Source organism: Theropithecus gelada, chromosome 3 (assembly GCF_003255815.1).
Source record: "Theropithecus gelada isolate Dixy chromosome 3, Tgel_1.0, whole genome shotgun sequence".
NCBI classification, from domain to species: domain Eukaryota; kingdom Metazoa; phylum Chordata; class Mammalia; order Primates; family Cercopithecidae; genus Theropithecus; species Theropithecus gelada.
In genome coordinates this window covers 178,971,171-179,115,349 of record NC_037670.1, presented here as the reverse complement: position 1 = coordinate 179,115,349, position 144,179 = coordinate 178,971,171, and the positions used below count along the sequence as shown (strand labels likewise).

The window sequence follows — 144,179 nt, the reverse complement described above, 5'->3', positions numbered from 1 at the left end:
GACCAGCCTGGTCAACATGGTGAAACCCCATTTCTACCAAATATATACAAAAATTAACCGGGCAAAGTGGCAGGCACCTGTAATCCCAGCTACTCGGAAGGCTGAGGCAGGAGAATTACTTGAACCTGGGAGGCGGGGGTTGCAGTGAGCCAAGATCGCGCCATTGCATTCCAGCCTGGGTGACAAGAGCAAAATTCCATCTCAAAATATTTATATATATAGAGAGAAATGGAACGGAATATAAACCCAGTATATTTTGTGACCCAGCTATGAATAATAATCTTTACACAGCTCTAATAATAAAACACTGAATATTTATTATATAACTATATTGAGAAGTGAATGGGGGGGCGGAGTGAGGGAGGTATAATCTGTCTTCATTTTCCATAGTTAGGAGTCAATAATAAAAGTGAAAAATTGAGAAACAACAGCATAAGCATGCTATTTAAAAATATACAAGTAGGCTGAATGTGGTGGCTCATGCCTGTAATCCCAGCACTTTGAGAGGCCAAGGTGGTATCAGAAACGTTTGAATCAGAGCAACTCCAACTTGAATAGGAGCTGGGTAAAATGAGGCTGAGACCTACTGGGCTGCATTCCCAGTCAGTTAAGACATTCTAAGTCACAGGATGAGACAGGAGGTCATAAAGACCTTGCTGATAAAACAGGTTGCAGTAAAGAAGCTGGCTAAAACCCACCCAATCCAAGATGGTGACAAGTGGGACCTCTGGTCATCCTCACTACTACACTCCCACCAGCGCCATGACAGTTTACAAATGCCAGGGCAATGTCAGGAAGTTACCCTATATGGTGTAAAATGGGCAGGCATAAGGAATCCACCCCTTGTTTAGCATATCATTAAGAAATAACCATAAAAATGGGCAACCAGCAGCCCTCGATGCTGCTCTTTCTATGGAGTAGCCATTCTTCTATTCCTTTACTTTCTTAATAAACTTGCTTTCACTTTATTCTACAGACTCGCCCTGAATTCTTTCCTGTGGGAGATCCAAGAGTCCTCTCTTGGGATCTGGATCGGGACCCTTTTCCTGTAACAGTGGGAGAATTGCTTGACGGAGTTTAAGACTAGCTTGGGCAACATGGGGAGACCACGTCTCTACAAAAAAATTTAAAAATTAACTGGATGTGGTGTCATGCACATGTGGTGCCAGCTACTCAGGAGGCTAAGGTAGTAGGGAACACTTGGGCCCAGGAGGATGAGGCAGCAGTGAGCTGTGATTGTGCCATTGCACTGCAGCCTGGGTGACAGAGGGGGACCCTCACTCAAATATATATGTATGTGTGTGTATGGATAAGTGTGTGTGTCTGCATATAGATACCTATAAACACACATACACACACATACACTCATATGTACACTCAAAATATATATGTATACAGATACATACACACACATATACACACACATACACATAGATACATATATACATGTATATAAGTATACATACACACATACGACTATATATACCAAAAATATATATGCGTATAGATATATATACGCACATACATACACACATATATATACTCACACTCAAAAGTGTGTGTGTGTGTGTATATATATATAGCCCAGCACCTGTAATCCCAGCACTTTGTGAGGTTGAGGCAAGTGGATAACCTGAAGTCAGGAGTTTGAGACCAATCTGGCCAACATGGCCAACGTGGTGAAACCCCATCTTTACTAAAAATACAAAAATTAGCTGAGCGTAGTGGAAGGCGCCTGTAATCCCAGCTACTTGGGAAGCTGAGCAGGAGAATTGCTTGAACCTGGGACGCGGAGGTTGCAATGAGTCAAGACCATGCCACTGCACTCCAGCCTGGCGACAGAGTGAGACTCCGGCTCGGAAAAAAAAAAAAAAAAAGCAAGATGGAGTTGGTTAAATCAGATCTTTTTCATTGTCATAATTTTCTCACTTGTATGAATTTTGGTATTTACAAGTAAATGCCAAAGGAAATAACTACTGGAGTTTTTTTCTTTTTTTTAATAGATTGTCTTTCAGATCGGGTAGACTGCTGATTTTTATTGTACATCTTGTACAACTTATTAAGCTTTAATAAAACATTGATTTTCAAAAAACGTTCCAAAGTATGGATTACAAAGCCATCACCTGAAAACAAGCAAGCAATTGATTAAGAAACATTATCAGAGTCAAGAAATTGAAGGCTAGGTGCGGTGGCTCATGCCTGTAATCCCAGCACTTTGGGAGGCTGAGGTGGGCAGATTACCTGAGGTCAGGAGTTTGAGACTGGCCTGGCCAACATGGTGAAACCCCGTCTCTACTAAAAATACAATAATTAGCTGGGGGTGGTGGTGTGCACCTGTAATCCCAGCTACTCAGGAGGCCGAGGCAGAAGAATCAGTTGAACCTAGGAGGTAGAGGTTGCAGTGAGCTGAGATCCCACCACTGCACTCCATCCTGGGGAACAGAGCAAGACTCCATCTCAAAAAAAAAAGAAGAAATTAAGAAATTGAAACCACCTTGGCAAAATTCATAACAGTGAGAAAATAATGACAGTGAAAAAGATCTGATCTAACCAACTCCTTCTTGCCTTTAACCTCCAAACTGCCCTTAGTCATTCCTGAGCGTGAGCCAAGCTAGCTTTGGGAGAAATTGAGTTACAGTTTACATGCTAATAGCCATTCCCAAAAATAAACCACCTTTGTAAAACCAATGAAAAGCCACCAGGTGAGCAGTGGGAGGGGGGCCTGAATTCTGCTAAGATGTGGACATAATTAACCAATTACCAGCCATTGTTCCAGAGGTCACTAGATCTGTAACTTCTCCAACTACCCCTGTAAATAACGTCACTACTCTAGAACCTAAGATTTGCCTTTTGAGATGTCTTTTCAAGCTTTCGCATTTCTGAAGACCAGATGGTCCCACCCGGACCAGCGACTCCTCTGTGGACCCCACCCAGAAGCAGCTGGCGCAGAACGGCCGTTTTCCACACCTCTATGATTGGAACCCCAACCAGTGAGCATTGCCCCTAACCCCAGCCCCCTGCCCACCAAACTATCCTTGAAAAACCCTAGTGTCTAAATTTTCAGGGAGGCTGATCTGAGTAATAATAAAACCCCAGTCTTCATTTTAACCAGCTCTACGTGTATTAAACTTTTTCTTGATTGCAATTCCCCTGTCTTGATAAATCGGCTCTATCTAGGCAGTGGACCGGATGAACCCACTGGGCAGTTGCATAATTTTAAAATTCTAGTCTTTGCACGTAGACATAATACAAGTCTTCAGTATTAACAAGTAGAAATAGCACCAAATGAGGAGATTGGAAAGCCAAGTTACAATCCCAATCTATGGAAAAATTTATGGAAACTGAAACATACTCTGATGACTATTAGCTGGCAGAAAAGGTACAATTTCACTTTTCCACCCAGCCTAAGCTCTATGTTTAGGCGGAATTAGTGGCTGACATCAATGTGATTTCAGAAATAGCAGTGTAGCAGGCAGCAATCTCATCAACAAATGCAGGTGCTTGAGAAATGAAGCTGTTTTAAAAATTCTTTTTTCTCTCATCAGTGGTATAGCAGAAACTTGAGAACAATCATTCAGGTTTTGTGCCCCTTATGCCATGTCTAACCTTTAATGGTGGGTGGCAGGGTGGGAGTCAGGTAAGGAAGTTATCTTAGCGATTGTTCCCTTCTGGTTTTTTGCTGTAAGTCTGAATAGTTAACTATTGCATTATGCTCTTTTCCTGCCCAAATCCACTTAGAATCTGGCACCTTTTTTTTTCTTTTATTGACAAGGTCTCGCTCTGTCACCCTAGCTGGAGTGCAGTAGCAGGATCACAACTCCCTGCAGGCTTGGCCTCCTAGGCTCAAGCAATCCTCCTGCCTCAGCCTCCCAAGTAGCTGGGACTACAGGTGTGCACCACCACACCTGGCTAATTTTTTATTTTTTGTAGAGATAGGGTCTCACTATGTTGCCCAGCCTGTTCTTGAACTCCTGGACTCAAGCAATCTTCCTGCCTTGGCCTCCCAAAATGCTGGGATTACAGGTGTGCTGCACAATGCTTTTTCCTTTGCATCTTCCCTATCACTCTTGGAAACATGGCTAACATCTAACTGCCCCATGGCCTAGGGAACTCTAGGAAGGTGTTTAAGACACAATCGGGGCCAGGTGTGGTGACTCACACCTATAATCCGAGTACTTTGGGAGACCGAGGCAGGTGGATTACTTGAGGTCAGGAGTTCATGACCAGCCTGGCCAATATGGTGAAACCCCATCTCTACTAAAAACACAAAAATTAGCCAGGCATTGCAGCATGTGCTTGTAATCCCAGCTACTCAGGAGGCTGAGGCAGGAGAATCACTTGAACCCGGGAGGCAGAGGTTGCAGTAAGCTGAGATCCCACCATTGCACTCCAGCCTGGGAGACAAGAGTGAAGCTTCGTCTCAAAAAAACAAACAAACAAACAAACAAGAAAACCCACTATCGCCCTATACCTGAAATCATCGCAGGTAATAGTCACAGGGTATTATCAGGTAACATAAAAGAGGGAAGCAGGTGAGTGTTGACTGTCGTGAGCTGGAGAGAGTGTTGGCTCCACCTAGAGGGGTGACAACTGCTCAGCTCCAGACGAGCACTATACAGCAACGTCCCAGATGTCCCAGTTGTTCGAGAAAAGCCAAACATTCAGGTGTCTGTGTAAAAATCCATTCTTTTTTTCTCTTTTTTGTTTTCTAGAAACCATATCACATTTATTCATCATTAAAATAGACCATTTGAAAATACAAATCAGACAGGTGATTACACACGTGTCCAAACCCATCAAATGTACAACACCAGAAGTGCACGCTAATAAAAGCTATAAACTTCAGGTGATAATGATGTGTCAGTGTAGGTTCACTGTTTGTAACAAATGGACCATTCTGTTGGGGGATGTTGAGAATGGGGGAGGCTACGAATTTGTTGGGGTAGGAGGTATATGTGGTATCTTCATACCTTCATACCCCTCTCAATTTTGCTGTGAACCTAAAACTGCTCTAAAAAATAAAATCTGTTAAACAAATACAAATCATATCATGTTACTCCTCTGCTCAATCTCTTCCGAAGAAATCCAAATCATATCTGTTATTTCTTAAAACATAAAAAACATTTATTAGTAGAAACTGCATACGGAGATTAGAAAAACAATAGCCATGTTTTTGAGGTAACTTGTTCACAGTAAAAACAGAATCTTTTATCATTTAAAAAAATCAACTTTATTGGCCAGTCGCAGTGGTTCACGCATGTAATACCAGCACTTCAGGAGGGCGAGATGGACAAATCACCTGAGGTCAGGAGTTTCAGACCAACCTGGCCAATGAAACCCTATCTCTACTAAAAATACAAAACTTAGCCGGGTATGGAGGCAGGCATTGGTAGTCCCAGCTACTCAGGAGGCTGAGGCGGGAGAATCACTTGAACCCAGGAGGCGGAGGTTGCAGTGAGCCGATATCGCGTCACTGCACTCCAGCCTAGGCGACAAGAGTGAAACTCCTTCTCAAAAAAAAAAAAAAAAAAAAGAACTTTATTAAGATATAACTGAAACACAGCAAAATGTACCCCTTTTAAGTGTCTAGTTTAATAAGTTCAGACAAGTGTCATCATCCATTAACAGCCACACCAATTGTGATATAGAATATTTCTATCACCCCAAAAAGTTGCCCCTGAACTCAGGCAATTGCTTATCTTATTCCTATAACTACAGATTCATTTTTTGCCTATTCCAAAACTTCACATAAGTGAAGTCATACAGTTTGTAGTCCTTCCATTGTGTGGATATACCACAACATGTTTATCATTCCTCTGTTGGTGCATTTCATGCTGTTTTCATCTTGCAGCTATTAGGACTAAACAGACCATGAACATTCATGTACAAGTGATTTTGTGGGCATATGTTTTTATTTCTTTTGGGAAAATATACATAGAAGTGGAATTGAAGGGTCATATGGTAAACATGTAACTTCATAAGAAACTCTCAGATCCCTTTCCAAAGTAGTTATACTATTTTCCAATGACTCCACCAATGCATGAGAGTTCCAGTTGATCCACACTTTGCCACATTTGGTGTTATCTTCATATTAGCTATTTTGTTGGACATGCTCTAGCATCTTATAACTTCAATTTGCATTTCCCTAATGAATAAAGATGTCGGATAAGTTTCCACGTGTTTACTGAGGTGTTTACATGTCTCCTCCTGTAAAATATGTGTTCTAATGTTTTGTCCACTTTTATAGCTTCCAGTTTGTTGTCCTCTTATTGTTGAGTTTAGGAGTCCTTCATATTTTCTCACTACAAGTCCTCTGTCAGATACATGAATCACAAATATTTCCTCCCAGTTTGTGGCTCGCACAATTGGATGACGATGTGCCTTGGAGTTATCTTCTTTGGTTTATTCTTCTTGGGGTGTGCTTGGCTTCTAGTAGGTTCATATTAGACATCAGATATGGAAAATAGCCATCATTTCTTCAAATATTTTTCTCTCACTACATGTATGTGAGGCTTCTTGATTTTGCCTGACAGGAACTAAGGTTCTGAGGATCATTGTTTTTCAGCTATGTTTAAATCCATGTTTCTGTTTGGATAATTTCCACTGTTGTTTGGATAATTTCCATTGTTGTGTCTTAAAGTCCACTGACCTTTTCTTTTGCACTGTCTAATCAGTTGCTACTCCAGTGGTATTGTATTTTCCAGCTCAAAATTTTTCATTTTTTAGATATTCCATGCAAATGGAAATCAAAAGAGAGCAGGAGTAGTTATGTTGATATCAGATAAAATAGATTTCAAGAGAAAAACTATAAAAAGAGACAAAGAAGGTCATTATATAATGATAAAGGGATCAATTCGCAAGAGGATATAACAATTGTAAATGTATGCACCCCAACACTGGAGCACCTAGATATATAAAGCAAATATTATTAGGGCTAAAGAGAGAGAGCGACCCTAATACAAAAATAGCTGGAGACTTCAACACCCCACTTTCAGCATTGGACAGATCTCTCAGACAGAAACTCAACAGAGAACCATCAGACTTAATCTGCGCTACAGACCACAGGGGCCTACAAAATATTTAGAGAACATTTCATCCAATGGCTCCAGAATACACATTCTTCTCCTTAGCACATGAATCATTCTCAAGACAGACCAGATGTTAGGCCACAAAACAAGTCTTAAAACATTTTTTAAAAATTAAATCAAGTATCTCTTGGACCACAATAGAAAAAAATTAGAAATCAATAACAAGAGGAATTTTGGAAACCATACAAACTTATGGAAATTAAATAATATGCTCCTGGATGACCAATGGGTCAATGAAGAAATTAAGAAGGATATTTAAAAACTTCCTGAAACAAATTGTATTAGTCTGTTCTCACATTGCTATAAGGACATACCCAAGACTGGGTAACTTACAAAGGAAAGAAGTTTAACTGATTCACAATTCTGCAGGGCTAGGGAGGCTTCAGGAAACTTACAATCACGGTGGAAGGGAAAGCAAGTACATCCTTCTTCACATGGTGGCAGGAAGGAGAAGAATGAGAGCAGAACAAAGTGGAAGAAACCATCAGATCTCATGAGAAGTTATTATCATGAGAATAGCATGGCAGAAGCTGCCCCCAAGATTAAATTACCTCCCACTGGGTCCCTCCCATGACACGTGGATATTACGGGAACTACAATTCAAGATGAGGTTTGGGTGGGAACACAGCCAAACCATGTTACAAATGATAATAGAAATACAGCATACCAAAACCTATGAGATATGGTAAAAGCAGCACTAAGAGGAAACTTTATAGCTACAAGCACCTACATCAAAAAATTAGAAAAACTTCAGATAAGCAATCTAATGATGAAATTTAAAGAACTAGGAAATCAAGAGCAAACCAAACCCAAAAATAGTAGAAGAAAAGAAATAATGGCTGGGCGCGGTGGCTCACGCCTGTAATCCTAGCCCTTTGGGGGGCCGAGGCGGGCAGATCATGAGGTCAGGAGATCGAGACCATCCTGGTTAACATGGTGGAATCCTGTTTCTACTAAAAATACCAAAAATTAGCTGGGCATGGTGGCAAATACCTGTAGTCCCAGCTACTTAGGAGGCTGAGGGAGGAGAATGGCGTGAACCCGGGAGGCGGAGCTTACAGTGAGCTGAAATTGCACCACTGCACTCCAGCCTAGGCGACAGAGCGAGACTCCATCTAAAAAAAAAAAAAGAAGAAGAAAAGAAATAATTAAGATAAGAGCAGGAATAAATGAAATCAAAGTGAAGAAAACAATATAAAAGATCAATAAAACGAAAGTTATTTTGTTAAAAAGATAAAATCAATAAACCTATAGTCAGACTAAGAAAAACAAGAGAGAAGACCCAAATCAATAAAATCAAAGATGAAAAGGAAAGCATTGCAATTGATACTACTGAAATGCAAAGGATTGTTATTCAAAGCCTCATTAAAGACTATTATGAGCAACTATATGCCAACAAACTGGAAAACCTGGAATAAGTGGATAAATTCCTAGACACCCACAACCTACCAAGATTGAACTGTGAAGAAATCCAAAACCTGAACCATCCAATAACAAGTAACAAGACCAAAGCCATAATAAAAAGTCTCCCATGGAATATTCATATTGTTAAAATATCCATACTACCTAAAGCAATCTACAGATTCAATGCAATCCATATCAAATTATCAACGACATTGTTTACAGAAATGGAAAAGAAAATCCTAAAATTTATATGGAGCCAAAAGAGACCCAGAATAGCCAAAGCTATCCTGAGTGAAAAGAACAAAACTGGAGGAATCACGTTACCTGAATTCAAATTATACTACAAAGCTATGGTAACCAAAGCAGTATGGTGCTGGCATAAAAACAGGCACATAGACCAATGGAACAGAATAGAGAACCTAGAAACAAATCCATACATCTACAATGAACTCATTTTCAACAAAGGTGCCAAGAACATACATTGAGCAAAGGACAGTCTTTTCAATAAATAGTGCTGAGAAACTCAATATATGCAGAATAATAAAACTAGACCTTTATTTTTCATCATATTTTTAAAAATCAAGTCAAAATGGATTAAAGACTTAAATCTAGACCTCAAACTAAAAAACTACTAAAGGAAAACATTGGGGAAACTCTTCAGGATATTGGACTGGGCAAAGATTTCTTGAGTAATACCCCATAAACACAGGCAACCAAGGCAAAAATAGATAAATGGGATGACATCAATTTTAAGAGCTTCTGCACAACAAAGGAAACAATCAACAAAATGGAGAGACAATCCACAGAATGGAAGAAAATATCTGCAAACTATCCATCTGACAAGGAATTAATAGCCAGAATATATAAGGAGCTCAAAGAACTCAATAGGAAAAAAATCTAATAATCTGATTGAAAAATGGGCAAAAGATCTAAATAGACATTTCTCAAAAGAAGACATACAAATGGTAAGCAAGTATATGAAAAGGTGCTCAATATTACTGATTATTAGAGAAATGCAAATCAAAACAATGAGATATCATCTCACCCCAGTTAAAATGGCTTTTATCCCAAAGACAGGCAATAAAGAATGCTGGCAAGAATATGGAGAAAGGGGAACCCTTGTACACTATTGGTGGAAATGTAAATTAGTACAGCTGCTATGGAGAACAGTTTGGAGTTGCTCAGAAAACTATAGAGCTACCATATGATCCAGCAATCCCACTGCTAGGTATATATCCAAAAGAAAAGAAATCAGTAGACTGAAGAGATATCTGCACTCCCATGTTTATTGCAGCATTATTCACCATAGCCAAGATTTGGAAGCAACCTAAATGTCCATCAACAAACAAATGGATAAAGAAAATGTGGTACATATACATGGTGAAGTACTATTCAGCCATAAAAAAGAATGAGATCCTGCCATTTTCAACACTATTGATGGAACTGGAGGCCCTTGTGTTAAGTGAAATAAGTCAGGCAGGGAAAGACAAACTTGGCATGTTCTCACCTATTTAGGGGAGCTAGAAATTAAAACAATTGAACTCACAAAGAGAGTAGAATGATGGGGCGAGGGATGGTTAATGGGTACTGAAAGAGAGATAGGAATAAGATCTAATATTTGATAGCACAACAGGGTGACTATAGGAAACAATGATTTATTGTCCATTTAAAAATAACTCTAAGAGTATTATTGGATTGTTTGTATCACTAAGAAAGGATAAATGCGCCGGGCGCGATGGCTGAAGCCTGTAATCCCAGCACTTTGGGAGGCCGAGACGGGCGGATCACGAGGTCAGGAGATCGAGACCATCCTGGCGAACACGGTGAAACCCCGTCTCTACTAAGAAATACAAAAAACTAGCCGGGCGAGGTGGCGGCGCTCGTAGTCCCAGCTACTCGGGAGGCTGAGGCCGGAGAATGGCGGGAACCCGGGAGGCGGAGCTTGCAGTGAGCTGAGATCCGGCCACTGCACTCCAGCCTGGGCGACAGAGCGAGACTCCGTCTCAAAAAAAAAACAAAAAAACAAAAAAAGAAAGGATAAATGCTTGAGGGGATGGATACTTCACTTAATCTGATGTGATTATTATGCACTGTACACTTGTATCAAAATATTCCACGTACTGCATAAAGATATAAACTTACTATGTACCCACAAAAATTAAACATTAAATTTTTTTAAATTAAGGAAATCTCAATAAAGTACGAATCAGTTGCCCAAAAATTATAATTTTTTTTTTTTTCAGACAGAGACTCGCTCTGTTGCCCAGGCTGGAGTGCAGGGACGCAACCTTGGCTTACTGCAACCTCCGCCTCCCAGGTTTAACATTCTCCTGCCTCAGCCTCCTGAGTAGCTGTGATTACAGGCATGCACCATCACGCCCAGCTAATTTTTCGGGTTTTTTAGTAGAGACAGGGTTTCACTGTGTTGGCCAGGCTGGTCTCAAACTCCTGACCTCAAGTGATCCTCCCTCCTCAGCCTCCCAAAGTGCTGGGATTACAGGGATGAGCCACCACGCCCACCCCAAAAATCATTTTTTAATAGTTTCTATTTCTTTCTTCTTTATATGTACATTTTTTTAAAAGTCATTGAATACACATTTTTAAATGCTTATCTGTGAATTTCATAATTTGTCTGATTTACTTTTCTGTTTCAAAGGATTGATTTTCCTTCTGGTTATGGGTTACCATTTTCTGCTTCTTCACAGGCCTAGTAATTTTTATTGGATGCTAGGCATGATAAATGTTGTATCTCCAAATATCTGGATTTTGTGGGGTTTTTTTTAAGACAGTGTGTCTGTACCCACAAAAATCAAGAATAATAATAATAAAAAAAGACAGGGTCTTGCTTTGTCACCCAGGCTGGAGGGCAGTGGTGTGATCATAGCTCACTGTAACCTTGAACTCCTGGGCTAAAGCGATCCTTCTGCCTCAACCTCCTGAGTGGCTAGGACCACAAGCATGCACCGCCATGCCTGGCTAATTTTGTAATGTTTTTTTAGAGATGTGGTCTTGCCATGTTGCCCAGACTGGTCTTGAGCTTGTGACCTCAAGCGATCCTCTTGCCTTGGCTTCCCAAAGTACTGGGATTACAGGCATGAGCCACCATGCCAGGCTAAACTTTGTTTCTGTATTTAGAGTACTGAGTTTTGTGCTGGCTGGCATTTACTTCACTTGCAGATCAGCTTGATACTTGCAAGGCTGGAAGTTTTGTTATCTGCAGACTATTGAAACCAAAACCTCAACTTATAAAACAGGTCTAGCGTTCAGCAAAAGAGAAAAACTCTACAAATGTGTACAAGTCAAGCTATCTAAGTTCCAACTGCTTTAACAGCAATTTGTTCAATTTCATATATTCCAAAGTAAGATCACAGGCAAAGTGATTTAACAGTAACTCCTCATGAACTCATAGAGAGTTGGATGCTTCTCCAGTATTCATTTATTTTCTAATTTTTACCCCAAACCTACATAATATTAATGTTTCAATGCACTTCTAACAAACTCTAATATGAAGCAGGCGGTTTACTGTATGACACACAGTATGCTTGGACAACATAAGAAAAGAGGTGCATCTGGTAGGCAAAAAACACACACAGTAGGACACTGACCAGAGGAAGGACACAGGTGTGCTTTCTCATTCAATCATTAGTTTACCAAATGAAGTGGGTGGAAAAGTGATGCTTAAATAACATGTTTAGGAAGCTGCCTAAAAGGTGACATTCAATCATGAATGAATGAGAAAGAGGCAGTCATGGAAAGAGCTGGGATCAAAGGCTCAGACATTTACAGATCCTCTAAAAGCAGGAAGAAGGGGTTGCAGTTGTTTTTAAAGATGGCAGACACTGGGCCAGGTGCGGTGGCTCACGCCTGTAATCTCAGCACTTTGGGAGACCAAGGTGGGTGGATCATGAGGTCAGGAGATTGAGACCATCCTGGCTAACACGGTGAAACCCTGTCTCTACTAAAAATACAAAGAGTTAGCCAGGTGTGATTGCGGGCACCTGTAGCCCCAGCTACTTGGGAGGCTGAGGCAGGAGAATGGCGTGAACTTGGGAGGCGGAGCTTACAGTGAGCTGACATTGCACCACTGTACTCCAGCCTGGGCAACAGAGCAAGGCTCCATCTCAAAAAAAAAAAAAAAAAAAAAAAGAGATAGCAGACACATGCCTGTAATCCCAGCACTTTGGGTGGCTGAGGCCAGTGGATCACTAGTGGTCAGGAGTTCAAGACCAGCCTGGACAACATGGCAAAACCCCGTCTATTAAAAATACAAAAACTAGTCAGGTAGGGTGGTGCACACCTGTAGTCCCAGCTACTTGGGATGCTGAGGCAGGAGAAACTCTTGAACCCAGAAGGTGGAGGTTGCAGTGAGCCAAGATCACACTACTGCACTCCAGCCTGGGCAACAGAACAAGACTCCATCTCAAAAAAAAAAGAAAGATGGCAGATATTGGAGGATATTTGCATGATGGTGGAAATGCTCTCATGAAGAACAGGAGAAATGCATGCTAGAGAGAAGGGAAGATGGAAAGAGCCAAGGCATTGAAGCATTTAGGAAATAGTAGAGTAAAAGACCCATTCAACATTCATTGTTTTGGTTGTCAACATCCCTTCCTCCTTCTTAACCGGGCTCCCCAGTTTCCTCTGGGGAAAATACCTCAATGCTCACCCCATGCGCATTGTGTGAAGCACTGGTGGGACTCTCAATTAAGGTGCCTGCAATCCTCCAGCCAGGAACATGCCTCAACTAGACCCTCTGTCCCCTGACTTTGATTCCTGCACTTACTAAATGGTTGGTGTGGGACTGTAACCCTTGGAGGATTTGACTGACTAGTTTCTGACACCTCCTTATCAAGAGCTGCGCTGGTTCCCAGATGTTTCTGGGAACCCATCCATTTAGTGAGATATCCAATATTTCTCAAACTCCCTTTTGGAATAAGTTAGCCAGCATGTGCTTCATTGATATAGAACTGACATATAAGCACCTACCATGTGCCAGACTCTGAGGCAGGAGCTGGAGGATACATTATTGCAAAAATATTAAGGCATCCTCTCTGTTTTCATGGCATGTAGATTTAGCTAGGCGAACACACATTAATTAAATCATCACACAAATACATTAAATAAGAATGGGTCAGGCGTGGTGGCTCACACCTATAATCCCAGCACTTTGAGAGGCCAAGATGGGGGGATCTTTTGAGTCCAGGAGTTCAAGACCAGCCTGGGCAACATAGAAGGATCCTGTCTCTGTTAAAACATGAGAGGGGCGGTAGGTGCTGCAGCAGAGGAGCTGAGAGAGCTCAGGGGATTTAACTAAACTGAGAAAAGTTTCCTTCAGTAAGTGCTTTGCATAATTCTTTTTTTTTTTTTTTTTTTTTTGAGATGGAGTCTCACTCTGTTACCCAGGCTGGAGTGCAGTGGTGCGATCTCAGCTCACTGCAAGCTCCGTCTCCTGGGTTCAAGTGATTCTCCTGCCTCAGCCTCCCAAGTAGCTAATATTACAGGTGTGTGCCAGCACACCTGGCTAATTTTTGCATTCTTAGCAGAGACGGGGTTTCCCCATGTTGGCCAGGCTAGTCTCGGACTCCTGACCTCAGGGGATCCACCCGCCTCAGCCTCCCAAAGTGCCAGGATTACAGGCGTGAGCCACCGTGCCCATTCTGAAAGACGACTAGAATTAACTAGTCATGTGAAAAGGGGAGGGAGGAGCATCTGGGGATGTGAGAAAGCATGTTCTGACATGGGAAGTAGCACGAGGTATTTGGAATGACAAGGAGTGTAATACGACTAGAGTGAAAGAAATAACAGAGACAGTGGGTAGGAGATGTGGCTGGTGCAGTCTATAAGGACCGGTTCACTCATAGCCTTTGGGCCGCAGAATAGAGGACATCACTGAAACAGTTTAAAGCAGGGGCAACATGATCAGATCTGTATTTTAAAAATATGGTCTGGTGGGCCAGGCACAGCGGCTCATGTCTGCAATCCCAGCACTTTAGGAGGCCGAGGCAGGCAGATCACCTGAGGTCAGGAGGTTGAGACCAGTCTCCTGTCGAGGAGGTTGAGACCCCATCTCTACAAAAAATACAAACAAATAAGCTGAGCATAGTGGTGCATGTTTGTAGTCCCAGCTACTCGGGAGGCTGAGGCAGGAGAATTGCCTGAACCTGAGAGGCAGAGGTTGCAGTGAGCTGAGATTATGCCATTGCACTCCAACTTGGGTGACAAGAGCGAAAATCAGTCTCAAAAAAAAAAAAATGTGGTCTGGCTCTGCGTGGAAAATGTATTGGAAGGCGAGAGTGAGCTTACCTCACCTAGCCAGGTGAAACGGCTAGGAGGTCACTGTCATAGTCCAGGCTCACAGTGATGATAAGAGTTTGGACTATGAGCGCATGGACAGACAGAGATGGGTTGTAGACCACCCAAGAGATATTTAGGGCAAAATCATTAGGAACAGAGGGTATAGAGTCCAGGGTGGGTGGGAGAGGTAGAGGCGTCAAGGTCTAAGTTTCTGGCCTGCGTAACTGGATGGAGGGCTCCTTTCATAGATACAAAAAATACTAGAAAATAGCAAGCTTTAGCGTAAAAATTAAGTTCAGTTTGGGGCATATTAAGTTTACAGTGCTTTTGAGCAAAAAGAGATGTTAAATATCAAGTGGAATAGGACTACAGCTCAGAAAGATGTTTGAGCTGGACACGTACTTTTGAGAGTTGTGTGTGTATGGGTGGTGTCTTATTCCATCTGGGCTCTGCTGTCACAAAAATTCCATAGACTGGGTGGCTTACACAGTAAACATTTATTTCTCACAGTTCTAGAGGCTGGGAAGTCCAAGACCAAGGTGCCAGCAGATTTGGCAGCCGGTGAGGGCTGCTTCCTGATTCATAGAGGGCCAGCTTCTCACTCTACCCTCACGTGAGAAATAGGGCAAGAGAGCGCTCTTGTGTCTTTTAGAAGGGCACAATTTCACTCGGAAGGGCTCCACCTTCATGACTTAGTCATCTCCCAAAGACCCTACCTTCTACTACCATCACTTTGCGTGGTTAAGATTTCAACATATGGGCCAGGCGTGGTGCCTCACACCTGTAATCCCAGCACCTTGGGAGGCCAAGGCCAGTGGATCACAAGGTCAGGAGTTCGAGAGCAGCCCGGCCAATATGGTGAAACCATGTCTCTACTAAAAATATAAAAAAAACTAGCCAGGCATGGTGGCGCACGCCTGTAGTACCAGCTACTTAGGAGGCTGAGGCAGGAGAGTCGCTTGAACTCAGGAGGTGGAGGTTGCAGTGAGCCGAGATTGTACCACTGCACTCCAGCCTGGGCAACAGAGAGAGATTCTGTCTCAAAAAAAAAGATTTCAACATATGAAATTTAAGGGGATACAAACAGGTAGTAACTGATACTGCAGCATAGTAGACAGTTTTGGAGAGAATACAAAATAAGAACTGAGCCTTTGCTGAGCTGCATAGGGAATGAAATATCTGCAAAGATCACAGAGGAGGTGTGGCCAGAGAGATGGCCAGGAGAGAGTCCTGTCCAGGAAGCCACAGAAGGAGAGTGTTTGAAAAAAACCAGCAAGGTCAACAGTACCATTGGCTGCTGAGGGACCAGTAGGACAAAGGCCGATGTTGTCTGTGGATTTAATAATATGGAGGTCCCTGTGCCCCTGAGAACTGTGTTAGTGGGTCAATGGAAGTCAGATTAGCATGGGTTGAAGAGTTGGGAGTGAGAAAATGGAAACAGTAAATATAAACAATACTTTTGAGAAATATGACTATGAAGAAAGAGAGAGAAATTCGAAGGAGATTTGGAGTGGAGGGGAAGTCTGGAATGTATAAAGTGGGGATGTTTAAAAGCAGTAGCTTATTTAAAAGCTTTTTGGGGGATTCTATTAAGAAGTGTGGTATATGTAAGGGAGAAGGAATGAGTGACAGGCTCCTGAGGATACAGGCAGATAGGGGAAGATGTAAAGCTCTAAAGTTAGAAGTGCAGTTTCCCTATTGCACCCGGAGGGAAGCCAGGAGGGAAGTTGCAGATGTGAGTGAATTTGTGTCACAGGCCCTGAATCCAAGCTCAATGAGAGAAGCAGGGCACTGAGGCGATATACCAAGAATGTATTTTGGAAACAGAGCCTTATGCAGGTGATTAAACCATCTGAGTGAGGCTGTTGAGTCTGTCTGGGATTGGCACCCGAAGTCTTCAGGGTGGGCAGCAGGAAGGGAAGATAAGAGTGAAGCGGAGGAAGCCAAGAGGGTCTGGGCTGGAACCCTCATCAAGCTCTCACTGCCTCCAGTACTCCTGCTTCGGGGAAGGGGCGGTCCAATGGTGAAGCTGCAGGACTTAAACACTCACCTGGCCCAGGAAGTGGAAAAGCTTCAGGAGGATCCCACAGGAGCAGGAAGAGCTGTGGGCCCAGCTGCTGCTCAGCCCAGGCCCGGGAGCCACAGAAAAGCAACAACATGAGTATGTCGGGGCGGCGCCTGGGGTCTCCGTGCCAGCCTCCAGAACGTGAAAAGAGAATGGCTGCTGCTCCACCTCTGCCTTCCAAATCTTCAACAGATGTCTCTGTGGCCCATGCTAACCCTAAACCACGCAGAGAAGGGAACTCTGGGAAACGCAGCTCCTACTTGGCTAAATTGACACAATTCAATTCCAGCACCATCCTCCCTTTGTTGACTTGGCATACAAAGCCATCACTTTCAGCCATGCTTAACTTCCAAATATAGATGGTAGCAAAACCATGCTTCTGCCACCTATCATAAAGCAATTATCCTTCATACAACTAAAAACATGCTGATTCTCTCCCCCAAAACTGGGTAGAAAGACCCTTTCTTCAAAGTTAGATGCTGCTGCTTCCACTTCTAATTGAGTTGCATTCCCCTTTGGCATCCTGTAAGCCAGACACTGAGATATGAAGTTCATTACTTTACATACCTCATGTCAGATTATAGGAGGATGGAAGATGAGAAAGGAAGAAAATGTTGGCTATACCAACATATATATATTCATAGTGAAATAAGGAAGAAACACCCATAGCTATGACAGCCTTTGTTTCTGCAACTAGTCATGTGGTCATAATTGGAATTTATTAATTTATTTACATTTTGAGACAGGGTTTCACTCTGTCGCCCAGGCTGGAGTGCAGTGGCGCGATCTCGGCTCACTGCAACCTTCACCTCTTGGGTTCAAACAATTCTCCTGCTCAACCTCCCGAGTAGCTGGCAGTACAGGCACGTGCTGCTACATCCGGCTAATTTTTGTATTTTTAGTAGATCAGGGTTTCACCATGTTGGCCAGGTTTGTCTCGAACACCTGACCTCAAGTGATCCACCCTCCTCTGCCTCCCGAAGTGGTGGGATTACAGATGCGAGCCATCGCACCCAGCCCCTAATTGGTTTTTATAACTACTTTCTTCTGTTACACAGTCGGTATTTCCTTTGCCCAGAGCAAGCACCTGGACTAGTTATAGGTTGTAGTTTTCTACTGGCTTCAATTACAGGGCATAGGAGTAGTGTCAGAGGTGTTGGAACCAGAGCAACTCCATTTTGAATAGAGACTGGGTAAAATGAGGCTGAGACCTACTGGGCTGCATTCCCAGATGGTTAAGACCTTCTAAGTCACAGGATGAGATAGAAGGTCGCCACAAGACACAGGTCATAAAGATCTTGCTGATAAAACAAGTTGCAATAAAGAAGCTGGCTAAAACCCACCCAATGCAAGATGGCCACAAGAGTGATCTCTGGTCGTCCTCACTGCTACACTCCCGTTAGCACCATGACAGTTTACAAATGCCATGACATAGTTGAGAAGTTACCCCATATGGTCTAAAAAGGGGAACCATGAATAATTCACCCCTTGTTTAGCTTATCATCAAGAAATAACCATAAAAATGGGCAACCAGCAGCCCTCAGGGCTGCTCTGCCTATGGAGTAGCCATTCTTCATTCCTTTACTTTCTTAATAAATATACTTTCACTTTATGGACTCGTCCTGAATTCTTTCTTGCATGAGATCCAAGAACCCTCTCTTGGGGTTTGATTCAGGACCCCCTTCCGGTTAACAGTAGTAAGAAGCCCCCTAGAGTTGTAAGAAGAAAGATAGGCAAGTGAGCTCCAAGGCAGCCTAAGATTATTATTATTAGAGGGAATTCAAGAAAAACAGGTCTGGGAAATTAATGTAAGCTCATAGTAGCAATAGTGGCCCATCAAGGCACAGGAGGGGCAGTGTAGAGAAGCATGATTTTTTTTTTTTTTTTTTTGCCAGTAAGAGTGAATATCCTAACAAAATGCTTAATTATTATCAGCCAAATTATTATCGCAAGATGCAGGGTGAAAACAGTCATGTATTCACATCAAATTCTCCTAATTTAACTTCCTTTAGCATGTTTTGCTTTACCAGCTAAAATGTCTGCATGTCTCCCATCTTATCACAAAGGAAATGAGAAGGAAGAAGAATATTGAGTCAAGCAAGGTAGAAGAGAGGATTCGAAAACAGAAAGCCAAGGCCGGGCACGGTGGCTCATGCTTGTAATCCCAGCACTTTGGGAGGCCAAGGCGGGTGGATCACCTGAGGTCAGGACTTTGAGACCAGCCATGGCCAACATGGTGAAACCCCGTCTCTACTAAAAATGCAAAACATTAGCTGGGCATGGTGGCAGGCACCTGTAATCCCAGCTACTCAGGGAGGCTGAGGCAGGAGAATCACTATCACTTGAACCCAGGAGGCGGAGGTTGCAGTGAGCCTAGATCATGCCACTGCACTCCAGCCTGGGCAACACAGCGAGACTCTGTCTCAAAAAAAAAAAAAAAAGAAAAGAAAAGAAAAAGAAAGCCAAGGAAAAAACTGGGAAGCAAGTGTAGAGAAAGGGAGAAAAAAGGATCGTCTTGGCTTCAAGCAGCTCAAGTCCCTGCAAAGGTTCCTGTTTTCGTTTGCCGTTTGGAATCTTCCTTTAGCATTAAAAAGGCTGGGATTAATAATTTTATACCTGAAACTATCTGACTGAGCATATAAGTAACTATTCTTATGATAGAGTCTGAGAGTGACTGCCCAGAATATCACAGGATAGCAAACTGGCAAGCACTGGGGTACTGAGGCTCAAGCATGCTAAGCGCTGATGAATCTTTTTTAAATACTAGCACTAAAAAGAATAAGTAACACTTCTTTCTCTGATTCTACTGAGTGTGTCACGGATAAATGGAATGAGATACATAAATTATAAAACCTAAAATAAGACATAAAATTCCAGCGTTTCTTTTTTTTTTTTTTTCTGAGACAGAGTCTCGCTCTGTCACCCAGGCTGTTGTGCAGTGGCATGATCTTGGCTCAGTGCAACCTCCGCTTCCTGGGTTCAAATGATTCTCTTGCCTCAGACACCCGAGTAGCTGGGACCACGGTGTGCGCCTCCATGCCTGGCTAATTTTTTTGTGTTTTTAGTAGAGACATGGTTTCACCATGTTGGTCAGGTTGGTCTCGAGCTCCTCACCTCAAGCGATCCACCCACCTCGGCTTCCCAGAGGGCATGAGCCTCTGTGCCCGGCCCTAGTTCCAGTTTTTATGATGTTTCTCTACAGTGGTGTTCAGGACCCGCTACCCCAAAATAGGGCATAGTGAGTATTTCAAGCTGCAGGCATTAGAGAAATGGCAGGAAGGAGTCTGACCTTCCCTCTTCTCCCCTGAAGAAGGTCATTAGCTCCTCAGGAAAAGAAAAAAGCTCCTCTTTTCTGCTAGACTCCGGGGAAAAGAGTGCTCTTACTGTCAAGCTCACTGTGCTCAGCTCAGACCCTTTGTCCTCTCACTTCTCCCCTCTGTTGCTCTTCATCAAATCTAGCATAAAAATGCTCAGATTTCACCATTTCTTTGGGTCATTTCCTTATGAAGGCCCCTGTGTCATGTAAGACTTTTAAAATGTGTATACTTTCCTCTTGTCAGTCTGTCTTTAGCTACAGGAGTCCAGCTGAAAACTTAGAAAGGGAGAAGGAGAGATAATTTTCCTCCCCTTCAACACATATCCAATACATTGAACATTTTTGCAGGAATGGAACGTTCAACTCAATTCAACACTCTCTGCATATTCCCCTGATTTTTTAAATACTTCTTCTAAAGTTCACATAGCTGCCTCATATAGGTAAACGGATTAAGTAAATTCTCTCACTTAGGTACCAAAATTATTCAAGACTCTGTTAAATCCTCACTGAATCACTGGAATGCTGCCTGGACAAAGCGTTGTAAAAGTAACTGTTTTTTATCTTTGCTTTTCGTAGTTTTATTTTCCTTTCCCTCCACAACTATGGTGCAGATGCTGTCCTCTACACCAGCGTGAGTAACAGGAGCAAGACAACACACCCGTATTCCTAGCAGGCACCCGATGAGGGCTTCTTATATGCCAGTGGAAATAGCAGAAAGTCCAGCCTACCCAATCAATGCACTTATTTATTTATTTACTTAAGACAGAGTTTCACTCTTGTTGCCCAGGCTGGAGTGCCATGGTGCAATCTCGGCTCACCACCACAACCTCCGCCTCCCGGGTTCAAGGGATTCTCCTACTTCTGCCTCCCCAGTAGCTGGGATTACAGGCATGCGCCACTATGCTGGGCTAATTTTGTATTTTTAGTAGAGACAGAGTTTCTCCATGTTGGTCAGGCTGGTCTTGAACTCCCGATCTCAGGTGATCTGCCCGCCTCGGCCTTCCAACGTGCTGGGATTACAGGCATGAGCCACCGGGCCTGGCCTGCATGCTTCTTTCCTGCGAGCTTCTTTTTGATTCATCCTTTCCCCTCCATACTCTTGACTAATAATATTCCTTTTTTTTTTTTTTTTTAAGATGGAATCTCGCTCTGTCACCCAGGCCGAAGTGCAATGGTGCAATCTCAGCTCACTGCAACCTCTGCCTCCTGGGTTCAAGCAATTCTCCTGCCTCAGCCTCCGGAGTAGCTGGGATTACAGGTGCCTGCCACCACACCCGGCTAATTTTTGTATTTTTAGTAGAGACGGGGTTTCATCATGTTGGCCAGGCTGGTCTCAAACTCCTGACCTCAAGAGATCTGCTCGCTCGGCCCCTCAAACTGCTGGGATTACAGGCGTGAGCTACCGCACCCAGCCGACTAATAATATTCTTACTATGGTCTTTGTCTTTCTAAGAAGTAGTATGATTTTAAATGAGAAAAAATGAACCAATTTACCACTGAGGAGAGAATTACTTGTGAACCCTATTAATGAAATGTAGCACAGTGTTAGAATTTCTATATGGTTGGGCTTATAACATCTTTGAAAATTTGTCTTGAGAATTAACCGGGAATAGAAAGTTCATAGCAAGAAGTGACTCACAGACGCCCTTTTAGATTTGCAGTTTCTAAATTTGCTCTAAGCTTAAAGCTCAAATACTTATTGATGTAAAAAGACTTTTTAAAATGTATATTAATTTATTTAAGGAGCCACACACCTCATTTTGTGACCATTTTTTCTTTGGTGAATATGTTGTTCATTAAAATGGTTAAAATAGGCCAGGCATGGTGGCTCACGCCCATAATCCCAGTACTTTGGGAGGCCAAGGTGGATGGATTGCTTGAGCCCCAGAGTTTCAGACCAGCTGGGCAACATGGTGAAACCCCATCTCTAAAAAAAAATACAAAAAACTAGCTGGGCATGGTGGCAAGCACCTGTAGTCCCAGCTACTTGGGAGGCTGAGGTGGGAGGATCACCTGAGCCCGGGATGTTGAGGCTGCAGTGAGCCATGATCATGCCACTGAACTGTAGCCTGGGTGACAGAGTGAGACTCTGTCTCAAAAAACCAAAACCGGCCCAGCGCGGTGGCTCACACCTGTAATCCCTGCACTTTGGGAGGCTGAGGCGGGTGGATCACCTGAGGTCAGGAATTCGAGACCAGCCTGGACAACATGGTGAAACCCCATCTCCACTAAAAACACAAAAATTAGCCGGGCATGGTGGTGGACGCCTGTAGCCCCAGCTACTTGGGATGTTGAGGCACGAGAATCGCTTGAACCTGGGAGGTGGAGGTTGCAGTGAGCTGAGATCATGCCACTGCACTCCAGCCTGGGCAACAGAGTGATACTCAGTCTCAAAAAAAAAAAAAAAAAGAACTTCCTCCCCCAATATTATTATAACACGTTGAAATATCTGGTTTTTTCCTAATAAAAAATGGTTTCTATTAATACCTGTGAAAAAGTCCCTAAAATTCCTATATTTATCTTGCTAGAGACACTGAATTAACTCCTTTTAGATTGGCGCTCTTCTTTTATTCCGTGAGCTTCACTAAACAATAAGCATTCATATTTAACATACGACGAGCACATTTCACTAAGACTTTCTTCATTTTCACCTGTGCTGTGCTAATAAGGCTCAAATTAAACAGCTCCATCCAGTCTCCGCAGCTGGCATTGTACCCCACTGAGTATCGCAAACTGGAAAATGATTATTTGGGGAGGCTTCATAATTATACTAAGATGAAAATCTTGGCAGCTAGGAGATACTTATTTTTCAAGATTTGAGAGAAAATTTAATGAAAGTGCCACAAATATATTACTTAGGATGATAGTTTGCACTTAATATGAGGCCCCATTTCTCAGTGGATTTCAAAGTCTTGACTAATTAATTAGCCCTAATTCCCTTGTTTTCCTGATGGTCAAGCATTCAGACAGACCTCCTGAGACCACAGAGTTATCACAGTGAAGCAGGGAGAGTGCTGTACGGGGTCAAGAGGCTCATTAGTTAGTGAACACCTGTTGGGTTTTAGTCTTTCTTTGTTTCTTCCACTTGCTAGTGTGTGACCTTGGAAAACCCAACACAGGGTCAGCAAACCAAGGCCCAAAGGCTAACTCTGGCCTGCTGCCTGGTTTTGTACATAAAGTTTTATTGGAACACAGTCTTGCTCATTTTTACACAGAGCGTCTGTGGCTGCTTTCACAGTGCAACAGCAGAGTCGAGAAGTCACAAGAGAGATTGTATAAACCACAATGCCTAAAATGTTTTCTATCTGGGCCTTTACAGAAAAATGTTCGCTGACCCCTGATCTAACCTTCCCAAACATGTGTCTCCAGCTGTAAAGTTTACAGAAAAATGTTTGCTGACCCCTGATCTAACCTTCCCAAACATGTGTCTCCAGCTGTAAAGTATAATGAAATAGAACAAGGAAACCTTATTAGAATAAGCTTTAAATCTGTATTATGATGATTATCTTTAAAGACGCCCTAAAAGGTGAAAAATCCCTGGCAGTGATGTTAATTCATTCAAAACGCATCCATCCACTCCTTAAAATATTTACTCATCATCCAGACCTTGATATCAGGCCTCATACTAAATATGGAAGGGAATATGAGTTAAGGGAAAGTAAAACTTGTTTTAGGCCAGGTGCGGTGGCTTACGCCTGATATCCTAGCACTTTGGGAGGTCAAGGCGGGAGGATGGCTTGAGCTCAGGAGTTCGAGACCAGCCTGGGCAAAACAGTGGACCCAACTTCCTTTTTTATTTGTTTTGTTTTGAGATGGAGTCTTGCTCTGTCACCCAGACTAGAGTGTAGCGGCACCATCCTGTCTCACTGTAACCTTTGCTTCCCAGGTTCAAGCGATTCTCCTGCCTCAGCCTCCTGGAGTAGCCGGGATTACAGGCACCTGCCACCACGCCTGGCTAATTTTTGTATTTTTAGTAGAGACAGAGTTTCACTATGTTGGCCAGGCTGGTCTCAAACTCCTGACCTCAAGTGATCTGCCAGCCTCAGCCTCCCAGTGTGCTAGGATTACAGGCATGAGCCACTGTAGCCAGCCTGAGACCCCATTTCTACACAAAATTGTAAAAGTAGCCGGTGGTGTGTGCCTGTGGTCTCATCTACTTGGGAGGCTGAGGTGGGAAGGTCGCTTGGGCCCTGTGAAGTCGAGGCTGCAGTGAGCTGTGATTGCGCCACTGCACTTTCAGCCTGGGCAACACAGCAAGACCCTGTCTTAAAATCAAAAACTTGTTTTAGTACTGGACGGGTTGGGAGTGGGGTGGTGGTGGTGATGAGATGGCAAAGTATTTTAGAATACAGTCTTTTTGATACTGTAAATATAAGTATTGGGATGAAGGCAAGCTCTCACATTTGAGGCTCCCTCCAGCCTTGTTTGTACTCCTCACCCTGAAAATGGTTCATAGCAGCACCACACCAGCCATTATGTTGGGTGGGATGAACTCTGTCATATGTTGTTGAGTTAGTCATCCTTGATCGAAGCCAAAGAGCTGCCAGTTACATAATTTATTTATATGTATGTAAATCACAAGTCAAAGAGACCAAAGAAATTCTTTCTCAAGGCATCAGAGATGTTTCATGAAATGGGACATCTAAGGTTGGCCATAGGAAGAGCAGGTGCGATTTGCACAGGTGCATGTGTGCAGAGGGTTGCTGGTGATGGAACACAGCCATGGCTGCGGTGGGAAAGTTCTGGATGTGTTTGGAGAGTCAAGTACTGTAATCTATTATGCTGAGAGTGGGAGGACATGGGCCTGGTGTGCTCGGGCTATGGCGTACAAAAGTGGGGGTGTATGATGTAAAGCGACAGCTTAGAGAGTTCTCTGAAAGGCAGGCTAAGGTGATTGAACTTCAGTCTACAAGTGGTGGGAAACTCTGGGACGTTTTAGAACCAAAGCAGTGAGTCAGGATTGTCTAGCTAGTACTTTTTTGGATATTGTGGAACTAGCAGCACTACTTTGCCTGCTATTATACACTGAATAGGGGCAGGCCAGGTACGGTGGCTCACACCTGTAATCCCAACATTTTGGGAGGCTGAGGCTGGCAGATCACTTGAGGTCAGGAGTTTGAGACCAGTCTGGCCAACATGGTGAAACCCTGTCTCTACTAAAAATACAAAAATTAGCCAGGCGTGGTGGCACGCGTCTATACTCTCAGCTACTTGGGAGGCTGAGGCAGGAGAATTGCTTGAACCCAGGAAGCAGAGATTGCAGTGAGTCGAGATTGCAGCACTGCACTCCACCCTGAGCGACAGAGTGAGACCTTGTCTCAATAAAATAAAAAATAAAATAAAATAAAATAAAATAAACAGAATAGGGGCAGATGTTTTCCAAATGGAATCAAATGGAATACCAGTTTTTACTGTCTCAACTTGAGCCTGTAAAATTTTTTGATAGGAATTTAAAATAGTAGGATTCTAATCTATGGCAAATATGGACAGTCATTTCTTCATATAAAGCTTCTTCCTGAAGGTGTCCAACCTGCTTCTTTGTACGTGTCTCCTGCACTCCATCCCACAACATCTTCCTCCAGGCAGGAGCTGACTGCTAGTCCTGCCACCCCACCATGCTCATTCCCAAGCCCAGGCCTCTGCTCAGGCCTGCCTTCCAAAGGGAACAGGCATCCTCCTCTTCCTGTTGATCTTCGAAGGTCCCTCAAGACCCCTCCTCTAAAACGACCTCCCGAAACATCCCTGTCTCCGTCGCATCCCACACTTCGAATTCCATTACCCTACACAACTTAGGTTGGCATTTGATACACTGCTGACAGGCTGGAACTCAGTCATTCTATGGACGGGCCTTGACTGCCACACAAAGCCTGCATGCAATGCACCTACGTGCTCAGTACAGGTTTGTTCAACTACAGTGGATTTCCTATCATCAGATCACCTTACTGGTCTACAAGCACTGGGCTTGTGTTTTTAACTATACCAGTACCCAAGCTTTACTCACGTAACTTCTTGATGGATCAGGGCCTCTCCCAGGTAGTGCTGCTGTGGATAAGGGGCAATGCAGAGACAGGGAAAAATGGGCAACAGTGTCCTGTCTCTGTCCGCGTCTGCCTGCAGAGGCCTGGCTGCTCAAATCTCTGTGCAGAGGCCCTTCTAAAGTGGGAAGAGAAGGCAAAATCAGCCATTTTGTAGATGCAGCCTCATTTTTGCTCTCTGAAAACACATTGCTACATGAAAACATAGTTATCCACAAATTGTTTATATTTATAAACATGGAATAATATGACTTATTGATTTCCTCAAGCCACATAGCTGTTAGGCTTATCAATCTATTATGTCTTCCCAAAAAATGTCATCGGTTTAGTCCACTGACAAGTCTGAGGAAAATCTAAATATTTTATTATGCCATATATACCAGATGATAGTTTCAGAAACTCTCCTTTTCATTATAATTTAGTATTATTTGATGCGTCATGATTATTTTATTGTCTATAACAGAGATCATGTGACAGGGCTATTTCTTATAGAAGTCTATATTCTAGGATGTATTTTATCCTCAAACAAAGGACATAGCCATTGAGTTCAAATTGGACAGAAATTATGGAGTCTCAAGTCAAGTTTTTACATACATCGTGGTTCAAAACAAGTGAGAAATACCTTTGCAAGTATCTGATATCTCACCTAAAATTCCCCTTAATCTGTCTTATTCCTGCCACTGATCATAAAACAATAAGTGTAAGACTTGGCAATATTCCCTCTCGTCAGAAGCTTTCCAATTATTGAAAATTAAGTAACTCCCCATAGAGGAGAAATCATTAAATATATAGTAAATAATAAGGTTAATTAATTTAACCCCTTCTAATTAGGAAACTAATTAAATCAGAAAATTAAAACTGACACGAGACATTAAACATAAAATTGTCTCTTCCACTTCAACCAATTCCAAAAGAGAAATATATATTAGCTACGAAAAATATAAATCTGTATACTCTGTTCAACCTTAATAAAGTTAGATTTCTCCATATATAACTATTACTTTTAGAGAGTTTACCTCTTTTCTATTTCTATTGTATATGAAATTAAACTCTTTCCTTTCAATGTTTTTAAAGAATGAATTAGAATAAGTCTAAAAAGGAGAGTATAACCCAAACTCTGCCAGTAACTGTGACAATGAGAAAGTCACTTGAATTCCTTGGGCCTCACCTTCTCAACCTTAGTGTAGTCTCTGAAAGAGGTGAGATTGACTCCCGTCATCTTGGAGACGGACACAGAGTTAAACAGGAGCGACAGATCAGGCAGTTAGAGTTGAAGAAGCTGTTAAAATCTTTTCAGGGTGGTATGATACAGAACCAGATCTTGGCTTAGATCTTCATTAATTAGATGGTGAATGGTGAAATGTCTGAGATAAAATTAAAGAGATACTTTGCAAACAAGCCCAACTCTCTGTTCAACCCCAAACTGTCATGCCTGTCAACATTATTTTTGGATATAAATTCCTAACCTCTGGGAAATGTCTCAGAGCAACAACCAAATAAAGAATAAGGTTGTATTGCTTGATGCCATTACAAATACTTTTTCTTTTTCTTTTCCTTTTTTCTTTTTTTCTTATTAAGATGGAGTCTCGCTCTGCTGCCCAGGCTAGAAGTGCAGTGGCATGCTCTCAGTTCACTGCCACCTCCACCTCTTGGGTTTAAGTGATTATTGTGCCTCAGCCTCCCAAGTAGCTGGGATTACAGGCACTCACCACCATAACTGGCTAATTTTTGTATTTTTAGTAGAGACAGGGTTTCGCCATGTTGGCCAGGCTGGTCTCGAACTCCTGACCTCAAGCTATCCACCTGCCTCGGCCTCCCAAAGTGCTAGGATTACAGGTGTGAAAAAATGATTTCTCTAAGCTTGAAAATATCTAAGCAGATATCCTGCCAGGAATATTTTTTTACATTGTTCTCAGGCTCCATGCAACTGACAAGCACATGGGGCACTCCGCGGGGTGGGAGTGGGTGAGCGAATATGGATTCCCAAAAGCCAGCGCTGTAAAGCATTTGCTAGCAGAGAATATCTTCAATAGACACTCGGTCTTGCTGACAGGAAAGTGAGTAAGTAGCCCAATTGGTAGGGAATCTCCCAAATTTCAGGACTCTCTTTCTTCAGAATGTATTTCCTACACCTGGGACCGATGAACTCCCACAGGAATTAAGTGTAGCCCATCTAATCGAGGTGTTAGAAAGCACTAGTAGAAGCGGATGGGGCACAATTTCTTCTCCAAAACTTGAATCCTTAATTCATTCAGATTTTAATTACTGTAAACAACTGTGCTCAGTTGGCATGTTAATGCTGCTGGGTGTTTTTAATCAAATGACCAACACAATTCGTGACAACAGTTGTATTTTCACATGCTTCAAAGGCAATAAATGAAACAACAGAAGTCTTTAATCACTCTACAGGCTGGCCACTCCTGACTTAGAAAATATTTTATTTCCTAGATTTGTACTTTTGTTTTAGTCCTAGGACTTGTCCATCTCTATGCTAGACCTACAAAGGTTAGGTCTAAATCAACTGTTTTGTAACAGCAGCAGCTCCTCTGTGTATACACACCTCTTTCTGAGAAGACGCAGGTATGAGTCCCATGCTGGGCTGTCTCCCTGCTGGTTCATGGAATCTGAACAAGTTCAGCTTCTAGACGCCGCCTAATAATGCCACTTAAGCTTGTGCTCAGCTGTGTGTGCAAAGTTCCTGGGAGTAATTTAGCTGCCCCAGACAAATGTAGGTAACACAGTGTGAAGAATCATTAACTTTAAAGAACCAGCAATTGGTGAACGTATTAATACTCTCTGGAAAACTGGAGGGAATTACTTGCCGGGCAAATTAAGCAGTTCTGAATAGTGAAAATCCATGGTCATGTACTAGAAACCATGGCATTATCCTAACTCTTAAGATGCTCTGAGGACTGTGAACCTTGTCTTTAGCCACAACCAAAACCCAAACAAACAAAAGAAACAAGAGTCACACCACCACTTTTCCACGGCAGTTGCTTGTTGTGTATAGTTCCCCACCATGGGTTGCTATCCTGTAGGATTATAGTTCTTGCCCTGTTCACTGCGGGCTTTGCCTTGTCACTTGCTTTGGTTCTGGCTTGGGTTCTCCAAATTGCCCCTCTCAGAGCAGGGCCTGGGCAAGGGCTTGTGTGCAAATTGTTTAACTGGGAAAGTGACCCCAGGGAGCAGGGGTGCGGGTGCAGGGGGTGAAACAGGGAGGGTGGGATGTGTGACCAAACTGACCACCCAATGGGACTCAGTGCAAGATCAATGGGGCCCTTTCTGAGGAACCTGGCGAAATGTCTCAAAAAATGGGGCAAAGAAAGGAAAGCTTTCCTCCATGGGTTCTCACCATGCGGTGATTAAGTACCTTCACAGGCCAACTCCTCGAACCTCACTCTTGCGCCTGTGAGCGCAGAGTCTTCGATTTGGAAGTTGTGTGTAGCTGCAATGTATTTCACTGAAGTTTAACTGGTAGTGACAGTTGAGGTGGGGAACCCTCCCTACATCCACCCACAGGGATGCCCGTCGCGCTCTGGACCAGCAACTGGGTTGGCCTGCATTCATTCTCCCTGTTCTCAACGGGGTGATCTTTCTCAACGGAGTGACAGCTCCACAGCGTGTCAGGGAAGAGGGGCGTCCATCTGTTACTAGACTGAGAGAAGACACATCGAGAGTAGATGTAGAGGCCCCCATGAGCGCCTGCACTTTGGGCCTGATGCTATCATTGAGTGGAATTTTTGCAATTTCTTCTCAAAAGACACACATGTGGAGTACAGAAGGGACATACGTTCACGTTTGTGACTGACAGGGAACATTGGTATAACACACTGCTGTCCTCAGTTATTTGCTGTATTCCCAGGAAGAGGATGACATACCCCTGCCCACTCTGCCGTGACCTGGAGTGACTCCCTGTGGGAGGAACAGATTCACCTCCACATTGACATCAGGTTCGGCAACGAGATTGACTTTCAAATGGAATGTGTGTGAATTCCAAAGAGAAGTTTTATAGCTATTGCATGGTTCTGCCATTCTTCTTTCCCCTTGGTCACCAGAACTGCCTATGCCTTCTGCAGAGGTTCCAGAAAGAAGAGCAGCAAAGCCATGCCTGCGCAACACATGAGTTTCTAGAAGTGAGCTTTGTTTAGGCCACTGAACTTTGGGAGTTAGTTCCCACAGCATAACCTAGCAGTGAAAGCTTACCACTAGACCCACCTGGGCATCAAAAGTCCACTGGATGGGTATATATTAATAGGAAAAAAGAGAAAACATGTAAAGAAATGAAAGCAAGGAACTTAAATAAGTTTATCTTAATAGACTTATTATGCAGTTCTTGGGCACTCAAAGTCAGTTACAAATCCTGGGGTCACTCTTAGGCTGTAACAGTTTCTCATTATTATAATTTTTAGCAGGGCACACATAGTACACTGTTTGGCTTAAATCAATTCCAAACATGGTCCGACTTCTTAATTTCTAGCTTATTCTTGACTATACTTCAGATGTGCTGAATGTTAGTTTGCTAGGACTACTGTAACAAAGTGCCATGTACTGGCAGCTTAACCAATAGACATTCATTCTCTCAGTTCTGGAGGCCAGAAATCCAAGATCAAGGTGCTGGCCAGGCCGTGCTTCCTCTGAAGGCGTTAGGGGAGGGGATGTCCTGGCCTCTTCCAGCTTCTAGTGTCTGCCACAACCTTGGTGTTCCTCAGCTTCCAGACACATCATTCCAACCCTTGACGCGGTCATCACTTGGCACTCTCCTGGGTGTCTGTGTTCAAATTTTCTTCTTCTTATATGAACACCAGTGACTGGATTTAGGTCCTATCCTCATCCAGTAGGACCTCATCTTAATGATGTGGGCAAAGACCCCATTTCCAAATAAGGTCACCCTCACAGGTACCAGGGGTTAAAATCTGAGTTAAGATTCAATATGTCTTTTTGTTTACCCACAACATGAGTAAACAGTCAATCCCACAGCCAGCTTGTCACCAAGTACTTAACTTTAAATAGCTGGTAAGCAAGTTCCTTTTCTGTTTTCACAGCCCCAGAACTATGCTAAGTCAAATGCAACAACCTCCTCTGATGAGGTCCCAAGATCTTCATACGCTAGACACAGCCTATTATTTCTTATTATTCCCCATTTCTACCTTAAATCATCAGTTATTTAATATCCCAAATGTGCACCCATTTGGCAGTATCAGTATTCTGACCTCTTTTCAGTGGTTTCTCCTCTCCCTTCAAGAACTATTCCCCTCAGCCCACTCCATCCAAGAGTCTTCCCCCAGCTGTTCTGGCACACGGGAACCTCTTTTCTAAATCTCTGCTGCATTTCTACAGAATCCCACTGGTGTTAGGTTTGTGCATCCAAATATTTGTCAGTTTTTTGAGAGCAGACACAATATTTTAAGAATTTCTCCTTGTCCCTGTAAGATTGTCCTGTCCATCACAACAGGGTCACCACTGGGAGCAGCACACTCAAATTACAATCATCTGAGAAGGTTTATCAAGGGACTACTTACAAAGGTGTAGGCGGGATGCATGGAGAGTGAAGGGAGCTGGGGGGAGAAGCAGGTGAGCCCTCACCACCCGTAGGTCCAAGTGATGAGATGAAGGAAAGATTCCCAGGACCTGGAAGGAGAGAGTTGTATAGAACGGGCTCCTCTGCCAGCTCAAGGCAAGCTGACGAGGAACCTGGGAAATAAACACCCTAATACCTCTTTCCTCCCTCCCCTCACTTCCCAGCCTTCAGCTGGGACTCCCCATTGACCAAATTCAACTAGAAGCCAATGTGCAAGGGATCCTACTTATATAATCTGCTCAGGTCAGCACCCAGGGGCGGAGAAAAAGGTGGAGCAGGATGGAGTACAGATCTGACATGGGGAGTGGGACAAATGGAAGATATCTAACACATCACTCACATACCTCGGAGAACTACCTTGTGTTTGCTTTTTAAAAAAGAATGCTGTTTTTGTTGTTGTTTATTTTTGAGACAGACTCTCACTCTGTTGCCCAGGCTGGCGTGATCTCAGCTCACTGCAACCTCTGCCTCCCGGGTTCAAGCGATCCTTGTGCCTCAGTCTCCCGGGTAGCTGGGATTCCAGGCGTGCACCACCACGCCTGGCTAATTTTTTTGTATTTTCAGTAGAGATGGGGTTTTGCCATTGGCCAGGAGGGAAAAATAATACACTTAATCCTCTATGTATAAAGCCAGTAACCTCAAATTCAACAAATATCTATTGAGTAGCTAAAGGGTATTTTTTTGAAATTATCTTTGAGAATTTTGTGTTATATTACACTCTCTAATCTTAATTTATATAAGAATTTTTTTGAAAACCAAAAATGGCAAAAATTGGCAAGATACCATCAATGTCATTTTCTTTTCTTAGACGTGTAAGAAGACCACATCAACCAGCAGTCTCCTTTGCAGCTTACGGAGGTATCAGGAGACCAGGTCTGGCCAGTGGAAATGGCTGGAGGAATGTGTGCCACTCTTGCTAGCTCAGGCATAGAACCTGCAGCAGGATACTCTATGTGCTTTGTCCTCATCTGTACAGCTGGCAAAGCCCCATGATGACAGAAGCCAAGTCCCATTTGGAAGAAAGCTGTCCGAAGCAAGCCACCAAGGCGTTATGTGCAAGAAACTTTTTTTTTTTTTGAGACAGAGTCTAGATCTGTCACCCAGGATGGAGTGCAGTGGTGCAGTCTTGACTCAATGCAACCTCCACCTCACTGGTTCAAGCCATTCTCGTGCCTCCATCTCCCGAGTAACTGGGATTACAGGCACGCACCACCATGCCCAACTAGTTTTTGTATTTTTAGTAAGAGATGAGGTTTCACCATGTTGGCCAGGCTGGTCTCGAACTCCTGACCTCAAGTGATCCACCTGCCTCGGGCTCCCAAAGTGTTGGGATTACAGGCGTGAGTCACTGTGCCCAGTCGAAACTTTCAAAGTCTTATTCCACTGAAATGTAGTTACAACATGATCTTAATCCAGGTTTCTCAACAGTGGCACTATTGACATTTTGCACGGGTCCTTTGTCATGGAGGATGGTCCTGTGCGTTGCATGATGTTTAGCAGCTTCCTATCCCCTACCCACTAGTTGTGACAACCAAAAATGGCCCCAGACATTGTCAAATGTGCCATAGGGGCTAAATTGCCCATGGTTGAGAATCACTGATCCTGCTACCGCACTGTCCTCAGAGTGATGGGAGACAGGTATGGGACATCGTTTCTAACCTTAAAGGATGGAACATTATAATACTTTATACATGTATTCATATTTTAAGATGATTGCTTCATTGGAGTACTGTAATTGTTAAATTCAAAACAACAAATGTGCAACAATACAGAATTAAATAAAATATTGCACATTCAAACAAGGGAGTATTATGTATCCATTAAACGATATAGATATTTACTGACATGGAAAGGCAGTCTTGATTTTTCTGAAGTGGCAGAGTATGGGGTGTAATTTTTTTTAGGGAAAGAAATATATTTATATGGGACAATGTCTAGAAGGATTTCAATAGTGGTTGCTTCTGGGTATCGAATTTGGGGTAATATACACTTTTTCTTAACTTGTGATTTCTAGTTTTCTGACACTGAATAGCTACACGACACTGGTGGCAACTGTGCCCTGTAGGTCCACTGATGGAATCTTTCCTACAGAGAAGCAGTGCTCTTTTGAGTTCGCAGTTTCTCCTGCAATTGAACTATGGCCTGTTTGTGCTAGAAACTTGAGTATTCTGACCCTTTCATGAGCATGTTAAATGTTGTCTATAAATCCAAACTAAAGGTTTACTAAACATTAAAAATATCTAATTTTAAGGGATGTATGGCTAGCTGAACTGGAGAGATGAAGAGTGAGACTGCTGTATACAATACAGAAATACATTTTTAAAAAGCCAGTTGGAAATAATCTAAATAACTGCCTCGAGTGTCCACCAGTAAGTGCAATTTGAGTTAAATATCCCCAACTCTACTTTTGTTTTTTTCTAATTTTTTATTTTTCCTAGGCTTAGGTTATCTAATTGTGCAAAATAGAAAATGAGAAACATATTACCATATTTACTGAACTAGGATTGGCAGTAAGCAGGCTGTTTAATTCTCCAAAGGCCGATCACCAACAAATCAACATTCTTTCAATTTACTTGGGGGAAGTCTAAAAATATTAATGCTCAGTGTCACATCTGGAAGTGATGTATGTTTCAAATTAAACAAATGCAAAGCTTCTGGTTAATAAACTGATAGTTATTACACTAAAATGGCTCATCCTTGAAGTGTCACAAAACCAGTAATAAGAATTTTATTTAACTGTGAATAAGATACAGCACTGTCAACACGATATTTTGTTCCTATAACTTTGCATATGGCCATTTTGGGGAAGATAATTTCTATGAGTTTACCACTTGTCTTTTAAAAATTGATTTGCCATCTTTACGTCCTCTGCTAGATGGGTTACTCTTCATGATGTCAGGATGCTAGTTTTTTAGACTGCCTCAGAACATACGTTAGCCACATGAAATTAACCTAATGTAAACATTTTTATTTTTCATTACTGGCCAAGCAGTAGTATTGGAGACTCTCTGAGGTATGTTTTCTTTGTGTGACACTGCCTCCAGGCCTTCCTGATGCTGCTGCCATAAGATCCACTTGTGTGGACCGCCTTGCACAGTTCACATGTGGTATTTTACAAATTCTGACTAGTTGATGGGGTTTTAAATAGCAGATTTATTTATTTATTTAGAGTCTCACTTTGCCGCCCAAGCTGGAGTGCAGTGGTGTGATCTCGGCTCTCTGCAACCTCTGCTTCCCAGGTTCAAGTGATTCTCCTGCCTCAGCTTCCCAAGAAGCTGGATTACAGGCGCATGCCACTATGCCCAGCTAATTTTTGTATTTTTAGTAGAGACAGGCTTTCACCATGTTGGCCAGACTGGTGTTGAACTCCTGACCTCCAGTGATCTGCCTGCCTTGGCCTCCCAAAGTGCTGGGATTATAGGGGTGAGCCACCATGCTGGCCTTACATAGCAGATTTCTTAATCCCAGTTTGCCTTATTGACCATCAGAACCTTAAGTAGGGTAAGCTTGTTCTTTTGAAAGTTACAAATTGCTTTCTTAATTTACAAAATAAAACACCTGGTTGAGGTCCACTTCAGGTCTTTTAACATAAAATCACATGCTTAGTTTGTGTTTAACCAAGAAAAACAAAAGGAGGGCCAGGCGCGATGGTTCACGCCTATAATCCCAGCACTTTGGGAGGCCGAGGCAGGAGGATCAAAAGGTCAGGAGTTCAAGACCAGCCTGGTCAACACAGTGAAAGCCTGTCTCTACTAAAAATACCAAAATTGGCCAGATGTGGTGGCACGCGCCTGTAGTCCCAGGTACTTAGGAGGCTGAGGCGGGAGAATCGCTTAAATCCAGGAGGCAGAAGTTGCAGTGAGCCAAGACCACGCCATTGCACTCCAGCCTGGGTGACAGAGTGAGACTCCATCTCAAATAAATAAATAAATAAATAAATGAAAAAGAAAAAAAAAGGATAAATAAGTTCTCTCACACAGGTCGATAAAAAGGCATGATCTGTATTTTGGATCTAACATATTTATTACACTGATATGTTCCCAACATAGAATTATTTTTCATAATGAAAAATATATACCAGAATATATCAAATATATTATTAGGTATTAAAAGGTTTCCTGATTACAAAGGATGTCATAAAAATTTTAAGGATGGATGATAAATTCTGGGTTTTTCCTTCAGGCAAGCACTCAGTGTTTTTATTACAGGTTGAGTAACCTTTATCTGAAATGCTTGGGACAAACATATTTCAGATATTTTTGATTTGGGATATTTGCGTATACCTAAGATATCTTATGGATGGGACCCAAGTCTAGAAGGGAAATGCATTTGTTTCACATACACCTTACCTTACCCACATAGCCTGAAGGTAAGGTTATATATTTTAAATAATTTTGTGCATGAAAGCAAAGTTTTGGTGGCGTTTTTTAAAAAATGTTTTTGTTTTGTTTTGTTTACAGACAGGGTCTCGCTGTATTGTCCAGGCTGGACTCAAACTCCTGAGCAAGCAATCCTCCTGCCTCAACCTTCCGAGTAGCTGGCATTACAGGTGCCCACCACACCAGGCTTGTGATTTGATTGTGACCCAGTGTCACATGAGGGCACTTCTGGAATTTTCCATTTGTGGGGTCACGTCAGCACGCAAAAAATTTCGAATTTTAGAGCATTTTGGATTTCAGATTAGGAACGCTTAACCTAAGTTTGTAAAAGAAATTTTTTAGCCTTACAATAGGGATGTTTCAGATTGTTCAACAGACAAATGAAAAAGACTAAAAAAACCAGAAAACATTGGAATGATAAATCATTAAGTATATTTAAATGTGTTGTTTACCTCTTGTCCGTACAAAACCACTCATGACACATACAAATGTAAAGACAAAACTGTATTCACCTGATTAACACGAGCCAGCGTTCACTGCATGCTGATCAAGGAACCAACACAAATTTTATCATACACTAAAAAAGGATAGAACAAAGGCCAACTTAAAGCCTGGAAAGTGATCCAATCTGTCATATTAGTGTACCACAGAGTAATTTTGAAAGCCTTTTCTTTTTCTTTGTTTTTGAAAAGACGGAGTCTCGCTCTGTCGCCCAGGCTGGAGGGCAGTGGCGCAATCTCGGCTCACTGCAACCTCACCCTCCCAGGTTCAAGCCATTCTCCTGCCTCAGCCTCCCGAGCAGCTGGGATTACAGGCGCGCGCCGCCACGCCCGGCTAATTTTTTGTATTTTAGTAGAGACGGGGTTTCACCGTGTCGCCCAGGCTGGCCTCGAACTCCTGAACTCAGGCAATCCAACCACCTCGGCCTCCTAAAGTGCTAGGATTACAGGCGTGAGCCACCGCGCCCGGACTTTTCTCTTTTTTAAAACCAATTTCACTAACATTTACTAAAAAATGGTTTTCTGCTTTGCAGAAGAGACTTAAGGCATGTGGAGAAGACACTGCGGGCCTGTCTCAGATTCCTTTAGAAACCAATGCTCCACAGTTTTAGGACTAAGTAATATTCCGATAATCACCCAAGAGTTCCTGGTCTCCGGTTTGTTGTGAGATTGGAAATAAACGTGAAAGGCTGCGTTCGTCATCGTGGCCTTATTTCTTCTCCCAACTTCCGGTCGTGCAGGTGTCTTGGGCAGGTGATGCCGAGGCCACTCTGCCGTGTTTTGTGAATCTTGGCAGAAGGGAGGCGAGCTGTAAATAAAAGCATGAGCATTAGAATCGCCGCTGTGTAGTATTAACCTGTTGAGCGCGGGGCTTTCCGGGGCTGGAGCTGCACCGCGGGCTCTGCCGTCTGGGACTCTCCTCCAGCGCGGACCGGACACGACCCCAGGCACCAGGCCGGGCGCGGCCGGGACAGCGGGGTCTCGGGCAGCGGCGGGGCCGGGCGTCCCTCCAGCACGTCCCCAGCTCAGGCGTCGAGGCCTGGCGGAGACCCCAGGACTCGCCGCGGCGGCCTCCAGTGCGCGTCTTGCGTGACGCTGAGGTCTCGGGAATTCCGTCACGGCGGAGCCGGGTCCAGCAAGCTGTAGACCGGGGACCCGCGCCTTGCTCGGCCAGAGCGGCTCAGCCACTACTCCAGGTCCGGCCGCGGCCACTGAGAACAGCCGGGACCAAGAAGCCCGAGGAGGCCGCAGCCCGGCTCCAGCTCTCACTAGCGGCCCCGAAGCCCCGCCCCTCCGCCGCGCGCATGCGCAGCCCCCAAGCAGCCGCGTGTGGTGACGGGAGGGGCCTGCCCGCTCCCCTCCTTCCCGGGACCGGCTCACTCCGGCCCCGCCGAGGGGGGCGCGGGTTTCACCTCGTCCCCCGGGATCCCTCGTTGCAGAGCGGCGGAGATGGAACCGCAAGATCCAGAGCGGGCCGGTGGGCCCCAGCTCTCCCGGAGCCGTGGGTGGCGGCAGAGGCGCGGGGCGTTGCTGGAGGCCGGGCGGCTCCTCGGCGCTCCCCCTCGGTGGCCGGGGCGGGATGGTGCGTCCCGCAGGGCGCGCGCGGCTCCCGCGCTTCGGGCGCTCGGCGCGGGCGCGGGCGGGGGCGCGGAGGGCGGGGGAGCGGACCCCGATTCGCAGGACCCGGCCCGGGCCGCGCGGGCAGTGCCGTTGGCGGGGCGAGCGGGGGCGCCGGGCGCCGCGGGGCCGGGGGCGGGGGGTGGGCGGGGCCGGGCGCTGCCGCGGAGCCTCCCGGGCCGCCGCGATCATGTCGGACCAGGCGCTCAAAGTTCCTGAGGAGATGTTCAGGGAGGTCAAGTATTACGCGGTGGGCGACATCGACCCGCAGGTACCGCGCCCGCTCCTGCCGCGGCCTCCTCCCGCGTCCGCGTCGCCGTCCCCGTCCGTCCCCGTTCCCGTCCCCGTCCCCGCTCCTGTCGCGGGCGCGCGCCGGGCGCAGAGCGTCTGATCCGCCGAGGCCGCCGGCCTGACTGCGCGGAGGGCAGGGGCGACCGCGGGGTGGGCGCGGGAGGCCGGGGCACGGGGGAGTGCGGGAGGGAGGGCGGCCGGGGCGGCGGGAGCTCTGTGCCTCGGTCCCTAGTGCGTGCCCTGAGCTCCTGGCCTGCGGCCCTGGGGTCGCCGCCCCCCACCCAACGGGCCGCCTCGCTCTCTGCTCCTTTGCTGAGCGGGACTGGCGCCGGGTCGCGTCTCCCCCTTCCCCGCGCCGGGCGTCTCGGCTCCCGGGAGAGCAGCTCTGAGGACGGACGAGGGTCGCCGGGATCCCCAGCCGGGGCAGCTCGCGCGGGGGCCCCAGGCTCTCTCGGCCGGCGGGGACCGTGGCCGTGCCCCGGCGTGGCCGCCTCCGCCACCCGGGCAGCTGCCGTCCTGTGCGGGGCTGAGGAGCGCTCCTTTCCAACCTGTGTTCCTGCACGTGGGGGCTGGCATTCGTCTTCCTTGATTTTCCCAGTTGGACGATTAATTTTACGGTACCCTGGTAACACCATCCCATTACATATTTAATTTTGTGTAGTTTGGGCTCACGCCAAAGGACATTGTGGGTTTTCCTTATTATTCCTATAATAATACATCTGTTTGATGTCACACAGTTATCATCCGTGGTGGGAATGCATCTTAGTTGAATATCCTCTTCAGGTTAATCTTCAAAATATTTCCTTCTCAAAAGTTTAACTGTACGATTATGTTGCCTTGGATGTGACATCAGTGGCTCCCACCTTGGAGGATGGGGATGCCCAGTGATCAGATTAGGCCTGGAAGGGCGGAGACTCATATTTAGCAGATAAACTTGGGTGGTGTAGAAGGAATTGTAGAAGGCTGATTGATCTTGGCCTTCTTGAGGTTCGTCCTTGTATCTTAGTAACAACTTTTTTGGATCCTTTTTGCTCTGTAACTTTAGGGTAAAGAGACTTCAAGGCCGGGGTGGTGGCTTACGCCTGTAATCCCAGCACTTTGGGAGGCCAAGGCGGGTGGATCACCTGAGGCCAGGAGTTCGAGGCCAGCCTGGCCAACATGGTGAAACCTCATCTCTACTAAAAATACAAAAATTAGCCGGGCGTGGTGGCGGGCGCCCGTAGTCTCAGCTACTCAGGAGGCTGAGGCAGGAGAATTGCTGGAACCCGGGAGGTGGAGGTTGCAGTGAGCTGAGATTGTGCCATTGCACTCCAGCCCGGGCAACAACAGCGAGACTCCGTCCCAAAAAAGAAAAAAAAAAAAAAAGACTTATATCTTTGAATTTAAAGAGTAAAATGCTTGCTGAACACGGAGTGATCAAAATGAGTGCCTGTAACAGTATGAGCTTTTTTGAGTATTGATGATGATTCCGCGACCCCCTCCTTTTTTTTTTCTATCCACCATTTTTCTCTTCCGCCTCCTTCCTTGCCTTCATGTTTCATTTTAGGACTTTGGCTCTTACAGGGGAGTTGAACCAAATGTTACTGAAAACCTGGAACAAGTTGAACTGGAACCATATTTACTCGACTATGAATGAAATCTAAGTGCTTAAAAATGTCCTTGGCAAACCGCTTTCATCCGAAACAGTGTATTTTCTGAAAAGTTTTGAGCCTGGACATCTGATTCTCTGACTCTTGTGATTGTGAATTATAAGTTCACATGTTGACTATCTAGTATGAGGCAGGCATGGATTAGGTGCCAGGTATAATACAGAGGTGAAGAGGACATGGTACCTGCCCTTGAGCGCCCCTCATTGGTGGGGAAGGGAGCACACATCACAGTACAAGGTGTAGCAGATTTCTCCACTGGGGTGCAGAGTAGACGCCACTGAAATGTCATTTCAGTTGGGTTGTGAGATAAGCAGAAGTTAAGAACACGAAGGAATATTTTCATGTGGAGCTATGTACTGAGGAATGAGGCATTCGTGTGTTTGGGATACATCAGGATGATCACTATATCTGGAACAGAGTGACTTGAGATAAATCTATTAAGATATTCAGTAGTGTGGAGATTGAGGAGAAGCTATTGGTTTTGGCATCCTCAAAGTTCGTGAAAATCGAGTAAAGTGTTTTTGGTAGAGTGTTGGTGGAAGGGGCTGGATTGCAGGGAGTTGAAGAGTGAATGGAAACTGAGAACAGAAAGGTTAGACTCTTCAGGAAATTTGTCCTGAGAAGGAAATAGAGAAGATGCCTGGGGAAGAGAGGGCTGGGGAGGGATCTGTGTTGCATCACAAGCGCGTGGAAGGATGTGGGCAATTTCACTGTTTACAGGTGGAGGGAACATAGCTATGGACAGGGAGACTCATGAAGAAGGCAGTAGGATCAGAAACAGACTGGAGGATAGGAAAAGGAGGGGTGCCTTTTCTGAAGACCAGTCGAATGAATGAGTGAAGCTGAAAATGCTTAGAGGTCAAGGGAAGGAAGAAAGGTTAAAGTGGCCCATGGCCAGCGACCGTTGTTTTTTCACTTATTAAATATTGAGCCTCTTCTCTAGTTCATATCTATTAGTGGTCAGTAAAGTATTCTGAAAAGGTTTTCTAGCTTGTGGGTCACTTTATTTTTATTTTTTTTCGAGGTTGGAGCAAAAGTTTAATAAGTGAAAAAAGAAAGCTCTCTGCTGCAGAGAGGGGACCTGGAAGAGGGTGTTGCCCTTGTGGCACTTGAGCTTTGTGGGCACCATGTCACTTTGACAGTTGGTGTGCACTGTCAGCTTAGACACTCCCACCTCTTCTGAAGCGCTTGACCGTCGGCTGTTCCTTAACCCTCACTTCCTTGGCTTGTGCTGATGCTCGTCTCCTGTGATACTGCACTTTCCTACCTGTCCCTGAAGTATCAGTTGCTGTGTCTGTTCTCTAGGTCCCCTGCCACTCTGCACCACGACCACCTTCATGCTCATGGCTGTGGCTCCTGTCTGTGTAATATGCTGATGACTTTCTGTCAGGGAGATCCACATCTTTTCCTAGCTGCAACTGGATGCCTCTTGCCAGATATTACACATGGCCCCTCAAAAATGGCATGCCCAAACTAAAACACGTCCTTGCGTCCCCCACCTGCCGGCCTTCTAATGTGTTCCTCAGTGAGTGGTACTTACCACCATTTCAGTATGGACATTGCTCTCGTGCTTATACCCCTTCCGGACACCAAGGCTTGCCGATTCTCTCACTTCTTCCTCCTTTCTGCCCCTCATGACATCCCTTTAGTGGATGCCTCTTTCACCTGGGTTATTGCGCTTGTTTCTTAATGGGCCTCTTGTCTTTAGTCACCAGCCAACCAAACCCAGCCAGCCCACCCAATCCATTCTTTTCACATGGACAGTCATCTTTGTAGGAAATCTGTGCTACTTTTCCTGTGTGAAATCCTTCAGTGGCCCTGCATATACCCCAGAATGAAGCACAGACTTTTTTGTGTGGTGTGTAAGAAAGCCCATTTATGGTCTGCTCTGTATTCACCTGTTCAGTGCCTTCAACACTACTCCCTCTTTCTTGATGTATAGATTTTTGCCTGACACCCAGACGTTCACGAGGGTTCTGCTCACATATCTCCTTTTGCAGAATTTTTCCCTAATTATGGTGAAACTCCACATGCCCCAGCCTTTAAGTTGGAAGCTCAGGAGCGCCATGTGCGTGGCCCCACCGCAGCAGTGATTGTGCTGTCTCCTGGTTTGTCCAGCCCATCTGTCTTGAGGACAGACCATGTCCAGTACTTGACTCACAATAGCCTCCATTAGTTGGTCAGTGAATCAAGATTTGCTGCTTCTGATTGTCACCAGAAGTTTCATTGGCATATTATTCAGAGTAAAAGGCTGTTAATTTTTATGTGGGGAATATGGTGTGTTTTTATTAAAAATTGCTTTATGCCCAATAATTATTTCTGTAATTCAAGAGTGCAGTACAGTATTGCCCATTTTAATTTGTGTGGGTTTTCTTGTTTTTTAGGTTATTCAGCTTCTCAAGGCTGGAAAAGCAAAGGAAGTTTCCTACAATGCACTAGCCTCACACATAATCTCAGAGGATGGGGACAATCCAGAGGTGGGAGAAGCTCGGGAAGTCTTTGACTTACCTGTGGTAAAGGTCAGTAGTAAATAGAATTTGTTTTATATCTTTTCCTCACGTATCTTGCAGGCAGTACCTTGAAGTTTCAATATAGCTCTTTTCAGTATCTGCTAAAGTCCTATTTTATTTTTATTTTTTATTTATTTATTTATTTACTTTTTTGAGCTGGAATCTTGCTCTGTTGCCCAAGCTGGAGTGCAGTGGTGCAATCTTGGCTCACTGCAACCTCCGCCTCCCGGGTTCAAGTGATTCTCATGCCTCAGCCTCCCGAGTAGCTGGGATTACAAGTGCCTGCCACCATACCTGGCTAATTTTTGTATTCTTAGTAGAGACAGCGTTTCATCATGTTGGACCAGGCTTGTCTTGAATTCCTGACCTCAGGTGATCCACCTGCCTCAGCCTCCCAAAGTGCTGGAGTTACAGGCATTGCCACCATGCCTGGCCCTGAAGTCCTGTTTTATGTGGAAAGTTGCCAGATAACTGTGGACATCTTTAACATCTGAGTAACTTCCATTAGCTTCAGGCCCTTTCAGCTAAACCAAGGTAGAGCATGGTTTCTGTATGTCATAAGTCATCCTAGGTCATCCTTTATGCCTGCTACAGAACTCGTCCCATGTTACCACTGCCTGGAAGTTTTCTGAGCCAAGGAAACCTGTCATGGGAAACAGATCTGATGCCTTGAATCAGATGGGTGTTTGAATTATCATGAGTGTATTTCATTCCAAAAGCAGGCTAAGGCCTGTCAGGAGGTAACTCTTAGGACAGGGTTACTTTCCATCCCCACTGTGGCAAGTTGTCCTCATTTTCAGTTAGCTGAAGGGAGTCCCCCATTAACTATGTTGTTGAACTCTTCTCTGACAAGAGTCACAATGACCTTTAGTCACATTGTCTACCCAGTGGTCGTCTGGGGTGTATCTAGCTTGACCTATGGGTAATTTGTTGCAGAAAATGGGGGATTCAGCTGGTGGAAGAATTGTTCAGATTTTGTTTATCCACCTACTGTATTATGTTATAGCTAATAAGTTAGTTGACATCTGTTAAAATGTATGTTTTAAAAATTTGTTAAATTTTGTAATTCCAATGCTTCAATTTTATTTCAGATCTTCTCTATTAAGTATTTGTTTTAAAATAGTTCTATACCACTACCATTTTTTCCCTTTTCATGTTATTAAATGCTTTGCCTTAAAAAAAAATCTGTATGAAAGTTACCGTGGTTTAACAATAACAGTGTTAGGAATTAAGAAAGATTGCCAGCCTGGTGCAGTGGGACTCACCTGTAGTCCCAGCTACTTAGGAGGCTGAGGTGGAAGGATTGTTTGAGGCCAGGAGTTCAAGGCTGCCATGCACTGTGATCACACCTGTGAATAGCTACCGTACTCCAGTCTGGGTAACACAGTGAGACACCGTCTCTTAAACAAAAAGGAAAAGGGAAAAAAATAGAAAGATTGCCATTAAGTCAAATTGCGAGGCCAGAGAAGCCGCCTGGCTGCTGGGAAGTGGTGACCTCCCCAGTACCCAGGGTCGGAAACTGCCTTGTAATTTTACAAACTCGAGTTTCTTTTCTTTTCCTTTCCTTTCCTTGCCTTTCCTTTTTCCTTGCCTTTCCTTTTTCCTTGCCTTTCCTTTTTCCTTNTTCCTTGCCTTTCCTTTTTCCTTGCCTTTCCTTTTTCCTTGCCTTTCCTTTTTCCTTTCCTTCCCCTTCTCCTTCCCCTTCCCTGATGGTATCTCACTCTGTCACCCAGTCTGGAGTGCCGTGGTGCGATCTCTGTTCACTGCTCACTGTTAAAGTGATTCTCGTGACACAGCCTCCTGCGTAGCTGGGATTACCGGCGTGCGACACCACGCCCGGCTAATTTTTGTATTTTTATTAAAGACGGGGTTTCACCATGTTGGCCAGGCTGTTCTCGAACTCCTGACCTTAAGTGATCTGCCTGCCTCAGCCTCCCAAAGTGCTGGGATTACAGGTGTGAGCCACCACGCCCGGCCACAAACTCGAATTTCGGAAATAAATCTGAAAGTGGATCTGTCTCAAGACAAGCTGTTTATAAACCATACTTGAGACTGCTGTAGAAGTCAGAATGACTATGAATTTGTGGTGGTAATGGTCATGTCCACGCACTAATGGGCCCGGTTCAGTGTGGCCCACTCAGGCTCGCCGTGGGTGCAGACTCCTTTGTGGAGACTGAGTATCAGCAGGTTTCCTGGTTCGTTTACCCAATGCCCCTTTGTGTGACTTACCGCAGGGATGAGGTCCTGAGCTGGGGCACCCTCTTCTTTGGAACATGTTTTTGTCCCTGGCTTGCTTCCTTGTACTGCTGTAGGAACAGTATCTGTCCCTTCCTTCCCCTTCCTACAAACTTTCTTTCTCTCAGAAAATAGCCTGGAGCTATTGTCTCATTAAAGTGACTTTGCATATCTTATGCAGATTTTATGTGAAAGGGTAATCTTCCTAACACATCCTTGGGGCCTAGGTGATTGTTGCCAGGCCAACTACCAGAGGTAGTTCTTAAACCCGCCTGACCCCAAACCCCCTTTTTGTAATTAATACTTTGTAGCACGCCCCTCATTATCCAGAAATGAATCGATATGTATTCGATTCATTTAAATACATGTATGTATAAACCTTTAAAATATGTATATATAAACTGAAATTTGTTGCCTAAACTGAAATGTGAAGGTGAAATAAAAGGAAAGTAAATAATAAATATATATTTCAATGTGTAAACACTTGGGCATGGCTTTTCTATATGTAGAGTCACTGCCTGTAGCTGCTGCAATTGCAGAATGATCTCATACCCCACAAGTGGGGTTGCCACTGTGAGGTGACATTTCAGAATGGTGATCAATTCCTGTAAAGTTCTGAGCTAAACAAAGCAGTCTTCCTTCATTTTACACAGTATTCATATTCCTGGGAAAGTCAGTATATAAGGCTAAGTAGAAATACCCATTACTTGTACAATTAACAGTTAGCTTCTAGGATTATCATCATTTTGCCAAGGTAGTTTACTGTATTCAAACCCAGCTTTTTCCCCCTCTGGCTATAGTATTTTAAAATGAGTGACAGACGTATTTCATCTGTACCCAGTAGCATTCCAGCCTGCTTGTAATTTGTGGCAGCACTTGTATTGTCCAGGGACTATTGCGTTACATTACAAGGTGATAGAGTATTTCGGAGCTGATCCAACAGTTTGCCTTCACTCTAAGATATTTCAAGTAGATCCTGATATTCTTAGTTTGAACCTTATGGGCCTGTCTTACTTTGGATCCTGCTGCTAATAGTTGAGTCTGAATTCATATGACTGAAGGCTGAGACCTGGTTCCCTAGAGGCATATCCGTTGGCCTTTACCTTGATAGGAAGTTTGACAATGCATTTTAAAAATAAGGCATCTTTATACACAGTGGCAGTTTATCTATCATTTACATATTTGAATCTTATAAATGTTTAAAACTTGTTTCTTTGAGCACCAAAACTTTTTAAATTATTTTTTTAAATTGAGATATTTTTCTCAGTGGCCTTTGGGTATCATTGGAAATGTCAATTTTGCTGACTTGTAGTGGGCTTATTTAATTTAATTTTTTTTTTTTGAGACAGAATCTCCCAGGTTGGAGTGCAATGGTGTGATCTCAACTCACTGCAACCTCTGCCTCGGGGTTCAAGCAATTCTCCTCTCTCAGCCTCTCAAGTAGCTGGGATTAGAGGCGCAAGCCACCATGCCTGGCTAATTTTTGTATTTTTAGCCGAGACGGAGTTTCACCATGTTGGCCAGGCTGGTCTCAAACCTCTCACCTCAAGTGATCTGCCCGCCTTGGCCTCCCAAAGTGCTGAGAGATTACAGGCATGAGCCACTGCGCTCAACTGGCTTATTTTTGTATATTGTTGTTTGCCTTTAGGATAAATAGTTCCTTATTACTTTGCTTTTATAGTTCTCCATTTCTGCTTTATACTGTGGCCTACATCCTAATTTTGCATTATTTTATCTAAACTTAACTAAAGTAGGGCCTCAGTGATTCTACTCTGCCTGGATGGGACTTTATGATAGCCAGCAGTCTTTAAACTGGGGTATCCTACCCAAGCTCCCTGGAGGGAGATTTTCAGCATGTGTGCCGCGTGGATGGTTGTAAGGTAATAGATAACATTTACAGACTGGCCCTTCCTAAAGCTGCCTGAGAACACACCTGTGGTCACAGTGGCCCCTCCCACTTTACATGGAAGAATCAAACCTTCACCCATCCTAATCTTATAGTGCAGTGCCTCAGGCTCTGAAAATTCTCTGGACAGCAGACGGAAGGACAACTAGAAAGACTGGTTTTAGGGACTCTTCCCTTAGTGCTCAGTCATGGCATTATGAGCAGAGAGGGGTTTCTGGGTGTCGCTGTTGAGAGGAGAGCTTGGTCCACATGAAGGTGTTCTGAATTCAGAAGTGTCAAGGCCAATATAGATTCCTGATGCTGGCCCATTTTTTAAAATTTAACTGGAATTTTTCTAGGACTATCAAAAAATGTGAAGATATGTTGGATAAGGCACGTAGATAGAAAAATTAAGTGCCTTCTTTCAGATTTCAGATAACTAATCCAATAACTTACTTAAAACCTTTGGTAAATGTCAAATCATCATGAAATAATTATCCCAGGCACAGCGGCCAATCTTTATTTTATTTTATAAAATGTTTAATATTCCTCTTCTCACAGAAAATACGCTTATTTAGAGTTATGCTGAAAAATTGTAGATGTCATCTAAAACATGATAAGGGAGGTGTTTCATTGTCGGAAATTTATTTAAGGTGTACGTGACAAAAATGGCTTGAAGATCATTAGCTTGGAATATGAGTTGCAAGAGAGCAAAGACTTCCTTTCTCTTTTTCACTGTTACATCCCCAGCACCTTGCACCACCTCTGCATAAAATAGATTCTCAATAAATATTTGATGAATGAATTGATGGGTAGGTAATGAGTATATATGTGTGTTTCAGTTCGCTGAAGTTTCTGGAAGTCAGCTGCCTTCCAGAATGTAGTAATGGTGGGGGCATTACTACATTTTTAGATAGTAATTTTGTGAAGTAGAGCTATCAGGATAATGATTTGTGTAATTATAAAAATTAAACATAGAAACAGGATACTTTTTCAAAAATATAAATTACCCAGAAAAGTAGTAATTAATCTGTTTTATAATTAATCTCAGTTTTTAGAATTTATAAAAAAGATTTTCGGGCAGTTAGAAATCATTTTTATAGCTTACAAACATTGTGTCTACTTGACTTCACTAAAACAAACAAACACCTCATGAATTTAGACTTGATTGAATTTGGGATTCAAGAAGGGAGCATATGAGGGGCTGACTGTGCCCTGGATGAGGCGGCAGCGGTGGTGAGGCAGGATGGGTGGAAGTTCCCCTGTCCTAATCGTGGGGTCAGCAGTAATAAGTGTGTAAACCCGGAACTTAAATGTTTATACATAATTTTAAAAAAATATGGTAGTGCCTCATTCTATAATTGGATTTTTCATCTTGGGTATTAGTAACTAATCTTTGACTATAATATTTCTATTTGAATATTCATACTTGTAATCTGGATGTTTTAAAATAGATTATAACAGAGACTTTTAATTTCTAAGAACAACACTAGTAAAATAGTATCATGCCACTTGTAAATTGAGAATACTTTTTGATTTAATCTTTTCTTTTTCAGCCTTCTTGGGTGATTCTGTCCGTTCAGTGTGGAGCTCTTCTGCCGTATCCTTTTTTTTTTAGTGGGGGAGGAGGGAAAGGGTAACTCTGGGTTTAAGACTGAAAGAAATGATAGTTAACGGAGTGAAAAGTGGATTCATTCGTTAGGACAGATTGTTTTGTCTACATCTTATATTCCTACTATTTTCCATCCTGTTTCAAATTTTGTGTACCTGATCCTTGTCATTACTCATGTTAAAAGGGGGCTTAGCTGTGACAAGTAGCTCTAGGCCAGGAGCTGGAGGCAGGAGCTCCGGTTCTCTTCAGCTTTTGTGGTGCTAGCTAGATGAGGAATATTTCTAAAATTCTAAGTCTTATTTGAATTGTTTGAAGAGTAAATTGGGGAAGAGAAATGAGAAGAAAATTTATAACATGCATTGTTAATCCTTGTAATTGCATTGGGTAGAAGGATTATTGATTCAGTGCACATGTGCTGTGGGTTGAGTATTGAAAATAGAGTGGTGAAGAAGACCATTTCTGTCCTCAGGGAGCTTCTTTGCTTGCATTGTTCGTTCATGGAGCATTAATGGAAGTGCCCCTGCCCTGGCACTGTGTCAGGAGCCAGAAATGATGCATTCTATAGGCCTCCTGTTTATTCTCCTAGGCCTGGTGGCTCCCTTTTCATCCTAAAAGGATGATGCTTCATGGGACTGTTATTTCAAGTGTAACTTGCTTGTGGAAATCATTTCTTTTGCAAGTACCTGATACCATACAGTTGCTAAAATTTTAGACCTGGCAAGAGATTATGTCGTGTGCTTTATTTTATTTTGCAGCTATGCCAGGCAGTTCCCTTGAATGCACTTATTACCCATTGAGTCAATGCAGATGGAAGGAAACTTATCATGAAATATTTATAGAGAAATAGAGAAAACATTCCTCTACAAGCAGTTCGTCTTGGAGGATGTGTAGAACTTTAGCAACTCCAACTCAGAAGTTCTAATATTTTCTTGTATGTAGCCTAAAGAGTTGGAGGAAATTAGTTCCTGTTTTTATTTTGTTGTTATTTATTACTTTTATAAGAAGTGAAAAAGACTGGGAATAGAGCTAAGAGGCTTGGTTTTGCTGTTCTACGTCATTTATTCTCTATACAAGACTCCTTAAGAAGCTGAGTTCTTTTTTTTCCTTTTTTTTTTTTTGAGACAGTCTTACTCTGTCACCCAGGCTGGAGTCCTGTGGCACGGCCTCGGCTCACTGTAACCTCTGCCTCCTGGGTTCAAGCAATTCTCCTGCCTCAGCCTCCTGAGTATCTACAGGCATACAGGGACTACAGGCATACGCCACCATGCCCAGCTAGTTTTTGTATTTTTAGTAGAGATGGGGTTTCACCATGTTGGCCAGGATGATCTCAATCTCTAGACCTTGTGGTCCGCCCACCTTGGCCGCCCAAAGTGCTGGGATTACAGGCGTAAGCCACTGCACCCGGCCACTGGGATCTTCTTTGAGCTCTTACTTGCCCATCCATAAGAACAAAAGATTGTACCACTGTGTTGCAGCCTGGGCGACAAAAGCAAGACTCCATCTCAAAAACAAACAAGGGAGCCCGGGAGACTCACTGGTAGACAGTGTGCTCTGAGATTTGCCTTTGTTACTATTTCCCCAAGTCTTTGAAAGTAGAAAATCCATGAGCTTAGTTAGGTTGGAAGATGGAAACAGATCTTGGGTAATGGGGCTGAAGATATCATTGCAATCTACAGAGTTTTTTTTACAGCCAGGGAAGTCTCAAATGTTTGTAAGATTCATCTGTATAACTGTATAGGAGACTTCAAATTTGGAATAGAATTTTTAAACTGATATTTTTCTTGATTCACCTATCTCAATCAGTATATTTTTCTCCTATAGGGAAAGAGAAGCAATACTTTAACCCATTTTGAATTCTGCACACTCCAGATTATTCAAAAAAAGTCATTGTTTGCTCTGAATAGCCTGTGAATTACAGGCATGTAGAGATCATGACTGCCTTGTGTCTTGTTAAATTTGCAGTGTGTGATGTGTAGTAAGTGCTTATTAATCATTTTGAATGAATTTTCAAGATCAGCTTTAGAAATAGGAAGGATTTTTGGAATCATATATTCCAACTTTTGTTTCAAAAAAGGGGAAATTGAAGCTCACAGTTGTCTTGCCTAAGTTCACAAAGTTAGCGGAGATAATAAAACTAGAGCTCAGTCAAGCCCTTATGAAGGATTCTTCCTACTGTGCAACAGAAGCAGTCACAACGTTTCATTCTAAAAGAAGCAAGACATTTTAATTTTGCTTTTAAAATAACTGCTATGCCATTCATGTGTGTGTGTATGTGTATATGCATGTGTGTGTTTATATGTGTGTATATAGTTAGCTAGCTATCAGAGATCAAAGGGCTTCCCCCTGTGAGTGTATTTTGCCCATTTGATTTATGATATAAGTGGAGAGATTGGATTTCAAAATGTACTTTACGGAAAAGCACTCAGTTCTTTCTGTGCCACCCACTGCTCTCTATTCCACTCTGCCCTGTGCTCTTCTTTGTCTATCTTAAGTCTGTCTCTTTCTTAAATGGACTGAGTGGGGACGGAGTGGGTGGGTAATGTCTGTTAGTGAAGTACAGGTTGCACTAATCTTATTTCATTGTAATCTTAATAACTATAAAACAGAGTAAATGGTTTTTCTCCAGAATCATGTCAGATTTTTTTTGGAATCACTGCCTGCCTTTCTCAGGTAAGCATGGTTACAGTTAGTCTTGAGTCATTTATATGTGACACTTCTGAGTTTTTGTATGATTGGATTTATGACCTGTTTGTTAACCAGTTTTAGAGAAGCTATTTCCTAAACTGACTGTATATTTAATATGAACTCATGACACTTAAAATTATTTAAATATTTGTGCTTGCTTTTAAGATACAAAGTTTTTAATGAGTGAAAATGGTCTTTATAATTAAGAAAAACAAAGATTTAAAACTTGAATATGAAAAAATATTAAAAATGAAATTAAAAGATGACAAGGAAAATTCAGTTAGAAATACAGGCAAAGAATTTTCTTAATAAATAAAGGGATCATACAGATCAATAAGAATAAAAAAGACCTTAGCAGATAAGGCAGAGAAATGAATTTAGAATCTGTAAAGAGGAATTACTAATAATAAGTGTAACAAAACATTTGATGCACTTTATACTTTATAATCAAAGACATGAACATTTTAATAGCAATGAGATAAGCGTTTTTGCTTATCGAATTTGTAACAGTGTGTTCAGTGTTGGTGGAGATGCTGAGGACAGACTCCTGCTTCCTGCTGCCAGGAATGGGAGTCAGCACAGCAGCTTCCTAGGAAAGGGGAGCAGTGTCGAGCCTTAAAATACTCGTTTTGTTTTCACCTGCATTTCTTTTGTGTTCAGAAACTTATCTCAAGTCGGCCAGGCGTGGTTGCTCACGCCTATAATCCCAGCACTTTGGGAGTCGGAGGCGGGTGAATCACCTGAGGTCTGGGGTTTGAAACCAGCCTGGCCAGCGTGGTGAAATGCCGTCTGTACTAAAAATACAAAATTAGCTGGGTGTGGTGGCGCACACCTGTAATCCCAGCTACTTGGGAGACTGAGGCAGGAGAATTACTTGAACCTGGGAGGCGGAGATTGTGGTGAGCCGAGATTGTGCCATTGCACTCCAGCCTGGGTAACAAGAGCAAAACTCCGTCTCAAAAAAAAAAAAAAAAAAAAGAAAAAGAAACTTATCCCAAGTCGATAGAAGGAAGGACAGAAGGTGCTCACATTTATTGATAAACATTATTTATAAGATGGTAAAATTGGAAACAATCAGATCATCCACTATTTGGGAATGTTTAAGAAACCTATTGTATATGCTTACACAGTAGTCTAGCTGCTTAGCCATTTTTGAATTCTGTTTTATGAAAACATATAAAGACATGGGAAACGTTTTAAATGACAAAAGCAGGCCATAGCCTAGGTATGTACAGTATTACACCAACCAAATATATGAGAGCTATCTGAAATGAGGAACCAAAATGTTAACAGTGGTTAGTTCTGGGTATCTGAATATTTAATTTTTTTTATTGTATTTTGTTTTTCTAACTCCCAGCTAAGAAAAATCTCAAATCGTAATAAAAACTATTTGAAAAAAATCAAATTGTTATTGTTTAAAGTCGTTTTACAAATTGCGTGGAGTAATTTGTTTAAAATTAGTGGTGCTTAGGAAGGTGAAAGTGCTCTGTAGGATGTCCCGTCTCATTTGACCTGACGGTCCTCCTCCCAGGCTGTCGTTTTGGTGCTCATACGTGATACTTTTGAGAAAGTGTTTAGTCATCTTTCTCTATGCACACCTTTGAGAAAGGGGCACATTCAAGTTATTAGGTGAGATGGAAAGAAATTTGGTTATAATCTTGTTTTTCCTCTTGCCTTTGTGATAGAGGATTATGGAGCTGGGTAGTATTTGGTTTAGCATTGTTAGGTTGTTGGCCAGACTCAACAGTTAATACAAAGAATATCACCTGTCTGAACTTGATCCCTCCTCTGTCCAAGTAATAAGTAAATTTATCTGTGGTTACTGTGTTTTTGTTTGTGTCTCTTATATTCTGGAAGTTCTCTAAAATCCTGTTTTTGTTTTTGTGACATTAATTTGATGGAGATCCTTCAAGTAGCAAAGTTGGCTTATTTTTTTTCTCTTTAACAGGAATTTTGTTGGTATTTATATTTTGCAATGTTTTTTCATATCTGTTATAAGTGTATGTTTACATGAATGATCTTTAAAGTTGGCTAAAATGAGAAAACCTTTTAAATGCTGGGTGCTATGGTTACATGTAATTTTTATTGTTTTCCTCTACTTCTCTGTATGTTCCAAATTTACAATCAACGTATCAGAAAAGTTTTAAAAATGAAAACATTACTACTTATGTATAAACACAATGTACTTTGGCTAAAATGTGAATTTTTCATTTAATTTTATTTGCATCGGTTGGATTTCTGGGTTTCAGAGACTCAGAGCCGACTATCCAGAAATGATTCCAATTGAATGAGAAAGGGAGAGAGGACGAAGGGCCACGCTGAGTTTGGGACAGGGACAGGGAGTCCTGTGGGCATTTTTCAGAGATGAAGGTCACAGTGACATGGGATTTTGAAGACTTGATTTGGTGAAATAAATAAGAAAATCAAAAGTATGTGAGTATAAGATGATTATAGGGTTTCAAATGAGGTAATTAGATATTGTTAAATATTAACTATGAGTTTAGCACCAGAGAATATTATTAGTCTTCCAAAGAACTAATAGTTATGTTTATCAGAGTTTATATTTGTAATAGATTGTTATATAATACATGTAATAAATTAGGTATAGTATAGACATACATACAGGATACATATATGACCACTCGGGGGGCACAGGTATGACTGTATGAGCTTAGGAAGGATGGCATCAGTCTGGATTGCGAGACGAGGGAGGCCTTGATAGAGAGGATCTAAGGTTTGAGTGGCCCTGAAAGAATGGACAGAATTGGAGGAAATGGGAAGGGAGGAGGGCATTCTGCGTAGAGCAAGGTGGAAGGAGAAGTCAGGAGTCCACAGACGCTAGGTAAGAGGAGACTGGTGTCAGCCAAGGGTGTGCATTTGCACGTAGAAGAAAAAATGGTTAGGCAGGTAGATGGATAGAGACGATGGGAAAACAAGGTATAGGAGTTTGAACTGGCTAAAGTAGGTAGCAGGATGCTTCATCACCCTTTTTTCCTCGTTATTTGATTTTGGGTTACAAATACTTACCTCAGAAAATATGGGAGACAAAAAGCAAATAAAATTAGAATCACTTGTGATCATTGCAGGTAAAACTGGTCCAGGAGCTCTGAGCATGACTTGCAGGGCAGGACAGAGGCTGGAGTTTTGACAAATGGAGATTGGATTCAGGGTAGCAGATACAACATGGGACTTAGCAACAGATGGGACTCAGCAGGTATTGGGGACGTGGGATGCTGTGGTGCAAAGAGTGAGAAGCCAACCCTCACTGTATACCTCCCTGCGCCAGATCCCATGGTGGATGCCAAAGATTATGTCATTGTTTCAGTTGGGGAGCACCAGGAGAGTGGCAGCATCGCTGATGGAGCTGGGAAATAGGGAGGATCCTGATTGGCGAAGGGAGATGGCAACACTGGTTTGAAACATACTTTGGGCTGTTGATAAGATATGGAAGTGTAGGAACTTGGAGATCCTGTGGCATGAAGGAAATTCCCACAGAGCATGATAGAGAGAGGAACAGATAACCGGGAGTAGAGCCTTGGATAGCACGCATTGGTAGAGAGATTTGGGGAGGAAAAAAAGAAGGAGCTTGAAAACAGATGATACTGGAGGAGTAGGATATTATTTTAGAAGCCAAGACAAAGTCAGATTTAATCATTTTTATTTTCATTGCTGGGAAGTAACAACAACCCAGGTAAAGATTTAGAGCATAAATTGATAGAAGATAATTGTACATAGGTGTGTGTGTACATAGGTCCTATTCTGTGACCCAGGAAGTGGCGGAAAAGGATGATAGAAAGTGATACAGGAGTATCAGCTGGCTCAGTGAGCATCACACAGGCTGAGGGGTCTAAGTACATCTTGGGTTCTCAGCTGAGAAGTCACCAGTGTAGTCCCTGTGGGAACAAGAGGATGGATATCCATAAAGAAACAACTGAGTGAGCAAACTGCTCAGAGAACGTGAATATCTTGATTCTTTGCAGTGGAATAGTGTCATTCGATTGCGTGGTCTGGGAAGGGGCTCTGCTGGTGACAAACTGGGCAGAGGCCCTGCTCACCCACTGTCAGATGAAAAGTCGAATTTTCCCTTGGTGCTAAACTTACCAAGGGGAGTGGCTGGGTCAATGGTGGCCAAAAGTTTAATTAGTTAGCAAGATCTTTGACAGTATTTTATATCCTTTTAGCAAATTCAGTGGATAAGAAAAATTAGAATCCAGAATTAGCGTGATCTTTGTGGGCCACTTGCTTTACTTCCTGCAGTTCATCACTTAACATGAGGAACTGGAATCCCCAGTGTGTCATGGGGTAAAATAAAAGCACTTCTTTTAAGTTGAGAAAGATTGTTCAAATAGGGATGGGGAAACCCTGGAAATTGTAGTGTAAGAAAAGTGCATTGGGAGCACTAATATTTTGTGGTTGCTAAAAAATGTTATTTTGGTTTAAGATATATTAACAAACATATGTACAGTGTGCAGCTAAGGGACTTTGATCCAACAAATCCTTGCTGGGTACTTCCTTTGTGACAGGAGCAATGCAAAGGGGCACAGATTAATTAAGATGCGATTTCTCTCTCAGTAAACATACTGTCTGTGAGGGTCAGACCTTGGGCAAATCCGGTATGTTGCAACGTATGCAAAAATGAAAGTGGGCCCCGGGTACAGAAAGAGGAGGGAGTGCTCACAGTGGTTAGTCCTCACTGATTGGAGACTGTCAGAGGGATCTGCACCTTTTCTGCACACTGGAACACCCATGCGCACACACGCTCACATGCACATGCCAGGCAGGACCCCAGCTTTACAAAAGGACTGTTTCTTGGTGGTTCTCAGTGACCTTCTGTCTTTTCCCCGTCAGGGTGTTGATACAAGCTGGAGCTCTTTGTTGGAGTCTTCCAGAGCTCTCCCAGGGAGAGGTAGGGAAGGGAGCTTGTCCAGCAGAAGTTGGGAAGCACAGAGATCATCTGCCTTCTTCTGACCCGGTATTGATGCAGGCTGAGGCCTCTGTTGTAATGTGCTGGGTAGGTTTTGGGGAATAGGTCAAGAGTGTAATGGAGAGCCTGGCCAGGTCATGATTTAAATCTAGAAGCCTAAAAAGTCCGTTCCATTCTGTATCTCAACAACAGTATTTCTTGACTGCCTACCCATGTGCCTTGCACTGTTCTAGGTACTGTGAAAGATCTCAGAGGAGTTGAGGACATCATGTAAGACTCTTTAATAAGGAGTGTTAGAGTTTATAATCAAGACTGGACAAGGAGAAAATCCTGTAAGCTAGAATCAAGGAGTGTCTTATTGGGGGTGGTGAGGCCTGAAGAAGGAAAAGGGAGAGTGTTCCTGATTGGTTTAAACAAAAGCTTTTATTCCTGTGGGGCACAGACTTGAAATTCTAGTCCTCTGCTCCTGGTTGCTTGGGAGTAGAGTTGGGAGGACAGATAAGCAAGCAGATAGTTGTAGAGTGTGAGAAGTATTTAGATTTCTGTCCAGCTTGCTGTGGGAGTACAGTGGTAATGCCACCTGAGCCGAGTCTTAGAGGAGGAGGTCGGAGGGTGGGCACGGCGGGGCACAGGAAAGCGGAACGTGTGAGGACGGCAGGTGCACGCGGGGGCAGGGCTCATGGGCAGGAGGAGGTGGTTAGGAGCCAGCCGGACAGGAAGGGCCTGGACACCACAGGGGAGCCTTTGGATTTTAGCCTTACAGCACTGAGGAGACATTATTAGCCAACATGATAACATTGGTATTTTGGAAAGATGGTTTTTTAAAAAGAAAAGCACTTTTCCCCAATTATAAAATTAATGCTTTTGAAAATTTGGAAAATACAGAAAAGTATAAAAATGAAAATAAAAATGTCCCCATAATCCTGTCACTAAGTAACTATTGTTAACATTTTGGTGTGGAAAGAGCATTCTTAATTATGCTGATGGAGATTCATTAAATGAGCTGGTATGGATGTTCAAAGTCGTTTAATCCAAACGTACATCAGTGAAGAATCTGGGTCATGGAAGTTTTCCAAGTTGACATAAGCGAGTTATTGGAGGCATCGTATTAATTCCAGGTCTCCTCCATTCCTCCCTAGCTGATGTTCTTTCCACAGCAATCTACTGCACCCTGTTGAGGTCTACGCCTGTGACACAGGCCAAATAGGGTATAGGACTAGATTTACTGCAGTCAGTAAAATAAAATAATACTTAACTGAACATATAGGCAAATCTTGGTAATAAAGGCATATCTAGATTGTTTTTAATTTCATTTTTAATAAAGATTATATAATGACTCCTTGGATTAATCTGTATTATCATATAATTAAATCTCAACTCTCCAAATGCTGTAGGATATAAATGTTTTTGTGAAAGCCTCTAATAAAAATAACCTGGTCCAGTCTTCTGAAATGTGACATTGACTTACTAAATTAACAAGATATAAAATAATGATTTGAAAAGTGATTTTTAGAAAGCTAACATGTTCTTGTTACTAGTTATAGAGTAGTGTGTAATACAAAATAATTTCTAGAAATGTTTGTAAAATTGATGAGAGTAGATGAAGAATGCTAGATTATTTGCAAGCTGCATACTGGCAGTTAAAAAGAGATTAACACGCTATTATCAGTACTTTTAAAACATTAACTTGAGACAAAGTTCAGGATTCTTCAACAACTATAATCCTCAACTTACAATAAATTTATCCAGAAAAAATTTACTTGGTTAAATGATTATCTTAGAATTAATGCTTATATTTTTATTTTTCTTAAATGTTCTTTTGCTTTTCAGACTCTAAAATTTCATTTTTTTTAGAAATTGTTTTTGACTTTCCCAGCAGTAACTGCCCTTAGAGAAGCACTATAGAACAGTGGAAAGTCCAGTTTGGAGTTAGACCTGGGTGTAGACAGACCTGGGTTTTAAAAGCCAGCTTTTCCATTTTTAGGTGTAATTTAGTGTGTTTCCTTATCTTTAAAATGGGGCGAATGATTCCTGTTTCACATGGCGGTTGGAAGGGTTAGCTGTATAGATAAAGCACTTGGCACAGTTCCTGGCACATAGTAGGCAGGCAATAAATGGTAGCTGTTTCTATTGTTACAGTGAAAGCCTGTTTGACCGCATAAGCCATTGTATCTGGAGTCGTTACTTCATCACTGAGCAAGCATAAGAATTATTCCTTTTATGCTTGCCTTCTTTCTTTCCTTTGTTAAGTAATATTTACATTTTCCCCTGAACTTATAAGCCACCATATTTTTATCTTTATTTTTATTTTATTCATTTCATAATTAGTATTTGTTATCCATTAGCATAAAGGCATTCCTAAAATACGATTTTGATATTGCTGTTGTATTTAAACATTTTCAAAAGTGACACAAATGGAAGCTGGAATGGTGTACTAGTTCTTCCTGCTTTTTTTCCCCTGACTGTTTTTGTTATAGACTGAAATAATCCTCCATTCCGCTTTTTGGAATGTGGATATAAATATTTTTAAATTCATTTGGTGACAAGGCAAAAATAAGTAATTATATATGTAAAACTATTATGATAGGAGTGAAATTTTTGTTATAATAAGCAGATAGCTAAGAGCTTCTCTATTTTTTCTACAGATATTCTTAGGTTAATTTTATTAAGGGAGAAACAGAATTGTTGCAATATATTACTAAAGTGAAAATATAGCCATGCACAGATTGAAATGTATGGTAAAAGCCTTCTTTCTAACTTCCCATCAGGTGTCATCTGAAGACAGAAGTGCTCTGTGGGCTTTGGTTACGTTCTATGGGGGGGACTGCCAGCTGACCCTCAATAAGAAATGCACGCATTTGATTGTTCCAGAGCCAAAGGGGGTAAGCATTTCTTGTGCCGCCTTCTTTTTGTATGTCATTTAAGAATTTCTAGTAATCACATGTCTTTTTTGAGCTTCTTTTAAATTAATTATTATATTTCATTTACAAAAGCTGATTATATTGGTTTATATTATTTATATCCAGCTTCATTCCACAAAAGATGTCAGAGGATTGTAAATTGTAAGCCAAATATAACTTCTAAATACTATGAAATTTGGCTTCATTTTATGTGGAAAATAGGAAAATGTTATTAATCTGAAGAATTTCCTTTCAAATCCAGTAAAACTTTGGTTCATTTTTATTTGTTTAAAAAAAATGTATTTTTAGTTCCCGTCACCATTTTTTTTTTTTAAACCTCATACCAGGTATCATTATAAGCATGCGTTTAGTGAAATTTTTGGTATATTTTCTTCTTCACAATCTGGAATATATGAAAATGACTTTTGTCTTGGTAAGCATAGGGCTCTCATCCTTGAGCAGTGGTGTGGCTGTACGGATTTTGTTTCCACAAGCAGAGTTCCAGGATCAGCAGCATCTACCCTCCTTGGGTACTTGTTAGAAATGCAGCCTGTTGGCCAGGCGCAGTGGCTCACGCCTGTAATCCCAGCACTTTGGGATGCCAAGGTGGATGGATCAGTTGAGGTCAGGAGTTCGAGACCAGCCTAACCAACATGAAGAAACCCCATCTCTACTAAAAATACAAAAATTAGCCAGGCATGGTGGCATGTGCTTGTAATCCCAGCTACTCAGGAGGCTGAGACAAGAGAATCGCTTGAACCCAGGAGGTGGAAGTTGCAGTGAGCCGAGATCACACCACTGCACTCCAGTCTGGGTGACCGAGTGAGACTCTGTCTCAAAAAACAAAAAGAAATGAAGTCTGTCCAGCCTCTTCCCAGACCTAATCAAATGAGCTGAACAGTCAGTGTGTGATCAAGTCCTCTGGTGGGTGATTCTGATGCATACTAAAGTTTCAGAACCACTGTTCTATAGAAAGCATTATATAAAATTTATGATGTGACTCCTAAAATTTAAGTAAAAAACATATTTTCCATGACAATTTAAGTGATAAACAGTATGCTTTGGTTAAAATAGTGGGTTCTTTTTACATTAATGTTGATTTATAGCAAAAATTTATTTGATTTTTACATAGCTAATTTGAAGGGGAGATGAAACCTTTAACTTTTTTAACTGAGTTGGGATTATAATTTAAGAGGCACTATGTGAACAGAGTGGGTTCAAAGCTGTTTTGAATTGTGATTTGATGTTTTAATTCTAGTGCCTTAATTTAGGGTTTTTCCTGCTTCCAAAATATTTTGATGATAAATCCTTAGTAACTCTTTGGGCTTTAGGATATAGTATGTATTTTAAAGTATTTATTGACTTTAGACTAATTTGTACGTGTATAGCTAAAAATGGAATCTTTTAAAATTTTTATTTGGAAGGAAAAACAAATCTAAGTCATAAGGTCTATATATAAATACTTTAATTGAGCTTTATTTATCCCAACAAAGAGGCACTTAAAAGAAATCATTTTCTTTGGCTAAAACATGCTTGTGAATAAGACAACAAATATGCTACTATAATTATATTTAGATAAAGCAAATACTCCATATATTTTAAAAGTTGATACTAAACATGATATTATGTATAATGTATTATGCGTATATAGAGAGAGATTATCTTATCTAAGTCAATGGTGGAATTGTAATATTGTCTTATGTAATGTATTTGTTCTTCATTCTTGATTTCATTTACGGACTGGAAAAGATAAGTCTTTTTTTGCTTTTCCAATTTTAATTTCCCAGTTTTACATGAACTAATTCAACATAGGTAAAAATGAACTGCTATTTTAATGCTTACTGTGTTTCTTCTGCAACAGTAAATATTTGTTAAAAGCAGATTTTGTGTTTGCCAGTAATAAAAATAACACTAATACGCAGCCATTAGTGAGCACTTACTAGTTGCCAGTACCGTGCTGCTTGCGGCGTGCAGTGAAGGAAGTCCTGCTGTCCCCTTGGGGAAACTGAAACACAGACACCCACCATTTCTTTCTCTAACCCCGTTCTGTACACATTACTGTTCCTAAGTAATTTTTTTTTTTCTTGAGACAGAGTCTCACTCTGTCACCCAGGCTGGGGTGCACTGGTGTGATCTCAACTCAGTGCATCCTCCATCTCCCAGGTTCACACAATTCTCCTGCCTCAGCTTCCCAAGTAGCTGGGATTACAGGCACGTGCCACCACACCTGACCAATTTTTCTATTTTTAGTAGAGGCCAAATTTTGGCCAGTCTGGTCTTGAACTCCTGACCTCAAGTGATCTGCCCACCTCGACCTCTCAAATTGCTGGGATTACAGGCGTGAGCACTGCGCTCAGCCCTTAATTTTTAAGAAGTCATAATGCCCACATGTAAAGAAAGAGAAAGAGGGCAATTAATAATGAAAAACAACCAGAATTTTTAATGCTCAAGCATAACTACCCTAGAAGACAATGAAGTAGTAAGATATTATATGGGCCAGAAGTGGTGGCTCATGCCTATAAATCCCAGCACTTTGGGAGGCCGAGGTGGGAGGTCTCTTGAGCCCAGAAGTTTGAGATCAACCTGGGCAACAAAGTGAGACCCCATCTTTACAAAAAATAAAAAATTAGCTGGACGTGGTGACTCACACCTATGGTCCTAGCTACTTGGGAAGCTGGGGACGGAAGGATTGCTTGAGCCTGGGAGGTTGAGGCTGCAGTGAGCCGTGATTGCATCATTGCACTCCAGCCTGGGCAACAGAGTGAGACCCTGCTTCAAAAAAAAAAAAAAAAAAAGATATTTGTAAATGTGTAACTTACATATATGAGCGTATATTTTTATGTATTACAGACATGAATATGGCAGCTGCAAAAAAAGATTAATCTTGTATATCTGTTGTAATGATGACATAAAGGGTATAAGTGATCATTGCCCTTAGTGACATTTTCCAGTGAAATTCGATTTAAAAAAAAACTGACAAACTTGTAGTAAATTTTTGAATAAGCTAGAAATAATTCCTTTGATTTTTTTTTTTTTTTTTTTGAAAATTAAGTACATACCTCCATACATTTTTAAATATGACTGATGGTACATTACCAGAATGTTTGCAGGATAATTCCTCGACTATGCAGCATTGTCTTGATCATTCTAGGACTTAGCATTGCCTCAACCATTTCCTTCCAGCCAGCTTTTGTGACAAATAACATAGGCTCTCACAAATTTCCAAAACTTCAGGGAGTGGTAACAGCTCTTCTTTAGTGTCAGACTTACTTTCAACCAAGATCACAGGATCAGAAAGTGACAGTTGGACTTCGTGTTCATGTCTGTCTGTTGTCTTTAAGGCAATAGTGTTTCATTCCTATTGGATCCTGGTAGGCCATGTACCCTTCTATGGCGTGGTGTTCCCTGCCTCACCTCACCTCTTCCCTGGTTCTTTCTAACTCACCCCTTGAAGGCTGAGAAGCACCAGTCTATAAAATGAACTGAAGGAGCCATATAATCTGGCATAGTCTGTTTATAAAACCAAAATGGTTTTAAGTTAATGTTAATTATAATTAGCCATTATGTTCTTGATTCATGATTATGTTATGTTTGTGGCTTATGTAACTCAATAACTACAAATATTTGAAAAATTAAATTCCTTTAAAAAGACTGAATTTTTATCATTCCTTTAAATTATTGTATTTTATAATCTATTCAGATATAAATTTGTAAACCTAATAGTGGTGAATTTAAATAGTTTCTTTTAATTTATAAGTTTTATGAGTGCTAGAGACCAGCTGACTATACACAAAAATAACATTTTAAGGTAAATGTTTGTTTTTATTTTTTTTAATGAGCACATAGCAAAAGCTTGTGCAAATGGCATAATAAAACTACCTTTTATACTCTTGAAGTTTAAAAGTTTCAAATTGAAAAGAATGAAAGAATTTATAACTTAAAACCAACAGAAACAGGGTATGGTTATTAGTTGTTGGGAAGAGGGGACATGGTTGACCCTTGAGGTCCTTAGCACTTCGTGAGTTAGAAGTTTTGAGGATACAAAATTTAGAATAATTTAGTTGATAAATTGGGTCAGGCAAAGGCATCTAAACATTGTTTTCCTCTTAAATCATCTTTGTTTAAACAGTTACTGTCTTTCAGTGATTAAAAACTACCTATCTTGTGAAAAGCGAGAGAAAACTTGAGTGAAATATAGTAAGACTGTTTACCTAAATGTTTTACTTAGATTTCCATAGGAAATAGTCAAGTTATTTCTGAAATGTGAAATGCCAGCATTCTATACAAACTAGGAACTCAAGAGCCTACTGGATCCCAGCTTTTTAAATGTGAAATTACCTTTTTCATATCCAAATTTTTCAGTGACTCCTCTTCATGGCGATAGTTTCGTTTTTTGGTATTTGCTAAAACAGAATTTAAAATAACTTTTTTTGTATTTTATTATTTCAACAAATATCTTTTTAACTTGGAAAAATAATATGTAAACCATATTACATATAGTCATATGTTATTCAAACAGATGATATTTTTGTATTAATTGGTTTGTAAATATTTTGCTGTGTACCCGGACTTCATATTTTCCTAAAATAACTCAGGTTTTTCTGGGATGGGTAGTCCAGAAATTGAAAATCTCTAGTAGAAATTTATCATCTGGAGAGATTTATATAACATTTTATGCTTTTAAATATTTAAGAACAGCATGATTTTTAGGATAAAGAATAAAACATTTTATTATCAAGGGTATAGGTAAATTGATGTACTCTTACATAGCTGTTGGAAGTGTGATTGCTATAGCCTTTTTGGGAAAGGAAGTGTAGTTATAGATATGAAACCTTATATCTGTATTTCTTTTCAAACCTCAACACCAAAACCTAGGAATAAGTCATAAAATATAACTCCAGTTTTTCATCGTAGTGAAACACTGGAAACAACTACGTGGCTAATACTGGGGGATGAACTAAGTTGTACAGCTGTGCAACTGAAGAGGAAACTAAAAGCCTTTGAGACTATTGGGGAGATCTGAATAGGGCCTGAGGATGAGGTGAATCATAGTTCATTGTGCTGCTATGATAATTATGGTGATTTAGAAAGTCTTTATCAATTTGAGATCCATAAACAAAGTCCAAGAGAAGCAAGATTTGTAAAAGGGTGACAGATACAAGGGATTTATTCCACTAGTCTCTAATTTGGTCTGTGTTTGAAAATGTACATAAAAAAGTTAAAAACAAAAGCATAAAAGTGTACATATTTTCATAGGAGGAGGTTGTTCACAATATATTAAGTGAAAAAGGAGCATTATAAAGTATTTGTTTACTATGACTATGTGTTTTTTCCTTTGTCCTTTTAATATATGTACATATATATTTATAACAAATAATTTAAACTATACCCTTAAAATGTTAATCGTGGTTCTCTCTAGTCAGTGTGATTATGATTACATTCATTTTCCTTTGCTTAGCTTCTTATTCATGGGTGTCTCCCATGACTAGGTTTTTCTTGTATTTTAAAAAGGTTTAGGAAAGAACAACCTCACAAACACAAGTTAAGTCACTGAGCCGTGTGCAGAGCTCACTGTTTGCAAGGATGTGCATCTCCCAGATGGACAATGCCTGGCGTTTGCCGCCAGGACTGAATGACAGCTGTCCTCCCTGTGCTGCTGCCCCACATCCCTATTGCGTGTGACTCTTATTCTACCCAGAAATTGCAAGTGCCGCCTTGGGGCTCCACAGCAGGACATGGAGTTGAGTTTAGGGCCCTGATTATGTGTTTGCTAGAGAATTGCTGTTATGTGTTAGGCTTTTAGAAGCACAGCCAGATTTACAAACTCATTTATTTTAAAGTTACTTTATTGTCGTATTACTCTTACTTAACATTTTTAATTTATTCTTTCTTTGTTATTCCTTCCCTTGTGCCTTCCACATTCTGCACCCTTTACCACAGAGGTCTCTGTGGTTACCATAGAGGCCTCTGTTAACTTGCCGTACATACTACTCCGGACACGTCTTTTCCATTGGGCTGTATTTTCTGCTTTCATTCTAACTGTGCAAATTGTCATCATTTGTGCCCCAGCCAAAGCTCACCTTTCAATGGGGCTTTCCTCGTGTCCTCCAGCTTACCTTGATGAGATCACCTTCCAATCTGTCACCGCATCATTCAGCACTGGTTTTATATTGTATTTGCATTCCATATTTAATTTCTCTTTAGAACCAAATTGTGAGCCTTGTTAGGTCAGAGACTTGTTGCATCCTTTGTGTCTCCATCCCTTAGTGCTGCTTGGCATATAGCATGAGCTCCATAAATACTGGATCTTGAATAGAGCTATCCTGTGCAAGTCAGCCAAGTCAGCCACACTCCATGAGTGTATGTGATGCATTGGTGGCACTCTGCCATGCCGTTACTTTACTAACTGTCGTGGAAAAGCAAGCTTCTAAATATTATCAGTCAATAAAAACTTAGGTAGCAATTATTCGCTTCCTAATTTTCCATAGGATTACTAGCTCTACTTTTGTACTTAAAATATCATTTTAAAAAGTTAATTTTAAGCGAAGTCTTTTAAGACTCCTACTGCAGGCATGAGACCTTCCTACGGTCACTGCTGTATGGTTCCTTTTAACTTTTGCCTCATGTCCTCTGTCTTAAAGATCAAACTTTCCTTATGTATAAAAGTGTAATAATAGTTGCTCAACATTTCAACTGCATTCCTCTCCTGAGTTTTTTCTAAAATGCATAATTGTAGGAAATGTGATAAAATTCACAGCTTTGTTTTGTGTGTGTGTGTTTCTGCTTTCCTCATAGGAGAAATACGAATGTGCTTTAAAGCGAGCAAGTATTAAAATTGTGACTCCTGACTGGGTTCTGGATTGCGTATCAGAGAAAACCAAAAAGGACGAAGCATTTTATCATCCTCGTTTGATTATTTATGAAGAGGAAGAAGAGGAAGAGGAAGAGGAGGAGGAAGTAGAAAATGAGGAACAAGATTCTCAGAATGAGGGTAGTACAGATGAGAAGTCAAGCCCTGCCAGCTCTCAAGAAGGGTCTCCTTCAGGTGACCAGCAGTTTTCACCCAAATCCAACACTGAAAAATCTAAAGGGGAATTAATGTTTGATGACTCTTCAGATTCATCACCGGAAAAACAAGAGAGAAATTTAAACTGGACCCCGGCCGAAGTCCCACAGTTAGCTGCAGCAAAACGCAGGCTGCCTCAGGGAAAGGAGCCTGGGTTGATTAACTTGTGTGCCAATGTCCCACCTGTTCCAGGTAACATTTTGCCCCCTGAGGTCCGGGGTAATTTAATGGCTGCTGGACAAAACCTCCAAAGTTCTGAAAGATCAGAAATGATAGCTACCTGGAGTCCAGCTGTACGGACATTGAGGAATATTACTAATAATGCTGACATTCAGCAGATTAACCGGCCATCAAATGTAGCACATGTAAGTCACTCAGAAAAAAATTTCAGTATTGGATTTTAGAATTGGATTTCACAGTCTATTTCAACGTAATTTATTGGTTTTGCTTTTTCAGACCAAATAACTTACAAGCAATATTTGTATGAGAACCTGTTTACTGTTGTGTGTGTGTGTGTGTATATATATATATTTATTTATTTCAGGGTCATTGAAAAAAAGGTAACTGTACATTAAGTTGAAGATTTAAAGCAGGTGAGTAGAACCAGGACATCAGTGATGGCGTACTATCCCTTGAAGGGTTTCTGCTCTTACTTAGTTTAAAATTAGCAATGGCACCAAAGAGAACAAGGAAATTTACCAGCTGTACCTGATTTGCTTATAGTGAACTTCATGGTAGTAAGTAAATAGCACAAATTCATGGATTTGTTGAAGAAGCCTTGATTTCAGGTTACAGTTTATATAGCATGGAGCTTATTGATACAGAGTGAATCTTAAGTTTTGTTGCTGTTGTTTTTTGTTTTTTTGTTTTGTTTCGTTTTTGTTCTTGTTTTTTTTTGAGATGGAGTATCACTCTGTCGCCCAGGCTGGAGTGCAGTGGTATGATCTCAGCACACTGCAACCTCTGCCTCCCGGGTTCAAATGATTCTCCTGCCTCAGCCTCCCGAGTAGCTGGGATCACAGGCATGCGCCACCATGCCTGGCTAATTTTTTTTGTGTGTGTGTATTTTTAGTAGAGACAGGGTTTCACCATGTTGGCCAGGCTGGTCTTGAACTCTTGATTTCTAGTGATCCACCCACCTCGGCCTCCCGGAATGCTGGGATTACAGGTGTGAGCCACCATACATGGCCTTAAAAGTTTTAAGTAGATATATTTCTATTTAAGACAGAAAGAAGGTAGTTGAGGTGGTATATTGGCCACTCTTTGCATTTTTCTGGGCACTGGAGATAAAATTGTAAATAAGAAAACCAATTTAGGTAGAGAAGACATACAGTAAGAGGAGAAATATGAACAGACGCACTGTTGATGGTGAAAGGTGTTTCGAAGACAATAATCAGGGTCCCGTAATAGCAGGTGAAGGGAAGGAGGCTGTTTTAGACGAGATGATCAAGAAGGACCTCAGGCAGGAGGTGACTCAGATCAGGGTTGAATGACAAGGAAAGGCCGTGCAAAGAACTGAGGGCACAGAGTTCCCAGGCAAAAGGAAGACACAAATGTGGGCATGAATTTGCTGAGTTCTAAGAAAAGAAAGTTAATAAAATTTGAACTGCATAAGGTGAATGAGTTCTAGGAAGGATTTAAAAGGGGCCTTGCCATATAGGGCCATAGTGAGGAGTATGGACTTTCTTGGAAGGAAGCCACTGGGTTTTGAGTTGGGGTGAGATGCACTCTGATAGGTATTGTGTAAACAGTGGATAGTAGAGGGGCAAGAGTGAAGCAGAGAGGCCCCATAAGAAGATATAGAGGTGGAGTTTGAGAGAGAAAAAAAATGAATGGGAGGATCCAGCTTTCTGGCCTGAGCAAGTGAAGGAAGTTGATGCTGTTTCAGAGATAAGGGACACTGGGAAAGCTGCAGGTTTGAAGAATCCAAGTTTCTTTTCAGATGTGTTGGGTTGGAGGTATCTGATCCACGCAGGGGCTGTCTACTACACGGTGGAACCAGAGGAAACAAGGCTGACTGAAGCTATGGAGGTAGATGTGAGGATGTATAGTAGGCGGGACAGAGCAAGAGGAGGGTCTGGGACCAGGCCCTGAGGAGCCCCACCATTGAGAGCCAGCTGGGCTGTTCCATCTGATGGTGACGCCCCGTCTGCCGCTTCACCTTGTTCTGGACACTTTCATTTCATAATAAAGTTCAAAGTCCCAGAAAAATGGCTCTGCATATAGGAACAGCCTGAAGCAGGATCCAGTATTCTCCACATCCACTTTCAGTAGAAAGGCTTGATGTTGATGAAGTGGGGAAATTCAATATGGCGTAGGTGTAAGGTGATGTTGACAAACAATGACCATTTTATTGGGTGTGGTAATAGCAGTGGTTTAAAAAGTGTGTAGAAATGCTGTGGGACAGACAAAATCCTTGTCTCACCTCCCCTCCACCTAAGCAGCGGGTATTAGTAGTACACGATTCTTGAGATGATGGCAGCGGTTGGCTGGCATCCAGAATAAGGTAGAGGCAAACATGCCCTTTAGATGTTGGACAGCAGACAGTTAAGATGGTGGGGGAGAAGATGAGGAGAGAGAGAAGATCATCGGGTTTGAGGAGATTAGATTTTCAAATAGTTGATTAATAGATAGGGAAGACATTCTTCGTACACATTGGGTTTCTGGCTTGAGAGGTGGGTACCTGATAAAATGCCTAGCTGGCATTCCTCAAGTCCTGGGTGGTGACAGTGCCTTGTAGCTGAGCAGCAGCTGCCTGTTAGAGAGGGGTTCTCGGGCCTGCTTCAGTGCCCACCACTCCATGCTACCTTGCTGGGTCCTGGAGGAAAACAGGCCTGCCACTGACCATAGGTCTTGGGGGTGGTTGGGAATGTGTGGCTGAGGAAATGGGGAGAAGGCCACCAAGATGAGGAGGTCCAAGAGCTTCTAGGCCAGGGATTGTCCAAATGGGTCCCCATGAGAGCGCTGGGGTCAGCCAAGTTTAGGGAAAAGGTAGATGCACAGAAGGAGCAGCTCCAGCACCGCCCAGTGCTGAGGTTTCCGGCCCTGGTCTCTGCGCATCCATGTCCAGGCAGGTGAGCGGGATAAAGCCACAGGGCACAGTCTCAGCCACAGAGCAGCAAAGTGACGATCACACAGTCGTCCTGAGAACCAGAGGATGTCGTGACAGGTAGAAAGTAAAGGCCATAAAGAATGATAGGCTAGAGACAAAGAGAATTCTAGCATTTTTGACCTCAGATATGAGAAGAGTGATGATACTGCTGAGGTGGAGGAATTGAGGTGACCAGTCCTGGCAGGAAGACTGGGACCACACAGTGGACCTGTCCTGTCAGCAGTGGGATATGTGGGACATGGGCCATAAAGATGTCTCATAGGGTTGGTGTGAGGAATCATGGATGAAGCCTCTGGCACTTTGAGAAATGCTACTTTCTCACTTCCTTTAGGTGAGAAATTATGGACAGAAGTCATCCATTTGAAATAGGAAATGTTCTTTGCTCTTCATTTATTTGTGGTGTCAAAAAGTGTTGGTCAGTTACTGCTGGTTAGTTACTACTTATTCCTAATATATATGTTTTGGTTGTTTTTTGAGACAGAGTCTCACTCTGTTGCCCAGGCTGTAGTGCAGTGGTGCGATTTCTGCTCACTGCAACCTACACCTCCCTGGCTTAGGCGATTCTCTTGCCTCAGCCTCCTGAGTAGCTGGGATTACAGGTGCCCATCACCATGCCCGGCTAATGTTTGTTTATTTTTATTAGAGATGGATTTTTGCCATGTTGGCCAGGCTGGTCTTGAACTCCTGACTTCAGGTGATCCGCCCACCTCAGCCTCCCAAAGTGCTGGGATTATAGGCCTTATGTTTTTCAAATACAATGGATGTTGGTTTAAATATAAACTTCCGGCCGGGCATGGTGTCTCAAGCCTGTAATCCCAGCACTTTGGGAGGCCGAGACGGGCGGATCACGAGGTCAGGAGATCGAGACCATCCTGGCTAACACGGGGAAACCCTGTCTCTGCTAAAAAAAATACAAAAAACTAGCCTGGCGCGGTGGCGGGCGCCTGTAGTCCCAGCTACTCGGAAGGCTGAGGCAGGAGAATGGCGTAAACCCGGGAGGCGGAGCTTGCAGTGAGCTGAGATCCGGCCACTGCACTCCAGCCTGGGCGACAGAGTGAGACTCCATCTCAAAAAAAAAAAGAAATATATATATATAAAAATAAACTTCCTTAAGTTTGTATTTGGATATAGAGACAAAATAATTTACTTTGAAATGGAAAGAATTGACTGCAGTAGGGAGTTTGAGCACATCTCTGCAGTGGAAATTGTCCTTAGGAGATAAATTTGGTGTACTCAGCTGTGTGCTCTAGCAGTGGAAAACTGAGAAGGCGCCATCCATTTCTAGTGAGTGAATGGATTTGATCACTAGTGAGAATTGCAGAGGTTTTCTGAGAGTCTTTCATCAGTGCGAGAGAACATAAGGACATTTTACTGCTAGATGTGAGGAAAATGACTTTTTGAAACTTTAGAAATATGAGACAGATTTAGTTGAACTAATGTTGATTGGGGGGGCGTAACTTACCATCAAAATCCTGTTTAAATTGCAAATTTATAGTGGTTAGAAGCCATGTGGGGTGTATCATAATGCATTCTGTATATGGAATTCAGTAGCTCAGTATTAATGTAGTATAAATGAGGATTATGACAGTTGTAATGGAAAAATTTTAACTTGACATTCATTCAGAATTGTTTGTAGTATAGCACAATTATGTAATTGAGCAATTAAGATTCGTTTTCATACGTTCTTCAGGACTAACATGTTTCCAGCCAGAGGCAGATCAGATGGTTGAAAAAGTGATCAGATGAATGTGGTAGGGGTTTTGGGTGGCATCTCGATGGCTGGTCTTGCAGATACCTCCTCTTCAGTCAGGCCTGCACCTCTCGCTGCCTCAAGTGGAAAAAGGTTCCAGGCCAATGGCTGTCTTCATTTCTAGCCGGGACTCTCATCCTGAATCTCCATCTGTTCTTCTCCCTTAATGGGCCGCGTTAGCAGTGGACGAGGACCCATCTTAACTGAAGCCTGTAGTAGAAACAGCTCCTGTCCCACCCAGGCCTCCCTCAGCCCTCTGAGATCAGATGGAGCACTTTCTGCAGGCAGCAGACCCTGCTGAGTCCTCGTGGCCAATCTGAAAAATAGGAACCTCTGGCCTCTGTCCTGTCCTGATGTCTGCTGCTGTGTTTGTCTAGGTCCTGTGCCCCTTCCTGAGCTCCCTTTCTCCTGGAGTTGGCAGGTGTAGAGGCGCGGGGAGCAGCATGTGGTGAATGACTGGTTCAGCCCTGTCCACCTGCAGACGCGCATTTATTTCTTTACTATCCCTCAGAGTTCCATGGGCTGTTTACATATGATGGTAAAAAGTAATATGTGTATAAAATTCAAAAATTCAAATGATACCAAAGGACAGAGTGAACAGTTAAACTCTCTGCCCCCTCCCACCCCTCGTTGCTGTTTACCTTCTCGAGAGGCAGCTGCTATTTCCAGCAGTTTGCCGTGTAGGGCTCATGGCTGGTGCCCACCAGGCAGACAGGTGCCCCACACATGCAGGCTTCTCTAGGGGGTGTTCGCACAGCACCAAATGCTGCTGGGCTCCGCGGGGTGGCATGTGATGGGGTGAATTTTCCCCTCTTCTTTTCTGGATTTTTAAAAATACTTTTAAATATGAAGATGAAACAGTTGTCTTATTATTTTGTTTAAAAGACATTTTTCTGCTTAGAGTTCCACTCAGGTGTTTCTGAAGTCTTGAATCTCATAGAGATGTTTCATACATAAGGTGATTTTAAAGATGGTTGTACCTAAGCTCTTGATTTTGACTTATTTCAATTCTAAACGCAATTATTTATCACTAAACCCAAAATCTGTTACCCTTGCAGGTCATATAACCTTTGCAATTTGGAGTCTGTTTAAGTGAAAGATACATGTTAGAATATGTTTGAGATTTTGTTATAGTTCTGATATGTGTTAAAATCAAATTCCTAGAATTTTGTTTACATTTTGAATGCTTTTATTAGGGTTAAAAGTTATATGGATTGAGTTTAGTAAAATCTATTTTTATTGATTTCCATGACCATAAGAAGTTGGTTTCAAATTTTTGTTGCTTGAGCATGTGGAACAAAATTCATTGTATAACATGTGTCTTTTGTTGTATTCAGTACACTATAGGATATTAAAAAAATAACTTGCTCTTCTTGGTGGGCATCTGCTGGTCACCGTCCTTCTCCTACTCCTCAGTGTACGCAGAACTCTCAGCCTATTCCCTGTCATTGTGAAGCAGAAAGAGCTAGAAAACAAATAGTCTGGTTTGAATTCTTTTTTTCTAGCTTGAAATATTTTTGTCCCACATGAAGAACTCAGTCATTTTTGAGGAAGCATCATTTCCCAACTCTAATGATGAGTTCTTAGTTGGGAAAAACATCACCATTGAAACAGCTCTGGTGGTGTCTTAGCTGGCCTCCTTTTCTGAAGAATGCCAGTGTACATAGCAAGTTGACAGTGGAGCGAAGGGCTCTTGGAGTCACAGCTTAGGTCATGCTGCTTTCATCAGGAAGGTGATTCACTGAGAACCTTTCTTTACTAGACTCTGGGCTGTAAGACAAGAGGAAATGGGAAGTGGCAGCTGTGGCGAGAAGGTTTGAGGTGAAGCTGAACCTGATTACCAGATGCTTTCACCACCTGTCATTCCTCAGTGCATTCCTGGGCCAGGAGAGGGTCTGCGGAGCTGATGTGGGCGATGGGCAGTGGAGAGGCGCTGCGGACAGTGCAGGGAGCACCGAGGCTTAGCCTCCAGTTGTGCACAGGACTCACACGCCTTGCTCTGGCAAGCACATCAGCCGTCTGAGTCTTTGTCACTTTAATTCGTTAGTTTACTCCATTTTACTAACGTCGTTTCAAATTTTGGTGGTCTCAATATGTGAATGTACTTTATGATATTGGTGTTACAAAATAAATACAAAAGAAAATGCAGTATTATTTTGAAGTTTCCAGTCATTTGCTGTGTCTGCTTGGTTGAATATTGTTAATAAATAGGATGCTATTATTCTCATGACTAAGAAATTATCATTCGTCTGTTTCAGGAACTATTGATAATGTTTCACCTAACTTGTTTTGTAGATCTTACAGACGCTTTCAGCACCTACGAAAAATTTAGAACAGCAGGTGAATCACAGCCAGCAGGGACATACAAATGCCAATGCAGTGCTGTTTAGCCAAGTGAAAGTGACTCCAGAGACACACATGCTACAGCAGCAGCAGCAGGCCCAGCAGCAGCAGCAGCAACAGCACCCGGTTTTACACCTTCAGCCCCAGCAGATAATGCAGCTCCAGCAGCAGCAGCAGCAGCAGCAGATTTCTCAGCAACCTTACCCCCAGCAGCCACCACATCCGTTTTCACAGCAACAGCAGCAGCAGCAGCAGCAGCAAGCCCATCCGCATCAGTTTTCACAGCAGCAGCTACAGTTTCCACAGCAACAGTTGCATCCTCCACAGCAGCTGCATCGCCCTCAGCAGCAGCTCCAGCCCTTTCAGCAGCAGCATGCCTTGCAGCAGCAGTTCCATCAACTGCAGCAGCACCAGCTCCAGCAGCAGCAGCTCGCCCAGCTCCAGCAGCAACACAGCCTGCTCCAGCAGCAGCAGCAGCAGCAACAGCAGATTCAGCAGCAGCAGCTCCAGCAGCAGCAGCTCCAGCGCATGCACCAGCAGCAGCAGATGCAAAGTCAGACGGCGCCACACTTGAGTCAGACGTCACAGGCGCTGCAGCATCAGGTTCCACCTCAGCAGCCCCCGCAGCAGCAGCAGCAACAGCAGCCACCACCACCACCACCTCAGCATCATCAGCTTTTTGGACATGATCCAGCAGTGGAGAGTTAGTAATGGAGATTTTTTTTTCCCTCTCTCCTAAAAGTCTTGTACTCACATAAATGCTTTGAGAGTGTTTGAGTGTGGGGTAAGGATTCATGTCAAAACAATTATTACAACATGGAGAGTGTGAGTCTCATACCTAACAAAGAATATCGTTACCATGGGATAATTATGCTTTCTTTTGTACGTTGGGACATCATATGCTGACGTGAATCTTGGTGTCCCGTAGAACATCTAGGCTGCCACAGGGACTCCTTCAGGGTATTTAATGGCCAGGCATAAGTTACGTTGGTTTTAGTTTTTAACGATTATTTGATGTAGACAGATAACTAGTATCTTTGTAGCAATATTCCCCATGCACTCTGATTACTGGTAGATATGTCATGGTCAAGACTGATTAACATAACAGAATCACATTGCAAGGCACCACTGTTTAACTTTTGTGCAAGCATATTCATAGGGTTTTAATTTTCTTTTTCTTGTATAATTTTACTCTAGTTCCAGAAGAAGGCTTCTTATTGGGATGTGTGTTTGCAATTGCGGATTATCCAGAGCAGATGTCTGATAAGCAACTGCTGGCCACCTGGAAAAGGGTGAGATTGTGCCTGGAGGAAGGACGACTGTATCTGAAGATGCTTCTTTCTTATGTAGATGTAACTATGTTCACTTAGCTGCATTCACTGAGCTGCACCTACATGTGTTATAAATGTGTGATGGGCATTTTGATTAACATTCCCTGTGGCCTCAGGCACAGCACTTTTCTGGGCATCAGTTTTCTCAGCTGTTAGATGAAGATGGTAGACTTCTTATTTTTTCAGCTTGGAAATTCCAAGGGGCACTAATTATATGTGTATAATGGGGACGATGGGAATAAGTTCAGGTTTTTGGTGTCCTGGGAGAGGGACCATTAATTTGTGTGGATCTCAGTCATTTCTCTTTCTCTAGAGGTAACTGTTAGAAAATCCCAGAATCTCTAGGACCTCAACTTCTTCCAGCCCAATTGTGAAACTGGAGTTAATTTAATTATTTATTATTTTGCATGGTGGCCTTTAAAGAAAAGAAATACTTTTTCTTGCATTCCCCAAAACAAAACTGAGTCAAAAAAATTTTTTTTTATAAAAACTGAGTTTAAATGTGCCTCTCATATATCTTGAATGTGCTTCACTATAAACATCTCTAGTGCTTAAACCCCACCTGTGTGCCAAGCATGCTGCAAGACCTAGGGAATATGTGGGAAATCACAGACGGAGAAAACCAAAGAGCAGTGCGAGAGGCAGCCACACAGCTAAGCAGAGGCAGGGTGGCAGAGGCAGGCTGTTGTGAGAGCCTGAGAAAGGACCTTCACCCATCATGTTGTGGGGTGATGTGTGAAGAAAAGACTACTGGGGCCGGGCGCGGTGGCTCAAGCCTGTAATCCCAGCACTTTGGGAGGCCGAGACGGGCGGATCACGAGGTCAGGAGATCGAGACCATCCTGGCTAACATGGTGAAACCCCGTCTCTACTAAAAATACAAAAAAAATTAGCCGGGCGAGGTGGCGGGCGCCTGTAGTCCCAGCTACTCGGGAGGCTGAGGCAGGAGAATGGCGTGAACCCGGGAGGCGGGGCTTGCAGTGAGCTGAGATCCGGCCACTGCACTCCAGCCTGGGCGACAAAGCCAGACTCCGTCTCAAAAAAAAAAAAAAAAAAGAAAAGACTACTGGGAGAGGTGATTCCTGAACTGCTTATTATAGGATGAGTAGGAGTGAGAATTAGAGGGGAGGATTTTCCAAATGGTGTAGCACAGCCAAAGGCATGTGATTGGGGAAACCGACAGGAGGGTGCAAAGGATGGTGCCTCAGTGGGATCCACAAGGCAGGGGTTGGGGCAGGAGCCAGGGCTGGCATGTCTTCCAAGACCTTGTTGATGCGCCATGTGGTGGAGTTTAGATGCAGGTGAAGTCATCAGCTGTGCATTTCAGGTAGTAAAGGGTTGAATCTGAAGGTGACCAGAGAGATGACTGTGTTTGGCTAAGGAAAGAGGCGGATGGCATGTGCTAGGGGGAGGGAGGAAGAGGGCAGTTCTGAGAAGGACAGCAGCAGAGATTTTTTAAAAGTCAGAAGTGTTTGAAGGCAGCACTGAGAAACTGTCTTGAGAAGTACAACAAAACTCAAAGATACCAAAATTAGTGGAGGAAAGTTTGGGTTTTTTGTCTTGTTTTCAAGTTAAGGATTTATCCAAGAGGTCTAACATTAAATAGGAGCTTGGGAACAGAGAAAATGAAGGCAAGAACGTTATGAAAGAAAATAGCTTTGCAGCTGAAGGCCATGTGCCCTCAGATAGAAAAGAAATATAAGGAGAGCCGTGATAAGGCAACTGGGAACGTTCACAATGCTGGTAGAGAAAACTGTTTTCTCTCAAAGACAAGCTCACTGGAGGGGAAACGTGGACAGATCAGGAGTCAGGGCGATTTCGGGAGCCTCCAGTCCAGTGCGCGGGGGCCAGCAACAGAGCAGCTTCTTCCATTTTTGAGGGAAAATAATTTCCAACCTAAAATAACCTATAGAGCCTGTCAGTCATAAGACTATGGAAGGAGGATATTTGTACACTAATGGTCGAAAATGTACCTCCCTTACATTTTTCCTTAGGAAGCCACTATGCCAGCAGAGAGTGAGACCTGGTAGCCAGGAAATGAGGCGTTTGACTCAGAGATGACAAGAGAGTTCCTAGGATGGAGGTGAAGGGAAACGCTAATAGATGAGAAAGTAGGTGTAGAGAGAACTAGACCTGGGACCGGAAGAGAGACTTCCTGGAAGAGCAAGCAAACGAAAACACTGGTGGATTCAGGAGAGACGTGTACGGCTGACCCCTGAACAGTGTGGAGCCTAGGGGTGCTGACCCCCATGCAGTCAGAGATCTAGACATCACTTTTGACTCCCCAAAGCCAGAATTACAAATAGCCTGGTGTTAACCAGAAGCCTTAGTGATAAACAATTAATGCATATTTTGTATATGTATTACCATATTCTTACAATAAAGTAAGCTAAATAAAAGAAAATGTTATTATGTTATTAAGAAAATCATAAGAAAGAGAAAATATGAGTTACAGGAGACTGGCACTGTCAATTCCACCATATTCAATGACTAAGTCTAGACCATATTTAAGGCTAGGGGAGTATACAGTAATTTGCAGACATACTATAAAACCGCCACATGAACATTTTTCATAGAGTTTGGGAATGAAATAGTGAAAAGTATATAGAAAACTAAGAAAAGGGCAAATTCTGGGGGGCTGGGATAAGGAAGTGATTAGCACCAGGGAAAACCAAAGTTTATACCAGAAAGGAACTCTCGTCTTAGGCTGCCATATTACGCCATGTGGCTGGGCTGCGTTAAGTCACTGATGACTGATCTAAACAAGAGTCTGGATATAACCAAATCAGGAAGGCTTGAAGAGTGTGTGTTATGGTGGGGAAGGGTGTGCACTGTAGGAGGTCGGTAGATGGTCACGTAAACTAGAGAAAAGGAACTAATGTAAAGTGTTAGTTAGAATATATTCATACTTTCGGAAGAAACAGCTTCAAGTGCTGAACGTGCTTCCGGGGAGTGAAAAGCAGGGATTGGCGAGGAACCTGTGGTTCTGTCCTGTGCCTCATTAAACTAGATTTATGCTTAGCCGGAGGAAAAATAAACATGTACATCTTAAAAGTAGGAAGTGAAGCAATCGGTTTTTTTAGGGGGCAGATCTTTTTAAAGTTTATATTTCACCCAATAGGCCGTCAAATTCTCCTTTTTCCGTGTACAATATTTTGAGTTCTGAAGAATGCCCGAGGTCGTGCAGCCGTCACAGCCCGGATGCAGAGCAGTTCCTCCCCCTAGAAAAGCAGATCTGTTTTGAGAAGCGACTGTTGGGATTTACTAATTTCATTCTGATTTGCGTTTTATTTCCCTTTTTGAGGGAGGTGGATCTGCCCACCATAGACCTTTGGCAGTATCTGAAGATCTTTAGTAGTCGCGGCTAGGGGGCTGCTGCTGGCATAGGGTGGGTAGAAGCTGGGGACACTGCCAAACATCCTCCTCTGTACAGGACAGCCCCCACTTACCAGAACCCCCTGGTCCAGAGTGGCAGTTATGCTGAGCTTGAGAAACCCTGGAGTGCATTCCATTTTTCTTCTCTTGTTTCCTGGAAATTCAGATTACATTTAGAGTACTGGAGTTCATTTTCATTATATGGTGCTGGGTAGAAAAGTCTGTAAATAGAACTGTTACATGTCCTTAATACTTTGGGGAAATACATGATATAAATATATGATAGAGTCTTTTAATGGCTGCCTTATTTGAAATTGGAATTCTCCTCTATTCTGAGTGATTGAAATTGATGACTGCGTTGGTCGGGTCTTTGTGTGTAGATAATCCAGGCACATGGTGGCACTGTTGACCCCACGTTCACAAGTCGATGTACGCACCTTCTCTGTGAGAGTCAAGTCAGCAGCGTGTATGCACAGGTAAGGAAAATAACCTTAGCAGCGACGAGGAGCAAGGTCTGGCATTTTTTATATGCAATCTTAAATGCTGGTGATTGATTGTTATTTTTGGAAAGGGCTTTTTTCTACCTCTGAAGATAGGAAAATTGCTTCTTCCTGTGATCAGTTCTTTGGTGGGATTGATACCTTTTGTGGGCACCATTGTCTTTGAGCGATGGAGATAGAAAGGGATGTTCCTAGGTGGTGGTAAGAAAGGGCAGACAGGAGGCCGAGGGGAGCAGATCACAAGGGCAGGAGTTTGAGACCAGCCTGACCAACATGGTGAAATCCCGTCTCTACTGAAAATACAAAAATTAGCCGGGCATGATGGTGTGCACCTCTAATCCCAACTACTCAGGAGGCTGAGGCAGGACAATGGCATGAACCCGGGAGGCGGAGGTTGCAGTGAGCTGAGATTTCACCACTGCACTCCAGCCTAAGCGACAGCGAGACTCTGTCTCAAAAAAGAAAGGGCGGACGCTCCCTGCAGTCACCATTCCAGCTGCTCTCTGCACAGTGAAGGGAGGCAGGATTCTGTACTGGTGTGTGACTCTCACATAAGCGTGCAAAGACAGGTCCCTTACAGAGCTTTTCTAAACCTGCCGGGATGTAGGCTTTCTCCTGATATTACCTTCCTGTGCTCTCTGAAGTTTCACTTCTTTTCAAAAAATTATGCTTATTGTAGACAGATTATGTATATGTGACAAATGACCTCCAAGACACCCCTCTTAAAGAGGATAGCCGTTCACAGGGTCTGTTTTTCCAGTAAAAATGTGGAAATACTTTTGAGACTTTTTTTGTTTTCCTGTGGTTCATCTTAGGTGGATGGTTTTTTGTATTTTTTCTTATGTGCAGCCCTCTGTGTTCTTACAGGGCACTTATAACTTTGGTGGTCCTACGTGTTATTTCACTCATCACTAACGTTATTTTTAAGATTGTCGTAGAATTTGTTGCTTTTGTCCTCAGTTGTAGACTCTTGTTTGCAGATGGATAGTAACATTTTTAGGTTGTATTTCAAATAACCAGCTACATGGTTTTAATTTGTTACTTCAATCAAGTGCTAGATGTCATGAAATTCTTTTATGGGGCTTCCAATGAAAAGGGCATTGTAGTTATACAACCATAGAATTTTCTTTAATCCTGCAGCAGAAAAACAAAAACAACACACCTATAATTTTATGTTTGACAGGCAATAAGAGAAAGAAAGAGATGTATCACTGCGCACTGGTTAAACACAGTCTTAAAGAAGAAGAAAATGGTACCACCGCACCGAGCCCTTCACTTTCCAGTGGCCTTCCCACCAGGAGGAAAGCCGTGTTCACAGCATGTAAGATAGAGTCCTCGCGTTCCATTTGTTAAATCATCCTTCGACTTTGGCTAGTAATCACTTGCTAGCACTTACCTGAGGCTCCCGCGCTGGCTTCCGAGTCAGAGCTTCTCTGTGTACTTTTGCCCGTTTTATAAGTGCCTGCTCATAAGAAATAGCTTGCTTTCTTTTAGTTCCTTGTAACAGTCACAACGTTCTGCACATAGTAGATATTTAATGGATTCTCCAGTCTTTGACACTATTTAAAATCCAAAAATAAATCAGATGTCTTGTACCAAAGGCAGCCCCTAGAGGGTGGAACTAATCAATAGTTGTGGGTCCTCCCTCCCAAATGATCTTAGCATTTCATGTTCATTTTTTTTCTTCTTCCCCTTGAGGGCTGTGTGTGTAACCTTTTGACCATTAATACAGTTCTGGTCTTGAAAGTTTTAGAAATGATATTACCAAATGTGTTCCATAATGCCAAAAAAATAGTGAAAAAATATATGTCAACTAAGAAGTAGAAGAAATAGTACTTGGTTTTGTTTTTTTTGTTTATTTTGTGTTTATCTTATTTGCTCTCTCTTTTTTTTTTCTTAGATTATTTCTGTGACTGGATTTGTTGATAGTGACAGAGATGACCTAAAATTAATGGCTTATTTGGCGGGCGCCAAATATACGGGTTACCTATGCCGCAGCAACACAGTCCTCATCTGTAAAGAGTAAGTAAATTTTTGAAACCGTTTTTAATCATAAATTTACACACAATATAGTGGCTATTTCAATAGTTGTGCATTTTTTAGTGTGCCATAGTTTTGTGGTAGAAATTTGTGGAAATCAAAGTCTGTTAAACAAAGTATGACAATGATATAGTAATGTTAGTAGAAATACCTAGAAAACATTTGAATCAATGAAATTTGAATTAACCAAACAGGAATAGGGTAAAAGTAAGACTCCTAGGTGGTTTTGTAATTCTATTTGAGCCTTGAGGTGTATATTTCATTATCATTCAGGGTCACCCTCAACTTTGCTAGGATATGCCTCCCACTTCTATTATGAGAAATTTTTTATTGCCTTTTGTTGGAAATAAATGTACATTTGGACAGTTGACATCTCTAACATTTAATAAATATGTTTTCTCCTCAAAAAATAAAAGACCAACTGGTTTAAAGTATGAAAAAGCCAAAGAGTGGAGGATACCCTGTGTCAACGCCCAGTGGCTTGGCGACATTCTTCTGGGAAACTTTGAGGCACTGAGGCAGATTCAGTATAGTCGCTACACGGCGTTCAGTCTGCAGGATCCATTTGCCCCTACCCAGCATTTAGTTTTAAATCTTTTAGGTAAGCGAAATTCTACATGCTGCAAATCTTACTTAAATTAAATCATTAGCATTACTTCTGCCATCTTTTTATTCATACTAATTACCAGGCCTGGCTTGAGCTTTCTAATCAGTTTTTGACTCATTTCCAATTTCCTTTCTATGCTCTTTCTTCCTTCTCCCTACTCTGCCCAGGATTTTTGTTTGTTTTTGTTTTTGTTTTTTTTGAGACAAGGTCTCACTTCGTCACCCAGGTTGGAGTGCAGTGGTGTGATCATGGCTCACTGCAGTGTCAATCTCCTGGGCTTAAGTGATTTCCCCACCTCACCCTCCCAAGTAGATGGGACTACAGGCGTGTGCCATGGTTTAGTATTTTTGTTTGCTTTTGATGAACTCTTAGAGATGGAAGGAGCGCTTGAAAGCTTTTTGATAGTCTTGCCTCTCAGGCCAGTTAATCTTTTGTCCAAATTGCTCTCTACCTTACAGAACGTTCCCTGCTTTCCTAGAATTGATGTCTGTCCTCTTTGTCACTGTTGAGCTTTGACTGACTTGCTGTTACATCTTGAATGCCATCATGGCTCCTGTGATAGGCAAGAAGGTTTGTGCCTGCTAGAGGCCAGACTATGTGAAACCCAGACTTGGACACAGGCCTAGAAATGTCTATCCAGACAACCAAACCAGCAGTGGGAGGGTGAATGCCATGGGTTTAGACACGGCATTTGCTTTGTTGTTTGCTGCCAGTGGCCTTAGTGCTACTTCATCCGGACAGCATGTGAAACGAACACAGCAGCATTCCCTCACCTTGCCTGGAAAGCTTTCTTTAAAACTTCATTATAGTACTTACGTTTATCTTTACTAAGTATTGTCAGCTAAGCCACCTGTCTGTTGAGGATTATCAGGGAAGACTTTTACAAAAAGGCCTTTTTATTTGAACAATGTATCTATCATAAAAAATAATGTGTTTCTTTCTTTAGATGCTTGGAGAGTTCCCTTAAAAGTGTCTGCAGAGTTGTTGATGGTATGTCAAATTAATAACCTTACTTTGGCTATTACTGTACTATTAAAATGCAGTAGGAATGTATTTGTAATAAATTAAAAATTAGTAATTTGTCAACATGATAACAAATGAATTATCTACTCCAGTAAATCCTAGGATTGATTTTTCTCTTGTTAGGATGTGATTGTCATTATTTTTATATATACATGTGAGGGGCTCATTTGCTTCAGAGAGCTGTGTGATTGCTTATAGAGAACAGTAAAATCAAAGGTGATGTCTTGTTTTTCGTAGGGTTAGAAAGGCAAGAACTTGAAGAACCATTGGAAGCAATGGATGTGTAACCTACTTGAGGCTACAGATCAGAACTTAAGGAGTCCCGGGTCTCGTGATGAGGGGAAATGTTTTCATAGTGTCCTGAGTTGGGAGTCACATCACAGTGCTTGAGGTCTCTGCTTTTCAGGATAGGCCATTCTTGAAGTGTGAGGGCCATTGGTTGTTAGTTACAAGACAGAGAGGTGCTTTCTGCATTCTCTCTCATCTGTCAAGTGTGATGAGTGGAAAATCAGTTGTCTTTTCTCTTTTCCCCACATTCATATTTCCTAAGTTACAGACAGGACTACTTCAATATCACTTTAGACTTTGTCTGCTGTGACTTCCCACTGTTTGGCTGAACATCAGCACTTTGAGAATAGCAGATTTTTTTACTGTTGGCCAATAGTAGTGTAATTTTAAGACTTTGGTTTATGTTCATGTTGTTATATACTAACCTTTGTTTTTAAAAATGGATTTCCATGTCATGGACCCACCAAGTTTTCACCACATTTCTATTGTATACGGAGGTAATTTAGGGTTTGTGCCACTTGAACAACTAGCTGAGGAGAATAGTGTCATGAGGATTAGCAGCTAACACCCACGCCTGTGTTTCTGGTTATTTATCTACTGACTTACTCGGTTTTCAGATCTCATCTGGAAGCTGCTGATAATCATTCTGAGTCTCTGAGGAAGCCCCCCAAGCCACAGTCTTGTTTTCTTCTTGCTAATGATAACGTGATCGTAGATGTATTTTTTTTCCTAGCTTAAACTAGTAGTTATGATTTTAATTTTAAAGACATAACCAGTTTGGACACATCAGCAAAAGCAAATATTCTCCCAGTTCATTTAGCTGAAAGGAATTTTATGGTGGCTTTTAAGCTCACACTGAGAAAGTGGTCATCAGAGTTTTCCTCCCAAACTATATGGCTTATATTCTGAAGTTGTCAGGGGCTCCAGATGTCAGCTTCTCTGGTGGCTTTGTATCAGTAATTAAAAGCTAAAAATCTTAGAGACAAAGAGGCCCAGTTTACCCTTTTTCCCTATCCCACCATTTGTTTCTACTCTTGGTACCAGTGAATGACAATTTGGAGACTTAAATGCGATCTTTGGAAATAGAGAGTTGAGAAATTGTTTTCTTATAAAGACTATAATAAGAAAAAGTGTAATAAACTTTCCTGCAAATTATTATAAAGCTTGATTCTCTGTGTATGACAGGGCTAATAGATTTTGAATGCTTTCTGTAGATATATTTATTTTGGTTGTCTAGATATGGCAACAATATTTAGAAAAAATAAGTTTAGTTAAAGTAAATTAATAAGATTGAGAGCAATTCCTTCAAGTAATAAAACATCTAGGAAAGACATGGTTGGTCCACACAAGTCAAAGAACCTCTGAGTTGAAACTGTGAAGGAGGAGTGAACGAGGAATAGGGTAGAATGGAGATGCTGACTGTGGTGGGGACCCCACAAGGGAATCCCATCTCCTTCCTGCTCTCTTTGTGCTTAGCATGGCTTCTGCTCCAGGGTCAGGGACTGGAGCTGGTCCTAGTGGATGTGACCATGTTGCTGAGGCAGAGTGTAGGTTTTGGTACCTTGTCTGGCTGTTGGTAGCAAGCAGTGTTGATTTGATTGTCATGTAACATCTTTTGTGAAATCTCATAGGTGAAATTTCTCTTTTAGGAATAGTCTTAGGGCAGAGATATAATTTCAGTCATGTTTTCCACATTCTAAATTGGGACACAGGACAAAATATTTGAAATAAAAACCATTCTGAGAAGTTCAAGGTTGAGGGCTGCATGTATGTAACATGGAGGAAAAAAAGGAACAAAGATACTTTAAGATACCGAAAGGATTCTGTGAATAAAGAGGGAAAGAAAAAAACAAAAAACAAAAACAATACAGAGGTTCACTCTGGAATATTAGCTTCTGCTCCTGGCTTGCATTGTCCTAGTGATCTTTTGAGGTGAAGACTAGTTCTGATGTGGTGAAGAACAACATGATTCTTGTATATGTTTAAGTAGTTTGATTATTCGACACATAAATCTTTTGGAAGCTACTGTATTACTTAGTAGATTGATTGAATTAAAGTCGACAATATTTTAATTGCAGAGTGTAAGACTACCTCCCAAACTGAAACAGAATGAAGTAGCTAACGTCCAGCCTTCTTCCAAAAGAGCCAGGTATGAGTAATAACCTTAAATGTTTTAGTGCTGGCTTTCACAGGTCTGCTTTGGAAAATTGGTGGCAATTGAGGAACGTTTCTAAAATGTTTTGCAGTAAATAGGATTTGAAAGAGTTTGCTTTTTGCTTTACAACTTTATTTCATTTTAATGACATAGGCCAGTATATTTTTTATTTATTTTTATTTTTTTTTATTTTTTTATTTTTTTTTGAGACGGAGTCTTGCTCTGTCGCCCAGGCTGGAGTGCAGTGGCCGGATCTCAGCTCACTACAAGCTCCGCCTCCCGGGTTCCCACCATTCTCCTGCCTCAGCCTCCCGAGTAGCTGGGACTACAGGCGCCACCACCTCGCCCGGCTAGTTTTTTGTATTTTTTAGTAGAGACGGGGTTTCACTGTGTTAGCCAGGATGGTCTTGATCTCCTGACCTCGTGATCCGCCCGTCTCGGCCTCCCAAAGTGCTGGGATTACAGGCTTGAGCCACCGCGCCCGGCCCATATTTTTTATTTTTTAAAAATTCAGTCTTTTTCTTTAAGCGACATATTATAAGAAGCCCCTCTCCACCATGTAAAACAGAAGCTACAGTGGTGGATATGGGGTGGGAGGTCTAGAGCCCAGCTCAGAGGTACACCGCGGAGCCCCAGGCCTCCTGGGCATGGCTGAAGAACATGCTCTAGGTGCCAAGAGAGCATGTAGGCTGTGACGTCGTCTTGGGTATGCTCCTTGGATCTGCCAGTTCTCGATGAGGACAGAGCAGTGTTGGCCATGGTGGGAAGGAGGATCCAGACCCAAAGCCTTTGGAAGGACATGTGCAGTGCACATGGCATGTTGGTTTTTGGCTTGGAGTATGTAGATTGAGATGCATATCATTTTAGTGTCATGTCGGCCAGCAGGGGTCAATAATGATGTCCTGCCAATCATTTACTTAGTAAGGCATAGCAAATGCAGGAGCAAACCAACAGAGCTTTTATTTTCTTCCTTGATTCTAGAAAACTCTTCTTTCCAAACTGTACATGGTGAAATATAACTGCTTGAATTGTTTTTTGCAGTTACCAGTTTCTTCATCTTTTCTTTCCTGCTCATCCTCTTTCCCTCCTTCCATTCCCCACTTTCAAAACACAAACTGAACTGTTGACTTTTGTAATAAAATCCTAATTATGTGATATTTTTTGAGGCTGTCATCAAATTGCCACAAATAAATTTTAAAATAAATTTTTATTGGACTGTCTCAGAAAATAATAAGCTGAAAAAAAGATCTAAAAAGTTTAAGGGTTATGTAAAAAACAAAAAGGTTTAATTTAAAATGTGTGCTTGAGCAGAGTCGCGTTTTCATAATTTGTGGTTGAAGAGGGCTAGAATGTAAAAGACACTGGAAGCTCTAGCAACACTCGGCTGACCTATAGTGATGGTGAACGTGCAAACAAGGAGTGGCCTGAGTCACACAAGGTTATCTTAAAAACTTGATAGAAAAGAATGAAGTATAAAGCTAGCAAAATCAGTAATGTTTAGAAGCAACTTTGCTTTCTTCTGAAAGCCAATTAAAAAATTAATCAGGAGGGGATTGATGAAGAAGGAAGTATTGATCTTAACCAAAAGTGAATTGGATGCCTCCCTTGGAAGCTTCAGAAGTAGTCTTTTTTGGAAGGTGACTTTATGGAAATGGTGGAAAGAAAAGAAGGACAGATAGCTCGTTGTATTTTTCCTTTAATAATAAAAACCACATGCAGTTAAAACTTGTTAAACTATTGAAATCCCTTGTTTTCTAAAGAAAATTTTCATTGTAAGTAAATATGAAATCACCACTATTTAATGGGTATTTCTTCCACAGAATTGAAGACATACCACCTCCCACTAAAAAGCTAACTCCGGAATTGACCCCTTTTGTGCTTTTCACTGGATTCGAGCCTGTCCAGGTTCAACAGTATATTAAGGTGAAATTTCATCTACTTCCTACAAGGATTTTTAGCAGTGTCCCTTTTTGTATATATTTACTTCAGATCAGCAGTTTATTAACTTACATAGTTTAGATAGTCAGGAATATCTTGTTGTAGCAGTCTTTATAGTGCATATTTATGAAGTATTTTTAGTAGTATTTATAGTAACAACTAGTTAAATGTTTAGTGGCTTCCTGCCATGTTCTGTGCTATTATTTCATACTTAAATACTTGCTTTCTTATTAGCACAGGCCAGGAACCGTGTTAATAGTCACATGAACATTTGCAAGTCTCCTTCTGTGTCATATTCATAAAGACATCCAGCATGAAGGAAAACTGTCTTTTCAAGTTATCTGATTGAAACACAGTCTACCTAAGATTAGTTTTCTTGGGAAAGGGAGTTTGCGTATTTGTTTAGATGATAAATGGGCACAGGTTTTAAATATACTTTTTGAAATAACAACCCAAAGGATGATGGGATTTTGTTTTGTTTTGGTGAGGGAGAGGATGGTTAAGAGTATAAGTTGACCTGTATTATGGTGGATTCATACATTTCACTCCTGGTTAACAATTATAAATGCTACTATTATACATTTAGAACAAATTAATTTCTCCACCTTGAAAATGTGAGGATAGTTATTAGGAGGTCGCTTTTTTATATGCTCAAATCTTAGCCAGTTTTTATGCCATCATTTCAGAAAACGAAGATAGCAGGTAAATGTTCCTCATTAACACCAGTTTCAGCCTAGCAAGTCTTGGCTGTTTACTCTTCATTGTGAAGTGAGCTGCATCATTCTCATGTCATTTAATTTATTCATGGAGATATGTTATTGATGTTTGATGGAGAATTCGTATTTTAATCTTGATTTGTGTGGATTTAAACTACAGAAATGTAAATGATAAATTCTCCTTTTTATTTTTCTCCTGTAGTTATAGGTTTCATCTTACCTGTCACACTGTTTTCTTTGGCTGAGAATTAGTCATAAACCTTGTCTTTAGATAGGTATTTCTCTGTGTTACTCTCTGTCAGTGTGGCTCTATGGATGCTGAACTTTCTCATTTCTGACCTGTGCTTGTGACCTTTAGAAGCTCTACATTCTCGGTGGGGAGGTGGCAGAGTCTGCACAGAAGTGCACGCATCTCATTGCCAGCAAAGTGACTCGCACTGTGAAGTTCCTGACGGCAATTTCTGTCGTGAAGCACATAGTGACGCCAGAGTGGCTGGAAGAATGCTTCAGGTGTCAGAAGTTCATTGGTAAGGAGCAGCACCAGTAACTTTGTTTTTACTGCCAAATAAACTTTTTTTTCCTTGAATTCATCTCTTTCATCCCAACAAATATTTATTTTTTTAACTGTGATAGTTATTCATTTAAATTTATACATTTTTTTCATATCCCCAGTGATTCCTTTGATTGATGTCTTTGCATTTTACCTTAAGTATAAAAGTTTTGGTAAATTGGACAATATTAGGGGGAAAACAAGCTCTATGTCCCTCTTTTTATTTTCTTGTTAGTATATTTCGTTTGGAATCTGGCTGTAAAATGAGATTTTTCAAAGTGCAGGGAAGTATAATTTTTTTCTTTATTTGGAAAGAGAGCAGGTGTATGTAAATGTCCTACTCAAATACACTTTGGATATCAGTTTATATAAGGAGGGAAAGACATCTATGTCCTCTTGCCCATCTTCCATTGTTCAGAGCCCCAAAAGAGAAATTCTTTTACCAACAGTCACATTTAGAGATGGCACGTAAAAGATAGTTTTTTCTTAGGTTGATATACCCTAAGTGTTTTTAGAACCTTGCTAGGTATAAAATAAGTATAAATTCTAAGCGATTTTTTTCTTCATGGAGGCTGTATAGCCAGGGGAGCTGTGTGCCCTTACTGTCCTGCATAGCAGTGGTGTCACCCTGTGTCTGCGGAGTTGGTGTTTCCAGTGCATCATCTAGGCCAGGCACCTCTCAGCTTCCCCAGCTGTGTCCTGCATCCTCCCCTGGGCCCTGTCTGGGTTGAGCAGTTCAGAGGCACATGCCCCATGACAAGCTTCACCGAATTCTCAGTCTTTTTTCTCATTTGGTCTTTCTGCCCCAGCCACACTGGCACTAAAACTGAACTCCCTGGCTACTCCATCATGTAGCAGTTATATTGATTACCAGCCCCTGATTTAGAGCATCCACATGCTCATTTTTCTGTGCCAGTGTTTGCCCTGTATTGACGTGTTCTCACACTTTCTCACCTATGCCTCCCTCGCCCCCGACCCCCTAAGCAGAAAGATATAGCTGCCAAAGGGAAGAGCAAGGCCTGCAGGGGGTGCTACTAGGTCCCGTTACACTCTTGTGGCTAAACTCACCTTGTTTATCACTTAACAGACACAAGTCATCATTAAATCCGTCTTTTAAATTTAAAATATTTTAGATTCATGTCACATTTTTGGCCACAGATTTTAAATGTAATTCATGTTTATGAAAATAAATTAGAAGTGTATATATCTTAAAGTTCATGTAGTCTAATTTTATAGATGAGAAAACCCAGAAAAATAAAGATACTTAAGATTGCTGTTTATAGCAAAACTAGAACTTAAGTTAAAATTTTATGATTCTGTATCTAAGGCAGTAAGACACAGGAAAGAATAAATCATTAATCTGAAGAAAAAACTAAATCCTCAAGTATGATATTCAGGCAATTCTTGTCATTCAGGTAGTTATGCTCTATAAAGTTGCACAGACACTGAGTTAGTGAATGCTCTACTGTAGCCTCTGGGTAAACATGGGGTTAGGTTCCTGAGAGCCTCTGTTCACTACATTTTCATTAGCCATTCATATATAACCTTGTTTTATGTGTATTTCTGTTTAAAGACACCTTATTCAATGTATATTGTTAATTCTTTGACATTCAACTCATGATCAGCAGCACTGTAGCTCATGCCTGCATGAAGCTTCCCTAACACACGTGTTTTCTCCATAAGGCACATCACAGCCTTCTTGCACTTAGGGCTGGGGACATTTTAAACAGCAAAATCACCAACATAAAGCACACAGATTTGAAAACAGTAGCCCTAAATAGATCACAAAGAGGATGCTTATTCACCATTTCAGCTGGAACAGGAAGGCAAGGCATGGCCTTGTTCCTCCTGGCTAGGAACGTTCATGTGGATGACTGATTCTTTTCCAGTCCATGTATGTCCACAAATGGCCACTGCAGTGCCACAGACACTGATTGTGGGTTCATAAATTTCAGAGGGGAGGAAAATTGGCAAATATGGAATCTGTGAATAATGAGGCTCGCATGTATTAAGTGGTATTTAGAAATTTTTTTAATTGAAATTTTGAAAATTTTTCGTCACCAAAGTAAAAAGATATTAATGAAACATAAAACTTAACAATGAAAGCAGAAGAAAAACATGGTAGAAACAATTACTACAAACATTTTAGTTTCCAATTTCATATAATGTTATAAAATTTAGAAGGAGATAGTCTACTGGTTAATAGAAATAGTGAGTGTAAATCTTAGCTTCTGCTGTGGGAGCATGGCATACAGCAGCCTGGGTTGGGGGGAAGGCGGGTCTGTAATGTTCCAGCCTCTGTTGGCTCTGTCTGCTGCTTTTGGGCAACACCCAGGCTTGGAGATCTTTATTATTACTTTCTGATTTTGCTTATTCTTTTTCTTTTCCAACCAAGAACATGCTAATTCTTTGAAAATTAGTTTGCCAAGCAGCCAATTTAGTGAATGACCAATTTACTTAATTTTTCAAGTTTCAGTTTGTGAAAATCTGGTTCTTTTATCTGTATATAAAGTTTACAGTTCATATTTGATGGGAAGTTTTGGTTGACTAGCTTTTATTTCTTTATAGCACTGTTAATAAGTGTTTGCTGTGTTATATTATAAACATTTAATATTGAGAAAATATATTTCATGTTTTATCTTCCATATTTTAGGATTTCCTAAGATAATTTTTCCAGTTTATAATTTTTCCAGTTTATAATTATTCTTTTTAAAAAACAGACAATTTTTAGGGCAGTTTTAGGTTCATGGCAAAATTACAGAAAGTACAGAGAGTTCCCGTATACCCCACCCATACCCATGCACACACACTGCCACCCCCACTACAGTCACCATCCCACACCAGAGTGAAATGTTTATTAACTGTTGATGAAGCTACATTGATATTTGGGTCATTGTCACCCAAAGTCCATAGTTACATTAGGGCTTACTCTTGGCCTTGAACAGTCATTGGGTTTTAACAAATGTGTAAGGATGTGATTTTGCTATTACAGCGGCATATAGGGTTGTTCCACTGCCCTAAAAATCCTGTGTGCTCCACCCACTCACTCCTTCCTGCCTTCTGACCCCTGGCAATCACTGAGCTTTTATTCTTTCTGTAGTCTTGCCCTTTCCAGAATGTTACATATTGGGAATCATACAGTATATAGGATTTTCAGATTTGCTTCCTTTGCTTAGCAATATACGTCCCAGCTTCCTCCATGTCTTTTCATGGCTTGATAGTGCATTTCTTTTTAGCACTAAATAATATTCCATTGTCAGAATGTGTCTGTTCAGCCCCTCACCTACACAAGGACATCTTAGCTGTTTCTAAATTTTCTCAGTTATCAGTAAAGCTGCTAAAACATCCATGTGCAGGTTTTAGTGTGGACATGTTTTCAACTCCTTTTGGTAAATCAACAAGGTGTGCAATTGCTTGATCATATGGTAAGAGTACGTCTAGCTTTGTAAGAAACCACCGGGCTGTCTTCTGAAGTGCCCGTGCCATTTCGCATTCCCATCGGCAGTGAGTGGGAGCTCCTGTTGCTCCACATCCTCCTCAGCATGTGCTGGTGTCAGTGCTCTGGGTTTTGGCCATTGTAATAGGTGAGGTCCAGGTTACTTATTATTTCTTTCATGGATTGTGTCTTTGGTGGTGTATCTAAAAGTCATTGCCAAACTCAAGGTCCCTTAGATTCTCTCTTGTGTTATCTTCTAAGAGTTTCATAGTTTTGCATTTTACATTTAGGTCTATGTTCCATTTTTGGGTCAGTTTTTTTTTAAAAGAGAGTAAAGTCTGTGTCCAGATTCCTTTTATTGCATATGGACGTCCAGTTGTTCCAGCATCATTTGTTGAAAGGACTCTTTTCTACACCTGTTTTGGTAGGTGCATGTTTTTGGGATTTTATATTGATGTGTAATTTAAACAAAATTTGAGACATCGATATTATAATCAATTTCTGGGATACTCATTTCTTTTGTACTTCCATGAAAAGTTTAATGTTCAGGTTGAGTCTTTACATTGCTACTACTAAGTTAACATAACCCTGTTTGAAAAAACCAAAATCTCAATGTCTCATCTGTGACAGGATCGTCTTAGCTGTATTATTTTATTTTTCAATGTTACTTTCTTTTCTTTTTAAGACAAGAGTCTCGCCGGGCGCGGTGGCTCAAGCCTGTAATCCCAGCACTTTGGGAGGCCGAGTCGGGCGGATCACGAGGTCAGGAGATCGAGACCATCCTGGCTAACCCGGTGAAACCCTGTCTCTACTAAAAAATACAAAAAAACTAGCCGGGCGAGGTGGCGGGCGCCTGTAGTCCCAGCTACTCGGGAGGCTGAGGCCGGAGAATGGCGTGAACCTGGGAGGCGGAGCTTGCAGTGAGCTGAGATTCACCCACTGCACTCCGGGCCAGAGGGGAGAGCCCCCCCCCGTCTAAAAAAAAAAAAAAAAAAAAGACAAGAGTCTCACCCAGTCTGTTGCCCAGGCTGGAGTGGAGTAGTGCCATTGGCTTACTGCAACCTCTGCCTCCCGGGTTCAAGCCATTGTCCTGCCTCAGCCTCCCTAGTAGCTGGGACTACAGGCGCCCACCACGACCACACCTGGCTAATTTTTTTTTGTATTTTTTAGTAGAGACAGGGTTTCACCCTGTTGGCCAGGCTGGTCTTGAACTCCTGACCTCAAGAGATCCACCCGCCTCGGCCTCCCAAAGTGCTGGGATTACAGGTGTGAGCCACTGAGCTCAGTTGTATTTTCTCTATCATAAACATTAACTACTACTTGGTGATCTCACACAAGTTCTTCAGAAGGCATATCAGCCTTCGTTTTTCCCCTAGAAAGTAACACTTCAAATATACCATCTCATGTGTGACAGTACTTTTTTTGTTCGTTTTTTAATTCATCATTTTTTCTTTCTCCAAATTTTAGACCTTTTTTATCTTCTTTCACCTAAAAAGCCCTTCTACCCGCTGGTTGACTCAGGGATTGAATTTGTATTTCTCACCATTGGTGGACAGATCCCTGCGTTTCTGTCATGATGTGGTTGCTCCTGCCCAGCAGTCAGCAGACTGGTCCATACGCTGAGAATGGTTTTTCCATTTTTAAAATATTGCTTAAAAAAGAGAAGAGGAATATGCAAGAGAAATAATACATAGCCCACAAATCCTAAAATATGTATCATCTTGGCAACCCCAGTTTGCCAATCCCAAATCACTTTTCCTTGTTTTCTGCTTTTGATGTGTATATTATTGGGTTTGAGCTGCCTTATTATGCTGTTTGGTTGGTAGGAAATGGAGGAGGAGGAGAAGAAATGGTTTTCTGAATATGAGACATATTTATAGGAAGATTGAAACATTTTGTGATCTTTAACTTTTGACATATTTCTTAAAATGTTACTATGAAAAGTCTGAAAATCTGTCAATTATTAATAATTGTTAGAAGTCTTTAAAAATTGATAAAACTATCCTTTATAAATTGCTGTATATTTTTATATACTTAAAAGGAATGTATGTTTGGTGAATCTTTAAAGTTTGGTAAATTCACAATTGATTATCAGCCAAATGACTCCAATGTCCTACAAGTCCTTGAGTTTGTATGTGTGTGTGTGTGTAACATACATATAACATATATATAACATATAAAACATATATAACATCTTTTTTAATACACACACACACACGGATGGGATTATTTAAAGCTTGTCTTTCTAGGACTGGAGGTTTTAACCTGAGATCTGTGGGCTTGGAAAGTTTGTGAACTTCCTAAAATAGTATATTGAAATCACAGTTGGGGGCTAAAGAGGGGGAGGAGCAGCTATGGGAAGAGGGTTCATATTTTTCAGTAATTTTTTTTCTTTTTTTATACTTTTGTTGTTAAAAAAAAATTATTACTATTATTTTGAGACCGGATGTTACTTTGTTGCCCAGGCTGGAGTGCATTGGTGCAATGATGGCTCACCACAGCCTCGAACTTCCCAGACTCAAGCAATCGTCCCACTTCAGCCCCCTGAGTAGCTGGGACTATGGGCACATGCTACCATGCCAAGCTGATTTTAAAATTTTTCTGTAGAGATGAAGTCTCACTATGTTGCCCAGGCTGTTCTCAAACTCCTGGCAACAAGCAGCTTTCCTTCCTCGGCTTCCCAAAGTGCTGGAATTACAGGCATGAGCCACCACACCCAGCCCTATTTTTTTCAAGAGTTTAGGACCCCAAATGGTTAATTACCACTGATCTAGGAGAAAAAATACCTGCCTGTCTTTTTTTGGTCTGGCTGTTTTTAGAGGGAAGTAAATGAAATATAATGGTGAGATTTAAATATCCGAAGGTTGTGCAGGTAAATGTAGCTGTAATATTACGTACCTGAATATGGGTGAGAATTTTGTGGGTCACACCTGCCACACTTCACGTGTCCACACTTTTTAGAGTATGTGCTGTTCTGTTTTCCAGATGAGCAGAACTACATTCTCCGAGATGCTGAGGCAGAAGTACTTTTCTCTTTCAGCTTGGAAGAATCCTTAAAACGGGCACATGTTTCTCCACTCTTTAAGGTACACTTTAAGGGAAAAGTAAATCAGTCCAAGTAAGCATAACACATGGACCTGCTGAAGGGAACTACCAGGTGATTTGATGGGAAGTGCACTTCCAGGGGAGCTGGGCTCACCCTGCATCCCGTTTACCACTTGGCTTCCTTCTTGGACATTGCCACTGGAGGTCTTCCTCTTGTGAACCACAGCACATTTCTAGAGAACTTTTCTTTACTATAACGTTTAAAAATAAGTACACAAATTTAATAAATACATCTGTGAGAAATAAGTTGTTCAAGGAGTAGGTTTTTGAATAATTGTTAAGAGGCATGTTCATTTTTCTGCTTTTAATAAATCTTTAGAGGACATTGCTTACTTCATACTATTGTCAATAAATGTATATTCAGCTGGAGAAGATACTTGGGAAAATATTCAGTGTGCATAGATATAATTTAGAACTAAAGATTTTTAAATGTTAGATAAGTGTTAGAACAGTTAGGAATTTTTTTTTGTATCAAAGAACTAAGTAAATCAATAAAGATAATCTGTTCTTTAACCTTCTTAAGGAGTCAACAGGAATTAGAAATGATTTGCAGTTTAAGACAGAATAGTATTTTGTGGTATCCTCAGGAGCAAGCTTTTTAGATAATTAAATCTTAAGTATCAATATCATTTCCTGCTCTGAGTTCAAATAAGATGGAGAAAATAAAGAAAAGGGATACAAGCCAGGCAGCATGCTACACCAGAGGCTGTTGTGGTGAAATATAATGCTGATTTAAAATTGTATGGAAATTGTGAAAAATATTTGCAATATTATTGCTTATTCACAAAACGATTTGTTTTAGGGACTTAAGTTCTGGTTACTTTAAATCATCTTCAGGCATACTTAACATGTGAAAATGCTTAAATTCCAAATTTACATCGCTGGATTCCTCTTCCACTTCAGACTGAGTGCTAGTAGGAGAATAGTAGCTTCATAATGTCATACAATTAGAAATTTTGTCAAAAATCTCAGGGCAGAATCTATGAAAATTATGTACTCTAAAAATTAAAGCATTTTAAGAACACAATACATATATTTTCATTTAATTTTAGGCAAAATATTTTTACATCACACCTGGAATCTGCCCAAGTCTTTCCACTATGAAGGCAATCGTAGAGTGTGCAGGAGGAAAGGTGCTATCCAAGCAGCCATCTTTCCGGAAACTCATGGAGCACAAGCAGAACTCGGTGGGTAGAGCGGAGTCCACCAGCGAGTCCGTCATTGCCCTGTATCAGAATCAGTGTTCGGTCACTGAGACACTCATTTTCTTTTCCTTAGAGTTTGTCGGAAATAATTTTAATATCCTGTGAAAATGACCTTCATTTATGCCGAGAATATTTTGCCAGAGGCATAGGTACGTTTCCCTGCTTACGTATGTGAGTGTGTGTGCACACGGCAGTGGATCTCTCTAACAGTCTGTTTCCACCCTGTTCAGATGTTCACAATGCAGAGTTCGTTCTGACCGGAGTACTCACACAAACGCTGGACTATGAATCATATCCTTTTCAAAAGACAATATAAAGTAGATGGGTTGGATATGAAATGGATTTCCCCGATTAATAAGGCAGTACCTTTCCTGTTTTGCAAGCCATTTTTCCTTTCTTTGCTATCGTGATTTATGCAGTGAACAATTCTTTTCTCTTCAGAATATTCATTTGAGTTGCTAATGAAAACATTCTCTTAACTTGCTGAGAGTTCAGTTTTAATAGGTGATGTTAATTAGAAAGGATCTGTGCTGTCTAGTTTATGGAGGTATTAAAGTATTTGACAATTAGATAAAATAGAAAATAATTGCAAAAATAAATACATGTTTCTTTTTATCAGCTCATTTTTGAGTTTGTAGTTTTCAAAATGAAATTTAGTTCGTATATAGCCTTTGTACTCAGGAACTTTGGGATGGGAAATAAATTCTACTAAATAGAAGTGGCAGAGTGAATACTTTATCAACGTGTCAGGAAAATGCAAAGTCAGTCTTTAGAATAATGACACGCTTAGACTTTTTTCTATTTCAGACATTCAGAAAAAAATAAAGCTCATCATCTGTTATTTGAATTCCTATTAAAAATCTCTGAATTATTATTTTAATGTATGAACAGCCCATCAGTGAAGCAAAACATGCCTTACAGGTCATTATGGGAAAATTCTGTTTCAACTGCCGCTTCCCAATGCAGAGGGCCTTCTGCCAGGGTTTTCTCAGGACTTCTCCCTGTGGCTCCTGCAATGAAGCTGGAGGGCCGAGCTCCTCCTCCCTGTGAGGGTGGGAGCCTCTGCCACCTCTGACCAGTGTCAGCCTCAGTGGACCATTCCTTACGCAGGGGAATTTTGTGTTTGGGATAGGACTGCTTCAGTAAGGCACAGAGGTCAGAATGATACCATCCTTGCCGAGTTTTTTTCTCTTTGTGTGTGCCTGTTTCATCCAGGTAATTACATTTAAGTATATTTACATTTAAATACACTGACATTCATCCAGTTAATTACATTTATCAAACATTTTCCTCTTAACCCTAAAGAGCTTATGGTTATAATAGTAGACAGAAGACCTTGATATCACTGAGAGAAAAGCACTTTTAAGAAGTAAAATTTGGCTGGACGCGGTGGCTCATGCCTATAATCCCAGGATGGGAGGCCAAGGCAGGCGGATCACCTGAGATCAGGAGTTCGAGACCAACCTGGCCAACATGGTGAAACCCTGTCTCTACTAAAAATAGAAAAAAATTACTTGGGCATGGTGGCGGGCACCTGTAATCACAGCTACTTGGTGAGGCAGGAGAATCACTTGAACCCGGGAGGCAGGGGTTGCAGTGAGCCAGTATCACGCCATTGCGGTATAGCCTGGGCAACGAGTGAAACTCTGTCTTTAAAAAAAAAAGAAGTAAAATTTGCCTCAGTCCCAGAAGCCAATGTCATGTTTAGCCATAAATAGCCTGTCTAGTTGGAATGAGGCTTGGTGCAGAAGTGCTCTTATCATTCATATCAGAGCTTGGTGTATTCCATACCGCCATCTATTAGAAAATTATTGCAGGAGCTACTGATAGGAATGATAAGAGGCCTGTTAAATTTTTACAGATACGCTATAAGCATTTGGTTTTTATACAATATGTACTCTTGCATGTTTTCCAGACTTTTTTCTGGCATTCATATTTGTATTTGTGAAAGCCTGTTCTATACTACATTTACTTTCAGAAGAAATTGCTTTAAAAGTTATATGGGTGACTTGTAAGTATTACCTTGGGGGCCTTTTTTCATATCCGTAACTTGATTAATTTTGCCCAAAGCGGACGGTTTAGAATTGCAGAGGTCGGCACCTGCTCCTGAAGGTATAGGTAGGAATCAGCTGTTTGTATTGGGGCTTTGGGGATGTCAGCTCTTGGGGGCTGTGTGGTGTACATGTTAATTAAAGGACACTTCAGCTATTGCTGGGCCTCAGCTCTGGCCGCATGATGGATCCCCTGGGGAGCTGGCACAGGTGCTGATGTCCCTGGGCTGAGCGAGCCTGTGTGTCAGGGCTGAGGCCCTCCTGTGATGTGGGTGTGCAGCAGAGCGATTGGTTTGAATGGGTAAGAAAGAGGCTGCAGCATTCCTACAAGGGTGTCCCTGAAACTGGGTGATGAATGTTGGAACCCTTGGTTTCATGTTTTTCTTTTGCCTTGTGTTTGAAAGTCGTTTTCCTCAACAAGCCTACATATAAGTTCAACTGATGGCGTCTAGGCTGCAGTGCGTGTGGACTCCTGCGGTACGGGGCCAGCTGTCTGGCTGGCAAGGAGCTGCCGCGCTTCCTTCACGTGCTCTTGTTTTCCAGCTGCTTTCTTGGGGGATCAGACTGTAAAGCAGGAAGACAGATATAATAAATATACTGCATCTTTTTAAGATGTGCAATTTTATTCTGAGGAAACATAAATTATGTTTTGTATTATATGACTTTAAGAGCCCACATTAGGTTTTATGATTCATTTGCCAGGTTTTTAAATGTTTTCACAAAACTGTTATGGGACTTCAACTAGAAATAAAATGGTGTAAATAAAGACCTTGCTATCTCTAAATTATGGATGTTAAAGATTTGAAATGTTTTGTACTTTGATTATTTTTATTTCTTATACTCTGTTTTCTTTTATATTGATATCTTGCCCACATTTTAAATAAATGTACTTTTGAACTTAGAATTGAGTAATCCTTTATTATTCCACATTTTTTGCATAACTTTTATAATTTACATCAAACTGGATCACATTTTAAGTAATTTCAAGACAAAATATTTTCCAGTAAATTTTTACCTCAAGAAATAATTTCTAGAAGCCAGCCCCTTTTTTGTCACCGTAATAAACTCCATCCCAGGCAGGGGCGGATTCAGATTATTTTGCAATCACTAAACACAGGCGCAACCAGTGAGAGCCAGTGACGCTACGGAACTTCCATCTATCCCGCTTCTTTCCAGACCCTGTTGCAGTACACGTCTTGTTGGATCATAGGTGTAATAAAATGGTAGGAGACCGTCGGTTTATTAAAGATGAGCAGGGCAGTAACTGCTAATGTCTTTAGATCGTGCCGACCAGTGCTGTCACAGACATTCAGAGCTGTTTTTTAACAAACATTGTGCCTCAAAATATGTCTGCTTTTAAGCTTGTATTTTTGTGCCTAAATAAACTTAGAGATACTGACTTCTCTCTGAGTAGATGTGGAACTGACCTTTTCCCCTCATGTACCACAGGTAGAATTGGTGTTGCTGTAAAATATTTTAGATTCTGCAGAATCCTGGAAGTGCAGAAGCGTTTCATAAATCAGAATTTTCATTTGCAAGTATTCAAAGTACTTCCCTACTACCTAGAAGCTTGAAGGCAAGTGACAATCATTACAGAATAAATGGGCCTTCTGGGTAGAGTATAATGCGTCTGTTAATCTTTGGTGGAGACAGGGTGTTTATATAACCAACATACAAATATGACTGATTTGATTAACCTTTCAATTAGTGCTTTTTTTTCAAAAGCTGCCAAGAAATAATCCTTAAAAACTCCAGGAGCTGTCTAAAGCCAACTGGCTTGCACAGCTGTTAAGCATTGATTTGGTGACTAAGAGGGACTTAGATAAACATATAAAAATAAAAAGATTTCAAGTAAATACTTCTTAGAAAAAAATGATTAGATTGGACAAATTATTTCTTATATGAAAAGAAAATCTCATTTAATCCTCTTTTCATCTGGCTCGGTGTCATCTAATAGAAATATAATGGGAAAAACGTGTAATTTAAACATTTTTAGTAGCTACAATAAAGGTTTTAAAATTAGTTATAATATGTAGACAATACATCCAAATATTGCTTCTGCCAGAAGTAATCAATATTTTTAGAAATTACTGAGATATTTTTACTGTTTGAGGGGTGCCAAGTCTTGAAAATCCAGTGTATATTTTACACTTAGACGACATCTCATTTCTGAAATTTTCATTGGAAATACTTGATCTGTTCAGATTTCACACCACTTAGAGTTGAAAAAGTACATCGTGTATGTTTATAAACTCAAATTATTCAAAACGTAGTTAAGTGGCTTCCAATAACCGAATTAGTGCCAGTTTTTAAGTTAACATAAAGTGCAATTAAAAATGCAGGTCCTCCCTTGGACAAGGCACTTCTCCAGTGTGCAGTGAGCAGGGCGGCTGATCACTGAGAAGACGAACAGCTGCCCTTCACTGTGCTGCCACCTCAGTTTACCCTGAATTCTGTAACACTGGCAAGTAAGGAATGGCAGGCAATGTGTATGCCAATGATGAAGACAGAGATATTCCATCCAGATCATCCCAAGATTGTTTCTTCGTGTAGGATAATTAAAGTTACCTACATGATAGGTCACAACAAGTGTATTTTTAATCTATCTAGATGCTAGGTATTGAGAGGAAACTCGGAAGAAATAATGAGTATCCTAGCTCCAGGAGTTTAGCCTCATTAGGAAAAGTTAAACAACATAATGTCAATCCAGCAAATATTTGGTAATTTAAGAAAATATTTGAATAGTAATAGTTGCACAACTGTAAGAAATGTTTTAGCACAGAAAATAAATGAAGATAATTGTATCCTCAGCTCTTTAAACCTCAGTGCTGCTCCCCATGCAGCTCTCCCAAATTACTTTGTTGAATTTTTAAAAAGTGCGTAATTACGTACTAACTTTGTAGGAAGTTTAGCTGCCTCCTGAAATGGACCACGTGTGTCCCCGAGGAGTTTCTCTCGCCCACCGCCGAGCCGCTCCATCTCTAAACTTCAGTGTTGCTGGGCTCACTCCTCAGCAGTTTCCAGCCTCCAGGGGTGCAACTAAACACAGGTCACCCCTTCTTATCTCCAAGGTTTGTTCCTCCAACCGCAGAGCTGTTCGTATCTACCCGTCCCCTCCCGCACTCGCTGAGTTCATTTCTTTTCCTCTTGTAAATGTTAGCAAGGTTTACATTTGTCTCCTTTTCTCAGTCCCTTTCCTTTCAGGTTGCCCTCTGTACTGTTCAGGAGTAATTTTCCTGAAATAAGATTCTGTTTCTCATATTAATGCTAAAAAGAAAACAGAGTCCAAGATGAGATGTTCCACATCTTTTTTTTTTTTTTTTCTTTTGTTTTTTTTTTTGAGACCAAGTCTCGCTCTGTAGTGCAAGCTGGAGTGTGGTGAGATGATCTCGGCTCACTGCAACTTCCACCTCCTGGGCTCAAGCGATTCTCGTGCCTCAGCCTTCCAAGTAGCTGGGACTACAGGTGTGCGCCACCATGGCCAGCATCTTAATCTTTTGTAACGTCACCATCCCAGCCCCTGACTCCCATTACTCACGTGGAATCAGATGTGATTACCCAACCCTGCCAAACACTTCACAGGCCTCTCTCACTTTATATGCTATCTCCTCCTATTAGAAGAACTCCCATTCCTACATGGCAAGCTTTCCCCTCATTTAGACTGTAAGGCCTTCCTGATCTTTGCAAACATTCTAGTTTCCTCCTCTTTGTGTCCTCAGCCCTCTCTGATACAATGGAATAGATGTCTTAGAGCTGAGTGGTTACTTGTTTGCAATCTGTTTCTCTCTGCCTTAATAAAGCCTCAGAAACAGATTTAGGCCCTCTTCACCTACGCTATCTGTGGTAGGCAGAATTATAGACCGCCAAAGATACCCTAGACCAGCAGTCCCCTACCTTTTTGGCACCAAGGAGAGGTTTCATGGAAGACAATTTTCCCATAGATTGGGTTGGGGTTTAGGGGGAGTTTCAGGATAAAACTGACCTCAGATCATCAGGCATTAGATTCTCATAAGAAGTACACAACCCAGATGCCTGGCAGGTGCAGTTCACAATAGAGTCGTGCTCCCATGAGAATCTAATGCTGTCACTCATCTGATAAGAGGCAGAGCTCAGGTGGTAATGCTTACTCACCCACCTCTCACCTCCTGCTTGCTGTACAGCCCGTTTCCTAACGGGCCATGGACTGGTACTGGTATGTGACCTGGGGGCTGCGGATCCCTGTCCTAGACCTAATCCCCAGAACCTGTGGCTTCTATGTTAGCTTAGTGGCAAAAGAAACTTTGCAGGTGTGATTAAGGTTAAGGACCTTGAGATGGGAATATGAGCCTGCATCATCCAGGAAGGCCCGAGCAAGCCAGGAACCCCTCAGAGCGGAAGAGAAAGGCAGGAAACTGGGTCGGAAAATAGGACCTTAGTCCTACAGATGTGAGGAACTAGAGTGATTTTATTCCAATAAGACCCCACCAGACTTCTGACCTACAGAACTGCAAAACCATAGATTTTAGTTGTTCTAATTTAAGCCACTAAATTTGTGGCAATTTGTTACAGCAGCAATGGAAAACCGACAGTATCCCAAATTTTTGTAGACTGCTTGGCATTTAATAAGCATTTGCTCAAAATGTGTTGAACTAAAATTATCATGGAGGGAAAATAAGGAATAGTTTTAAGCTTTTGGTGGGGAGGGAGGGATAGAATCAAAACTATTCCAGAAAGATTAATTTGAAAGTAGACACATTGAAGGCAGGTAAGTGAACAAAACATGTTGGATTCATCTTTAAAAGAAGTAATAAGACCTGGAGTTAGGATAGACTTAGGGAAAAAGGGGGTGTTTCAAAGGAAAACATTGCTTTGTGCATGATTTAAACTAAAAATTTTACATTTGGAGAAAAGAAAGTAGTCATATCGATATAAACAAGGAACTTGGTAAGGCAGCCAGAGAGAATTTTATAGTGAAATTAAGGCTGCAATTTGGGTAAGAGGTGTAGGCTGAGTTCCATTACTGGGGAGTTGTCATAGTAGCATTAGGTAATTGTAGGTCAATGCTCCCTAATTACCCTTTGTACTGCCAAGGACTGGGGCTTGAAGACCACTTTTCAGTGGTCAGTGAAAGATACCAAAGGAATGGTTGGCAAGGTGAGGTGAGAATCTTGATGGTATGAGACCTCAAGTTTCAGGGAGACATTTGTATCTATGGCAATATGGTGGACACAGCTGTCTTGACTAGTACTCCTTCTGAAAATGAAAAATGCTAACCTTAGGTAGATATAGAAAATAAATTCATGAGCTGGCAAGACAGGAGTACTCAGGCCAAGAACTAAGTAAAGAAGAGAACTCAGGGACTAGCTAAGCACTGAGGCCAGTGCCTTGAGAGCATTTGTCCAAGCAGCTGAACTTGAGTTTCACAGCCTCACTGTGGAGAAGGTAAGTGTTCAGGGCCTGTCCAAAGTGAAGAGTCAAATAGAAGATCCTCCTTCCCTAAGACTGGAACCCCAAAGGGCTATACCCCAGGTATAAATATGAAATAGAAATAAACCTAAATCTGCCCCCAACAACCCTGGGAGTCACTGCCAGTCTTGAACCTTAGGGCTGCCGCACTAATTCACAATACATAGATGGTCCAAAACCCCCTCAAGCTCAGAATTTAGGCTAGTAACACCCTAAAACAATTGCATAAGGAATTACAAATCCTCCTTGGAGAAACCCCCCTGCCCGTCTTGGACTAAACACATACTTATCCCACAGAGAAAGCAGCAAGAAAGCAAGGCATCATGAACAAAAATGGACACACACCAGACACAGAAATAGGAAATAGAGCCACATAATTTGGAATTACGAGAGAACACAACAGAGTTAGTATCTCCTGAGACAGGCTTAAAATGTTAGCAGGAAATAAATAGGAAGGATGACCCAGCAGATTTGAAAAAGTATCAAAAGGAACATGTGGAAATAAAATATAATTAAAATATAAAACTTAATGGAGTAGTTCACAGGTGACATGATCTTATATGTAGAAAACCCTAAAGATACCACCAAAACAAAAACACCAACCTGACAGAACTAATGAAGCAGCAAACACAAAGTCAACACAAAAATCAGTTGTGTTTCTACATACTAACAATGAACAGTCTGAAAAGGTAATTTAAACAATTCCATTTACAATAGCATTACAAAGAATAAAATACTTGGCAATAAACTTAACCAAGCAGGTGAAAGATACATGTGCTGAAAACTACAAAATATTGATGAAAAAAATTAAAGAAGATAACAATAAATGGAAAGACATCCCATGTTCATGGATTGTAAGACTTGATATTGTTAAGATGTCAATACCAACCAAAGCAATCTCTGGTTTCAATGCAATCCCAATCTCAATGACATTTTTTCCAGAAATAGAAAACTTGACCATAAAATTCACATGCAATCTCAAGAGTGAACAGCAAAAGTGATCTTGAAAAAGGAGAATGAAGTTGGAAGTCTTACTTCCTGACTTCAAAATATTATAAAGCAACAGCAATCAAGACAGTATGATGTTGGCATAGAGACTTATTGACCACTGAAATAAAATAGAGAGTCTAGAAATAAACCTTTGCACATATGGCCAAATGATTTTTGGCAAGGGTGCTAAGATTCTCAATGGGAGAAAGGACAGTCATTCTATCAAATACTACTGGAAAAACTGGAAACCCACATGCAAAAGGATGTTGCTGGAACGTTACCTTTCACCATGTGCAAATGAACTCAAAATGAATCAAATTCCTAGAGCTAAGAACTAAAACTATAAAACTCTCAGAAGACAACATAGAAAAGCTTTATGACATTGGATTTGGCAATGACTTCTTGGATACAACACCAAATGCATAGACAATGAAGAAAAATATAAATTGGGCTACACAAAAATATAAAATGTTTATATATTAAAAGACAACAGAGTGAAAAGGCAACCCATCATATGGGAAATAATGTTTGCAAATCATATATCTGATAAAGGATTAATATCTGGAATATATAAGGACTCAACAACTAAGAATTAACTTGATTAAAAATGGGTAACTGATGTGAAATAGACATTTCTGCAAAGAAGACATATAAATGGACAATAAGCACATGGAAAAAAAAGCTTGGTGTCACCAATCATTAGAGAAATGCGAATTAAAGTCACAATAAAATACCACTCCATGTTGGGAGAAAGGCTTATGGGATGCCTGCATAAACTGGCCATAAAAATATGAGACAGTAAGTTGCTGAAAACCACAAGAGGCCTCTGAACAAGAAAGCCTTCTTATCGCCATTATGTTCCCATGCTCTGAGCAAGACTTGCTCTCTTATCCATAAACACTGTGTTCAAGGAGAAAGACACTCCTTTGAAGCATTAGAATGTGGTTAGATATGCAGGCTCCTAGTTAAGCCCAGTCCCACCGCTAACTAAAGATAAACTATTTGAGCACAAAGGAGATTTACTTAAACCGCCACTGCTATAGATTACGTGTATGATACACTGTCTGCCTTCCCCCGTTTCACTCCTGAACATCTGCTTCTCAGCTCTAAGTGATTGTACTCAGTAAATAGTGTGGAGACCAGAGCTCTGAGCCTTTGCAGCCTGCACATTTTGCACTGGCCCCCTGGCTCCCCACCTTTCACTCTTAACTTGTCTCTTCTCATCCCTTTGTTGCCACCAAACTTTGGGTACCCACAGTGGTGTTGAGACTGGACCCCAACAACTCCACACTCATTAGAATAACTACTGTCAGAAAAAAAGCAGGAAATAACACATGTGGGTGAGGATTTGGAGAAATTGGACATTTGTGCACTGTTGTTGGGAATGTAAAATGGAAAACAGTATGGCATGCTCTCAAAAAATTAAAAATAGTATTAACATATGATTTAGCAATTCCACTTCTGGGTATATACCCAAAAGAATTGAAAGCAGGGGCTCCTTAAGATATTTGTAAGCCTATGTTTATAGTAGCAGCATTCACAATAGACAAAAGGTGGAAGCAAATCAAGTGTTCATCATTAGATGAATGAATAAACAAATGTGTTCCGTTCACACAAGGGAATATCATTCAGCCTTAAAAATATCATTCAGCCTTAAAAAGGAAGAAAATTCTAACACACACTACAGCATGGATGAACCTTCAAAATATAATGCTAAGTGAAAGAAATCAGTCACAAAAGACAGATAATATATGATTCCACTTGCATGAGGTTCCTAGAGTGGTCAAATGTATAGACACAGAAAGTAGAATGGTGGTTTCCAGGGACTGGGAGAAGCATGGAGAGTTATTTAATGGGCATAGAGTTTCAGTTTTAAGATGAAAAGAGTAATGGAGATGGGGTGGTGATGACTGCACAACAATGTGAATGTACTTAAAAATAACAAACCTGTACATTTAAAAATATTTAAGATGTTAACTTCTGTATTGTGTATATTTCATCACAATTTAAAAACAAGGAAATGCAGAGCCCTAGTTTAGCCAGTGAACTGGTGACAAGGAGGTTGGCCAAGGGGAGATTCTGTTGTGAATTCATATTTTGCTCTTCCACAGGACTTTGTTTGTACTTCTCTTGTGTTCAAAACCTGATATGGTCTGTCTTTGTGTCCCCACCCAAATCTTATCTTGAATTGTAGTCTGAATTGTAATCCCCACGTGTTGGGGCAGGGACTTGGTGGGAGGTAATTAAATCATGGTGGCAGTTACCCCCATGCTGTTCTCATGATAGTGAGTGTGTTCTCATGAGATCTTATGATTTTATAAGGGGCTTTTCCCCTTTTGCTCAGCACTTCTCCTTTTGGGCACTATGTGAAGATGGACATGTTCGTTTCACCTTCCACCATGATTGTAAGTTTCTTGAGGCCTCCCCAGTCCTGTGGAAGTGTGATCCAATTAAACCTTTTCCTTTATAAATTACCCAGTCTCCAGCAGTTCATTATAGCAGTGTGAGAACAGGATAACACAATAAATTGGTACCACAGAGAGTAAGGTGCTGCTATAAGGATACCCAAAAAATGTGGAAACAACTTTGGAACTGGTAATAGGCAGAGGTTGAAACAGTTTGGAGGGCTCAGAAGAAGACAGGAAAATGTAGAAAAGTTTGAAACTTCCTAGATACTTGGAGGGTTCAGAAGACAAGGAGATATGGGAAAGTTTGAAACTTCCTAGAGACTTATTGAATGGTTTTGACCAAAATGCTGATAGTGATGTGGACAATGAAGTCCAGGCTGAGGTGGTGTCAGATGGAGGTGAAGACTTTTTAGGAACTAGAATGTAGTTGACTCTTGCTATAGTTTACCAAAGAGGTTGGTGGCATTTTGCCCCTGCCCTAGAGATCTGTGGCACTTTGAACTTGAGAGGGATGATTTAGGGTATCTGGTGGAAGAAATTTCTGAACTTTAGGAATTTCTTTAGAATTCTGCTTTAGAATTTTGCCTTCTAAAGCATAGCATTCAAGAGGTGACAGAGAATAAAGTTTGGAAAATTTGCAGCTTGACAATGCTGTAGAAAAGAAAAACTCATTTTCTGGGGAGAATTTTATGCCAGTTGCAGAAATTTGCATAAGTAATGAGGAGCCAAATGTTAATAGCCAAGACAGTGGGGGAAACTGTTTCTAGGGGATGTCAGAGACCTTTGCAGCAGCCCCTCCTATCACAGGTCTGGAGGCCTAAGAGGGAAAAATGGTTTCATGGGCCAGGCCCGGGGCCCCTCTGCTGTGTGCATCCTGAGGACTAGTTGCAATGCATCCCAGCTGCTTCAGCTCCAGCTGTGGCTAAAAGTGGCCAAGATACATGCTCAGGCAATTGCTTCAGAGGGTGCAAGCCCCAAGCCTTGGCAGCTTCCACATGGTGATAGTCCCTTAGATGTGCATTAGACAAGAATTGAGGTTTGGGGACCTCCACCTAGATTGCAGAGGATGTGTGGAAACACCTGGATGTCCACGCAGAAGTCTGCTGCAGGGGTGGAGCCCTTATGGAGAGCCTCTGCTAGGGCAGTGCTGAAAGGAAATGTGGGATCAGAGCCCCTACATTGAGTCCCCACTGGGGCACTGCCTAGTGGAGCTGTGAGAAGAGAGTCACCATCCTCTAGACCCCAGAGTGGTAGATCCACTGGCAGCTTGTACTATGCACCTGGAAAAGCCAAAGACATTCAAAACCTGCCATGAAAGCAACTGGGAGGGGGGCTCTACCCCACAAAACCATAGAGGCAGAGCTGCCCAAGGCTGTGGGAGCCTACCTCTTGCATCAGTGTGACCTGTATGTAAGACCTGGAGTCAAAAGAGATCATTTTGGTGCATTAAGTTTTAATGACTGCCCTATTTGATTTCAGAGTTGCATGGGGCCTGTAGTCCCTTCATTCTGGCCAAGTTCTCCCATTTGGAACAGGAGTATTTACCTAATGCTTGTACCCCCATTGTATCTAGGAGGTAACTAACTTGCTTTTGATTTTACAGGCTCATAGGTGGAAGGGTCTTGCCTTGTCTCAGAAAAGACTATGGACAGGGGCTTTTGGGTTAATGCTGAAATGAGTGAAGAGTTTGGGAAACCATTGGAAAGACATAAATGTGTTTTGAAATGTGAGAAAGACAAGATTTCAGAGGGGCTAGGGTGTATAATATGGTCTGGGTCTATGTCCCCACCCAAATCTCATCTTGAATTGTAATCCCCATATGTTGGGGGAGGGACCCAGTTGGAAGTAATTGAATCGTGGGAGAAGTTACCTCCATGTTGTTCTCATGATATTGAGTGAGTTCTCGTGAGATCTGATGGTTTTATAAGGGGTTTTTCCCTCTGCTTGGTGCTTCTCCTTCCTACCGCCATGTGAAGAAGGATGTATGTGCTTCACCTTCCACCATGATTGTAAGTTTCCTGAGGCTTCCCCATCCCTGTTGAACTGTCAGTCAATTAAACCTCTTTCCTTTATAAATTACCCAGTCTCTGGCAGTTCTTTACAACAGCATGAGAACAGACTAACACAAAACCCAACATCCACATACAGAATTAAATAATAAGCCAATGTACCTCTGTGTATGTGTGTTTCTCTCTCTCTCTCTCTCTCTGTGTGTGTGTGTGTGTGTGTGTGTGTGTGCGCATGCTTTTTTTCTGTGTCTTTTTATGAAAACAATTTTGGCCTAGAAAAGATTTAAAATTTACCATGGTAAAAAATAAAAACCACCACCCATAATGCCTGGAGAAGGATATGTGAAGTAATGGAGGAGGGCCCTCCAAGAATCTGTGCCTCCATAAGAGAAGGGACACAGCATAAGCTGTCAAAATCCACTTTTTCAGAACTCTGGAAATTAACAACAGGATTGGAACAATTCAGAGTGTTTGTTCAAGAAAATGGCTGAAACTCCATAAACAGCAGGCTTTATGGAATTTTAACTTTGCCTCTTCCCCACTCCCAACCCCTCAACCACCATCACCTCTGCAGCAGCCTTGAAAAAGAGCAGCCTTGGAACCATGGTAGTGTTGAAAACCAACAGCCTAATGGACTGGACTACAGGAGCGGGACAGCTTTGGAGCCCCAAAAACCTCATTCCCAGAGAATCATCACTCTTTGCCCTGGGCTGGCAGCTCCTATTCAAGTCCCATTCACAGGGCTCACCTTTATTTGACCTGATTCAGATCTCCCAGTGAGGAAAGTCCCATCCCAGAGTGTTTGTGAAAATCAATCAGCACTAACTGTTCAACATCCCAGCTGTCAAAAGTGGTGGTGCCACTTAGGGCAGATAAGAAATTGGACATAAAACTTACAAGGAAAGTCTCAGGACAGAAATGTTCTTAGGGGCTTTGAAAACCTCCAACTTATTCCTGGGGTATTAGAAGGCCTCCTGTGTGCATGGCTGCATGCAGGCCCAAGAGAGACCAGGAAGGCCCTAAGTACTTACTCCAGTGGCTCTTGAGGATCTGCTCAAGCAGGAGGGAAGGCTAAGGTGGAGTTGTGAATTGCAGGGACATTGAAGACTTACTCTAACAAACAGCCCATGAGCAAGGGGAGGCTTACTGGTTGAAGGCATTTAGGGAATTCTCTGTCCAATCATTGGCTGACCACTAAGCTAACCAAGTAAATACTTTAGTGGCTGCACACCAAAAAGAACACAGACTTTACAAAACCAATCCAGAAATATCACTAAACAAAGGAATCACCACCACAACAGCAATCACAAAAACAGCAACAACTCTAATTTCCAGGGTTGATATATTATTTAAAGTGTCTAGTTTTCAACCAAATTATTAGGAGAACAGGCAAGTATGCCCTATAAACATAAAAAAAGTAGTCAAAAGAAATTGTCAGGGGGAGATTCCAAGATGGCCGAATAGCAAAAACTCCAGCCTACAGCTCCTAGCATGAGTGAAGCAGAAGACAGGTGATTTCTGCATTTCCACCTGGGGTACCAGGTTCATCTCACTGAGGCTTGTTGGACAGTGGGTGCAGGACAGTGGGTGTAGCTCATGGACTGTGAGCCAAAGCAGGGCAAGGCATCGCCTCACCCAGGAAGCACAAGGGGTCAGGGAATTCCCTTTCCTAGGCTTCCAAGGGAAGCCGTGACAGATGGCACTTGGAAAATGGGGTCACTCCCACCCTAATACTGCACTTTTCCAACAGTCTTAGCAAACAGCACACCAGGAGATAATATCCCGTGCCTGGCTCAGAGGGTCCTATGCCCATGGAGCCTTGCTCACTGCTAGCACAACAGTCTGAGATTGAACTGCAAGGTGGCAGCGAGGCTGGGGGAGGCGCCCACCATTGCCGAGGCTTGAGTAGGTAAAAAAAGTGGCCAGGAAGTTTGAACTGGGTGGAGCCCACCACAGCTCAAGGAGGCCTGTCTGCCTCTGTAGACTCCACCTTTGGGGGCAGGGCATAGCTGAACAAAAGGCAGCAGAAACTTCTGCAGACTTAAACATCCCTGTCTGACAGCTTTGAAGAGAGTAGTGGTTCTAGTTTGAGATCTGAGAATGAACAGACTGCCTCCTCAAGTGGGTCCCTGACCCCCGAGTAGCCTAAATGGGAGGCACCTCCCAGTAGGGGCTGACTGACACCTCATACGGCTGGGTGCCCCTACGCTTCCAGAGGAATGATCAGGCAGCAACATTTGCCATTCTGCAATATTTGTGGTTCTGCAGCCTCTGCTGGTGATACCCAGGCAAACAGGGTCTGGAGTGGACCTCCAGCAAACTCCAAGAGAACTGCAGCTGAAGGTCCTGACTGTTAGAAGAAAAACTAACAAACAGAAAGGACATCCACACCAAAAACCAATCTGTACATCACCATCATCAAAGACCAAAGGTAGATAAAACCACAAAGATGGGGAGAAACCAGAGCAGAAAAGCTGAAAATTGTAAAAATCAGAGCTCCTCTTCTCCTCCAAAGGAACGCAACTCCTTGTCAGCAACGGAACAAAGCTGGATGAAGAATGACTTTGACAAGTTGAGAGAAGAAGGCTTCAGAAGATCAGTAATATCAAACTTCTCTGAGCTAAAGGAGGATGTTCGGTCCCACCAAAAAGAAGCTAAAAAGCCTTGAAAAAAGATTGGACGAATGGCTAATGGAATAAACAGCATAGAGAAGACCTTAAATGACCTGATGGAGCTGAAAACCATGGCATGAGAACTATATGACGCATGCACAAACTTCAGTAGCCGATTTGATCAACTGGAAAAAAGGGTATCAGTGATTGAAGATCAAAGGAATGAAATGAAGCGAGAAGAGAAGTTTAGAGAAAAAAGAGTAAAAAGAAACGAACAAAGCCTCCAAGAAATATGGGACTATGTGAAAAGACCAAATCTACGTCTGATTGGTGTACCTGAAAGTGACGGGGAGAATGGAATGAAATTGGAAACACTCTTCAGGATATTATCCAGGAGAACTTCCCAACCTGGCAAGGTAGGCCAACATTCAAATTCAGAAAATACAGAGAAAGCCACAAAAATGCTCCTCAAGAAGAGCAACTCCAAGACACATAATTGTCAGATTCACCAAAGTTGAAATGAAAGAAAAAATGTTAAGGGCAGCCAGAGAGAAAGGTCGGGTTACCCATAAAGAGAAGCCCACCAGACTAACAGCAGATCTCTTGGCAGAAATTCTACAAGTCAGAAGAGAGTGGGGGCCAATATTCAACATTCTTAAAGAAAAGAATTTTCAACCCAGAATTTCATATCCAGCCAAACTAAGCTTCATAAGTGAAGGAGAAATAAAATCCTTTACAGACAAGTAAATGCTGAGAGATTTTGTCACCACCAGGCCTGTCTTACAAGAGCTCCCGAAGGAAGCACTAAACATGGAAAGGAACAACCAGTACCAGCCACTGCAAAAACATGCCAAATTGTAAAGACCATCGAAGCTAGGAAGAAACTGCATCAACTAATGAGCAAAATAACCAGCTAACATCATAATGACAGGATCAAATGCACACATAACAATATTAACCTTAAATGTAAATAGGCTAAATGCTCCAATTAAAAGACACAGACTGGCAAACTGGATAAAGAGTCAAGACCCATCAGTGTGCTGTATTCAGGAGACCCATCTCACGTGCAGAGACACACATAGGCTCAAAATAAAGGGATGGAGGAAGATCTACCAAGGAAATGGAAAACAAAAAAAGCAGGGGTTGTAATCCTAGTCTCTGATAAAACAGACTTTAAATCAACAGAGATCAGAAGAGACAAAGAAGGCCATTACATAATGGTAAAGAGATCAATTCAACAAGAAGAGCTAACCATCCTAAATACATATGCACCCAGCACAGGAGCACCCAGATTCATAAAGGAAGTACTAAAGACCTATAAAGAGACTTAGACTCCCATACAATAATAATGGGAGACTTTAACACCCCACTGTCAACATTAGACAGATCCACAAGATGGAAAGTTAACAAGGATATCCAGGAATTGAACTCAGCTCTGCACCAAATGGACCTAATAGACATCTACAGAACTCTCCACCCCAAATCAACAGAATATACATTCTACTCAGCACCACATTGCATTTATTCCAAAATTGACCACATAGTTGGAAGTAAAGCACTCCTCAGCAAATGTAAAAGAACAGAAATTATAACAAACTGTCTCTCAGACCACAGTGCAATCAAACTAGAACTCAGGATTAAGAAACTCACTCAAAACCGCACAACCACATGGAAACTGAACAACCTGCTCCTGAATGACTACTGGGTACATAACGAAATGAAGGCAGAAATAAAGATGTTCTTTGAAACCAAGGAGAACAAAGACACAATATACCAGAATCTCTGGGACACATTTAAAGCAGTGTGTAGAGGGAAATTTATGCACTAAATGCCCACAAAAGAAAGCAGGAAAGATCTAAAATTGACTCCCTAACATCACAATTAAAAGAACTAGAGAAGCAAGAGCAAACACATTCAAAAGCTAGCAGAAGGCAAGAACTAACTAAGATCAGGGCAGAACTGAAGGAGATAGAGACAAAAAACCCTTAAAAAAATCAATGAATCCAGGAGCTGGTTTTTTGAAAAGATCAACAAAATTGACAGACCACTAGCAAGACTAATAAAGAAGAAAAGAGAGAAAAATCAAATAGATACAATAAAAAATGACAAAGGGGATATCACCACCAATCCCACAGAGATACAAACTACTATCAGAGAATACTGTAAGCACCTCTATGCAAATAAACTAGAAAATCTAGAAGAAATGGATAAATTCCTGGACATATACACCCTCCCAAGACTAAACCAGGCAGAAATTGAATCCCTGAATAGACCAATAACAGGCTCTGAAATTGAGGCAATAATTAATAGCCTACCAACCAAAAAAAGTCCAGGGACCAGATGGATTCACAGCCGAATTCTACCAGAGGTACAAAGAGGAGCTGGTACCATTCCTTCTGAAACTATTCCAATCAATAGAAAAAGAGGGAATTCTCCCTAACTCATTTTATGAGGCCAGCATCATCCTGATACCAAAGCCTGGCAGAGACACACAAAAAAAGAGAATTTTAGACCAATATCCCTGATGAACATCAATGCAAAAATATTCAATAAAAAACTGGCAAACCAGATCCAGCAGCACATCAAAAAGCTTATCCACCACGATCAAGTTGGCTTCATCCCTGGGATGCAAGACTGGTTGAACGTATACATATCAATAAACGTAATCCAGCATATAAACAGAACCAAAGACAAAAAACCACATGATTATCTCAATAGATGCAGAAAAGGCCTTTGACAAAATTCAACAGCCCTTTATGTTAAAAACTGTCAATAAATTAGGTATTGATGGGATGTATCTCAAAATAATAAGAGCTATTTATGACAAACCCACAGCCAATATCATACTGAATGGGCAAAAACTAGAAGCATCCCCTTTGAAAACTGGCATGAGACAAGGATGCCCTCTCTCACCACTCCTATTCAACATAGTGTTGGAAGTTCTGGCCAGTGCAATCAGGCAGGAGAAATAAATAAAAGGTATTCAATTAGGAAAAGAGGAAGCCAAATTGTCCCTGTTTGCAGATGACATGATTGTATATTTAGAAAACCCCATCGTCTCAGCCCCAAATATCCTTAAGCTGATAAGCAACTTCAGCAAAGTCTCAGGATACAAAATCAATGTGCAAAAATCACAAGCATTCCTATACACCAATAACAGACACACAGAGAGCCAAATCATGAGTGAACTCCCATTCACAATTACTTCAAAGAGAATAAAATACCTAGGAATCCAACTTACAAGGGACGTGAAGGACCTCTTCAAAGAGAACTACAAACCACTGCTCAATGAAATAAAAGAGGACACAAACAAATGGAAGAACATTCCATGCTCATGGATAGGAAGAATCAATATCATGAAAATGGCCATACTGCCCAAGGTAATTTATAGATTCAATGCCATCTCCATCAAGCTACCAAAGACTTTCTTCACAGAATTGGAAAAAACTACTTTAAAGTTCATATGGAACCAAAATAGCACCCGCATTGCCAGGACAATCCTAAGTCAAAAGAACAAAGCTGGAGGCATCACGCTACCTGATTTCAGACTATACTACAAGGCTACAGTAACCAAAACAGCATGGTACTGGTACCAAAACAGAGATATAGACCAATGGAACAGAACAGAGCCCTCAGAAATAATACCACACGTCTACAACCATCTGATCTTTGACAAACCTGACAAAACAAGAAATGGGGAAAGGATTCCCTATTTAATAAGTGGTGCTGGGAAAACTGGCTAGCCATATGTAAAAAGCTGAAACTGGATCCCTTCCTTACACCTTACACAAAAATTAATTCAAGATGGAATAAAGACTTGAATGCTAGACCTAAACCCATAAAAACCCTAGAAGAAAACCTAGGCAATACCATTCAGGACATAGGCATGGGCAAGGACTTCATGTCTAAAACACCAAAAGCAGTGGCAACAAAAACCAAAATTGAGAAATGGGATCTAATTAAACTAAAGAGCTTCTGCACAGCAAAAGAAACTACTATCAGAGTGAATAGGCAACCTACAGAATGGGAGAAAATTTTTGCAATCTACCCATCTGACAAAGGGCTAATATCCAAAATCTACAAAGAACTTAAACACATTTATAAGAAAAAAATCAAACAACCCCATCAAAAAGTGGGCAAAGGATATGAACAGACACTTCTCAAAAGAAGACATTTATGCAGCCAACAGACACATGAAAACATGCTCATCACCACTGGCCATCAGAGAAATGCAAATCAAAACCACAATGAGATACCATCTCACACCAGTTAGAACGGTGATCATTAAAAAGTCAGGAAACAACAGGTGTTGGAGAGGATGTGGAGAAATAGGAACACTTTTATACTGTTGGTGGGACTGTAAACTAGTTCAACCATTGTGGAAGACAGTGTGGCAATTCCTCAAGGATCTAGAACTAGAAATACCATTTGACCCAGCCATCCCCATTGGGTATATACCCAAAGGATTATAAATCATGCTGCTATAAACACAAAGGCACACATATGTTTATTGCGGCACTATTCACAATAGCAAAGACTTGGAATCAACCCAAATGTCCATCAATGATAGACTGGATTAAGAAAATGTGGCACATATACACCATGGAATACTAGGCAGCCATAAAAAAGGATGAGTTCATGTCCTTTGTAGGTACATGGATGAAGCTGGAAACCATCATTCTGAGCAAACTATTGCAAGGACAGAAAACCAAATACTGCATGTTCTCACTCATAGGTGGGAATTGAACAATGAGAACACCTGGACACAGGGTGGGGAATATCACACACCGGGGCCTCTTGTGGCGTGGGGGGAAGGGGGAGGGATAGCATTAGGAGATATACCTAATGTAAATGACGAGTTAATGGGTGCAGCACACCAACATGGCACATGTATACATCTGTAACAAACCTGCACGTTGTGCACATGTACCCTATAACTTAAAGTATAATAATAATAAAAAACAAACAAACAAAAAGAAATTGTCCCAGAGTAAGCCCAGATATTGGACTTATTAGACAAAGACATTAAAACAGGTATCAAAAATATGTTCAAAGAAATAAAAGCACTACACCTAAAAAATTAATGGAAGGTATGAAAGTGATTCCACACCAAACAGACAAAAAATGTCATTTGGAAATTATAATGAACAATATAGAAAATTTTGTTATATATATTCAATAATAAATCTGTCTGTCTATCTATCTATCTATCTATCTATGTTGGACCAGCAATTCTACTTCCAACAAAAATGTGTACACATACTCAACCAAAGACATACAATGTGACTTCATTTATATAAAGTCCAAAACAGGAGAAACCAGTGATATTAAAAATCAGAGTTTTAGTTATTTTTGGGGTGGAGTGTGAGATTAGTGATTAGTAAGGGTGCAAACATAGTTTCTGGGATGCTGGCAGTGTTTTCTTCACTTGGTTGGTGGTTACATGGGTGTAATCACTCTGTGATAGTTCATAAAATGCTGTAATGTATATACTTTTCTGCTAGCTGTACTTCAGTAAAGAGTTAGTCAGGACAACAACAAAACCCTTCTGTTTCTAGTATCTCAGGAATTGGAAAATTACAGTCCATGGGCCAATTCTGGTCACCTGCTATTTTTGGAAATAAAATGCTAATGCGACCCAGCCAGTCATTCATTCACATATTGACTATGGCAGCTTGCACACCACTACAATGCAGAGTGGATTTCATGGCCTGCAAAGCCTACAATATCTACTACCCAGCCCTTTACAGGAAAAGTTTGTCGACCAGTGCTCTAGCCAGGCCTTGTTCCCATTCTTCAGATTGGCTCTTTCAAGCCTTCGTTCTCAAACTCAAATGCCAATCTGACTTTTTTTTTTTTTTTCTCCCAGCAATTTTGAAGTAGGACATGGAAACTGACTGGGGTAGATGTTGTAGAGAGCAAAGCTGGGAGGTCACATAGAATGGAGGGCTGAGGCTGCTAAGCATCAATAAACACGATAGGATGTGTGCAGAGTGCAGAACGTCTCATGTACAGAAACGAGGGTGAGTCAAGCCTGCAGGGCACAGGCAGGAGACCAAGAGCTCTGCAAAAATGCTGGAAAATCGGAGCAGGGCATCCACCCTCTGCTTTCCAGGACCTGGGAGGCTCAGTCCTCTATTCCTGCAGCTAGAGTCATGAACTTTCCCCAGCATAAACCCCAAACCCTTATCTTCGTAATTCTTTGAGTGGCACGCCTTGTTACTGGTGATCGCTAAGAGGAACATGGTGTTCTTCGGGCCAGGGAGAGGGCGTGAGGAAGGCAGTGCTCTCTAACCAACAGTAAACAAACAAAAATCAAAATACGGATGCTTTGGTTGTCAAGAAGAAATGAAAAATTCACATTAAGATTCAAATTTTTTTTTCATATCAAGACCTTCAATAAAAACCAATTTCAGCCAGGCATGGTGGTGTGCACCTGTAGTCCAGCTACTCAGGAGGCTGAGGCAGGAGGTTCACTTGAACCCAGGAGTCTGAGTCCAGCCTGCGCAACAGAGTAAGACCCCTTTTCTAAAATAATGAAAAATCTAACAATAAAATTTTGAATAATTTCAGAATGATTTAATCGGATTAGCCTAATCTGTATATTGAGAGTAGTAAAGGTAGGTTTTGTTTTGTTTTCCTATCAGGAATCTCCTCCCCTCTCCCTCTCCCCTGTATATACCTGGGAGTCTGAGAATGTATTTTAGTGCTACCATGGGAGGAAGGAGAAAGAATGAGTAAATGGTTCGTAAAACCAAAGAAACCCTGAAGGTTCAGGCCATTCTGCCCAGTGGGCCCTGTGGGACTTCGTGGGGCTTGTGGTTTAGGCTTCAGAGCCTTGGGGCTTCTGGGGTTTCTGTCTATATTATTCCTGCCTGGATGACATACTGAGGTCTTCACCACTGGAGAGGGGAGGGCTGGTGGGCCGGAGGGGAGACCCTGTCGAGGAGTGCGACGTCTTTCTCTGCTGTCTGTCTCAACCCGCCATGTTAGGAAACCAGGAGGAAGTCCTGTCTGGAATGAAACAGGCGCCTAGAATGAAGAGGGTAAGGACAACAAGGTTTAAGACTGTGACACCTGTTGCTTAAAGAGACACGTTTAGGTGTGTAGCCTGTGGATCCCAAATGTCCATTTTGTAAAAGTTAGTTGTTGTTATTGTTTCACTTTGTTGTTGTTGTTGTTTGTGTGTTTTGAGACAGTCTCGCTCTCTTGCCCAGGCTGGAGTGCAGTGGCGCAATCACAGATCCCCGCAGCCTCAGCCACCCTGGCTCGAGCACTGCTCCCACTTCAGCCTCCCGAGTAGGCGGGGCCACAGGTGTGCACTGCCATGCCTGGCTAAGTTTTCTTTTAATTTTTTGTAGAGACAGGGTTTCCCTATGTTACCTAGGTTGGTCTTGAACTCCTGGGCTCAAGCAATCCTCACACTTCAGCCTCCTAAAGTGCTGGGATTACAGGCGTGAGCCACACGCCCAGCCTGTTGTTATTGCTTTGAAGGAGTTCGGGAAATGCCACCCCCATGGCACCTGGGAGTGCTGATCCCTGTGAGCTGAGGGCACTTGGGGATCAGCGGGTGCAGGCAGAGGTTTCCTCTGAGCTCCCCTTACCTGCCTGAAGACGGACTCTCCAAAAGGAACTCAGGTGTCATGAATCCTCTCCCCAGGAATCTCATCAATCTGGGAAGATTAACACAGACTACAGGAGAGGACACTGGAGGTGACATCAGCCCAGATGACTAAAACCTGTTCCGGCGGGCGGCTCTGAGATGTTTACGACCTCAGAGACACTTCATCCACGGAACAGCACAACGTTTACTCACCAGACATTCCCTCCTCAGGCTCTCCCATCACTTGTGTTCTCAGCTCCCCTGGAAGCCCCAGGAACTTTGATGTAGCCTTCCACGGACTCCTGCCACTTCATCAGTAGCTGGGGCCCTGGTACCAGCACAAACTGCTTGCATCCAACTGACTTCACCAGACATGTGGGCGTCTTTGGTAAGACTGCTCTCAGGTTCTGAATCTCCCAGGTTTGGGCTGAGATTCAGATTTTATTTAAGTAAACGAATTTCATGCTCAATGGGGGTGATATTGAAGCTACCATTTAGGGCTTTAAGGGAGGAGTTTCGTGTGTTATTTCGCTAAAGATTCTGCTATTGGCAGGTTTGTGGTTTCACTTTTCTATTAGGTTTTCATTTATCTTACTTGCTTAAGTTTGTAACCTTTTCTCTCATTTGACATTTGGTTAAAGAGAAAGCAGTTTTCTTTTTAAAAGGAGAAAGTGAATGTTTGCGGCTTAAGCTAAATTTGTGGCTTTAAACCAGCCAGGCTTTGGATCTTGGTTAACATTGAGATTTAAAGCTTCTTCTTGAGTGACCAAAAATTTGTAAAAGGCTTGGAATGAGGAAGTGATAAGCTGAAGACAAAACGCACTCTTCCTCCCAGCTGAAAGGCACCTTAGGCAACAGAGGTCACACAAGGGTGTGGAAGCTCACAACAAACCCCAGAGAAGAACTCACAGGGAGAGCTGCTTAACCCCCAGGGCACACAACACGCAAGGGGCTGGTCACCCAGTGCCTTGAAGCCCCAGAAATGTCTGGGTTTCTCTGAGGTAGGTACAGGGAGGAAGCTACTTATAGGTGACACCTCCAGGAATAATCCCTACTAAGCAGCACACTGGACCCCAAACACTTTTCCCTTTGAGCCTTTGGGCATTTTAAAAGAGAATCCAAATTATGAGCAATTATCCATCTATAACCAAGTCCTCATTAAGCAAGGATGCACCTTTGGAAACTCCAGCGGGGTTTATGTACAAGACTTATGGCGCCACCTCCTGTCAATAGTTGGAGAAATGGTCTTATTTGACCTAAGGAGATCCTAAATTACGGTGATCAAAGAGGAGTATCTTTGAAATGCCTAGATTAGTTTATTCATGTGCACAATTTTAAAAAGCCAGCCATAGAATCAAATAAAATAATTAAGAGAGTTACTTCCAATGGCACCCAGAAGCATCCAAAAGAGGTTTTGACAGAATTCTTCCCTTAGAGGAAGAAAATAAAAAGCGCTCTAAAGCCATTACTGAATTTTAAAAAACACTGACATGGCGTCTTCTCTCCCTGCTGCCCCGTCTCTCTAAGCCTCCTCATCAGAACTACCCAGCCCGGATTGGCCTTCTCCTCCTCCTCCCGCCCCTTGTTCTGCTCCCACTGGTTTGGCTCCATTTCATCCAGCATCTGGTAGAGGGGAACCTGCTTTATTTATCAATCATGGACAAACTTACAGGCATAGTTAAAAGAATTCCTTGATCTTCACCAGGTTCCTACTGCTTTTGCTAGGAAATTTGAATTAAATATCCAAGCTTATGACCCTAGCTGTTCTGACTTCTAGCAACAAATTCACACGTTAATAGCAAAAATTAAAGCTAAAGGCTGGCTAGACAAAGCTCATTGGAGAAATCTCTTAGGCATCTTCACAAATGTTCAGAAGAGGACCGTAGACAGGCCTGCAGAACAGCAAAGGCTTTGCATCGGGCCATCCCCTCAGTTTTTCAGAGTAGTCAACTGGAACAAAATACAATATCAACAAAATTCAGATGAGTCGGTAATATACTTTGAGGGCTGTGAAAAATGTTTTAAAGAATATTTAGTTTTATCTGAAGAAAGTTGTACTAATCATCGAAATGATACGCAACTCTGGTTTTATAAATGGGTCAGATGAATTAGCACTAACAGTGAAAAGACAAAGCCTGAGTAGGGCCACTTCCGATACTCACGATTTGGTCAGTCTCATTGACCGGCTCTCTGATACCTTAACTGAAGAAGAAAGACAGAGGGAAGCCAGACAAAAGGGCGAGGCTAATACAATTATGACTTTACAACTAAAACAACTCTTCACACAATTTTGGCCTTCACAATATCCCTAGAAACTCCCTAAAGGACCTAACCTTCCACTTTGCAGTTATTGCAAAAACCTGATTACTTTAAAAAGAATGGCCAAAAATGAAAAAGGAAAGAATGTCAACCAGTGGAGGCAGAAAAGAAAACAGGGGTGCTCCAAGGAACTTCAAGGGGCCTTTCATTTCCTCCTTACTAACACTGGGAGAAATAAAAATTATTATAAATGGAGAACTAACACAAGCACTTATTGACACTGGAACCACATTATCTGGAATTAATCCCGTCTTGTTACAAGGTCCCATTCCTTGCAGTAAACAAACAGTTCAAATGGTGGGCATTACAAGACTCCTCTATTGGCATACAGACCTCAGCCTGTAACCTTTCAACCGCATTCCTTACAAGGAATTCATGCCCTCCTCTTTGTTCCATCAGACCCCATCCATTCAATAGGAAGAAACTCCTTAGGATTATATGATACCCACATTTCTTTCTCCCAAAGGAAGGAAATATATTTGAAATTAGATTATAAAACTCAACTACGAGACACAACAGATATTTTAATAAATTTTTCAAAATCTAATCCAATTGCAATCCATATTGCCATGAAAGACAATGAATTATTGCTTAATGAAGAATTATAAAATGTACTAAAGACAGTACCTGATCCATTTGGTAAAGGTCCTCCCTTGATATAGAAACTATCATCTCAGCTACTCCAATAAATATTCAAATATACCCATGGAAACATCTTCAAAATATAAGACAATACCCCTTGAGAACTAAAGCTCTAGGAGGGATAAAGCTCATAATGTCAGATTATATAGAAAGATGACTGATCATTCCTTGTACAAGCCATTGTAATACCCCAATCCTCCTGGTAAGAAAACCAAGTAGTAGAGAATGGAGGTTTGTAAACAACATGGCAATCCCATGGCACCCTGTACTGCACAAGCCTACATGACTCACAGTCATTCCATCTAATGTGGAATTCCTTATAGCCATAGACTTTTGTATTGCATTCTTTAGCATTCTTGTAGACAAAAATAGCCAATTTCTCTTTGCTTTCACTTGGGAAGACAGACAATACACTGGGTCACACATGCCCCCAAGGATATATTGAAAGCCTGACTTACTTTTCAAAAATATTAAAAATAGGCCTCTCGGATGTTAATTTCCTGGAAATGCATGCATTAATCCAGTAAATAGATGACTTCCGTCTTGGAGAGCAAACAGGCTTCTGTGAATGATGGGCTACCTTTATTACAAAAGGCAGCCCTAAGAAAACAAAGTCTCTAAAGAGAAACTTCAATTTTGTCAAAAACAAGTGAAATACTTAGGCCACCTAATATCCAAGGAAGGATGTTTTATTAATTCAGACAGACTAGAAAGGATCTCAGCTTTTTACAACCAATAACAAAGAGACGGTTCAGTGGGTTTTTAGGACTGGCAGGATATTGTGGAAATTGGATTCCAAATTTTTATTTAAAAGCCCAATCCTTATATGCCCTCTTTTTTTGTTGTTTTTGAGACAGAGTCTCAGTCGGCTAATTTTTGTATTTTTACTTGAGACGGGGTTTCACCATGTTGGCCAGGCTGGTCTTAAACTCCTGACCTTCAGTGATCCACCCATCTCGGCCTCCCAACGTGCTGGGATTACAGGCATGAGCCACTGCGCCTGGCTTCTTTATATGCCCTCTTAATGGAGACCTTTTAACCCTCTAGGCTGGATAAAAGAAAATCAACTAACATTAGAAATGATTAAGAATGACCTTGCCAATGCCTCTTCTTTGGGGCATGTAAATTATAACCGCACATTTTCATTGTTTGTACATGAAAATGATGGAAATGCTTTAGATGATCTGACTCAGAAACATGAAGGCCAAAATAGACCTGTAGGGCATTACAACCAACAACTAGGCCCCGTAGCAAGAGGATTGCCTCTTTGCATGGGATATATAACAGCAATCACTTTGTTCATTAAGGCAACCCAAGGAACTGTGTTGGGAACTCACCTTACTAGTTTTTTGAGATGGAGTCTCACTCTGTCGCCCAGGCTGGAGTACAGTGGAGCTATTGTGGCTCACTGCAACCTCCGCCTCCTGGGTTCACGCCATTCTCCTGCCTCAGCCTCCCGAGTAGCTGGGACTACAGGCATCCGCCACCACGCCTGGCTACATTTTTTGTACTTTTAGTGTACTAAAAGTTCAGGATTTCACCATGTTAGCCAGGATGGTCTCGATCTCCTGATCTCGTGATCTGCCCGCCTTGGCCTCCCAAAGTGCTGGGATTAGAGGCATGAGCCACTGCACTCGGCCTCCCCTTACTATTTTAATCCCTCATTCTGTGGAAGCATCACTAAACTCACACTACACTGGACATTATTCAATTAGTAGATGAGCTTCACATGAGTTTTACTTCTTTCAGCTTCTCCTATCACCATCTCCAGGTGTAACCTAAATCCCAACACTCTTCCGCCTTCATTTTCAAACTCACACCACACTGGACATTATTCAATTAGTAGATGAGCTTCACATGAGTTTTACCTCTTTCCGCTTCTCCTATCACCATCTCCAGGTGTAACCTAAATCCCAACACTCTTCCGCCTTCATTTTCAAACTCACACCACACTTGACGTTATTCAATTAGTAGACGAGTTTCACATGAGTTTTACCTCGTTCAGCTTCTCCTATCACCATCTCCAGGTGGAACCTAAATCCCGACACTCTTCCGCCTTCATTTTCAGATGAAACACCGCATGGCCACATAGCCCCATGACTGGCTTCTCTCTCCTCGGACCGACTTGCAGGAGACTCCACTGATTAATGCTGATGTTGTTTGAGTTATAGGCAGCTCTTATTTAAAGGATGGATCGGGGACTTACCGAGCAGGTTACGCAATAATAGTATCTTCAACTGAAGAAATAGTAAGGCTTACCTTCCAGAAGCCGCCTCACGTCAACAAGCAGAATCCAATTGATCGGCGTTTGTCAAGCGGCAAAAGGAATAATTGTTGATAATACTCATTCCTAATGTTCAATAGACAGGCTTTCAAAATAGCTCATGATTTTGGAATGCTATGGAAACAGAGAAGATTTTTCACCTCTTCTGGTCAATCCATAAAAAATGGACACCTCATTTCACAATTGTTGGAAGCCATATTATTACCAAAGTCGCTGGCCATAATTAAAATTCCAGGCCATTTCAAATCAAACACTCCAGAAAGCCAAGGAAATCAGCTAGCTTATAAGGTCATAAAAAGAGTTACTCTAAATGTATCTAAACAGGAAAAATGATCTTTAGTAATTTTAAAAGAAACACCTGCATTTGTATAAAATTAGCTCAATCTGGGCTCCAAAACCAGAACATAAAAGTTGGAAAGCAAAGGGGGGAACATACTCCCCCAAAGATGAGGTATGATGTGGACCAAACAACATGCCTCTACTCCCTGCTGAATTTTGTTATCTTTTTTTTTTTTTTTTTTTTTTTTTGAGACGGAGTCTCGCTCTATCACCCAGGCTGGAGTGCAGTGGCGCAATCTCCACTCACTGCAACCTCCACCTCCCGGGTTCCCGCCATTCTCCTGCCTCAGCCTCCTGAGTAGCTGGGACCACAGGCGCCCGCCACTGCACCCGGCTAATTTTTTGTATTTTTAGTAGAGACGGGGTTTCACCGTGTTAGCCAGGATGGTCTCGATTTCCTGACCTCGTGATCTGCCTGCCTCGGCCTCCCAAAGTGCTGGGATTACAGGCGTGAGCCACCTCTCCCAGCCTGTTATCATTTTTAACCTATGCACACGACATAACTCCCCAGAGCCTGGCAGAGTGATTGCTTGAGGGAAACACTATTTTGGAAACCTTTTCTGACTGTAGCACACAGGATGTACAGTGGTTACTTTTGCCCCCAGAATAATCCAGAGAGGCCTCTGTCACAGTATGGCAATTTCATTCCATCCAGTTGCCACCCTCACAAATGTACAAATACGTTTTGGTAATGATTTGCATGTTTCCTCTTTGGGTGCAGGTGTTTCTGTGTAGAAGAGCAATGGCCTTAGGGTGAGTACAATTCTCTTAGAAAACATTGTTGCAGCCTGGGGAGTGTCTCTGCAGCTTTGTAATGACAGAGGCACTGGGCTCACTGGACAAATCATCCAACCAGCAGGTTAAATTTGGCCCATTCGCCAGCATTTCCATTGTGTTGACCACCCCCAGTCATCTGGATTAGTGGACCACACCAACAGAATAATCAAAGCTCCACTGGCAAAAATTAACAGAGGTCTTTCAGATTCCTTGGCTATAAGCTCTTCCACTGTTTCTGCTTAGTCTGAGGTCGATCCCTTTTGGAAAACACCAGTTATCTCCAAAATTACAACAGGCAGATCTACAGCCTTTAATAGTAAAGGAGACATATTTAGCTATTGCAATGGCTTAATGAAGCAATTAAGTAAAACTTATGAATTGGTAGAAGAATCTTTTCACAGTGAGCTCCTGGGAGAAGAAAATTTCAACGACTATGGGCTTGACCCATGAGATTTCATCTACTGGAAACAATATTTCTTAAATAACTCTCTTCAACCAAAATGGTATAGACCTTATTGAGTACTGGTTTGCTAAACTTTGTGCTGCTAAAGTAGAAGGCATAGACTCATGGATTCACACTTCTCATCTAAAGAAGACTATTAGTTCGTTCTTACATTGCTGTGAAGAACAACTTGAGACTGGGTAATTTGTAAGGAAAAGAGGTTTAATTGGCTCTTGGTTCTGCAGGCTGTACAGGAAGCATGGCTAGGGAGGCCTCAGGAAACTTTCAATCACAGTGGAAGGCAAAGGGGAAGGAGGCATGTCTTACATGGCCAGCAGGAGGAAGAGAACACAGAGGAGGTGCTACACACATCTTTTTTGAGATGGAGTCTTGCTGTGTTGCCCAGGCTGGAGTGCAGTGGCGTGATCTCAGCTCACTACAGCCTCCTCCTGGGTTCAAGTGATTCTCCTGCCTCAGCTTCCCAAGTCGCTGGGATTACAGGTGTGTGCCACCATGCCCAGCTAATTTTTGCATTTTTAGTAGGGACAGAGTTTCACCATGTTGGTCAGGCTGGTCTCGAACTTCTTACCTCAGGTGATCCGCCCACCTTGGCCTCCCAAAGTGTGGGATTATAGGTGTGAGCCACCCTGCATGTCAGTGCTACACACTTTTAAACAACCAGATCTTATGAGAACTCACTCACTATCACAGAACAGCAAGGACGAACTCTGCCCCGTGATCCAGTCACCTCCCACCAAGTCCCTCCTCCAACATTGGGGATTATACTTGGACATGAGATTTAGGTGGGGACACAAATCCAAACCATATCAAATGCTGAGACTCTAGGTTGGACTCTTTCCCCAGAAGGTGACATCTGACTCAAAATAATTGACGCCAGGCAGAGAAAAAGATGGCATTTGACATAGACAGCTGAAACCCAAAATACTAGACAAACATTTAATACTAAGTTGTTAATCCATGGAGAAGATTTTCTTTTTTCTTTTTTTCTTTTTTTCTGTTTTGAGACGGAGTCTGACTCCGTTGCCCAGGCTGGAGTGCAGTGGCGCAATCTCGGCTCACTGCAACCTCCGCCTCCCGGGTTCACGCCATTCTCCTGCCTCAGCCTCCCGAGTAGCTGGGACAACCGGTACCCACCACCATGCCCAGATAATTTTTTGTATTTTTAGTAGAGACGGGGTTCCACTGTCTTAGCCAGGATGGTCTTGACTATCCTGACCTTGTGATCCACCCACCTCAGCCTCCCAAAGTGCTGGGATTCAGGCGTGAGCTACTGCGCCCAGCCAAAGATTTTCTTTTATAAGCTTCCACTGAACTTCCTTCTAGTATCCTTAGTCCTTACGTGATGGCATGACTGTCAATCTCTTTTTGCAGTGGGTCCCAGACTATGCTGGTAGATTACAAAACGATGCTTGCTGGGTATGTGGTCCCTTTCCAGTGGGTCTGGCCTACCATGGTGGGCTTTTCTCTTCCAAAGGCAAGACTGGACAGAATGTCAAAAATTTATCAAAACTATCAGACGGGACACAAAATCAGCTTGATGTCCTTCACACTAGTCTGACTAAGGATAAGGTTCACCATTGACCTATTGATGATGCTTTACAGAATGAGGAACATGAGAAAAGCTTCTTGGTAGAAGAAACCAGTTTATTGGCTTTTACTCAGGCCCCACCCCAAAAGAAAGGGAAAACAATGATACCTACTTGACAGCAGGATTTCAGGATGGTATAATACAAGTTCCGGGTGGGTTTACTTAGCCCACCTCCTTTGTTTTTTTTCAGATGGAGCCTTGCTCTGTCGTCCAGGTTGTTGTGCAGTGGTGCGATCTCGGCTCACTGCAACCTCCACCTCCCAGGTTCCAGAGATTCTCCTGCCTCAGCCTCCTGAGTAGCTGGGACTATAAGCGCGTGCCACCATGCCCAGCTAATTTTTTGTATTTTTTTTAGTAGAGACGGGGATTCAGCATGTTGGCCTCAAACCATGGTGGTCTCAAACTCCTGACCTCAGATGATCCACCCACCTTGGCCTCCCAAAGTACTGGGGTTACAGGCATGAGCCACCTCACCTGGGCTCATCTCCTCTTATGGCCAGCTGAGGCAGCATCCCCCTTTGTGTTGGGAACAAAAAAAAAATCACACCAAAGATAATGGCCCAACTGCGCTAGAAATATGGGAAAGATACAAAAAATGCAGTATGCCTGCACCCTTGTCTTACGAAGGACTGATGGGTCTGCCACCGATTAGACACAAGGACTGGTATTTATTGGTTATAGCCCCAGATGGAACATCGCGGCTGTGTGGCACTAACATATGGCCATTGTTGCCCCCAGGACGGTAAGGATGATGTTGCCTGGGTTATGCTTGGGCACAAGGCTGTGTAGCTCATACCCTGTCAAAACCAGGACATTTTCCTCATTTACAGTCTTGTTGGGTGTGTTCTGTGTTCCATTGGTGTGGTCATTTGGCTTCTGTCATCCTACCACAGCTGGGTATTGAGGTTGTCCTTTGGCACATAGAGGCCCTAACCAGTTGTGCACAAAAGACCCTAAGTGACAGCTGCATGGGTATTATTAAATCATGAAGAGGCTGTCATGAGAAAGGCTGTATTACAGAGCCGTGTGGCCTGAGACACACTCAGCGTGGCCCGAGGAGAAGCAGGTGCCATCATAAACACTGAATGTTGTGCCTGTCCTTAGATGAATCATACAACCTCACAAACGCATGACTCACATAAACCAAATAATCAGACTTTCAGCTCGAAGACCCTCCCTCTGGGACTGGCTGAGGAGTTGTTTTGGCTCTTGGAGAACTTGCTGGCAAAAGCGCTGCTCGTCCTAGGAATCAGCATCATGGTGGGTTTCGTCCCAGCACCGCTATAGTGTTTGTCTGCAACTGAGTCAACGTGCAGCTGAGAGAACTAGAACCATGATTGTTCAGAGACTTGCTGTGATTGAAGAGGCAGCTGCGCAGCCTGACTCAGGCTCCAGGACTGCTCTCCCTTTGTTCCTTTGAAATTTCATCTTGGTCCCTTCTAGTCCCCCTTCCTGGGGAAGTGACTTCGGAGGAACGAGACCTCCTAGCAATGTGGGATTTGATAAAATACAGGGCCTGAGCATGATTCCTCTGCAATACCAATACGGTTTGGACATTTGTCCCTTGCAAATCTTAAGTCGAGATTTGATCCCCAGTGTTGGAGGTGGGGCCTACTGGAAGGTGCTTGAGTCATGGGGATGGATTCCTCAGGAAGGGTTTGGTGTCCTCTAGGTAATGAGTGAGTTCTTGCTCTACTGGTTCCCACAAGAGTTCCCCAGAGAAGTGGTTTTTCAAAAGAGCCTGGCACCTCCTCCTCCCTCTCTTGCCTGCAATCTTGCCACATGATGTGCCAGCTCCCCTTCCCTGTCTGCCACGAGGAGAAATTTCCTGAGGCCCTCAGGAAGCAGACACTGGCACCATGCTTACTGTACAGCCTGCAGAACCGTGAGCCAAATGAACCTCTTCTCTTTATTACCCAGCCTCAGGTATTCCTTTATAGTAATACAAATGGACTAAGACAAATGCTTTCTCTGAACAATTTTCAGGGAAAGGGAGAAATGTGAAAATAAAATAAGTTTCAGGAGCTTCTAAATGTATTTTGCCAAGGGGTAAAGTTAAGGTCCTGGAAACCAAGTCATGTAACAGCTGTGTTTCTTCTCTGGGGCACGACTGTAGCTGTCTGACCTTGGCGTGTTGAGATGTGACACGTTAGCCAGGCTCCTGTTCTTTGCCAGGCAGAATGCCTGGCATTGGGAAGTGGTTGACTCATGGGTTGGTAAGAATTTACCAACAACCGTATAGGTTTGAAAAAAGAAATTTTTTTTTTTTCTTTTTGAGACGGAGTCTTTCTCTGTCACCCAGGCTGGAATGTAGCGGCATGATCTCTGCTCACTGCAACCTCCGCCTCCCAGGTGCAAGTGATTCTCCTGCCTCAGCCTGAGTAGCTGGGATTACAGGCACGTGCCACCGTGCCCGGCTAATTTTTGTACTTTGAGTAGAGACGGGGTTTCACCACGTTGGCCAGGCTGGTCTTGAACTCCTGACCTCGTGATCCACCTGCCTCGGCCTCCCAAAATGTTGGGATTACAGGCGTGAGCCACTGCACCCGGCCAAAGGAAAGTTGTTAGAAAGAAAGAACGCTGCTGGAGAGTGCAGTGGATGCCTCAGCTAGAGAGGACTGAGCACGCTGCGGTGAATTTTTCCTTAGGGGTATTTATGGACCTTAAAGCAGGAGCTGAAGGGTGATTTGCATGATAAATTATTACATTTGTAGACATTTTGGTGACTCAGTGTCAGTAAGGGTTGCACAATACGTTTTGGCATGCATGCATGCGTTCCAGAGATGTATGGAAATTCTAGTTACACGTTTTAAGTTGAGAAGAGGCCTGGAACCAGGTGCCTTTAGATACTAGGGGGAAGTCTAATTACTTCTAAATTCCTCGGATAAGGAATTTTTGTCCCTGGGGCCTGCATGATGCTCACCAGGTGATGTCTGCCCTCCTCATTCTTCATTCACACCTAGACTAAATGATGTTGGAGCCAGAGACCCTTGTGATTGTGACCTCTGTACAATGGAATATTAAGCAATCCCGGAGAGTGTAAGCAATAGCAGCCAACTAAATCTTAGATCTGTGTGTCAGCCTTTCTATGGTAAATGGAATTCACCTGCGTTTTCCCTCTGTACATGATCCTTCCCTTTCTCGGCTCCAGGAGCACTGGTGACCCATTCTTCTGTGTCTGTATGCCCCGGACAGCTGCCCTCATGCTTTACACCTGAGTAAACTCTTCTAACTGGATCCCAAGCCTTTTGATTATTTTAGCTTGACCATTAACAGCCCCAGTTAGAGTCCTCGAGGGTGTCAGTTGAGAAAAGTGACGAGACAAGTCTCAATCATTTTAGGAGGTTTATTTGCCAAAGTTAAGGACGTGTGCATGGGAGACAGGTCTATGCCTTTCTCCAAAGATGATTTTGAGGGTTCCAAATCTAAACGGGAAAGAGCAGGACGTTGGGAAGCACACAATTCTCACGTAAGAGGAGGTAGGGAGAAAATAGTCATTCACGCCATTGTCTGGCTCAGAGAATCAGCATTTTTACAGAACGTAACATGGACGGATCAAGCAGGAAATCTGCCCTTTTACATGAGATAACACAGGCAAATGGGGCAGGGGAACAGTCAGCTCTACATTCATGCCAGGTGGGCAGAGGGGTGACGGCATCTGCGAAGATAAGCTATCCATTTACATTGCCACGGTGAATTTTCACAGATGTGCTTTAGCGCAAATATCTTGAAGCTCGCTAGGAATTTCCTTGTTGGCAAAATGTGAGAAAGGTGTGTAGCTTTTCATCTTGTAGCCATCTTATTTAGGAACCAAAAAGGGGAGGCAGGCTTGCGTGACCCAGTTCCCAGATGACTTTTCCCTTTGGCTTAATGAGTTTGGGATCCCAAGATTTCTACCCAAGGCTGGTTTACAAATTACAGCAAATGAATGAGGTACTGTCCATTTTCTTTTCTGTGTGGCTTGTTTTCTTTACCTTATAGCTGGTTTTCATTTCCTTTCCAATTTAAGAGTGTAATTAGCATTCCATCTTAAGGCACATTATAGGCATGAAGTCTGTGTGAGAAAGGGAAGAGGAAGTTTCATCTATAATAAAAGTCAACAGTGGAGAGGAAAGAGGTCTTACCTGGTGCCCGTAGGCCAGTGGTCCCCAGTCTTTTTGGCAGCAGTGATGGGTTTTGTGGAAAACAATTTTTCCAAGGATGGGGTGGAGGATGGTTTCGGGATGACCAGTGTGGGTCTGTGGCCCAGGGGTTGGGGACCCCTACCTTAGGCCACTGACAACATTTTAGAAAACAATGCAGGTGAAGGAAAAAGGCTTCTCTGTCATCAGAGAAGCAAAAGCTTATAGCTTTCTGACCGGGCGCCGTGGTTCACGCCTATAATCCCAGCACTCTGGGAGGCCAAGGCGGGCAGATCACGAGGTCAGGAGATTGAGACCATCTTAGCTAACGTGGTGAAACCCTGTCTCTACTAAAAATACAAAAAATTAGCTGGGCGTGGTGGCGGGCACCTGTAGTCCCAGCTACTTGGGAGGCTGAGGCAGGAGAATGGCGGGAACCCAGGAGACGGAGCTTGCAGTGAGCCGAGATCGCATCACTGCACTCCAGACTGGGCAACAGAGCCAGACTCCGTCTCAAAAAGAAAAAAAAAAAAAGCTTACAGCTTTCTAGGTTATAGCTGCCTGTCACAGAGACTCAGGCCCTATAATTTACATTCTTTTAAGGTACAAAAATAGCTTCCAGCTCCAACAACTTCGATTTTGAATGACCTATTTCCACAAGACACACGGTGATTGTTCTCAGGATTGGACGTTCCAGGTGTGAATTCGGATGGCCACTTCCTGTCTGTGGCCTTGGATGACATGGCTAATTTCTTGGTGACTCGGTTTCCTCCTCTCAGTGGAGATAATGATAGTAGAATGATCCCGATAGTCTAGACTGTAACAGGTGCTCCACAAATGTCAGCTATTGCTACAGTCATTCTCAGCAGAAGGCCCTGTGGGGGATTTCTGAGGCTCTCCGCTCCTTCAGCAAACGCCAGCAAGGTACCCAGAAGCTGGCAGTGGCTGTCAAGGTGCAAAGCTTCCAGAACACACTGTGAGCTGCAGTGAGTTTCTGGGAGTTTCTAGAGCCATGCAGCTCAAACTTGAATGTGTGTCTGTCCCCTGGGGGGCGTCCTAAAGTGGACCCTGTTGGTCCGGGTGGGGCCCCAGCAATCTCCACTCTTCAGTGCCGCCACTGCTCCCTGCACAGCACTGTGGAAAGCAACCAGAGGGTCCTGGGCCCACAGCCATGGCGAGGCATGATTGCAGGGACCAAGGTGGGGAAACAGGGCACTTGGGGGAGGAGCCTCAGTCCCACGTGAAGAAGTAAAGAGTTGTGCCACGGGCTGGGCACTGTTCCTGGAGACCAGGCCCGGTGAGGACAAGCTTGTGGGGAAGAGGCTCAAGAACAACAGCTGTCACCTCTTCCCACCTGTGGGGCCTGCAGAGGGCTGGGGCCGAAATCGATGAGATTCCTTTTCTAGCCATACACATATGAAGGGCTTGCCCTCTTCCATGGGCACGGTGGCCTGAACACCAGGATATTTTTCATATATATATTGCTAAATAGGGAACACATACTCCAAAACTCAATTCCCTAAAACAAGAACCATTTTGCTATGCTCAGGATCCTGTGGACAGGGCACAGCAGGGGCTGCCCGAGCCTGTGCCAAAACTCTCTGGCCCCAGTGAGCACAGCTTCCCTGACTGGAGGTGACTGAGATGACCCCACAGGGTCCCATGACCTGTCCAGGCCATCCCTGTCTCCTAGGCTGGAAGATGTGAGCTAGCCCTTCCCCATGTCGGCTGGGCTGCGCTGAAGGGAAGGGCTGGGAGTTGACCAGCATTGCTCTGCCCACTTCTCTCTTCAGCGTGGGCTGGACTGTGCGTTCCCAGACATCCAGGTGGATGCTTCAAGGCTTCTGATCACTGAGTCTCTGAAGTGACATGGGTCACCACCGTGGTGCTATTGGTGACACAGGGACAGGCAGCTCAGTGTTGGGGGAGCTTCCCAGGCATGACACTGAAGGTGTGGTCTCTTGGGGAGCCATCTGGAGACCAGTTACTAGTCATCTGAAGACTCGTTACTAGTCATCTGGAGATTGGTTACTAGTCATCGGGAAACTGGTTATTAGCCATCTGGAGACTGGTTATTAGTCATCTGGAGACTGGTTACTAGTCATCTGGAAATTGGTTACTAGCCATCTGGAGAACGGGATACTAGTCATTTGGAGACTGGTTACTCGTCATCTGGCAATGGGTTACTCATCATGTGGCAGTGGGTTACTAGTTATTTGGAGACTGGTTAATTACTAGTCATCTGAAGACTAGTTAATAGTCATCTGGAGACTGGCTACTAGCCATCTGGAGACTGGTTACAAGTCATTCGGAGACTGGTTACTAGCCATCTGGAGACTGGTTAGTTAGTCATCTGGAGACTGGTTAGTAGTTGTCTGGAGATTGGCTACTGGTCATCATGTGGTTACTGATCATCTGGAGACTGGTTACTAGTCATCTGGAGATTGGTTACAATCAGTTACTAGCCATCTGGAGATTGGTTACTAGTCATCTGAAGATTGGTTATTAGGCTTGTGGAGACTGGTTAGTGCACAGAAGCACTATCCAGAGGCTGAATCTCAGAAACACCAATTCATGATCACACACAGAGGCCAGAGCAAGTGTGCTTCTCTTCCAATGCCTGCACCTTGTCCCTGTTCCAGCCATCACACCCCATTAGCCAAGGACAGGAATGAGAAGAAGAATAATAAATAGTAATGATGGGAAACAGTGCAGAGTTAGGACAGGTGCTTGCACTGTGCTTGCCCCTGTGCCAGATCCTGAGCTAAGTCCTGTGCATATACACACCCACTTTATCCTCAGAATGCTGACAGGAGACAGGTGCTGTCACCTCCTCCCTTCCACAGCAGAGGAAGGCAGAGCACAGTGGTTTCAGTAGCGTGATCACGGTCTGCCCCAGGCACAGGCTCCAACGTCGTGCCCTTAGCCACTGTGAGTTATGGCAGGTAGTGCTGGGTCTCCTTTTACTTGGGCCTGTGGACAGAGCAAGGGGCTCAGGTGACACTTCCCACCCACCAGCCATCTCTCTCTGCCGGCGACATGCAGGGCCCTGAGCCAGGACCCTCCTGGGGCTCCCAGGACAGCTTTCCTCTTACGTAAGCGTCCCCTGCTCTTGCTGGGCATACCCCGCCTGCCCCCGCCTGCCCCCGCCTGCCCCCGCCTGCCCCCCACTCGGCCCATCTGTTCCCAGGCCCTGATCCCAGCCTCCAAGCCTGTTTTGCCGGCACACACGGAGAGGAGATGACGGCACCTTTAAAGACACAATGCTTTTGTTATGGAGTCACCTATTGAGCCAAGACATGGGGACCTGAGCGACACGTAGTGTTGTGGATTGGTGTTAGGAAGGGATGGCCTGGGAAGGCTAAGGATGGAGGCGAGGAAAAGGGAAGCTGCAGGCTGCTGTGAGGGGCACCCCTGGCCAAATGGCACTTTGGGGATGAGGAGACTTGGGATCCACTTGTAACGCCAGCCGCACACTGTGGGGGATCTCTGGGGACACTTGTGTTTTATTATACTAAGAGTCTAGAAGTTTGATCTAAGAATGGCTGGGAGTCAGCAGCCGGCGCTGTGGAGCCCTAATTTGTGGTAACAATATTGAAATATGGAAATCCTCCCACACCAGTTTGTAGTAGTGCTTCATGAGCCCCTCTCTTGGGCATCCCCGCCCACCAATATCACCTCATAATCCGGCATAATCTGGCACCAGGGGAGCCAAATACCTGGCATGGGGGAGCTTGGAGGGGGCTGTTCCAGCCCAACGTGGGCAGCCCCAGCGGGTGACTGGTATCCCGAAGCTGTTAGTGCTCTGAGCATCACCTCTGCTCTGCCGTGGGGCACTGTTGGGTGTCCTGGGCTGCAGGTGTCCTGGGCTGAGGTCATGTGGTGTCAGGTGTGCTAGGCTGAGGTTGTGTGGGTGTCCGGTGTCCTGGGCTGCGGGTGTCCTGGGCTGAGGTCATATGGTGTCAGGTGTGCTAGGCTGAGGTTGTGTGGGTGTCAGGTGTCCTGGGCTAGGTCATGTGGATGTCAGGTGTGCTGAGCTGCAGGTGTCCTGGGCTAGGTTGTGGACATCGGGTGTCCTGGGCTAGGTCATGTGGATGTCAGGTGTGCTGCAGGTGTCCTGGGCTGAGGTTGTGCAGTGTCAGTCATCCTGGCACTGCCTGTCCACCCAGGCCTGGGCCTGCTTCTGGAACCCCCACGGGTTCTCTGGGGCTTGGGTACTCACCATCCTGGCCTGGAAGTGGAATGTTGGCACGGGTTTCAGAGCAAGGGCTCTGAAGCCATGTGGCCCTGGGTTTGAATGGTAAATATACTTTTAATGTGATCTTGAGAATTTTTCTTCAATCTCTGTAGCTCTCTTTTCTTACCTCTAATAGGCCTATGGCAAGGATTAGATCAAATTAGCACAAAGTGGGATCTTCCAAATCCTCCTCCTGGTCTTACGGTACCTGGGGGCAGGCTAAAAGTAGGTTCTCCCACACCCCTAAGACCTGCTAAGTCAGGCCCCCGGGGGTGGGGGGCAGTGCAGCCAGCCAGGCCTGGGAAGCCCGGGCCAGGCCGCGTGTCTCCCCAGCATTCTCCAGCACCTGCACTGCAGCTGGGCTCCCCGGCCTGGAGCCCAGGGTGTAACCCCCGACCACCACGGTGTGGTGCTGGTGCTGGGAGACTCACACTGCTAGCTGTGCCCTGAGCAAAGCCTCCGTGATGGTTGTGGGCTGAATGAATCGTGTCCTCCAGATTCATCAGTTGCAGGCTGAACTCCCAGGACCTCAGAATGTGGCTTTATGCGGAGCTGGGGGCTCTACGGCGGCCATTAAGGTATAATGAAGTCAAGTGGGTGGGCCCTGATCCAGCAGGACTGGTGTCCTTACAAGAAGAGAAGATGAGGACACAGCCGTGCACGCAGGGACAGTCAGGTGAGGGCACGGGGAGAAGACGGCAGCTAAGCTGAGGAGAGAGGCCCCAGGCAGAAGCAGCCCCGCCCACACCTAGATCTCGCGCTGTGGCCGCCAGGACTGGGAAACGCAGACGCCCGCTGCTGAGCCCCCTGGCCCGCGGAGCTGTGTTGTGGCTGCGGAGCTGACAAGGATACGGATCCTCCCTGGCTTTGCCTGAGGCCGCCCGTGAAGTCCATTTACCCGCCTCGTCTTGCCGGTCCCCAGGCCCCCGGGCACGGGTTCCCCTTCGGCTTCTTGCAGTAGCTGCAGCCCTGGAAGCTGCTGGGAGGAGGCGGCTGGGGCTGCGCAGGGCTCGGAGCTGACTTCCGGTCACCTGAGCGAGCTGCACAAAAGTCCCAAAGGCCACCCTTTCTACGTGTGCTGACGGTCACTCCGCAATTCCTAGGCACTGATTTTGTGTCTGGGAAGATCACCGTGGCCCCCACGGACAAAAGCTGCTGCTCTCCTGGGTCCCCCTGGAACCAAAGGCCCCAGAGAACCTGTGCGGCTTCCAGAGGCAGGCCCGGCCCTGGGTGGAGAGGAGACGAGCAGGGCACCCGACCCCTGCGCCGTGGTGGGAATGCGGGGAGCACAGCCCCCCGGGGGGGCCCCCATCCCTCGCGGCGCACCCGAGCCTGACCCCGGAGCTGCCTTCCCCGCCAGCCTGCACGCGACTCTCTCCGAGCTGATTTCTGCGGCTCCCGCTGCCCTTGGCTGGCTCACTGGTTCTTTCGAAGCCTGTCCAGTGTCCCCCCCAGCCCCCCAGACCCCGGCTCCATCTCTCCTCTAAAGAGGAAGCCAAGAGTTGGTTCGCAGCCCCTCTCGGCGCCACGTCAGCCCGGGAAGTGTTTTCAGCTCCCGGGGCTCCTCAGGGTGCCTTTGCAACTCACAGTCCCAGGGCGTGCAATCGTCCTCCAGGCACCAGGGCCCAGCCCAGCCCGGAGGCCTCAGACCTGGCCAGAGCTGGGCCTTTGCTGCCATCTGCTGGCGGCTCTCGGATGACAGGTTGAAGCCTGAGGAGTGGCCTCCCCGGGCCGGTCCAGTTCAAGTTCAGCAGGGGACAAGGCCTGAACTCTGCATTCCTGAGCAGCTCCGGGGGAAGCCCAGGTGCTGGCCACGTGACAGTTCCGCTGCGCTCAGATCTCGGACTGCGGAGGCCGACCTAAGAGTTTCCGCTGCTTGGGACCCTGTGGCCACATCGCCTGGTCTGGGTTTCACAGGTTTGGCCTCTTGGGGACCCTCTGACTGACCATCTCATTTCGCTTTGTGAAGCCCAAGAGGTTCCTGCGACCTGTCCAGGGTCACAGAGCTGGTTCCTGAATAATTGGGAAGAGATGCACCCCTTCCACGGCCCAGAAATGTTTTCCAAAGACTGTTCAAGAAAGGTGAGTTGGCGGACAGAGAGCAGTGCCGGTGGGCAGAGGCCGCTGCAGGGCTGAGAGGAGGGGCCGCATGAGCCAGGAGGAGAGTGTCAGGGGTGAACAGGGCTCAGAGCCCACCCGAGGACGCCAGCCGCCTTCCGTCTCCGTCCTGCTGCATAGAGGTCGTTTTTGCAGCTGTAGAAATTTGTCACATTTCTGTGTGTGCCAAAAACCAATTTGTACCAGTTGACAAATTCAAAAGCAGGTGCTTTCAATTGTCCTTGGCACTTGAAAAAACTAACTTTCCTGTGATTCAGACCCACTTGTGTCCCTGCTGATTTTATATTTCCGATGCCGAGTTCACTTCAGCTGTTCCTGAGATCTCTGTGTGTCTAAATAGGAGGGAAGCTGTACGGAAATGTCTCTGCTGTCAAAGACAACAGGGTCGTGTTGGAGACACAATTTTGGAAGGAGTTTTCTTGGCAAACCCACTTTCCTCCAGCTTGGGGGTTTAACATTTTTTTTCTTGTGCCATCTGCTCCCTTGAGGCTTGGAAAGGCCTCAGCTCAAAAGCTCAGACCCGAGGGTGCTGATGAGCCGCACCTGGTCCCTGGAGGGGGCTGCCAGCACTTCTCAGTGTCAGCTTCACTCTTTATGGTCATTGCTCCACATTCTTTTTTTTTTTTTTTTTCTTTTTACTGTTTTTTTGAGATAGAGTTTCGCTCTGTTGCCCAGGCTAGAGTGCAATGGCATTATCTCGGCTCACTGCAACCTCCGCCTCCCAGGTTCAAGCGATTCTCCCACCTCGGCCTCCTGAGTAGCTGGGATTACAGGCACCTGCCACCACGCCTGGCTAAGTTTTTGTATTTTTAGTAGAGACGGGGTTTCGCCATGTTGGCCAGGCTGGTCTCAAACTCTTGACCTCAGTGGATCCACCTGCCTCAGCCTCCCAACGTGCTAGGATTACAGGTGTGAGCCATCGTGCCCAGCCTGCTCCACATTCTTGCAGTGCGCAAGGTGGTGTCGTTAGCCAGAGATCTATAATCAGGAAACGGGTGAGTGACTGGTTGCTGCTGAATCTAGCAACTTGCTGTCACATGGCAGGTTATTTAACTGTGGTCATCATGCTCCGGTGGACAGCTGGTTAGGCACAAAACAGGGTAGAACAGAGAGGCAGCCCACCGTACACTCCTTTCTGTGTGAGACTCGCAGAAAGACACTGTTTCTGGGGCCACAAGATTTCAGTCTAGCTGGGGAAATGGAAACCACTCCAAGAGCAATTAGCAAGAAAAACAAACGTCATTATGTGCTGACCATGCAGTGCTGAGCTGATGACACTGGAAGACATGGCCCAATGATAAGAACAAAACTTGACCCCGTGTTGCAGATAAAAGGTGCAGGGACCTGCAGCCTGTTTCTCTGGCCCTGCCCAGGCTGTCGGGAACAATCAGATTAACATCAGCTGCTGCTCAGATTCCATTATCTGATATCAAGCTGCTTTCCTGCTGGTCATTGAGCTGCAGTTTGCAATTTTCTAAAATTAAAAGTAAAGGCCTTTGGTTGCACATGTGATCCCTGGGCTGAGGTTTGAGGGAGAACTGGAGCCTCAAGGATGTGCTCAGGCCCACAGGGACCTGCAGAAGTGTCTCAGTTCTCCAGCCCCTGAGGGCAGCTTTCTGGGCCAGGCCAAGGGAATTCATGGGGCCAATGAGGCTGTCCAGACAGAGGGTCTCCTGTGTGTTAGGGGAGGCAGGTGACTAGCATTTGGGATTGTATTAGTTACCTATTGCTGTGTAACATACAACCCCAATACTTAGACGCTTAACACCACAAACACTTACTATCTCCCAGTGTCTGAGGGCCAGGAATCTGGCTGAGGCTTGATTGGGTGGCTCTGGCCCAGGCTGTCTTGGGAGTTTGCAGTCAGGCTCTCAGCAGGGGCTGCAGTTATCTCAGGGCTCTGCAAGACATGCTGCTTGGGGCCCTCTGCTTAAGTGGCAGCTGGGTTTCCCCAGAGTTAGTGATGAGAGAGAGACATTCAGGCAGACAGAGACACACACACACACACACAGGAGAGACAGAGACTGGGAGAAAGAAAAGGAAAGGAGAGATGGAGAGAAAGAGAGGAGAGCAGTGAAAGACCAAGCACCAGCCTTAGAAGCCACAGTCTCTTATTACCTCCTCTCAGTTCAGCACTGACATGTGGTCACTGCTGGTCACTCCAACCAGCCCTTGTGCATTGTGGAAGGGGCCTCCACAAGGGTGAGCACCAGGAGGGGGATCTCAGGGGACCAGCTTGGAGGCTGGACACCACAGGGATCTTGGGCCAAACTACAGGATAGGGCTGAAGTTCAGGACTGACTGTTACAAGGCCAACAGGTCATAGCCCCTCTGTGCAGTCACAAGCCAATGCACCAAGACAGCAGGGTTTGCAGCAAAGAAAGAGTTTAGTGGTGGCAGGACTCCAAGTGAGGAGATGGGAGGATACTCTCAAATCCGTCTCCCTGGGGAGTTCTGGGCTGGGGTTGTTAAGGAGGGTGAGGGACTTGAAAACTGGGGTGCTTGATTGTTCGAGGTGAGGAGGATGAAGTCATCAGGAGGTGGAAACTGCATTCTCTGCTGGGGACTCAGCTTCTCTTAGAGTCCTTCAGACCAGCTGGTGTCAGTAGTTGCAGTGGTACAGAGGAACTGAAAGGATATCTCGGAGAAATGTTAACAAAACTTAACATTTCATAATTTCAACTTGTTGTCTATAGAGCAGTTCAAGGCATCTGTAATCTGTGCCAGGCTTTATGTGATGCTGGGGTGAGAGGCAGCAAACGGCGATGAGGAAAGGGCTGCAGAGCAGGCTGACCCAGTGATTCATGCTGAGTATGTTGCAGCTTGGTCTATTTTCCTTTCTCCTCCTCCCCTCAGCCCTGATGAATTTTATAAAGTTCACAGGGACAGTTTCTGACTGGGTGGCTAACCCAGGGTCCAGCAGTCCAAGCTCTGCAGTGGGGCCTGGGCCAAGAGGAATGTGGATGTGGGGATGCTGGTGCCAGCATGGGCTCCTCCTGGGCTGCAGGGATGGTGCATAGGTTGGAGACGGAGCCTGGCCTGTGTTGAGAAGGGGCAGAGATGTTCTCTGACCACACTGCTAGACCCGGGTCCTGCTATCTGCCTGTTGTGGGTGCCAAGCAGTCATCCATCTGGGCAAGTCTACAGGGGCAGGGGTGGTTCTGTGGTGGCCCCTTGAGACAACAGGAAACTGTGGTGGGTGTGCACAGAGCCAGGAGACGGTGTGGCCCTGTGGCCTCCAAGGGGCTCCCGCCCAGCAGGAGGGATGGACAGGTAGAGCCTCTCCCTCTGCCCCCACCCCACTCTGGCCACACAGGGCTCCCTGGCATTCTGGGGTTGTGCTGGGGAGGTACTCCCTTTGGGCCATGAACTTGGGGTTCCTCTGCCTGGAGCCCCCTTCCCAGGCATCTGTACCACGCATTCCCTCCCCTCAGGGCTTTGTGTAGACTCCAGTTTCTCGGCAGGGCTCCCCTGACTCCTCCATGAGAACGATGCCTCCACCCCAGCCCAGCCCCTCCACATGCTCTGCTCTCCCTCTGTGTGAGTCACCCTCTTAGGCAATAGATTTCTCATATGTGTTGTCGGTCTGTCCCCACTGGAATCCATCTGTGCAGGGCCCCGGCTTCTCTGTGCTGAGTGTTGCCACACTGTGCTGAGTGTTGCCACACTGTGCTCAGCGCCCAGGGCTGCACGGGGCACAGATGCCGGGGCGTGAACTGGTAGCGGCAGGTGGGGAGTCAGAGGGGCCCATCTGGCTCTCATGCCACCCGGGTCTTGGCATCCACGGTGCCTCAGGGACCCCATTTTTAGCATCAGAGCTGGGAATGACCATCCCTCTCAGGAAGGCAGGGCTGGCCTCCCAGCTCCAAACCACCTGACAAGCGGCTACAGGTGACATTCAGGTTAGTCAGGATTGAATGAACTCTCACAGTAGGAACCCTGCGCGTCAGGGGATGTAATTCCCACTTTCCGAATGAGGAGACTCAGGCGCAAAGTCACTACGTAGTTTCTCCAGACCCCATTATACAGGAGAAGGAGTGAGTCAGGATTTGTGCAGAGGTCTGACTTCCAAAGCCAGGATCCGGTTTGAAAAGTAATTCTCTTCCTGCTGAATCCTAGCGTGGGGACCATACACGGAGCTGTGGGAGTTTCCTCACCTGCTTCCCCTCTCCCCAACACGCTCCGGACCTTGGAGGCCCCAACACCCATTGAGAAATGCCTGGGCGTTTTGCTGCTGGAAGTGCGGTGCCTCCCTGGTGCCACCTCCTGTGGTCGTCCCGCTGAGATGTGGGAGCCCGTGACACAAACCCTTCCCGTGGCTGCCCCTCTCCAGTCCCTGCAATGCCAGGAAGCAGCATCGCCAGGGCGGAGGCTGTGCGTTCTGTGATGTCTTCTGGCCCCACCCCCGTGGCAGGAGCAGGGCTGACTCATGGACGAACCTGTCCATTGGTCTTATGTGGGTACCCGCAGTTTCCATGAAAATGGGCAGCATCGCTTTGTGCGTCTGTGCCCAGCATCTGAGAACTGATGGGGAGAGATGGGCATGGGCGCATGGACGGGTTCCAGGGCCTCCTGAGCTAGCGTCTGGCTCCAGACCCATCTTTGTTCTGAGGACTGGGTCAGAGAATTACATGAGTGGAGACGGTGGCTCACTGGGCTCCCGTGTGAAGCTGTGGGGCCCCAGGAGCACCACAGGCCAGGGACCTTGTGCTCATGTTTAAATCCTTTGCCACATAATTGCAGGTGGATTGGTGAGTCGTTAAGGCCAGCGTAGTGACAAAGGACCTCTCCAAAGAGCGTCATGAAGACTCCGCATCCAGCTGTCTCCGGAGGAAAGATGCTTACACGGGGCCACCGTCCCTCTGCAGAGCCCAAGCCCTATACACGCTGCTGACCCCAGGCACGGCCTGAGCGAGGGCCCTGGATGCCTTCCAATCCCAGAGGAAAAGGGGCGCGAGAGGCATCGCTTGACTCTTTCTTCCATTTACACAAAGCAGGAAAGATATTTAGCAAACCGGGCATCACATTCTGAACATGCTCAACAGAGAGACAGGCCCAAATACGCTCTGCTAATGTTACGACTCTTGATTAACCCGATTTATCAGTGTCTGATTCAGAGCAGCCCCAGAGATAGCCCTTTCTGCAAAGAAGAGGGGCTTCTGCAGAGCATGTCTTCCTTGAGGACCCTCTAGGCCAGCAGCCCCCACAGCCTCCGTGCAGCACCACAGCCCTCCCGTTTACACATCAGTCCTCCAGGAGCATGGGTCAGCGAGGGACGGGGTTCTTTCCACAGTGATGGCAAATTCCTGCTCTGGAGGAAAAAAGCAGCTTTTTCTCCAACAGAAGTGAACCCAGGCTGTCCCACGGTGGCGGGTTGTGGGATTCTGGGTGCCCCCAGCCCCTCCGGCTCGCTGCCCCGTTGGGCCCTCGCGTGGCTGGGGTGAGCCAGCTCTCTGCCTGTGTTGCTGTCCCTGCCTGTATGGATCATTCCTGCCCATAAATCCACGGTGACTCCATTGGTGTGGATTTTTCTCCACTGGCCTCTGAGCTCCTTGTGGAAAAGGACGGTGTCCTCTTTGCCTGTTCGTTTCTAGTTTGTGTTACAGTGCTGTGCTCTGGGCAGATGCTCAGTGCATATTTGCTGAATAAACGAGTGAATGAACAGTAAGGGAAACTCTGAATTGTACCCTCAGCTCTTTTCCACAGCGGAATGAGGAGGTTGGACTGCACACGGCGAGGATGCCATGCGGCCCAGAATTCCGGGAGGGAGGTCTCCGGCTGTCGTCTACACCCGGCGACAAGTGTTCCCAGGTACACAGGGCTGCGGGGTAACTGTGAGATTCCGGGCCTCTCTTTCCTTCTGACACTGGTTAAATGCCTCCGTGACCTGACAGTTGCTGGCTGTCTTCAGCTTCCCAGGTCATGCCTACACTCGCTGTGTCAGTCAGGACAACCTAGCAAACGCTGCAGTGACAAGGGACCTGCAGGGCTTAGAGCCTTAACAAGGGTTTCCTTCTCACCTGTGCTCTCTGCTCCCCAGTGCCAGCCTGGGGCTCTGCTCCGCCTCCTCTGGGAAAGTCTGACCGAGTCACCATCGGGATGGCTGACAGTTTTGTGGCTGAGAGAAAGAGACACTGGAGGCTGTGGAACAACCACTGCGATGTTCCAGCTCAGGGTCTGTCCCACGACTCCCATCACAGGGCAGTGTCTGGAAATGGTTCTTCAACCACAGTGGCCAGGGAGTGCCACCCTCCCACAGGACCCGGAAGGCTCAGGCGAAGCAGCTCTACTCACCGTCTCTCTTGCCCCTGCCCCGTCTCCTAGCACCCAGCTGGGATGGCCGTCGAGCAGTGCCCTTGGACTCTGCTCTGGATAATGACCTTCTTACTATGGCGACTTAAGCCGGCCCCTGTCCCTACACACTTCGGCGCATTCCCACCTCCGCCCTGGGCCAGGCCCCCGTCCACTCTCCTCTTCACCTGTGTGGGCCCATCCTGGCCTCACTGCTGCTGGGGTAGCGGCTTGTCTTCACACCCTCTCCAGGTGGCTAGGCTGTCTGTCTCCCTGTTTTCTTTTTTTTTTTTTTTTTTTGAGGAGTCTCGCCCTATTGCCCAGGCTGGAGTGCAGTGGTGTGATCTTGGCTCACTGCAATCTCCATCTCCTGGGT

General features: G+C 43.2%; 2 protein-coding genes across 5 annotated transcripts; one reads left to right on the top strand and one right to left on the bottom strand.

The window, feature by feature from the left end:
* Nucleotides 1-35,784: 35,784 nt before the first annotated feature.
* On the bottom strand, nucleotides 35,785-38,468 carry LOC112621745 (translation initiation factor IF-2-like). The gene is made up of 2 exons (XM_025381109.1): nucleotides 38,328-38,468; nucleotides 35,785-38,189 (listed from the first exon to the last, which is right to left on the bottom strand). Exons 1-2 carry the CDS (start codon nucleotides 38,466-38,468, stop codon nucleotides 37,200-37,202), a joined length of 1,131 nt encoding a protein of 376 aa, XP_025236894.1. The 3' UTR covers nucleotides 35,785-37,199.
* On the top strand, nucleotides 38,319-98,458 carry PAXIP1 (PAX interacting protein 1). 4 transcript variants are annotated; one of them, XM_025380855.1, is made up of 21 exons: nucleotides 38,427-38,547; nucleotides 42,601-42,735; nucleotides 48,403-48,446; nucleotides 51,065-51,128; nucleotides 58,836-58,949; nucleotides 65,763-66,398; nucleotides 73,191-73,941; nucleotides 74,436-74,530; nucleotides 78,324-78,419; nucleotides 79,627-79,764; nucleotides 80,344-80,465; nucleotides 80,900-81,084; nucleotides 82,037-82,080; nucleotides 84,480-84,550; nucleotides 86,377-86,479; nucleotides 87,569-87,737; nucleotides 94,182-94,282; nucleotides 95,354-95,488; nucleotides 95,580-95,655; nucleotides 95,737-95,797; nucleotides 97,984-98,458. In XM_025380855.1, exons 1-21 carry the CDS (start codon nucleotides 38,467-38,469, stop codon nucleotides 97,997-97,999), a joined length of 3,237 nt encoding a protein of 1,078 aa, XP_025236640.1. In that variant the 5' UTR covers nucleotides 38,427-38,466; the 3' UTR covers nucleotides 98,000-98,458. The 4 variants fall into 4 exon arrangements, with proteins under 4 accessions (XP_025236639.1, XP_025236640.1, XP_025236642.1 ...); XM_025380854.1 differs by having other exon boundaries at nucleotides 38,319-38,547; nucleotides 95,737-98,458; XM_025380857.1 differs by lacking the exons at nucleotides 48,403-48,446; nucleotides 51,065-51,128 and having other exon boundaries at nucleotides 38,491-38,547.
* Nucleotides 98,459-144,179: the final 45,721 nt, after the last annotated feature.

Bases quoted from the DNA above. Each gene is read 5' to 3' on its own strand.
- PAXIP1 (XM_025380854.1), top strand. From the start codon at position 38,467: ATGTCGGACCAGGCGCTCAAAGTTCCTGAGGAGATGTTCAGGGAGGTC. The intron at 80,466-80,899 runs GTAAGTAAATTT...AAAAAATAAAAG, and splicing joins ACAGTCCTCATCTGTAAAGA to ACCAACTGGTTTAAAGTATG. The intron at 87,738-94,181 runs GTAAGGAGCAGC...TCTGTTTTCCAG, and splicing joins CAGGTGTCAGAAGTTCATTG to ATGAGCAGAACTACATTCTC.
- LOC112621745 (XM_025381109.1), bottom strand. From the start codon at position 38,468: ATGATCGCGGCGGCCCGGGAGGCTCCGCGGCAGCGCCCGGCCCCGCCC. The intron at 38,190-38,327 runs GTCCGCTCCCCC...CCCGGCCTCCAG, and splicing joins GCCGGGTCCTGCGAATCGGG to CAACGCCCCGCGCCTCTGCC.